At 51.4% G+C, this 114564-nt stretch overlaps 3 protein-coding genes across 6 annotated transcripts; all 3 read right to left on the bottom strand.

Annotated features, from left to right (window-relative positions):
* Positions 1–3963: 3963 nt before the first annotated feature.
* Positions 3964–51607, bottom strand: LOC123351651 (trypsin-3-like). The gene is made up of 6 exons (XM_044991145.1): positions 51512–51607; positions 13674–13762; positions 9110–9272; positions 7070–7323; positions 6187–6323; positions 3964–5721 (listed from the first exon to the last, which is right to left on the bottom strand). The coding sequence occupies exons 1-6, from the start codon at positions 51556–51558 to the stop codon at positions 5554–5556; spliced, it is 858 nt and encodes a 285-aa protein (XP_044847080.1). The 5' UTR covers positions 51559–51607; the 3' UTR covers positions 3964–5553.
* A 3238-nt stretch (positions 51608–54845) lies between these two features.
* LOC123351652 (trypsin-like) lies at positions 54846–73714 on the bottom strand. 3 transcript variants are annotated; one of them, XM_044991148.1, is made up of 6 exons: positions 73670–73714; positions 63170–63252; positions 62888–63047; positions 61740–61993; positions 58260–58435; positions 54846–55033 (listed from the first exon to the last, which is right to left on the bottom strand). In XM_044991148.1, the coding sequence occupies exons 2-6, from the start codon at positions 63207–63209 to the stop codon at positions 54881–54883; spliced, it is 783 nt and encodes a 260-aa protein (XP_044847083.1). In that variant the 5' UTR covers positions 63210–63252; positions 73670–73714; the 3' UTR covers positions 54846–54880. The 3 variants fall into 3 exon arrangements, with proteins under 3 accessions (XP_044847083.1, XP_044847084.1, XP_044847082.1); XM_044991149.1 differs by lacking the exon at positions 73670–73714 and adding an exon at positions 72133–72227; XM_044991147.1 differs by lacking the exon at positions 73670–73714 and adding an exon at positions 65787–65903.
* Positions 73715–89764: 16050 nt separating this feature from the next.
* On the bottom strand, positions 89765–106271 carry LOC123351656 (trypsin-like). Of its 2 annotated transcripts, XM_044991156.1 has the most exons (6): positions 106202–106271; positions 104879–104965; positions 96753–96909; positions 95675–95928; positions 94758–94894; positions 89765–89945 (listed from the first exon to the last, which is right to left on the bottom strand). In XM_044991156.1, the coding sequence occupies exons 2-6, from the start codon at positions 104916–104918 to the stop codon at positions 89793–89795; spliced, it is 741 nt and encodes a 246-aa protein (XP_044847091.1). In that variant the 5' UTR covers positions 104919–104965; positions 106202–106271; the 3' UTR covers positions 89765–89792. The 2 variants fall into 2 exon arrangements, with proteins under 2 accessions (XP_044847091.1, XP_044847092.1); XM_044991157.1 differs by lacking the exon at positions 106202–106271 and having other exon boundaries at positions 104879–104997.
* Between the last annotated feature and the right edge of the window lie 8293 nt (positions 106272–114564).

Below are 114564 nucleotides of genomic sequence, written 5' to 3'. Positions count from 1 at the left end.
GGACTGGCCCTGCTTCACCTGTAGCTCCCGCCGGGGGCCCTCGGGAGTGGAAGAGGCTCCGGTGGTTGCGTCTTGGACAAAACTAAGGATACTCTGGGATGAGCCACTTTTTATGCCAGGGAAATGGGCTGTCCCTGTGAGTCAACATGATTGACCTATCTGGGGAGCTTCCCCGCATTTCGGCATCCAGGCAACTCCCTCCACCCTCATGCTCCAGGAGGTTGTATCCGGGGGAGTTGCCAGCCTTTGTTCCCATCTCTGTCCTCTGCCGAGGATCCTGGCAGGAATTAGCCCTTGGAACGGCACCTTCTCCATTGCCGAAAGCGACTCCCTGAACCTTCCACCTTCCTCGTCCTCTTCCTCTTCCTGGTGTAAGGGGACTGTTGGCCCCTTACTAAAACTCAGTGGGGTTTTTGGCTGGCTAGCTCCCAGCACCAAAGGGAAGGGGAAGGGTCGATGGGAAATCAGGACCCTGAGACTGACAGTCCCCATGCACAATGGGGAGAGGCCAATGCTCCAGATCAGCAGGACGGGCAGGCCAATGAGGGAGTCAAGAGGCCAGGGGGGTCCCGTCCTCCGTGTGAGCTGGAATTGCCTGGGTCAGACTGAGTGGGGCCGAGCTAAGGGGAGAGCAGGGGCCCGAGCTGAGCTGGGGAGCAGGGCCGCGCCGGCCAGAGAAGCAGCCCAGGGAGCACATCAGTGCTGGGAGGAGAGGTGCAGGACCCAGAGCCGGAGGGGCCAGGAAGGCAGCCCAGGGCAGCAGCCGCCGCTGCGCTGAGGCAGAGTCGAGCTGAGGCGTTGTGGAGCTGGAGCCGTCCGGAGCCGGCTGCGGTGAGCAGCTGGGGAAAGCGAGGGGGGACCCTGGGCAGGGGGCCCAGCTCCGGGACACGCCCCCAGCCAAGGGGCCTGGCAGGCCAGACTGGGAGGGGGATCGTAACCCCGACAGGCGGGGGCGGCGCTGGGAAGAAGGGTCCTGCCGCCTAAAGCCTGAAGGCGTGTGGCCACCACCAGAGCAAGTGTCCGACTGCGGCATCTGCACTGCTAGGGCCTGGGCAGGGGCCTGGGACGTGTAAGGAACAAGCTGTGAACTGCCCTGACATCCCAGAGACGCTGGTTGCGATGTCCCCCTGGCACAGAGCAGGGTGACGGGTTTTCCTTTCACCTTCCCATTTTCCCCCTAATTTTTTTAATTTGTTGCCGTTTAATAAATTGTATTTGCTTTGGACTGTATGAAATGATCAGTGGGTCAGGGAGGTGCCCAGTGCAGGGAGAGCACCCCGGAGTGGGGACACCCAGGCCCCTGCCCTAAGTGACCACGACAAGGTTGGGGGGTCGAGCCCCCCAGGAATGCTGGGCCCAGCCTTGTCGGGGTTATGAGGACTCTGCCACACAGGAGATGCAAGGGGAGCCCTCAAAGGCAGGGAGGCCTCTGGGTAAAGGGAGTGGGAGCGAGGACTCAGATCCTTTCGTTAGCCCATCTCACCGGGATGGTGCATAAACCAGGAAAGTTCCCCACAATAGCAGGGCCATTTCCCCGCTGACACTGGTATCCTGACCCGGCCTGGCTCTGCGTGTTTATCCGTGTTTCTGCTCTCAGGTCTCTGATCTCCTGGTAACCAGACCCTGCCGCCTCACACTCGACACTGGGTTTGCCCTCTGGCCTGCCTCAGACTCTGACCTCCCGGTACGTGGCCCGGCCTGATTTCCCAACTCCTGCTTTGAGCACTAGGTCAGACTGCCCACGTCCTGATCATGCAGAGGAGCGGAGAGGGCCGTAAAAACGGCTGCCGAGTTGCAGGCCTGCCTCTGTCCCAATGCAGAAATGACCCTCTGACAGCTGCCGGCTGCGTGCTGGTTGCTGACTAGGAGCTTCCAAACATCGCTGTCCTGCTCCCCTCACCACGGGACTTGGACATGGACAGTGGCGGATTACTGCACAGGCCCCATGGCCCATCCCCAGGGGCCCAGGCCAATTTGTGGTACCTGAAAATTCCCCACTCCCCACCCCAGCTGCAGCCCAGAGGCTGAAGCTCTCGCTCCCTGCTGCGGCCACAGGACACAAAGCTTCTCCAGTCTCAGGACTGCAGTGGGGTGGGTGGGTGGTGGAAATCAGCAAGTGTGGGGTGTGGGGGGCAGACATGGGAAAGGGGCAGAAGAGGGTGGGGCCATAGGCGGGGCCATAGGCAGAAGGGGCGGAACCGCCGGCAGAAGAGGTGGGGTGGGGACAACTTCCTGGACCCAGAGCCCCCCCACTTGCTCTGGCCCAGGGCCCCAGGAGACCTTAATCTGCATCTGGACATTGATGTGAGTATGGAAGACACCTGGGCGTGATTTCTTTGAATGTGGAGACAGGGGCGACGGAAGCTCCCAAAAATGTTTGGGGGGAGGCCACTGGTGCCTGAACCATGTCCCCACCCTGACCCCACCCTTTCCTCTGAGCCCCAGCCCCCACACCACCTCTCCCCCTGAGCCATCATCCTCCCACTGCCCCTACCCCCTGAGGCCCCGTCCTCACACCACCTCTTCTCCCCAACCCCCCCCACCTCGCTCCTCTCCATCTCCTCCCCATGTCACTCACCCTTATGGCCAGTAAAAAATGGGAGGCCCCTTGACCCCACCTCTTCCACTGCCCCTGCGTGGAGATGCCATTGCACACCAGGGTCCACATGGTGCTTGGCAGGATGAGGGTCTTCATCCAAACACCGGGAAACCGAGGTGATAGGAAATTACCATCATGCTGTACCCTTCATCTGCCATCACAGACACTGAGAGAAATTGTCTCTTTGTCCACCTGTTTTGCCGTTGAGGAGTTATGGGAAACCCAAGCCCTCCACCAACTGAAATGGAGAAGGACCTTGTGGGAAGGATCCCAGCATTACGAGACCCAATGAAGACAAACAGAAAATGGAGAAACGGGAAAGGAGGAAAGAACGATGTGCAGCCCGACTCAATAATCCAGATCCGCCCCTTACACTGGGAACCCTCTGCCCCACTGTGATGAGATCTGTGGAGCCGAGATTGGTTTTACTGGCCACCTGCACATCCACCAACAGTAACTGCCTAGCATTTCATGGAAGACTATCCTGTCAGTTTTGCTGAATTGTTTAGCTGAAAAAATAAAAACTAAAAAAAATTCCAAGAAATCAAAATATTTTGTTTCAAAAATGTCCAAACAAAACATTTCCCAATTTTCACTTCCTAATCACTTTTTGTTCAGAAATATCCTTTAACTTTTATTTAAAAAAAATTAAAATGTTTAAAAATATTCAACATCCAAACGAAATATTTAGTTTCAGGTCAAATAAAATGTTTTGGTTGACCCCAAATGATTTTTTGTTCCAAAATTGCCAGTGAACAGAAAAATCCATTATCTGCCCAATTCTCGGTGTCAATTTTGATATTTTTGATGGGAAAAAAAGAAATGATCCTCTTGTTTTGGTGATGTGAAAACGATTCTTTTCAATAAGGTTCTAATATTTGTTTTGACTTGTTCTAGGCCTTTATGTGACATTAAAATATTAATTTAAATAATATATTTAATATTCTATATAGTCAATAGAATCATAGAACTGTAGGGATGGAAGAGACCTCAAACGTCACCGAATTATTTCTACATCATGTCCAGGCAGGATCCATCTATCTGCTCACCCAATCACCCATCCACCAACTCATCCATCCATCCACCCACCTACCCATCCCCCTGTATTCTATGCTATCCATAAAATCATAGAAATGTAGGGATGGAAGGGACCTTGAAAGATCATCTAGTGAAGTCCATGCCCCGTGCTGACACAGCATTCGGTACATTTAAACCATCCCTGACAGGTGTATGTCTAACTTGTTCTTAAACACCTCCAACAATGAAGATTTCACCAAAGTCAAAACTCAATGACTCAAGATGACAATGTTGACATGAAACATTTGTTTTTGCTTTTGTGAAATGTTTTATTAAAGGCAGAGTTATAATAGCACTTTAACACAGTACATCTCACGTTACTTATCCAGGATCAGATTAATGTTCAGAGAACCAGGCTAAAGATTCTGGTTTGATCCCTGGGCCCTCTTCTGCTGAGTGTGCTAGAAAAGGTGACACATTTCTAAATACCCTGTCCTGTTTCGGGTGCTTCTCTTGTGTATGTACTTGGCGTTAAAGGTTTCTAACATTATCACAGAATAATAGAACGGGAGGCTCAGACGGGACTGCAAGGGGCATCCAGTCTAACCCCCTGCCAAGATGCAGGAGTATAGAAATGACATGCTTTCATTATAGAAACGGAACATTTCAGCATGGACTGGGAGCTTTATTTTCCAACCAGGTGTGGTTTATGAGCATAAACTGCCTCACTCTTTGTCAATCTCTCCTGTCCCAGCTTCTTCTCTAGGATCGGTCAGTGCTTTTTCCACCCCTTGTCGCTAGTATCTCTTGCCTCAAGAGTTTAACATTTGCAAGTCTGGGCCCACTCAGAATTGTGAGATTGGCTTAAAAAAAAAATCACAACATGTGAAAAATAAAACAAAACCAGTAGGGTTTGTTTATTCACTGTTTTTAGAGCCTCTAAGGGTCGGTTTCCCAGCTTTCTTTCCCCAAAGCCTAGGTCTAGAAAGTGATTTCTGCCAACAAAAGCTCAGATTCTCTGAGTCACGTGACTCCAGGAGCTCAAGACTTTAAGAAACAAACCCACCCTCATGAGACGTGTCATAAAATCATGTGAGATTTGGGTCACTGAGTCTCGTGGGGATGTAAATGGCTACATGTAAATGCATCTATCTCAGACCAAAGAATGTCCACCAGACTTGGAGGATGGGGGACCCTCTCCATAGAAGCAGTGGCACTCAGAAAGATTTGGGGGCTGTGGTGGATAATCAGCTGAATATGAACTCCTGGGGCTTGTCTATGCCACAGGTGCCGTAGCTATGTTCCTGTAGCACCATATGACAAAGTTTGAACTCCATGAGACATCAGACTTGGTGACTTCAGAGCAGTTATAGCCGCTTATGCCACCCTTACTAATCCAAGAGACCCGATCAAAGACCTGTGCACTATTTATGGCATTTTAAAACCCGTCTCATAATTTTTAATCCAATCTTATGATTTTTAAACCCATCTCACAATCTCACGATTTTTACAGCAGTCTGGTGGCTTTCAAACTAATCCCATGATTCTAAACCAAATCTCCTGATTTTTAAACTCAACATCTTGATTTTTAAAGCAATCCTGTGAACTTCAGGCTGATTAGTGACTTTTAAGGCAATCTCACGATTTATTACAACAATCTCATGAATTTAACACTGATCTCATGATTTTTAAAGCAATCTCACAATCTTTAGGCTGATTCATGATTTTTAAACCCATCCCACATTTTTAACCTAGTCTCAGGATTTTGTCAGGCCTGACTCATAACCACTGGCTGCTTTTGGCTGGCCCACCGCAGTGCCACCATCCTAGTCCCACCCAGATCAGCACCCCCTGGGTGCCACGGTGAGATGAGGAGAGGTGTGGCTGGGACATGTGTTTGGTGGGTTATTGTGGCAGGCGTGACGCTCTGTGAGCTCTCAGTCTGATCCGATGCACTTCCTCCCTATTGTTCTCCTCACCCACTCGGCAGCTTTGCAGACATTGGCGTAGACCCCGGGCCGTCCCGGCAGGGCACAAACGGACATCCCCCAGGAGACCACACCCTGCAGCTGCCCATTGCAGACCAGTGGGCCTCCTGAATCCCCCTGCAGTGAGAGACAACACAGTGCCATCAGCAAAACACAGCCCTGCTCCCCAGGACCCACCCCACACACACAGAGCAGGGCCCACCCCCTCCAGCAGGGGACTGCAGGGACACCCCCCCACACACACCAACACTCATACCCTCCAGCAGGGGGTGACAGGGACACACACGGACACAGGAAGGGTTTAAAGAGCAGAAATGGTTTCAGGTGGTCCGAGCTTCCTACACCTGCGCTGGGGATCAGACAGGCCCAGGAGCTGGAAGAAGCCCAGTCTTTGGTGCGGCCGGAGGGCAGATCGGCTGCTCTTCCATGGGGCACGGAGGCTGGCTGGGGCCAGGGGCTGAGTGACGACGGCCCCTCAGTAGCAGGCTGAGAAGGGTTGGCAGGTCGTAGGGGATAAAGAGTATTGAGCTGTGTGAGCTCCGACACCTGGTACCTACCCCACTCTCTGGGATGCCCCCTTACCTGGCATGAGTCTATGCCACCCTGCTCCACGCCAGCGCAGAACATGTTCTCCGTGATTATGCCCCCGTAAGTGGCCTGGCACCTGTCCTGGCTGACGCAATAGATATCTGCACACCGCAGGAAGTCTGGGAACAGCCCTGGGCAATGACAGAAAAACAGGAGTTCATGAGCAGGGAACAAGGTGCAAGAGAAGAAAACTTGGTGTAAGACCCTCAACTGGTGTAAACTGGCACAGAGCCACTGATTCCAATGGAGCTACGGGCGATTGACCCCGGCTGGGATTTGGCCCCATTGACTCCAATGGAGCTACGGCCAATTGACCCCAGCTGGGATCTGGCCCCATTGACCCCAATGGAGTTACAGCCGATTGACCCCAGCTGGGATCTGGCCGCATTCCTTTTCCAAAAAGGGAAAATGTTGATGAGCAGAAAAGCCAGAAAAAAATCCTCATTTCAGGTCAAACATATCCTTTCATTTAAATCCAGTATTTTATATGATCTTATAATATTTCATTGTGATTTGAAGCACGTCTGTAACGTTTTAAAATTGTTTTGAAAACAAAAGGAAAGGAAATTTGAAAAGGAAATACTCTGAATAGGAAAAAAAAATCAAGCCATTGTGTCCCAGTGTTTTCAAATGCAAAGTTTTGACTATTTTCAGAATATTTTTTTTCTGAAATGAATGAAATTGCCCCGAATTTGTGGGACACTTTGGTGTTGTCGAAGTTGCGTTTTTCACTACAAATCATTTCTGTTGAAAAATTTCCCCCAGGAGAAGCCAAGAACCCTTGACAGTCCATTAACAAGGTCTCCTTAAAGGGCTTCCACCCCCTCATTAACCTGAGCCCAACCTCAACCTCCCTCTAAACCCCAGCACGCCATACTTTGAGGGGACCTGATAGTGCCCCATCCTGACACGATGCATGGTGTTCCAGGAGAGGGACAACTGGTAGACAGGTTGATTGTGTTCACGTAGGTGTTGAGTTGAGCTGGCGCATCCAACTCCAGAAGCATGAAGTCATTGTCAAAACGGCGAAGGTTGTACCCTGGATGCACAAAAAAGTTGCGGACTCTTCGTATCTGTTCTGTGGGTTCCTTCGCCCGTAGATTATAATCCCCCAGATGCACCTGCACGGTCCTGCATGGAGAGAGGACAAAGGAAGAGCTCAATGGGTGGCAATTCAAAGGTAATATCTAGCAAGCAACTAGAATTGGGCCAATAATGGATTTTTCAGTGATGGGGTAGTCTCCGAGATCTCATCAACTTGGTTCACCAAGAACTCAGTTTCACTCCAATCTCGTGTTTTTCTTGGCATACACTTAGACTCCTCAGAGCTGATCAGAATCATGTGTAAGGAGTGGGTACAGGGCAGATCACAGATCTGAAGAATACAAGTATTGGTTACTTTATATACAAGTTTAACCCTATTCTGATGCACGCGTCCTCCATTTTACATGCAATCACGCATTTTATAGTTTATCCGGTTATTTTCAGGCCCAAGTCCTGTACATATCATGCTTTGTTCTCATGCCACATGTGCACAGTATATTTTGTTAGTTTTCTCCCTGTCTGAATAGTCTCCTTCCACACATTCTTAGCCATTGTTGCTGATACTACTGTTTCTTGCACCTGGTTTTACAGAGCTGAAACGAACAATTTGGTAAAATCGTTCTGAATTTCTGGGACATTTTGATGTTATCAAAGCTGCAGTTTTCACCAAAGATCGTGAATTCCTTGTCTTTGGCTTTTGAATGAGGTGACCAGTTGTTCCAATAATATCAAGATTGTCCCAATATAAAAGGTTTGTGCAGCTCTACCTCCCTCCCTGAGCAAAAGTTTCCTGGTTTTTCCACACTTGCTAGCTGCTCATCCTTCGTTTGGGACCCACTTAACACAGTTATTTCTACTTTTGCCTTGTCCTGGATTACTGCGGCTCGCTCAGACCAGGTTAAACCAACGTGCGGGAGCCCTGAGAACCACAAAGAGTCAATCTGGGTCAAAGAATTTTCCAGTGAATCAAAAAGTCAGGGGAGAAAAGTTCATTTCGATCATGACGAGACATGACTGAAAGAAGAAGTCTTGGAGGGCTTTGCAGCTTGTCACATCACAGTGTGAGAGGGAACCCAGATTGGTAAAACAGAGGGCTCACTGGCACCCCAGTTCCAGTTTGCATCCCGGCGGGGGGGTCACCAGAGAGGGACTTGGGGTTTAGCCCTTGCGTGCACCAGCCCCATGGGGTGCACCGGGGCTCAGGGCTCCAGGCTTCAGCCACAGGGCCCCACCCCCCCTGAAACCAGTAGAGGGCTGCAGACCCTCCGGTTGAGAACCAAGACCATCAGACTGAGTCAAAGGAAAATATTTCCCGGTGCTCCGCTCCATTCCATCAGCTGCTAGAGCACCTGCACATGAGCTGCCCATGGGATGCTAAAGGGGCTGATGCTGGCGAGCCTGGGGGCGAGTTTCCCTCTGCACACGCCGCTGCGGAGAGCGATGCTGGCGTGCCGCGTCCGTGCTGGGGTGGGCACATCTATACAAGGATGTTGGAAAACTGCAGAGGGTGCAGAAAAGAGCCACAAAAATGATTTGAGGGCTGGAAAAAAATGGAGGATGGGGCTGGCTGGGGTTTAGAAGATGCAGAGGGAGATCTGGGTACGGATGGGGAACACCAAGGGAGAAGATAAGGACTAGGGGAGGAGGGATAGCTCAGTGGTTTGAGCATTGGCCTGCTAAACCCAGGGTTGTGAGTTCCTTTGGGGGAACTGGGGCCATTTGGGGAACTGGGGTAAAAATCTGGGGATTGGTCCTGCTTTGAGCAGGGGGTTGGACTAGATGACCCTCTGAGGTCCTTTCCAACCCTATGATTCTATGACGTGGGTTATTCCCATGCATCTCCCTCTCTCCCTCCACCCCCGCAGTGACTTACCTGATATTTCTGCCGCAGTGCGCAGCAGTTAGCACCCACTTCGGGTGTATCAGGCTCCCGCCACAGAAGATGCGGCCGTTCCTCAAGAGAGCCACCTGGTAGGGCCGAGAGCCAACGCGGCAGTCTCTCCCGCCAATGATCCGGTCTTCCTCTGACTCTGACTCTGCAATGGAGAGTGGCAAACAGCAGCTCAGGGCAGGGCAGGGGGCGAGGCGGAGCAATATGGATTGGCCCGTGGCAGGATGGATGACCATGAGCTGTTGCTCGCACGCGTTTGTGCAAAAGCCCAAGGTGATCCGAGGTTGTACCCGGCAAGGTATTTGCAGTAGTGATAGAGATGTATTCATAGGCAACATGTGGGGGGGGGCGTGGGGGGTCATGTGCCCCTCCCCTAGATTTCTGCTAGGAGGGAGGGAGGCTCTGTCATTCCCCGATGCGCCTGCCCCCTGGCACGCTCAGCCCCCCTCCCAGGCGGGGAGCGGAAAGGGCGGGACCAGCCGCTCCAGGTTGCTGCTCTGTGCAGCGCGTCGGCTGCCTGAGAAAGAGTCCAGCAGAGGAGGTGGCGGTTTCCACTCCCCACCTGGGCCTGGCTGTCAGGGACAGAGGGTGAGTGAACAGAGCCCCCACTTCCCCCGGCATGTTTCCGGCTCACTCGGCCTCTGTCCCTGGCAGCCTGGCCCAGGCAGGGAGAGGAAGCCACCGCCTCCTCAGCCAGCCACCACCCTGCACAGAGTAGCGACCCTGAGCAGCCACCTTCAGCCGCGTGAGAAGTGGCTCTGTCCTGCTCCCGGTCCGGACTCTGGGCTCGGCTGCCAGGCAGAGGGATCAAATGTGCCCCCAATATTTCCCATGAAACAAATTCTGGTGGGAGGGGAACCCCCTTTCAGCTTGATCCGAACCTTTTGGTTTTGACAGAATCATAGTGTCATAGATAGATGGGACTGGAAGGGATCTCCAGGGGTCATCGAGTCCAGCCCCCTGAGGCAGAACCCCCCAAAATACCTAGACCATCCCTGACAGGTGTTTGCGCAACCTGGTCTTAAAAACGTCCAACGACGGGGATTCCTTGGAAGCCGATTTCAGAGCTTAACTATCCTGAGAGTTGGGAAGTTTTTCCTAATATCGACCCTAAATCTGCCTTGCTGCAGATTAAGCCCATTGCCTCTTGTCCTACCTTCAGTGGACATGGAGAACAATCGATCACCGTCCTCTTTATAACAGCCCTTAACATGTGTGAAGACTGTTCTTAGGTCCGACCTCAGTCTTCCTTTCTCAGAACTAAACGTGCCCAGTTATCTTAACCTCTCCTCGCATGATGACTTCTCCCCAAACTGCCTTCCACCTCGAGAGTTGCTGACAATTTCTCCTAGTTGATGAGGAACCAGTCTAACATGCTCAGAACATCTGTGGATTGGGAGTCTATAATATATACTCACCATTGGCTTAGATTTGCTCATTCCTTGGGCAATTTCCCATGCCTATGTGTCCTTCATGAATGAAATTTAAGATTCTGTTTTTTCCCCCTGAGGATAAATGGAAGCTTAACATGCTTTTCTTTGAGGAGAACATTATCCACCACTGCAGGCTCATACAGATAATGTTTAGGCATGAAATGTGTTTTCCATTCAGAATGTGGAGCATGCATCATGGACGCCAGTATCTCTGCAGTTGCACTTGATTCCATGTCCCACATGCGAGATGACACACCATCTGAGTAGATTGATATGGAAGTCAACCTTGGAGTTGGTTTCTGGAGCCTGGCCTTGACGGGTCTCGTTTAGATCTTGGAAAAACATCATCCCACAATGATTTGACTTCCTGATGCGAATTCAACAGTGGAGTCATAATTCTGAAGCATGAGCACTGGGATCTGAAATGGCACTCAGCTTAAAAATAGGTTATTTCAATTGTGAATGATCCATAGACACAGCTGGGAGAAGCTTCAAGACCAAGTCAGATTTCTCAGACTTTCCTTCTGAAGTGGTGAGTGTTTGGAGACTGTGTTTGTGACGACTCTGGATGCTAATGATACATATCCCCAGTTGCAGTCTTTGCCCCAGCCCATCTGGCAAATTTTGCACAAAAAGGCAGAATATTGTAGCTGAGATGCATAGGCCAATAGTCTTTTCAGTTCTTCAGATTCACCATTCATGGTCCACTTCCATTCCACATCTAGTAGCAGCACTATTATCCCATGCGTTGTGTTATCAGAGATGTCATCAGTCAATTTTCTCCAAGAAAATTGGCATATCTAGTGCATGCCACACTAGCACAGGGTCCTTACCTAATAGCTACACCAGAGGGTAGAAGCTCAGGGGTACAGCTGGTTGGAAAATTTCCAGTGGAACAGCTTTTTCATCAGAAAATGCCATTTTGTCGAAATGGAGACATTTCACAGGGATCATGTCAATTTCAACGAAATTTTGTTCGGAAAGTAATGGACATGATCGGAATGGAACATTTCAATTTTCATTTTGAAATGACAATTTGTTTTCTATTTTACTACCTTATTTAATATATTTAAATTCTTTACAAATTAAAAATTGGAACTAAACACCTCAATTGTTTCAAAATTAAACATTTTCATTGATCAGAAGTAGTTTTTTTGAAAATTTCATTTGAAAATGTCAAAATTTGTTGGTGTGGTTCTGATTTGGAATGAAAATAAATTTCAATATCACAGGATGTCTCGCAGAAGATTCTAGTTCCTGCCCAACTGCATGCACAAATCTACAGGTGCATGGAGCCGGATCCTTTCGTTTAGAGAGGAAAGGCTCATGGTTTTACATGTTGGGTCCTGGATCTTATCCCTGCAGACAAGGTAGCCAGGGGCATCATTAACAGGGATGGATAGAAACTGTTTTAATGGACAATCAGGGTTTCAACAAAACAGAGCTTTTCTATTCCTGTGGACATTTTTGAATATTTTTATTTGGAAATACTGCTGGCACCCTTCTGCGGTATTGCAGTTTGGATGCCTCATATTCCTCTATAAACCATGCCTCACAGAAGGACTACATCTTCCATGATGCATCACAGCCAGAGACTCCCTTAATGCTATCACCTTCCCTCACCATGACTGGGAGATGTAGTCCGACCACAGAGGTTGGCCAATAGAGAAGGATGGGGACCTCAAGCCCCCCTACTACAACTCCCATGAAGCATTGCAGCAGTATTTCCAGATCAGAATGTTTCAGGGTTGTTGTTGTTTTTTTGTTTTTTTTTTTGGAAAAATCAAATTTTTTTGGGTGGGGGGAGCAGAAATAATTTGTTTTTTGGAATGGACAGTCGCAGGCTAGCTGGTGTTCTCTGCTAATGATGTGTACAATTTGCTTGAGCTGAATATTTGGGGAGGCAGAATTTACATATAAAACCAACTTGCTCAGGCAGGGATGATAAACTATTGTAGGCGGTGTTGGTATCAACACCTAGAGTCAAGGTTACCTAACACTTTCCTTGATCAAACCCTTTTTTCAGTGGCTGAAAGCTTTGCCAAACATTAACTCTTCAGGCTGAGAGTTCCCATGCTTGCTCTCTGAACATGCTCTGGAAAGATCCAGTTCAGCCTTTTCCAAGAATGAGGTTCGGGAATGATAGGTCATTTTTACAATGTTCAAACAATTCTCCAACCACTTTTTGAAGCGCTCTAGTGCCTGGGTAGCAGGGACTTGGAATTTTGAATTTTGAAAAGAAATAGCCCTGGGGTCAGGGAGGTGCCTTTTGCTGTTCTCATGAAAATTCCCCCAGACTTGTTTAAATTATAAACCTCTGGAAAGCACAATTTACGCATACTCAGGAGAGCAGGGGATTGGTCAGTGACTAGTATTTCTAGGCTTTATCGCAATACAAATAATTAAAACTGTCAAACTTTTTTCTTCCCATCAGAAGATGCCATTGTGTCAAAGTTGAAAATTTCTGTGAGAATGTGTTGATTGTGATGCAAATCCTTTAAAAAAAGTTCAAAACAAAGCAGTCTCCTGTATGGCCTGGGCTCCACAATCAAACTACATTTCCGATGATGCCTCACAGCCAGAGACTCCCATAATGGACTAACTTCTCCTCACCAAGTGGTGCATGGTGATTTATGGGACAGGTAGTTTGACCAGGCCATTGGACATTTTTGGAAAAAAACGTTTTGATTTTTTTTAAAATAATTTTTTGTTTACGTGTTTTTATATTATAAATGATGATCTATAAAAGTTATATATTTTGATATATGCTTAAAATTTAAAGGCATTGAAATCTCATTGAAACAGATTCATTTTTGGGGAAATTTAAAAATTCTTTCCTTCTGTCCTGATTCGGGATGAAAACAGATTGTGAAATCATAGCTCCCTGCCTGCCCTACAAACAATAAAGAATAATCAGAGACGAGGCCTGAATATATTAATTCCCTTTCGCAACCCATGGAATAGATAATGGGACTGCTGGGAACTTCACTCTTCATTAGCAACAACCTGTCCTAGGCAACATCTCTGAGACCATCCTGGAAGGACCTGCGGTGAAACTGCAGAACCTTCTCACTCAACCCAACCTTGGTGTCTCTCTTCACTCTTTTTCCTACCTGCGGCTGCCCCGACTACCAGCAGTGCGATGATCAGCAGCTTCATGGCGGTTGTGGCAATAGATACAGTTGGTGGAGTCACTGGTTTACTGCAGGGAAAGAGATCGAAAGGGAATTGTTGGCCACGGGCGTCTTGAGGAGGATGGATGCCTCACAGGGAAGGTGCACGCTTAGGATTCAGGAAAGCCGCACTTGAGTCCCTGTTCTTCCACAGGCTCCCATGAGCGAGCGGTTTCTCTGCACCTCGGCTGCCCTGCCTGTACCCCAGGAGATGACAGCACTGCCCGACACGGGGAGGAGAAACGCACTGTGATCGTCTGTTGGCAACAGGGGCTCAGTGTCCCCCAACTCAGCTCCATCTTCCACTTCCGCCCGGTCCCAGTTGCCCCCAGCGGCATGTTCCATGAAAAGATCTGATCGGTTGGGGGAACTAAATCTCAAGCCAGATCACAAACATTTCCACAAGCAGGACTGAGCTCACCCCTCTCTTACTGGTTCCCCTTCTAATGTGTTACTCCAATAACAGAGGAGGGCGAAACCCTCGTAACCAGCTTAATAACAGAGAAATTAATAGATCTAAGGTGCTATCTGGCCCCCATTATGGCAGTATCCGAGCACTTCCCAATCTTTATCCTATTTATCCCCACAATCTGTTGGTGAGCAGGGCAGGGCTATGATCCCCATTGTACAGATGGCAAAACTGAGGCACAGATCCTACAGGCCAAGGTCCTACAGAGAGGCAGTGGCAGACCAGAGATTAGAAGCCATGTCTTCCAAGAACCAGCTGAGCGGCCGAAATGCCAAGCAATTCATCTACATTGAGTGCTCCTTGCCATCCCGTATAATCCCCCCAATAATACAGCAATGCACCTTGGCACCCCATTATCACCCCCAATAACAAAGCAATACCCCCATGTTACTCTATTGTCCCCTGAAACTTGAGAGATGCCCCCTGGCACCCCATAGTCCCCCCAATAATAAAGTGACGCCCCGGCAGCCCATAATCACCCCAATAATAGTGAGATGCCCCAAGCCACCACCCTACATCACTCTCCAAACCACAGCTATCTCCTTTCCACCCTGTCACCATGACATCCCCTCCACCCACCAGCCAGGCATCACAACAGGGGCTGGACTGGCCTTGCTTCACCTGTACCTCCTGGCAGGGGGCCTTCGGGAGCGGAAGAGGCTCCAGCAGTTGCGTCTTGGATAAAGCTCAGGATCCTCTGGGATGTGTCACTTTTTATACCAAGGAAGTGGGCTGTCCCTGTGAGTCAACATGATTGTTGTATCTGGGGAGCTGCCCCATTATTTGGCAGCCAGATGGCTCCCTCCGCCCTCATGCTCCTGGTTTCAGTAGGCTGGATCCCAGGGAGTTGCAGGAGCAAGCCGGCCTTTGTTCCTGCCTCTGTCCTCTGCAGGGGAACCTGGCAGGAATTAGCCCTTGGAATGGCACCTTCTCCATTGCCGAAAGCGACTCCCTGAACCTTCCACTCTGTCTCCTCGCATGAGGACAAGGGGGGAAAAAAGGAGATGGAGAATCGGGGCAGGGAGAGGGGCAGAGATGAGCCACAGGGATGTGGGGAAAGACAGGCCTGAGGGCTTGTCTACACTTGACACACTCCAGCGAGGGGTTGGTCCATTGGCGTGGTCAATCCATCTCCCTGAAAGGCAGGAGCTAGGTAGATGGGAGAATTCTTCCATAAACCTAGAGCTGTCTACATGGAGGGTTAGGTTGGCTTCACTACATCACTCGGGGGTGTGGATTTTTCACACATCCCTGAACGACATAACTGGGTCGACCTTGTTTTTTAGCATAAACCCCGTCTACACCATGCGCCATGGAAAGAGCTAGATCTGTTCCACTGATTCAAAAGCAGAGCAAGAGGTGGCTGGGTCACGGCGTGTGCATATCTTCACAGGAAGAAAAACCCGGGTGCTGATGGGCTCGTGAATGAACGAGAACAAGAACCAGTGGCTGGAAATTAAAGACAGACACATTCCGGTTAGGAATAAAGGCGCCAATTTTTCACAGTGCGGGTTGATCAGCCATTCCCTGATGGATTCTCCATCGTTTGATGGCTTCCAGTGAAGCCCAGGTGCCATCCTGGGAAAATGCTGACTATGGATTGGACTCAATGCAGGGGGAACTGGGTGAATTTCTCCGACCCGCATTAGACAGGAGGCCAGACTAGATAATCTCTAAACCCCATCTGGCCTTAGAATATATGAGTACACCTACATTGTGATGAAAGACCCCCAGTATGGCCGCGGCTGGCCCGGGTCAGCTGACTTGGGCTCACAGGGCTTGGGCTGTGGGGCTGAAAACAGCAATGTAGATATTCAGGCTCAGGCTGGAGTTTGAGCTGGGCAGCCCCACGTGGAGGGCAGGGGGGTGTCTCAGAGCCAGGGCTCCATCCTAAGTGGGAATGTCTGCATTGCTATTTTTAGCCCCACAGCCCAAGCCCTGTGAGCTCGAGTCCAATGATCTGGGCTCTGAGACGCGATGCTGCTGGGTTTGAATTGCGATGGAGATGCAACCGATGAATCTATGAGTTCAATGCCCATAAAAGGACTTGTATTTTTCACGCAACGTGTAATTGACCCGTGGAACTCACTGCCACAGGAAGCTGTTGAAACCAAAACCATAAGAAGATTCAGGAAGGGAGTGGAATAACCGGAATTATCGCAGTACGTGATTGCAAACCAATTAGTGGCCGGGACTATCAAACTTCCTCTTTCAGGGTTTGAGTTGATCTCTGATTATAAGAGAGCAGGGTGATGATTAAGGTGTGTTTTCTGGGAGGGGGACAGATTACTTCCCATCAGGCACTGCCGGGGGTCTCACACCTTCCAGTGAGCGCTGGCAGTGACAAGATGCTGGACCAGATAGTGAGATTGCTTTTTTAAAAAAAAATAAGTGTTAGATTCTATTTATTTGCCTTCGGGTTTCGATCTGTTTATTTTAGGTCCTTATCTGGCTCCCATCACCTTAGTATCTGGGCACCTCACATTCTTTAATATATTTATCCTTGCACACCCCTGAGAAGAAGGCAGGGGCTGTTACTCCCTTTAGGGTGACCTAATAGCAGGTGTGAAAAATCAGGATACTTTTTTGGGGGGGAAGGTGGGGCATATTTGCCTATATAAGACAAAGTCCCTAATATTGGGACGGTGCCAGTAATATTGGGAAGTCGAGTCACCCTAGTTAGGGTGGGGGCAGGGAACGATTTTCCCATCCCAGGAGAATGCTCAAGATTTTGAAAAGTTTTCCCGTCCCAAAAATCTTGACAAATGTTGCCATTCAACAACAAAAAACAAAAACCATCTTGAATTGGGTCAGTTGAAACATTTCATTGCGAACATTTCTAAAGCTTTCGTTCTGCTTTTGCCCTTTTAACCTCATTTTAAAAATGGATATAAATTCAGTCACAACACGTCATGCCGGGATGTTTTGACAATGCCACACCTTCCCCCCACCACCCACACACACTTTTTTGGCATTGGGAACTTCACCCAAACAGATCCTGTCCCGGGAACAGTTTCAGTTTTGATGCCTTGGCATTTTAGGGGGGAAAAAAATTCCCAGCCACTCTATCCATTGTGCCGATAGGGCAACTGAGGCAGAGAGCGAGACTGAATGCCTTGTTGAGAGTCACACGGGTACAGCTGGGGGGTGGAGCAAGTCTTCCCCAAGTCCTGGATGATGCACAGCATTGAATCATCCCTTCTCTGGGCTTTTAAGCGGAATGTAGGTCATGTTTTCCAGCTTTCTTTTGGAATCACAAGGGCTTGTTTTGATTCTGGGCCAGTCACAGGACTCCAGCTGCTGGGGCTTGGAGAAAAGCCCCAGCTGTCAAGAGACCTGGCAACCTTGCTCCTTGTGAATGTTGGCTGTACCCAGTATTGGGAAGGAGCCGCTCTGAGTAACTGGCCCACATCCGGTGCCCCAAACTGGTGCTGGGCCAGCCCGGTGTTGACAGTGCTGGGGGCTCTACCATAATACACCTAATAAATGACAATGTACAGCGCCTAACACAAGGGGGTCCTGGCCCATGTGTGGGGCTCCGAGGTGCTACCGTAATACACCCACTTAACAATGCACAGCACCTAGCACAATGGGTCCCAGCCCAAATATGGGGTTCATGGGCTCTACCGTAATACACCTAATAAATAACAATGTACAGTGCTAAGCAGAGTGGGGCACTGATCCGTGACTGGAACTCCAAGGTGCTCCTGTAATAGGAAATGCTGAGCACAGGGGGGTGGCCTACACCCTGCCACTCAGAGCATCTTAGGCCCCTATTTCCATGCATGAGTCTCCTCTGGAAGCCATCTCCCAGCGTTAGACACTTAAAGCATTTTGTTCCCCATGGAAGGCGGGTGGGGGAGCACTCTCATCTGGGGTATGGGGGCCCACAGTTCAGTGTCCCCCTCTGCTTTCTGTGAAGAAGGGATTTGAATGTGGGTTTCCCGTCTCCTACGAGACCACCTGGGTGACCTGGGCTATAGAGTCATCCTGACCTGCTTGCAAGCTTCAGGTCTGGCTTCCCATTCTCCATAAGCCACGGCACTTAAAAACGTTTCACTGAGTGAAAGCAACGAATAAGTTTACGGTCAAAGAACAGAGCAAACAAGCGCTAGAGATTAAGAACTTGGGAAGCAAAGGGTCATAGCAGAAACCAAATCGTAGCTCGCTTCCTGGAGCTGAAATGTCACTCGCAAAAACGTTCCCCCATCTCCGGCAGGATGGCTTGACCCATGTCCTTTCCCCAGTGTTTGCAACCAGGGTGGCTCAGATGCCCCTTCCATAAGATCAAGCTGGTTGGTAGCTTCTCTTTGCAGGTGGAAGGATGCCAGGGTGACTCTCTGCACCCCCAAGTATACCAGAATAGAACTTCAAGGTACATCAGTAAATAAAAGTTCTGCTGTTTACTTCTTCCTGTTAATTTCCTTCGGCAGTCTCCACCTGCTCTTCGTTAGCATTTGACTTAGTGTGCCGATCGACTTCTATTGTACAACACACAGTACACAGGGGTGTTAGGATATAGATATTCAGGCCTGTCTGTAAAGGCCTGTAAAGAGCGAAGGAATAAGCCCCCTAACAAGAGGTCTGGCAGGCCACCCGCTGGCTGGAGAAGTTTGTCTCGAGACATGATACCTTTGAGTGACCTGCTTGTAGCTGCAGACCTAGAGAACACAACCGTTAGCATCACCATGAAGTTCTGGAACAGCAGTCCAAGGGGAGCAGTGGGCGCAAAACACCAAACTGGCTTCAAGACTGAACTGGATAAGTTTATGGAGGGGATGGTATGACGAGTCTGCCGACAATGGCATGTAGCTGATCTGTGGCTGCTAGCAGCAAATATCTCCAACGGCTGGTGATGGGACACTAGATGGGGGGGTCTCTGAGTTACTACAGAGAATTCTTTCCCAGGTGTCTGCCTGGTGGGTCTTGTCCACATGCCCAGGGTCTAACTGATCACCAGATCCGGGGTCAAGATGGAATTTCCCCCCAGGTCAGATTGGCAGAGACCTTGGTGTGTGTGTGAGGGGGAGGGGGGTGGTTCTCACCTTCCTCTGTAGCATGGGGCACTGGCCACTTGTAGGTTTTAACTAGTGTAGATGGTGGATTCTCTGTAATTTGAAGTCTTAAATCATGATTTGAGGACTTCAGTAACTCAGCCAGTGGTTAGGGGTGTATTACAGGAGTGGGTGGGTGAGGTTGTGTTGTCTGCAATGTGTGGCAGGTCAGACTAGATGGTCATGATGGTCTCTTCTGACCTTAAAGTCTATGAGTCTATATCTCCTCACATTTTTCCATATGTACATCGTGCAATGATTAGCATGATCAGTGTGACTCAGACATCCAGTGGAGAGAGACCTTCCATGACCTCTTTTGGGGAATCTATGGGATCCCTGTACCCCTATGTACTCCTCTGCCAGTTGGCATCAAAACGGCATTGGTCACGCAAACATACGGCTGCAAGAGCTGGAGATATACCACAAAGTTAGTCAGGAAGCTAGACACCTTTTAAATAATTCCTGGCATTGGCTGGAAAGACTTCTTCGCCGATGAAGAGATCAGAGGAACCGGCAACCAGCGGCTTGTTTCCACCAGAATCTGAAGGAAAGGTTTGACGTATCTGGGGCGTGTGGACTCTGGATGCAAGGACAGATGGGCACCCCCAGGAAACCTTCAGAAGAACCCTAGAGTAGGGAGGGCAGAACAGGTAATGTCAACAGCACAAAGCAGATGGAAGCAGCAGCAAATGACAGAAAGACATGGAAAAGGCTAGTTTCTGCCCTGATGGGGATGAGGTGTTGGCAAGTGCCCGGACTGCTCCCTGGCAGAAATTCAGGTATCTAGGACTTTAGATGGCTACGGGTTTGGATGGCAGCTGAACAGCAGTGGTAAGGATCTCAGTGGCACAGAAATGTTCACTAAGGTGCCAGATATTTTTGTGGCCTTTGCCCTTACAGTCTAAACAGACAGAAAAGGGCCAAAGGGAGAGGAGAAACTGAGGCCTGGAGCACAGAAGTGATTTGCTCAGGACAACTCAGGAGGTCAGTGGTAGAACCCAGGAGGGCCAACGCTCACTGGGCTTTTCCTGTTTATTTGCATCTGCTAAAATGCACCAAACTTTTGGGAGCCGTTTCAATGCTTGTGAATCGCTGACGGCGGGAGCCGGGCAAAATGTTTCCGCTGAATTTTTTTCCGGGAGACACTTTGCGAATTCATGTCGGTGCCAGCGAATTCGTTGTTTCTAAACCAAACCAAAATGAAGAGACTGCAAAGGGAATGAAACGTTTCATTTTGAAATGTACTTGGTTTGTTGGTGCTAAAATGAATTTTCCTGTCAACATTTCGTTAAAAGAAAATTCGAGCACATTTAAAAATGGATGAAATTGAAACGAAACATTTTGATTTTGATTAAAACTGAAAGTTTCATCTGACATTAAACCAGTTTTGTTTCCTGATTTTTCCAATTCACCCCAAAATTCAAACCTTTCCATTTCTGGTCCAACCTGAAACAATTCCTCCCCCACCCCAACTTTACGAAATTGCCGGTAGACTGAAAACCCCATTATTTGCTCATCTCTAATCATACAGAAGAAGAAGTTAGGTACCGACACTTTGATGCCTAGGGGAGTTAGGCACCTAAATACTTTGCTTGCTAGGAAAGTTAGGTCTGTAAATACCTTTGATTTCTATGGCAGTTCAGCACCTAAATACCATTGGGATCCATGGGAATTAGGCGTCTAACACTGTGGAGGATCTGGGCCTTGTCCCAAGTAGCCCGGCGTGCCCCATGGCACATTCTAACCAAGCCCAAGGAGACACTTATTTTGAGCACCAGCAAAATCGAGTGTGACCGCCCCCTGCCCCCCGTTTTGGTTCTGTACATGGGTGGGGCTTATAGGGTGGGTGGAGCTGGGAGGGTCACACCCATCTCTCCCTCCCTGACCTGGCAAATTGGATAGGAGCATTGTCAAACTGAGGGCTCCTGCTCTGCTCCGGTGGGAGGATGTTTCACTGGGGCGATGAGCCCGCTCCCCTGCTGGTGATGGAGCAGGGAATAGAAAGCTAGTGCTCTAACCACTGGTCCATCTGTCCTTTCTGAGCCCTTAAGGGGAACTCCCAGCAGGTCAACTCCCCCTTACCTAGCCATCCTGTCAGCTCCACCCGGCCAGATTCCTTCCCAGCAGGGTCCCCCAGATCCTATCAGAGGCAGATTGAGATTTACTGGGGTCCTTTGCCTCCCCGACATACCCCACTTGCCCCGCCCCCTGCTTCTCCTCTTCCCCCCAAGACCCCACCCCCGGGCCAGGCTGGAAGTTGGAGCCGGGCCACAGTAAGAGCTGCCCAGGGAGCCCCAGACCCTCTACCTGCCCCGGGTGGTGCGCCCGGGGGCTGCTCTCAGGTGCCCGGTCCCCGGCCCAGGGCAGATGGAGCATCTGGGGCTCCCCACAGTGGCCTGGACTCCCTGGATAGCTCTTACTGCAGCCCCCGCCTGGCTTCCGGCCTGGCCATGGGGCAGGGCCCTAGGGGGCAGGGGAGGAGCAGGAGGTGGGGCCTTGGAAGAAGAGGAGGAGCAGGGGGCAGGGCCACAGTCCTGGCGCCGGTGGCCCCCTACTTCTACGCAGGTTCCGGCGCTCTGGCGGGGGGCCCCCAATTGGCCAAGGCCCCTGTGGGCCCCTGCGTTCATCCCCCACTTTGCTAGGGTAGGACTCTGCCAGACCAGGTCTATGGCTGGGAAATGACCGTGAGAGTTCGGTAGGACGGTAAGTGATTCACTCCGGGTTAGGGTTGCCAACTTGGGCTGCGTGTCTTCCTGGAGGTTCCATCACCCACCATAATCTTTAATGAAAGGCTGCTCTTTAATTCCTGGTGACTCCTGGACAATCCCGGAGGGTTGGCAGCCCTACTCCAGGCCGGCTTGTGAAGCGAGCGACTCCTTGCAGCTGCTGGGCAGCATTTGATACCCGTGACCCTCGAGCTGCTGATGACGGTGGATGCCTAACTGATGTCTGAACCCTCGGGTGTCACCTCAGGCCAGTGGTCGGGAGCACTGGAAGATGCACAACTGTTAGAAGGCATCTATAGGGCTACCACCCTCGCCTGCCCTAACCCACTAGACCCCAGTCCCCTCCCAGAGCCAGAGATAGAACCCAGGAGTCCTGGCTCCCTCCCACCCCCGCTGCCCCAACCACTAGACCCCACTTCCTGCCCAGAACCAGGGATAGAACCCAGGAGTCCTGGCTCCCTCCCACCCCCCGCTGCCCCAACCACTCGACCCCACTTCCTGTCCAGAACCAGGGATAGAACCCAGGAGTCCTGGCTCCCTCCCACCCCCCACTCCAACCACTAGACCCCACTTCCTGTCCAGAACCAGGGATAGAACCCAGGAGTCCTGGCTCCCTCCCCCCCCCACCTGCTCCAACCACTAGACCCCACTTCCTGCCCAGAACCAGAGAGAGATTTTTTTTCAAAATTTTTGCTTTTCCTTCCGCTTGGGAACGAAAACAAATGTCCACATGTTGGAATTTCCTAATGAACGGAGATGCAGAGTTTTGACGGATGTGAGTTATTTCTTTGTGATGAAAAATGTTTGTTGCCCTTTTGGAAAACAACAGGCCGCACGTGGATGTGGTGCTGGAAATGTTTTTCGTTATCAGGGTGTAGTATCGGGAAGCCTTTTGCAATCACAGGGCGTGGGCGTCATTCCCTCATCTCAGCCTCATTCCGTCGACTATTTAAACACTTCATGCTTTCTTTCAGCAGGTGTTTGTGAAGGACCCTGTGATTTCATTGATTTTAAAAATCACAAGGAAACTGTGATCCATCCATCCTACCTTCCTGCATAGCCCAGGCCGGAGAACCTCCTGCAGGGAGGGATTCCTGCCTCCAGTTACACACCAGCTCCAAGTGCGACACATAAACAGAGGAATCTTGAGTGGGAGCAGAGAGGTTATTTCACCTCTGGAGTTGGCACTGCTGTGACTGCTGCTGGAATCCTGTGTCCTGAATAAAGACTGGGAGTGGCTGGGTCACTACAAAAAGTAGTTTTCCCTCTGCTGATACTCGCACCTTCTTGTCAACTGTTTGAGCTGGGCCACCTTGATTGCATTGGCCTCGTTAGCGCTACAAAAGTGATTTTCCTTCCCTTGGTATTGGCCCCGTTATCGACTGTTGAGAATAGCCACTTCCATCTTAATTGAATTGGTTCGTTAGCACTGACTCCCCACTTGGTAAGGCAACTCCCATCTTTTCATGTGCCATCATATGTATTCTGCTTACTGTATTTTTCACTCCATGCATCTGATGAAGTGGATTCTAGCCCACGAAAGCTTATGCCCAAATAAACGTGTTAGTCTCTAAGGTGCCACAAAGACTCCTCATTGTTTTTGCTGATACAGACACAGAGACCCCTCTGAAACCGTTCATTAGGCGGCGAACTAATATTAATTAAATAACTGGGTCGTTTCTGCAATCCAGCCCTGTGCCATTCTTCTCTGTGCCCCGAATGATCTTAAAACCAGGACAACGCCAGCTCTTCAAATGTGGCGCGTAATTCAGATAGACTCGTGAGCAAGAAGCCGGTGCACGGCCGCTGCAAAAAACTGGCTCAGAAAAATAAAGAAACGCCGGTTCTTTTGTTTTGAGTTCTGGCGCTGGAGGATGGACAGGTCACATTTTCAAGCTTTTCTCCATAAGGACAAGAAACTCTCCTTTTCCTTAATCTTATCAAGCTTATCTGCACCACACTTACGGTCAGCTTAGATCATAAACTGAAGGCCGCTCCTGGCTCTTTCATTGTCTCGCTCATCTGCCGGTGAACGAAACCAGCTCCCCGCCACAGCTGACAACTTTCGTGCGGTAAAGAAGCCCCCCCGACTTTCACAATGAGCCAAAAATCCAGCTAATCCCATTTCAAAACAAGGCCCAAACAAGCCACTCCCTAAAAACACCAACACTGTATGTGACTAGGATCCCCCCCGCGTGCAGTCTGGGGCTGTGGTGGGGCCGCTGGGTGGCTCTCTCCCCCCCTTGCCCCTGCTTGCTAGGGTGACCCACAAGAAAAAGACCCAAAAATCGGGACTCTTCCTATAAAATAGGGACATCTGGTCACCCTGCTGCTTGCCTGGCGATGATAAAAAAAGAAGCAACAAGCTACAAGCCAAACAAGCAACAGGCTACAAGCCAAAAAACTAGCCAACAAGCAACTTACAAGCCAGTTAAGCCAAACCCAAGCCCAATGTCTGCGTTTTTTTCCACGGGTTTAGCATGTCTACTCCCCGCTGATTGACAGCTCAAAGTTTCCCAGAAGTAGAGGAGCCAACCAGTCACTGGGCAGGGTTGCTCCCAGCTGGTTCTACCAGACCTTTCCTGCCAAGGCTGGGTAATTACCTTGTAATTGGCTCTAATTAGCTCTGCTGCAGCATTCCTAACCTGGAGCTCTTCCAGAAGGTTGATTCACGTATGAGCCTGCAAACAGGGCCGGCTCCAGGCACCAGCCGACCAAGCACGTGCTTGAGGCGGCACCTTGGAAGCAGTGGCCAAACTTCGGGTGGCGGGGCGGCGCTCGGGGTGGTTTTTGGTTCGGCGGATTGGCACTCGGGGGTTGTTCGTTTCAGCGGGACGGGGTGGTGCTGGGGGGGTTGTTACAGGGTGGCGGGGCAGCCCCTGGGGGGCGTGTTTTGGCGGGGCAGCGCGGCGCTCAGGGGTTGTTTGTTTCGGCGCGGTGGTGCGGCGCTCGGGGGGGGGTGTTTCAGCGGGGCAGTGCGATGCTCTGGAGGGTTGTTACGGCAGCGCAGTGCTCGGGGAGGTTGTTTCGATGGGGCGGGGTGGGGCGGCGCTCGGGGGAGTTGTTACGGTGGCACGGTGCTTGGGAGGGGGTTGTTTCGGTAGGGCAGTGCGGCGCTCTGGGGAGTTGTTTCGGTGCAGCGGTGGGGCGCTCGGGGGAGTTGTTTCGGCGGGGCAGCGTGGCGCTCGGGGGAGTTGTTATGGTGGCACGGTGCTCGGGGGGGTTGTTTCAGCAGGGCGGAGTGGCACTGGGGGGTGGTTGTTACAGCGCAGCAGGGCGGCGCTTGGGGGGGTTGTTTCAGCGTGGTGGTGTGGTGATTGGGGGCAGGTTGTTACGGTGGCATGGTGCTTGGGGGAGTTGTTTCGGCACGGCGGTGTGGCACTCGGGTGTTTTGGCAGGGCAGCGCGGCGCTCGGGGGGGTTGTTACGGTGGCATAGTGCTCGGGAGGGGATTGTTTCGGTGGGGCAGAGCAGCGCTCGGGGGAGTTGTTTCGGCGCGGCGGTGGGGCACTCAGGGGGTTTTTCGGTGGGGCAGCACAGTGCTCGGGGGGGGTTGTTACGGTGGCACACTGCTAGGGAGGGGGTTGTTTCGGTGGGGCAGCGCTGGGGGGGTTGTTACAGCGTGGCAATGCAGCGCTCAGGAGAGTTGTTTCAACAGGGCAGTGCAGCACTGGGGGGGGTTGTTACGGTGGCACGGCGCTCGGGGGGGGCTGTTACGGTGGCACAGTGCTCGGGGGGGTTGTTTCAGCGGGGCAGGGTGGCACTGGGGGGGTTGTTACAGCACGGCGCTCGGGAGAGCTGTTACGGAGGGGCAGTGCAGCACTCGGGCGGGTTGTTTCAGTGGGGCAGGGTGGCGCTTGGGGGGCTTGTTTTGGCGTGGCAGCGCGGTGCTCGGGGGGGTTGTTACGGTGGCATGTTGCTCGGGGGGGTTGTTTCAGCGGGGCGGGGAGGTGCTGGGGGGGTTGTTTCAGCGGGGCAGTGCAGTGCTCGGGGGGGTTGTTACGGTGGCACTGGGGGGGTTGTTTCAGTGGGGCAGCATGGTGCTCGGGGGGGGTTGTTTCGGCAGGGCAGCGCGGTGCTCGGGGGGGTTGTTTCGGCAGGGCAGCGCGGCGCTCGGGGGGGTTGTTTCGGCAGGGCAGGGTGGCACTGGGGGGGTTGTTACAGTGCGGCGGGGTGGCGCTTGGGGGGGTTGTTTCAGCGGGGCAGCACGGCGCTCGGGGGAGTTGTTACGGTGGCACTGGGGGGGTTGTTTCAGTGGCACTGGGGGTTGTTTCAGCAGGGCAGCGCAGCACTCAGGCGGGTTGTTTTGGTGGCACTTGGGGGGGTTGTTTCAGCAGGGCAGCGCAGCACTCAGGCGGGTTGTTTTGGTGGCACTTGGGGGGGTTGTTTCGGCGAGGCAGCGTGGCGCTTGGGGGGGTTGTTTCGGCGGGGCAGTACAGTGCTCGGAGGGGTTGTTACGGTGGCACTGGGGGGGTTGTTTCAGCGGGGCAGCGTGGTGCTCAGGGGGGGTTGTTTCGGTGGGGCAGCGCGGCGCTCAGGGGGGTTGTTTCGGCAGGGCAGCGCGGCGCTCAGGGGGGTTGTTTCGGCGGGGCGGGGCAGCACTGGGGGGGTTGTTACAGTGCGGCGGGGTGGCGCTTGGGGGGGGGTTGTTTCGGCAGGGCAGCGCAGCACTTGGGGGGGTTGTTTCAGCAGGGCAGCATGATGCTCAGGGGGGGTTGTTTCGGTGGGGCAGCGTGGTGCTCAGGGGGGTTGTTTCGGCAGGGCAGCGCGGCGCTCAGGGGGGTTGTTTCGGCGGGGCGGGGCAGCACTGGGGGTGTTGTTACAGTGCGGCGGGGTGGCGCTTGGGGGGGTTGTTTCGGCAGGGCAGCGCAGCACTTGGGGGGGTTGTTTCAGCAGGGCAGCGTGGTGCTCAGGGGGGTTGTTTTGGTGGGGCGGGGCTTTTTTTTTTTTTTTTGCTTTGGGCATCAAAAAAGTTCGAAGCAGCCCTGCCTGCAAACCGCTGAAAGGAACCTGTCCCCTCACACCCTTGGCCAATGGATCCCTCCCCCGTGGTCCATGCTGAGGCTGATCTTTTCTACTCGCCGATGCCCACGCTGGCTGTGCGCATCCTGCACGCACGTCAGTGTCACAAGGTCCACGACCCGCCCCTCTCCCCGGGGCCTGCTTGCTGCCCCCACTAAGGCTCAGGGCTTGGCTACACTGGAGAGTTGCAGCGCTGGTGGCGGCTTTACAGCCCTGCAACTTAGTAACTGTCCACACCTGCAAGGCACATCCAGCGCTGCAACTCCCTGGCTGCAGCGCTGGCTGTACACCTGGGTCTGCTTGGGGTATAACGAGTGCAGCGCTGGTGATGCAGCGCTGCTCGTCAAGTGTGGCCACACACCAGCGCTGTTGTTGGCCTCCAGGGTATTAGGAGATATCCCAGAATGCTTTTAACTAAATTACTCTCTTTGTTTGGTTGTGAACTCGGGGCTCCGGGAGCTGCTTATCTAAAAAACAAACACAGCTCTTGTTTGCTGTGATCAACCTGTAACTGCCTGTGAACAATCAATTGAGATAACCCACTACCTTGCTGTGAATGAGGCAGGCAGGGGGATGAGTGTTTGCTTGAGGAGAGAAACAGCCGGGGGAGGGGGAGAAAGGGAGTCCGTTGGAGCAGCTGCTTATCTGGTCTGCAGGCTATTTGCAGTTAAGAGTAAATGAGGGGTCGAGGAAATTTTCAGATTTTGCAAGGCAGGGAGCTGAAGTGTCGGCTCCAAAAATCCACTCTCTCTCTCTCCCCCGCTCCCTGTCACACTCCACCCCACCCCCCTCTTTTGAAAAGCACGTTGCTGCCACTTGAACGCTGGGATAGCTGCCCATAATTCACCACTCCCAACACCGCTGCAAATGTGGCCACACTGCAGCGCTGGTAGCTGTGAGTGTGGCCACACACCAGCACTTTCCCTACACAGCTGTACGAACACAGCTGTAACTCCCAGCGCTGCACATCGGCAAGTGTAGCCAAGCCCTCAGAGAGGCTTCAGCGTTGTGCAACACGCGTGTCTTTATTCACTTAAGATTATCCCACCCAGGGGCGGCTCTAGGTATTTTGCCGCCCCAAGCACGGCAGGCAGGGTCCTTGGTGTGCTGGGGCCTGCAACCGCCCCGATCCCACCACCAGTGTCTATCTATAGACAAGTCTCGCAGGATGAGTCACCTCCTTTACAGGCAGTGGCAGCCTTCAGCTAGGAGGCCTCCAGTTCCCTCCCAGGCTGACTTCTCCTTGGCTGCCTCCCCTCCCGGCTCCCTCCCAGCCTTTATAGCCCTTGGCTTGTCAGGCCAGCGGGTGTTGCCAATTCTCAGGCCGGCATCAGGCCTTTTCCAACAGCCCCCATCTGCTTCCCCTGATTGGAGCTGATTGGGCAGAGGCTAATTAGGTGCTTTTGCCCCAGCACCCTGCTACAATCAGCTTACGCTGAGTGCTTTGCAGTTGGGTGTTATTCCAGTTCTCTTCCTAGCAGCAGTGTCGCAAGGATGCACCATTCTTCGCCCCCTCGTCAAGGGATTACACGAGTCAAACTGGCCTGGGCGTGGAGGGAAGGCAGAACTGCCTAGCGATTAGGTACACAAGGTCAGAATGGGGCAAAGAACGGAGGTTTTGGTTCTCTAACCATTCTGAAAAAGCGGGGGATGAGAGGAGAGATTAATTTTAGGTTGCCCCAACAGCGAAATGTTTCAACATTTTCAGCCAATCGAAATGCTGGAAAAAAAAATCATTTCGGGTCGAATGAAACGATTTCAGCCTGTTTACAAGATTTCCAAACTGTTGTCAAAAATGAATTTGAAATGAAAAGGCGTTTTGACTCCAAACCCTGGAACCGTTTGGTTTAGAAAATGCCGAAAATGGAACGTGTGTAAGGTCTGTTGTTTTCCCCCACCAAAGCGATTCAGTGACACGGACATGAATTCGCAAGATGGTGCGATCGACCCGAACCTGCATTTTTTTTTTTCACCCAAAAAAATTCTACTCAGGAGAGCTGGATTCAATTCCTGGCTCTGCTACTGACCTCTGTCAAGTCACTTCGCCCCCCCGAGCCTCAGTTTCCCCATTGGGATAATGATATTGACCCTCCAGTGTAAAGTGCTTTGAGATCTACAGATGGAGATCTGTAAAGTCGTCATTTCATCCCCTCCCCCAAAGCTGCCTGTTGCCATCTTCTCTTCCCCACGCTCACCTCCCTGGCTCCCTAAGGAAACCTACACCTAAGCTGTATATTTGCATCTGCTGGCACCTGTCCTCTCATGGAGGCAACGCCCCCTCGTGACGGCACCTGGAATTGCTCCTCCTGCAATTTTCCAGCTGCTTCTGCAAGTGATTGTGAGTAGCTTAAATGTCACTAGGTTAAGGGTGTCAAACTCAGTGGGAGGAGAGGGCTGTACTCCAACTTTCGTTACGGTTGCAGGCAGGGATTTAAAATCAGAACTGGAGCTGGAGGGGAATTTTCCATCAAAGCCATTTTTGGAGCAGAAAAAAGCGGTTTCTGTGAAATCGGCGTTTTCCACGTGTTGTGCTGCAACGTTTCCATTGTCCACCAGGCAAACTGTAACGTAAACATTAAAGTGCATCTCCCCAAGGTGCCTTATGGGAGTTGTAGTTCACTGTGTCATGCCCTCATTCTCCTGTGGAAGCTGGAGTCCTTGGCTGGGCTACAACTCCTGTGGTGCATCACTGGCTGGCTGGGCCACATAGTGCATCAAGGGAGATGTGGAGTAGTCAGGGAATCCCCAATGTTCCAACTACTAGACCTTATGCCCCTTCCCAAGCCAGGGATGGAACCCAGGAATCCGATACCTAGCCCCCTATGCTCTAATGCACTAGACCCCACTCAGATCTGGGGATAGAACCCAGGAGTCCTGAACCCCCAGCTCCCTGTGCTCTCGCACACTAGACCCCAGCTCACCTCCTGGAGCCAGGAATGGCGGACAGGAGTCCTGACCTCCAGCCCCCCCATGCTCAAACCACTAGACCAAACTCCCATCTGGGGTCTGGACTCAGTGACCCAATCTATAGGTGCGTTCCAACAGGTTACCCAAACTCAGGCCAAGAACTCGCGGGTTCTGACATCAGTTCGGTATCCACCGTCATCAGCAGGCCGAGATCCACTCGTCTCAAACTCTGCCCGGAAACACGGCCTCTTTCACCATCCGCATCGCTGCCATGAGTCACTCGTTTCACAAGCGGGCCCGGAGTGATTCACCCACTGTCATACCAAACACTTATGGTCGCTTTCCAGCCATAAAGCATGCCTGGCAGCCGCCTACCTTAGCAAAGGGTGCGGGACCCAGCTGGGAAGGAAGGTCGTGAGGTGTCCAGATGCCCTGGTGATAGGGGGCCAGATAAGGAAAAGGATCCCGGGACAGGGCTGGCTAAATGGCCATGTGTGACCCGCATCACCACAGTGACAAGATCATCTCCCGGATATTTATGGACTTAACTCACCCCTGGGAGGAAGGGATTTTTATGTACCGATAGTTGAACAAAAATGAATTTTTTCTATTAGATTTTTTGTAGAAAAAAGTTCATTTTCGATGAAATTTTTTGTTTTCCAGAATAGTTTTCAAAAAGAAAAAAAAATGTTGGGGGGGGGCTAGTTTGAGGGTGTTTCTGACATTTTTCATTTTGAAATGCTGGGTCTCCCCTCCCCACCTTTCAACAGAAATCTGTTCCATTGGCAGGTTGCGTGACCAGCTGTAGTTATCATCTGACCAGGAGGGTGTTTCAAAAGTGAAAAGTGGGATTTTTCCCCCCCACACACACATTTTCTGTTTTCCCACTGGAGGAAAACACTCCGAAAATGTGGAAAGCCACCCATTTCCCAAGGTTTCTAGGCTGCCCGTGGGAAATCTTTCAGAGTAGCAGCTGTATTCCCCAGTGGGAAATGTTTTTCCTTTGAAAACTTATACTTGGGAAACAAACCACAGTTCCCACCCAGCGTCATTAATAAATTCTTATTTAGGACTTTCCACCCAGAGATCTCTAAGCACTGTACAAAGGAGTTCAGGATCATTACCCTATGTGCCAGAGGGGGGAAACTGAGTCACAGACAGGTGACGTGACCCACAGCTGGCCAGTGGAAGAACTGGCACTAAAAGTCAGGTCTCTGAAGGTCCAGCCTGGTGTTCTATCCATTTGGCCACACTGTCTCTTGGCTATAAAGAGCAAAGTTTGCAGAGCTCAGCTCTGTGCTCATGTTATGCTGAAATGGCTGGCTCAGCGGGATATTGGAATCAAAGTCAGTCACAGGACCTGCTAAGCCAGTGACTGCCCCCAAACTCCCTGCTTCAGGCTCAATGGAAGGAGAAATCAAACCCCATTATGGTGCAGAGAGAGCTGCATGCCAAGGAAGTTACCACCCAAGGTCCATGGTGGCTCAGAGCTGAGCCATGTGAGTTGAAGGGTTTCTCTGGTAGCCAACATGGGGGTGAGGCAATCGGCTGCAGCCTGTGCATGTGGGAATTAGGAAGCCAGGAGCAGAAGCTGCAAGTGGGACTGTGGGTGGAAGCAGAGAGGCAAAGATTTTTGGGCCCAGAGCCTGCTGAAGGGACAGGTGTGGGGATTTTAGAACTAGGGAACTGCCTGCTGCACTCAGGAGATCAGGCCTGTGGGGACATATTTCTGGGAGTAAACGAGATTCCTCCAAGCACAGGCCAGACTCCTGACAGGAATGACCCTGCCAGGCCACAGATCTTGGTGAGGGGCTCAGGCCAAAAGGGGTGACCGTACGAGTCAAGGACACAGGCGAGCCACGCAGGAGCGACTCACCTTTCCAAGGGTGGGTGGGCTGATGGAGGATTATTTCATGCTGCAGAAGCTCTCTGACGCTGCCAGGATCTACCTGGGGTAGGGGATGAGTGTTCTCCTCCTCCTCAGCGTTATTGTGACAGATTTTAGTTGCCAATCTGCTTGGGGCGTCAGGTGATTAGGCTGAGGCCACAGGATTGTTGTGGGAGGAGATGACGAAACACACCAAGGGTTTAAATTTTATTATTTTATTAATAAAGCTTTAAAAGAACAGCGGAGCGCGATGGGTGCTCCCCACGTCTCTCAGAGGAAGGAAGAAAGCATTAGTGCCCCAAGCCCTAACCCCCTTTCATACTCTCACTCGTTTTACCCACCGCTGGCCAAGCCTGGGTGTAATGCAAGAAGAAGAGGGAGAAGGGTGGATGGGAGTTTTGTCCTGGCCCAGGTCGTTTGGGGTCCACTGTAATCTCCGAGTTGCTCCAGCTCTTAGGAGGGTTTTAAGTCCTGGGTTCCCTTTGGGGGTGTTTTGTTTAGGGACCTCTGCTCCTGATGCTCTTTGTACCAGTCCAAACTGGCTTTCAGTGGTTTCCTCAACTTTTCCAAAACCCACCGGCTCCAGACACACGCGGCGGGACTTTGTTTTCCCCCGTGTTGGCCTTTGCTGTCTTGTTTGGTTTGGGCTACCTTTGAGGTTTGTTTAGCTGGATCCCCCTTTCTTATGACTGGTTGGGGCAGTGGGGGGGGAAATCCAGGCCCCCCTCTTTCTTGGCAGGCAGCCGAGGGTCGGCTGTGAGCTGCGGCCTTGGGCCAGAGTCGTTGCTTTATCTTTTGGCTGAGCGAGCTGGAGTATCGAGTTAACCCGTTCTCTGCTCTTCTCCTCCTTCCCCCTCTTGGCCTCTCGCTCCCTGCAAGGGAACCTTCCATTCCACACTTACACCTTTGACCTTCCCCTGTCTATCCCCAAAACGCCTTGCGATGCTCTCAACCGTGTTAGCAACACACAATGCTGATCTGCCTTCCCACGGGACCCCCTGAGGGAGAGAGTCCTTGGGCCTGGGACCGTCCCCACCTTGACCCTGAATCAACATTTTGTTGTGGGGGTCACCAATTTGGGTTTTACCCTTTTTTTGACACGGTGGCTAGGGTCAGCATTGGCCTTTTATATATATAGCAATATAGCAGGCCTGGGCTACAGATTTGTTGGGAACTGGGAGCACACCGAATTTCATGTTGGTTGGTTTGGGGCTTTAATTATGGGTTTCCTTGGTTTTTGTAAGGCGTTTTGCGTGTGGAGGGCCAATTTGGCAGTTTGTTTGAGGGCGGCGATGGCTACTGTTGGTGGGTGAGAGCTGCACTTATGACCAGTTTTATGGCTGTTTTTAATTGTTTGACACCTCTACCCCGATATAACGCGGGTTCGCATACAAGGCGGTAAAGCGCTGACATGCTGCTCTGGGCAGTGTGTTAAGGGTGCCGGGCCAGGCCGGGGCTGAGGGGTTCGATAAGGGGCAGAGGGTCTCAGGGGCAGTCAGGGGTTCTCCCCCCCCAGAGTCTGGGGGGCAGGAGCTGGGGGTGCACTTTTGGGGGCCCCGCAGTCCCAGAGTGGCCCAGGGGATTAGTGGGGGGCCAGGTACAGCTCGTTCTGCTTCCCTCACCCCGGCCGTGTCGCTCGGGGAGGGCACTTGGGAGAAGGGATCCCCCCCGCACTCACCAGTAACGGTGGAAGTGGAGCAGCCCAGCCCCAGCCAGCTCCATTCCGCCAGCTCCCAGCCGTGGCGCTCCACTTCCCGCCGGGCAGGTGAGTGCAGGGGGCGTCCTTTCCCCAACCTCCCCGCACTCAGCAGCGGTGGAAGCGGAGCGCCGCAGCTGGGAGCTGGCAGGGTGGAGCGGGCTGGGGCCGGGCTGCTCCGCTTCCCGCCACTGCCGGTGAGTGCCTGTCGGGGGGCGGGGGGACGGAGGGGGGTCTAGGGGTCGGAGCAGTCAGGGGACAGGGGGGTTGGGTAGGGGGTGGGGTCCTGGCGGTGATTAGGGGTGAGGGTCTCTGGAGGGGGTGGTCAGGGAACGCGGTCTCACCTATAATGCGGTGAGATTTTTTTGTCTCCCGAGGACAGCGGGATACCGGCCCCCTGCACAAGGAGCCCATTAGGGTTTCCTTTTTAGGGGGGGACAAGGACACTGTATGCCTGAGGAGAGCGAGTTGGAGGGTGCCCCCCCCCAGTGCAATTGGGAAGGAAGGCTGGGACCTGGAAGCGTGTTAGGGGCAGGGAAATGTTTAAAGCTCCCAAGGTGGCATTCAGGAGGATTTAGCGTTGAATGGCTGCCTTTTCTTTGGTAGAATTTGCTACCACCGCTGGTGAGACAATGGGACGTAACATTGTCCCGTGTGGTGCTGCCTGGCGGGGTATGGAGCTTTTTTGGGTTAATTTTATTTGGGACCTAACTGGGGCCGGGATATGCAGAGCTGGAGCTTTCGGCCAGTGGCCGCTTTTGGAAAATACCCAGAAAAACGTTGTATTACAAGGAAAGAGGATTTTGCAGGCCTGAAGCAGCAAGAGCGGTTTTACCACATTTGTTTAGGGTGTTTGGGGGCTTTTGCTATTATTGCTTTGTTTTGTTAACATACATGAACAACATACATGCATTGACTGGGGAAACTGAGGCTTGGATGATTTTTTTTTTAATTATTAGGTTTTTTAATAGCTTTTTTTAGCTTTTGTTTTGGGTGGTGTTTGCTTGGTTTAGTTGGTTGTAACAATAATAATGCGTTTAGGGATTGCTCTTACTTGCCAAAGAGTTTTTGATTTTATTTTTATTTTAGGCTATTCTAGGAGGAACAGGGTTTGTTTTTATGGGATTTAAGGGAGGTTTGAGGCCACCCACCACGTATTTTGCTGTGGTCCTGCTGTGTTTATCTGGATCATGAGCTGTTTTTCAGACTTTTTTTGTTTGTTTGTTGCCTTGCGCTACATGATAGAATCATAGAATCATAGAATCTCAGGGTTGGAAGGGACCTCAGGAGGTCATCTAGTCCAACCCCCTGCTCAAAGCAGGACCAAACCCAACTAAATCATCCCAGCCAGGGCTTTGTCAAGCCTGACCTTAAAAACCTCTAAGGAAGGAGATTCCACCACCTCCCTAGGTAACCCATTCCAGTTCTTCACTACCCTACTAGTGAAAAAGTTTTTCCTAATATCCAGCCTAAACCTCCCCCTCTGCAACTTGAGACCATTACTCCTTGTTCTGTCATCTTCTACCACTGAGAACAGTCTAGATCCATCCTCTTTGGAACCCCCTTTCAGGTAGTTGAAAGCAGCTATCAAATCCCCCCTCATTCTTCTCTTCTGCAGACTAAACAATCCCAGTTCCCTCAGCCTCTCCTCATAAGTCATGTGTTCCAGCCCCCTAATCATTTTTGTTGCCCTCCGCTGGACTCTCTCCAATTTATCCACATCCTTCTTGTAGTGTGGGGCCCAAAACTGGACACAGTACTCCAAATGAGGCCTCACCAGTGCTGAGTAGAGGGGAATGATCACATCCCTCGATCTGCTGGAAATGCCCCTACTTATACAACCCAAAATGCCATTAGCCTTCTTGGCAACAAGGGCACACTGTTGACTCATATTCAGCTTTTCGTCCACCGTAACCCCTAGGTCCTTTTCTGCAGAACTGCTGCCCAGCCATTCGGTCCCTAGTCTGTAGCAGTGCATGGGATTCTTCCGTCCTAAGTGCAGGACTCTGCACTTGTCCTTGTTGAACCTCATCATATTTCTTTTGGCCCAATCCTCTAATTTGTCTAGGTCCCTCTGTATCCTATCCCTACCCTCCAGCGTATCAACCACTCCTCCCAGTTTAGTGTCATCTGCAAACTTGCTAAGGGTGCAGTCCACACCATCCTCCAGATCGTTAATGAAGATATTGAATATGGCTTGGGCTTTATTAGCAGCTTGAGCCAGGGAGAGCCTTTGGAGGGTTTTTTTTAATTCTAATTATTGTTTTTTAGATAATTTTATGGACAGCTGGAAACCAGGATGGTTTAGGGAGGTGGCTGGTTTATAACCAAGGCCTATGATGCTATGACCAGAAATTTAGGGAGAAACGTATGTTTTGAGCTGATTAGCATGTGCTTATTTTAGTTTGCTCGGTTGCTGAAGCTGGTACGCTGGTGGGGGTGGGGGGATGCGATTTACAATGGAGTACGGACCCACCCACTGGACATTTAGAGTAAATTATTTTTAAGATTACTCCACCCCATTTGACGATTAAAAAGGATGCGGCGGGGGAATTATTTCTGGCCAGTGGAGAAATGGCAGTGGGCTTTTTTAAGATTTTTTTAAAAATATTTTTATACTGAGGTTTTATGGGTTGGAGGTAGTAGTGGTTGAGCAGCATTTTATGTTTTGAATTTTAGGAGGTTTTTTTGGTAAAAAAATGTAAGACATTATTAAGGATGCAAAAGATTTGATTTGTGAAACACCAAGAAATGGAGAATTCACTACTTCCCTACAGCGTTTGTTCCAATGATTGATCACCTGTGCTGGTAAACATTTGAAATGTATTTCTAAGTTGAATATGTCTAGCTTCAGCTTCCAGCCATGGGATGGTGTTTGGCCTTTCATGGCTAGAGTGAAGATCCCATTATTAAATATTTGTTCCCCACGTAGGTACTTATAGACGGGGATCATGTCACTTCGAACCTTCTCCTTGTGAAGCTAAACAGATTGAACATCTGTCCTCTAACACTCAAGTACGCTGTATTTCCCCCCGAAAGGTACCTAGTTACCATAATCATCACCTGTTGATCTTTGTGATCAGCTAACCAGAGCTGAGCACCCATGGAAAAAAAATAGCGGGTGCTCAATATGACAGGTTTGGTCACAGAGACTCCCTTAGGACTGTCACTTGATGTGCTGGAATTACCTCTGAGCCTGTTTTTTACTGCCAGCTTGGGACTCCAGAACCCTGTCTTGTTGAGCCAGACACGCTAGCCTGCTGCAGCACAGACCCAGGTCTGGTCCATGTCCCCAAAGCTGCAGGCTTTAACCAAAAACTGCTCAGCAGGTCACCTATCTCCAGCACCCAGACACCCAGTTCCCAACGGGATCCAAACCCCAAATAAATCCATTTTACTCTGTATAAAGCTTATACAGGATAAATTCATAAATTGTCCGCCCTCTATAACACTGATAGAGAGATATGCCCAGCTGTTTGCTCCCCCAGGTATTAATCACTCAGTAGATTATTAGCTTTGTAATGATACCTTACAAGAGACCTTTTGCATAAAGCATATTCCAGTTACATTATAGTCACACTCATAGGCATATTTCCATAAAACATGTGGAGTGCAACGTCACACTCAGCACCCACTGGCAGCCTTGCGGATCAGCTCCTCCTCCACCCTCCAGTGCCTTCTGCCCACCGCGATCAGCTGTTCAATGATGTGCAGGAGACACATGGGGGGAGGAGTGGGAGCAAGAAGAGGTGGGGGAGGGGGCAGAACGGGATGGTGTAGGGGTGGGAAGATGCAGGGCAGAGGTGAGGGCTTGGAGAAAGGGGTGGAGGAGGGTGGGGCCTGGGGCAGAGCAGGGGTTGAGCTCCCCCCCGGGAACTGGGGAAGTCAATGCCTCTGATACCAGGGACCAGCTTGCTGCCTTCCCAACCTGTGTCAGGGAGATCTCAGTGAGTGGCAAGGAGGCTGCCAGGGACCGGTCCTTGAGAAACACACTGAGCTAAACAGACTGAGCACTTCAGGTCTCTCACTGTCAGACCGTTTCTCCAGCCCTTGAATTGTTTTTGTGGCAATTATTCTCCATCTCCAATCGTCCAACATCACCATTGATTATAAGGAAACAGCCTAGACCAACTTATTATGAGGCGGGTGCACAACTGGTTGGAAAAGCTGACTCAGAGAGTCGTTATCAGTGGTTTACAGACAAGCTGGAAGGGCATCATGGGTGGGGTCCCCCGGGGATCAGTCCTGGTTTGGTTCTGTTCAATTTCTTCATCAATGATTTGAATAATGGCATAGGGAGAACACAGATAAAGTTTGCGGACGATACCACGCGGGGATGGGTTACGAGGACTTTGGAGCACAGGATAAGAATTCAAAATGACAAACTGGAGAAATGATCTGCAATAAGAGGATGAAATTCAAGAACGACAAATGCAAAGTACAACACTGAGGAAGGCACAACCCTATGCACAAATACAAAATGGGAAAGGCCTGTCTAGGAAGGAGTCCGGCAGAAAGGGATCGGGGTGGATCGCAAGCTACATAAGAGTCAGCGATGTAACACCACTGCATAAAAAGCAAACACCATTCTGGGATGTATTAGCAGGAGCGATGTAAGCAAGACACTCGTTCATAAGAGGCATATTTCTGGTAAAAAAGTGACGCATCAAAGAGTGGGAGTCGGCTTATAAACGGGTCTACACCAAAATTTGATGATTTTAAACTCTATGGCATCATTGAATTGAATATCTAATACATTGTCGTTTTGTTTACCTGGAGCCGGGGCAGCTCCAGGCCCCAGCACGCCAAGCGTGTGCTTGGGGCGGCAAGCCGCGGGGGACGCTCTCCGAAGCCGCGGAACCAGCGGACCCTCCACAGGCATGCCACCGAAGGCAGCCTGCCTGCTGTGCTTGGGGTGGCAAAATCCCTAGAGCCGCCCCTGCCTGGAGCGTCTGCAGGCATGGAGCCCCTCAACTCCCTGCGGCTGCGGTTCGCCGTTCCAAGCCAATGGGAGCTGAGGGGCTCCATGCCTGCAGATGCTCGACGTAAACAGAACATCCCGACCCGCCAGCGGCTTACCCTGACGGCCGGGAGCCAAAGTTTGCCAACCCCTGAAATATAGGGTCGGCTTATGAAAGGGTCATACCATTTTTGCTATTTTTACCTAACCATCTTGGGGGGTTGGCTTATAAACGAACGGGCTAATGAACGAGTATATACAGGTAATTATTCTGCTCTCCACAGCACAGAAGAGGCCTCAGCCAGAGTATTGTGTCCAGTTCTGGGCACCAAACTTCGGGAAAGATGTGGACAAATTGCAGGAAGTCCAGAGGAGAGCAACGGAAATAATTAAAGGTCCAGAAAACATGACCGAGGAGGGAAGATTGAAAAAAATTGGGTTTGTTTAGTCCAGAGAAGAGATGACTGAGAGGAGACATGAGAACAGTTTTCAAGTACATGAAAGGTTGTCATAAAGAGGAGGGTAATAAATTGTTCTCCTTAACCTGTGAGGATAGGACAAGAAGCAATGGGATTAAACTGCAGCAAGGAAGGTTTAGGTTGGACATTAGGAAAAACTTCCTAACATTCAGGGTGGTTAAGCACTGGCATAAATTGCCCAGGGAGGTTGTGGAATCTCCACCATTGGAGATTGTTAAGAGCCGGTTGGACAAACACCTGTCAGGGATGGTCTAGATCAGGGGTTCTCAGGACACATTTTTTGGTGGCCTCAGAGTTGGCCACTCTCACACTTTTCCCTAAAATACTTTATTTGCTTTAGGAAAAACAAATAAATATGCACACAGACACGTCCAAATCATTGTAATTTGGTTATTGCTAGCTAGTAGGGTTGCCAACTTTCTAATTGCACAAAACCGAACACCCCTGCCCTGCCTCACTCCACCCCTGAGGCTCCCCTGCCCCACCCCCACTCGCTGCATCCCCCCTCCCTCCATCGCTCACTCTCCCCCACCCTCACTCACTTTCACTGGGCTGGGGCAGGTGGTTGGGGTGCAGGAGGGGGGTGAGGGCTCCGGTTGGGGGTGCAGGCTCTGGGGTAGGGCTGGGGATGAGAAGTTTGGGGTACAGGAGAGGGCGCCGGGCTGGGGCAGGGGGTTGGAACGTGGGGGGTATGGGCTCTGGACTGGGGGTGCAGGCTCTGGGTGGGGCCAGAAATGAGGGGTTCAGGGTGTGGGAGATGGCTCTGGGCTGGGGCAGGGGTTGGGGGGCGGGAGGGAGTGTGGGCTCCAGCTGGGGTTGTGGACTCTGGGTGGGGCTGGGGATGAGCGGTTTGGGGTGAAGGAAGGGGCTTCAGGCTGGGATAGGGGTTGAGGTGTGGGAGGGGGTGTGGGCTCTGGGGTGGGGCCATATTTGGGTTTTTGGGGTGCAGGAGAGGGCTATGGCAGGGGTGTTGGGGGAAGGTGCGGCCTCTGGGAGGGAATTCAGCTGGGGCAGGGTGTTGGGGTATGGGAGGAGGTTCAGGATGCGGGGTCCTGGCAGCGGTTACCATGGCCCCCGGGAAGCGAGTGTCAGGTCCTTGCAGCTCCTAGATGCACTGGCAGCAGGGGAGGCTTCACGCGCTGCCCTCGCACCCACAGGCACCACCCCCACAGCTCCCATTGGCCATGGTTCTCGGCCAATGGGAGCTGCAGAGCCGGCACTCAGGGCTAGGGCAGCACATGGAGCCTTTCTGGCTGCCAGAGGCTGAAGGGACCTGGTGGCCACTTCCAGGAGCCACACAGAACTAGGGCAGGCAGGGAGCCTGCCTTAGCACCGCCCCCCGCTGCGCCGGTGATAGACTAACAGACGTATTGGAGCATAAGCTTTCGTGGGTGAATATCCACTTTGTCAGGTGGGTGTCCTTGAGTCTGACGAAGTGGGTATCACCCACGAAAGCTCATGCTCCAATACGTCTGTTAGTCTATAAGGTGCCATAGGACTCTTTGTTGCTTTTTACAGATCCAGACTAACACGGCTACCCCTCTGATACTCTCTATCAGTGTTATAGAGGGGGGGGCAATTTATGAATTTACCCTATATAAGCTTTATACAGAGTAAAACGGATTTATTTGGGGTTTTGGATCTCATCGGGAGCTGGGTGCTAGAGACAGGAGCACTTGTTGAGCTGTTTTCAGTTTAGTCTGCAGCTTTGGGGGTGTGGTTCAGACCCTGGGTCTGTGTTGCAGCAGGCTAGTGTGTCTGGCTCAACAAGGGAGGGTTCTGGAGGCCCAAGCTGGCAGATAAAACGGGCTCAGAGGTAGTCTCAGCACATCAAGTGACAGTCCCAAGAGGGTCTCTGTGACCAAACCCGTCACTATGACATAGTCGGCAGGATCTGTGCACAACTGACTGTTTTGAGACACTGGCAGTGATTTTTTAAGTGAGTTTTGAGTGGCTGGAGAACAGACAAAGTGGTTGCTGGTTTGTTATTTTCTGTTTGTTTATTTTGGGTGAGGGAATTAAGCACAAGAAAGCAGGAAAATGACTATCGATGAGGCAGCTACAAAACTAGGGCCATGGCTACACTTCCAGATGTGCAGCGCTGGGAGTTACAGCTGTGTTCGTACAGCTGTGTAGGGAAAGCGCTGGTACAGGGGCGGCTCTAGAAATTTCGCTGCCCCAAGCAGGGCGGCATGCTGCGGGAGGCCCTCTGCCGGTCGCTGGTCCCGCGGCTCCGGTGGACCTCCCGCAGGCGTGCCTGCGGATGCTGCACTGGAACCGCGGGACCAGCGGACACTCCGCAGGGACGCCTGCGGGAGGTCCACCGGAACCGCCTGCTGCCCTTGCAGCACCGGCAGAGCGCCCCCCGCGGCAAGCCGCCCCAAGCACGCACTTGGCGTGCTGGGGTCAGGAGCCGCTCCTGCACTGGTGTGTGGCCACACTGACAGCTACCAGCGCTGCAGTGTGGCCACATTTGCAGCATTTGCAGCGCTGTTGGGAGTGGTGCACTATGGGCAGCTATCCCAGCGTTCAAGTGGCTGCAACGTGCTTTTCAAAAGAGGGGGGTGGGGTGGAGTGTGACAGGGAGTGGGGGAGAGAGAGAGAGAGTGGATTTTTGGAGCCGACACTGTGTGTCAGCTCCCTGCCTTGCAAAGCCTGCCTTGCAAATTCTGTGTCAGCTCCCTGCCTTGCAAAATTTGACCATTTCCTTGACCCCTCATTCACTCTTAAATGCAAATAGCCTGCAGACCAGATAAGCAGCTGCTCCGACGGACTCCCTTCTCCCCCCCCCCCGCCCGCCGTGCTGTTTCTCTCCTCAAGCAAACACTAGCTGTAGACATTCATCCCCCTGCCTGCCTCATTCACAGCAAACAGGAGCTGTGTTTGTTTTTTAGATAAGCAGCTCCGGGAGCCCGGAGTTCATAACAAAACAAAGAGAGGCATCACAACAAAACAAAGAATGTTATCTGGTACTTAAAGCATTTTGGGAAAGTTCTGGAGGTCAGTTACAGCGTAGTAAGATTAATCACTGTTTATACTTGCTCCCCAGCGCTACATCACCAGCGCTGCACTCGTTATACCCCAAGCAGACCAGGTGTACAGCCAGCGCTGCAGCCAGGGAGATGCAGTGCTGGATGTGCCTTGCAGGTGTGGACAGTTACTAAGTTGCAGCGCTGTAAACCCACCACCTGCGCTGCAACTCTCCAGTGTAGCCAAGCCCTAGAGCTGTCCAGACTGGAAGCAGAAGAGAAGGCAAAGGACTGTGAGTTTCAGATGAGGCTCAAAGAAGCAGAGGCAGCCAGGGAGGAAGCTGCTCACAAAAGAGCCATGGAGTTCATAGAATCATAGAATCTCAGGGTTGGAAGGGACCTCAGGAGGTCATCTAGTCCAACCCCCTGCTCAAAGCAGGACCAAACCCAACTAAATCATCCCAGCCAGGGCTTTGTCAAGCCTGACCTTAAAAACCTCTAAGGAAGGAGATTCCACCACCTCCCTAGGGAACCCATTCCAGTGCTTCACCACCCTACTAGTGAAAAAGTTTTTCCTAAACATCCAACCTAAACCTCCCCCTCTGCAACTTGAGACCATTACTCCTTGTTCTATCATCTTCTACCACTGAGAACAGTCTAGATCCGTCCTCTTTGGAACCCCCTTTCAGGTAGTTGAAAGCAGCTATCAAATCCCCCCTCATTCTTCTCTTCTCCAGACTAAACAATCCCAGTTCCCTCAGCCTCTCCTCATAAGTCATGTGCTCCAGCCCCCTAATCATTTTTGTTGCCCTCTGCTGGACTCTCTCCAATTTATCCACATCCTTCTTGTAGTGTGGGGCCCAAAACTGGACACAGTACTCCAAATGAGGCCTCACCAGTGCCGAGTAGAGGGGAATGATCACATCCCTCGATCTGCTGGAAATGCCCCTACTTATACAACCCAAAATGCCATTAGCCTTCTTGGCAACAAGGGCACACTGTTGACTCATATTCAGCTTTTCGTTCACCGTAACCCCAGGTCCTTTTCTGCAGAACTGCTGCCCAGACATTCGGTCCCTAGTCTGTAGCAGTGCATGGGATTCTTCCGTCCTAAGTGCAGGACTCTGCCCTTGTCCTTGTTGAACCTCATCATATTTCTTTTGGCCCAATCCTCTAATTTGTCTAGATCCCTCTGTATCCTATCCCTACCCTCCAGTGTATCAACCACTCCTCCCAGTTTAGTGTCATCTGCAAACTTGCTAAGGGTGCAGTCCACACCATCCTCCAGATCGTTAATGAAGATATTGAACAAAACCGGCCCCAGCACCGACCCTTGGGGCACTCCACTTGATACCGGCTGCCAACTAGACATGGAACCATTGATCACTATCCATTGAGCCCGACCATCTAGCCAGTTTTCTATCCACCTTACCGTCCATTCATCCAGCCCATACTTCTTTAACTTGCTGGCAAATACTGTGGGAGACTGTATCAAAAGCTTTGCTAAAGTCCAGAAATAGCACATCCACTGCTTTCCCCTCATCCACAGAGCCGGTTATCTCATCATAGAAGGCAATTAGGTTAGTCAGGCATGACTTGCCCTTGGTGAATCCATGCTGACTGTTCCTGATCACTTTCCCCTCCTTTAAGTGGTTCAGAATTGATTCCTTGAGGACCTGTTCCATGATTTTTCCACAGACTGAGGTGAGACTGACTGGCCTGTAGCTCCCTGGATCTTCCTTCTTCCCTTTTTTAAAGATGGGCACTACATTAGCTTTTTTCCAGTCATCCGGGACCTCCCCCGATCACCATGATTTTTCAAAGATAATGGCCAATGGCTCTGCAATCTCATCGGCCAACTCCTTTAGCACCCTTGGATGCAGCGCATCCGGCCCCATGGACTTGTGCTCGTCCAGCTTTTCTAAATAGTCCCGAACTACTTCTTTCTCCACAGAGAGCTGGTCACCTCCTCCCCATACCGTGCTGCAGAGTGCAGCTGTCTGGGAGCTGACCTTGTCTGTGAAGACAGAGGCAAAAAAAGCATTGAGTACACTAGCTTTCTCCACATCCTCTGTCACTAGGTTCCCTCCCTCATTCAACAAGGGGCCCACACTTTCCTTGACTTTCTTCTTGTTGCTAACATACCTGAAGAAACCCTTCTTGTTACTCCTAACATCTCCGGCTAGCTGCAACTCCAAGCGTGATTTGGCCTTCCTGATTTCACTCCTGCATGCCTGAGCAATACTTTTATACTCCTCCCTGGTTATTTGTCCAATCTTCCACTTCTTGTAAGCTGTTTTTTTGTGTTTAAGACGAGCAAGGATTTCACTGTTAAGCCAAGCTGGTCGCCTGCCATATTCATAGAATCATAGAATCATAGAATTCAAGATCAGAAGGGACCATTATGATCATCTAGTCTGACCTCCTGCAAGATGCAGGCCACATAAGCCGATCTACCCACTCCTTTAGCAAGCGACCCCTGCCCCATGCTTCGGAGGAAGGCGAAAAACCTCCAGGGACACTGCCAATCTGACCTGGAGGAAAATTCCTTCCCGACCCCAAATATGGCGGTCAGCTGAACCCCGAGCATGCGGGCAAGACTCTCCAGCTATACCCTCTGGAAAAAGGTTAAGAATATCATATCATTGACCCATTGTACTATTTACCAGTTTGGCACTTAATTGACCTATTGACTAAGCCCGTTATCCTATTATACCATCTCCTCCATAAACTTATCTAGCTTAATCTTAAAGTCATGGAGGTCCTTCGCCCCTACTGTTTCCCTCGGTAGGCTGTTCCAGTATTGCACTCCCCTGATGGTTAGAAACCTTCGTCTAATTTCAAACCTAAATTTCCTGACTGACAATTTATATCCATTTGTCCTCGTGTCTACATTAGCACTGAGCTGAAATAATTCCTCTCCTTCCCTGGTATTTATCCCTCTGATATATTTAAAGAGTGCAATCATATCTCCCCTTATCCTTCTTTTGGTTAAGGATAACAAACCGAGCTCCTCAAGTCTCCTTTCATACGACAGGCCTTCCATTCCTCGGATCATTCTAGTGGCCCTTCTTTGTACCCGTTCCAGTTTTAACTCATCCTTCTTAAACATGGGAGACCAAAACTGCACACAATACTCCAAATGAGGTCTCACCAACGCCTTATATAACGGGACTAGCACTTCCTTATCCCTACTAGAAATACCTCGCCTAATGCAACCCAAGACCGCATTAACTTTTTTAACGGCCACATCACATTGCCTACTCATAGTCATCCTACGATCAACCAGGACTCCCAGGTCCTTCTCCTCCTCCGTTACTTCCAACTGGTGCGTCCCTAGCTTATAACTAAAATTCTTGTTAGTCATCCCTAAATGCATAACCTTACACTTCTCACTATTGAATTTCATCCTGTTACTAATACTCCAGTTTACAAGGTCATCCAAATCTCCCTGGAGGATATCCCGATCCTTCTCCGAATTGGCAATACCTCCCAACTTGGTGTCATCCGCAAACTTTATCAGCCCACTCCTACTCTTGGTTCCCAGGTCAGCAATAAATAGATTGAATAAAATAGGACCCAAAACCGAACCTTGAGGAACTCCACTGGTAACCCCCCTCCAACCCGACAGTTCCCCTTTCAGTACTACCCTCTGCAGTCTCCCCTTTAACCAGCTCCTTATCCACCTCTGGATTTTCATTTCGATCCCCATCTTTTCCAATTTAACCAATAATTCCTCATGCGGTACCGTATCAAACGCCTTACTGAAATCCAGATATATTAGATCCACCGCATTTCCCTTGTCTAAAAAATCTGTTACTTTCTCAAAGAAGGAGATCAGATTGGTTTGGCACGATCTACCTTTCGTAAATCCATGCTGTAATCTATCCCAGTTGCCATCGGCCTCCTGCTCCGTAACCACTCTCTCTTTTAAAATTTTTTCCATTACTTTGCATACTACAGATGTTAAACTAACAGGCCTGTAGTTACCCGGGTCACTTTTTTTCCCCTTCTTGAATATAGGAACTACATTAGCTAATCTCCAGTCAAACGGTACAATCCCCGAATTTAGAGATTTATTAAAAATCATCGCTAACGGGCTAGCAATATCACTCGCCAATTCCCTTAATATTCTAGGATGAAGATTATCCGGGCCCCCCGATTTACTTCCGTTAAGCTGTTCAAGTTTGGCCTCCACCTCAGATACCGTAATGTCTACCCCCATATCTTCATTCCCATCGGTCCCTCTATCACTATTCCTTAGCCCTTCATTAGCCTCATTAAAGACCGAGGCAAAATATTCATTCAGATATTGTGCCATTCCAAGATTATCCCTAATCTCCACTCCGTTTAAAGTTTTAAGCGGTCCCACTTCTTCCTTCTTGGTTTTCTTCCTATTTATATGGCTAAAAAACCTTTTGCTATTGGTTTTAATCCCCTTCGCTAGGTCCATCTCCACCCGTCGCTTTGCCTTTCTCACTGCATCCCTACACCCTCTGACCTCAATAAGGTAGGTTTCTTTGCTGATCCCTCCCATTTTCCACTCCTGGTACGCTTTCTGTTTTTTCTTAATGACCCCTCTAAGACGCTTGGTCATCCAGCTCGGTCTAAAACTGCTACCTACGAGCCGTTTTCCCTTTCTCGGGATACATGGCTCTGACAACTCCTGCAATTTCAACCTGAAGTAACCCCAGGCGTCATCTGCCTTTAGATTCCTAAATATGTTGGTCCAGTCCACTTCCCTAACTAGTCGCCTTAATTTAGTAAAGTTAGCCCTTTTGAAATCGTAAACCCTAGTCTCAGATGCAATATTGATTATCCTCTCATTAATTTTGAAACGAATTAGCTCATGATCACTCGAGCCAAGGTTGTCCCCTACAACTATTTCCTCAACAAGGTCCTCATTACTCACCAAAATCAGATCTAAAATGGCATCCCCCCTCGTTGGTTCAGCAACTACTTGATGGAGGAATTCATCAGCTATTACGTCTAGGAAAAGCTGAGCCCTATTGTTATTACTAGCATTTGTTTCCCAATCTATATCTGGGAAGTTAAAGTCTCCCATGATCAAGCAGTTCCTATTAGTGTTTACCTCCTTAAAAACATTAAAGAGCTCTCTATCCGTCTCCAAGCTAGATCCTGGCGGTCTATAGCACACCCCAATCACTATCCCGGGTGAGGCTCTGGTAGTTTTCTTCCCCAATGTGACCATTGCCCACACAGACTCCGTATTATCCATTGCATTGCTAGTTATTTCATTACATTTCACCTCATTATTGATATACAATGCTACTCCCCCACCTTTACCTTTGCATCGGTCTTTTCTAAACAGCACATACCCTTCCATACCTGTACTCCAGTCATGGCTATCGTTCCACCATGTTTCGGTTATTCCTACGATATCCGGTTTCAATTCTCGGACCAGGAGCTCCAGTTCCTCCATTTTATTACCTAAGCTTCTTGCATTGGTGAACAAACATCCTAACTTTTGCTGTTGGGCTCCTCTCACTCTTTTCACCCCGCTCGGTAGGGACACAGTACTACCAGCATGACCTGTCGATCTAGTATCTGTCCCCCCCCTCTTCCTTACACCTAACCGTCCCCCTCTGGCTATATCTGTTGTTATCTTCTTGTTCTCACTCCCAATGTATAAATTTGGCGTGGAGAGCACCAGGACCTCTCCCAACCGTCTCCCCCCAGTGTCTAGTTTAAAGCTCTTTTAATCAGATGAGCCAGCCTCCCTCCTAGAAGTCTACTTCCTTCCCTACTTAGGTGGAGCCCATCCCGTGAGAACAGTTGTCTGTCCCCAAAAGCCTCCCAGTGCCCATACATCCCAAAGCCCTCCTTGTAACACCACTCTCTCAGCCAACTATTAATCGTCAGGATTCTCTCACCCCTTTGGCGCCCTTCCCTAGGGACAGGTAGGATCCCACTGAAGATCACCTGAGCCTCAATTTCCTTAAGCGTCTTACGCAACCTGGCATAGTCTCCCTTGATCCTGTCTAGCGAGAATCTAGCAGTGTCATTTGTTCCTACATGAAGGATGATCAAAGGGTTCTTACCTGCTCCTCTTAGGATCCTTTTCAACCTCAGGTCCACATCCCGTATTTTAGCGCCCGGTAGACAGCACACCCTTCTGTTCTCCGGATCGGCCCTGGTCACAGGCCTGTCCAACCTTCTCAGTATGGAATCCCCAATCACGTAGACCTGCCTTTGCCTGGGGACAGTGCGGTCCTCTAACCTATCCCCCGTTCCCCCTGGTTGCAAGCTCCTTCCATTCCTATCATCCCTTGTGGTTCCCCTTAAGCCATCCTGTATCCTCCCTGGGCCCAAACTTGGTGCTGTCTCCATAGACTCCTCCCCTCTATCTATGGGACTGGCCGCTCGTCTCTTTTTCCTTGCCCTCCCACCATCAGCTACCATCTTCTTTACCCCTTCCTCATTCTCCAAACCTTCAAACCTGTTCTTTAGCTCTATTTCCCCCTCACTAGCTCTCCTTTTCCTTGGCCTGCTTCTCACAGTCACATGCTTCCACCGCCCATCTTCCTTGTCTGGTGGTCCCCCCTCACTGGCCTTAGCCCCTGCTCCCACCTGTGCCCCTGAGCGTTCCCCTTCGGTTACTGCCTGCCATTGCTCCATCAGCTGCTCGAACCCCCTTCTATTCTCTATCAGGGTTTCTACCTGCAACTCTAGGCCCTGGATCTTTTCCTCCAGCAGCTCTATTAGGCGACACTTCATACATACATAGTACTGCTCTGGGTCCCCTGCTAGAACCAGGTACATACCGCAGCTGCTGCATGCTCTCATCCTGCTGCTTGGCTCATGGCTGCTGCTGTCTCGGCCTCGCTCGGTGCTTGTACCTAAGGAAACACAGGGGACACGGCGCTGCCCCCTTCCTCCTCCCCCTGCAAACTCCCACTCAAACTCCCCTGTTAGCAGCCCTGTTTGCTGCCTCCTGTGCCGCTGCCTGGCTGGGCGGCCGCTTTTATAGGCCCCTCCTAGCCTGGCTCCACCCCCTAATCAGGGCTCAGCCAATCCAGGAATCAGGGCTCAGCCAATCCAGGGTTACTTTTCTTCCTACACATCGGGATGGTTTGTTCCTGCAACCTCAATAAGGATTCTTTAAAATACAGCCAGCTTTCCTCGACTCCTTTCCCCGTCATGTTATTCTCCCAGGGGACCTTGCCCATCAGTTCCCTGAGGGAGTCGAAGTCTGCTTTTCTGAAGTCCAGGGTCTCTGTTCTACTGCTCTCCTTTTTTCCTTGTGTCAGGATCCTGAACTTGACCAAAAAGAGCTTGAAGCCCAGAAAGCTGCCCAGGAGGAGAAGGAAAGAGAGAGGCAGCTAGCCCTGGAGTTAAAAGACCGAGAAATACAGGCCCAAATTGAGACCCAGAAGCATGAACTAGCTGTAATGAAGTAGAAGAGGCAAAACCCTCCAGAATCTGGCTCTACTTCCCCAAAAATCCATAAATGGGAGCGGTTGTATCCGCAGTATGATGAATCCAGTGATATTGGTGAATATCTCATCACCTTTGAGAGACTGTGCACTCTCCTTTCGATTCCTGAAGATCAGAAGATGACCACTTTGGTTGCAAAATTGACTGGGAGAGCTTTGGACATATTTAATAAGATGCCTATTGCTGATACTTCAAACTATGGTAAATTTAAGGAACTAGTTTTGAATCAGTTCCAGATTACATCTGAAACCTACAGGGTGAAATTCAGGAGTCTTAAGAGGGGATCTGAATTAAGTAATGTGGCCTATGTAAATGAAATAAAAGGTTTGTTAGACACAGGGGTGAGGGGAAAAGGCATTACAAGCTTGGAAGAAATGTGTGATTTGGTTACTCAGGAACAGTTCCTGAATATGTACAGTGATGATGTAAAACAGTATTTGTGGGACAAAAAGGTAGGTTCTGTGGGTGAATTAGCTGGGTTTGCGGACTCTTTCGAGCAGTCACAAGCTGCAATTAACCATAAACCACTGGCAGAGGGGTATAGGGTTGATGGAAAGCAGAATCACCGTTTTACCCCTGAGAAAAAGAAGGCTGGGTGTTCACCTCTCCCCCATTCCCCTGTTATTCGTCCCAAGTCTCCTGTACAAGCAGAGGAGCCCAAAAAGTGCTATCATTGTAAGTCCACTGAGCACCTGAGGAATAAATGTCCTTAGCTGAGTGGGAACAGGCACCAGTTAACACATGAAGCTGCTGCTTCTCAGAGCACAGGGGTATCCCAGTCTACTGCCTCTTATCGCACAAAATTTGTAAAGGTTGCTTCTGCACAACCAAGCAGTGAGCATATACATGCTGTTAAGCTTAATGACAAAGTGCTCCAAGGATGGAGAGAGACTGGTGCAGAAATTTCTGTGGTCAGGAGAGACCTGATCCAAGAGAAGGATTTGTTACCAGGAAAAATGGCAGAATTAGAATTGGTCGGAGGTAACAACGTCCTTGCACCTTTAGCTAAGGTACACATGGAAACTGGTGATTAGCAGGCTGAACTGACTGTTGCAGCAGTGGCACACAATTTTGCACCGTTTCTATTGGGGAATGATTTTTTTTTTGATGTGGCAGAATCTGTCCCAGGGTTTGTTAGCAGCAAGAAGGAATCTTATGCTGAAAGCCCCAGGGCGGAGGCTGGAGTCACATGTGCTGCTGGGGGAACAGGAGAGTGTCTCTTTAATTCCTCTGTAGCAGAGGAGAATGCAGCTTTGGGGGAAGGGGTGATCAAAACCAGTTCCTGTAGCCCCTGGGCTCCAGGCAAGCCAGCTCCTGTCCTGTGATCATCTCCCTGGGGGAGGGGGATGTTCCACCTTGTAACAGGGAGGCCGTCCCAGCTGCTGACTGCCAGGAAGTTGCAGGTCAGCAGGGGACAGGTCCTGCCATGGGGTGCACAGAGACATGTATCCCAGCGATGGAAGTTGGGGTCCTGATGCCTGCTGCAGTGGGAACAGACCCCAAGGGCTCTGTAGCTGGGAGCAAGCCCAGCCTGAGTGAAAGGGGGGGATTTTGCTGGCCAGTGAAGGGTCTGCCATAGCTGGTAGCTGTGAGGCCATGACTGGATTAGAGTCTGTTAGGGTATAACCCCCCCTAGATCTGAACTGTGGGCTACAGATGTGGGGACCCACATGAAAGACACACACACCCCCAAGCTTATCCTCTACCAGCTTAAGTTAAAACTTTTTCAAGGCACAGGTTTTTGCCTTGGACAGATATTGCTGCCACCACCAAGTGATTTTTACAAATATTCAGGGAAGGGTCACTTGGAGCCCTATTCCCCCAAAAATATCCCCCCAAGCCTCTTCACCCCCTTTCCTGGGGAGGCTTGAGAATAAAATACCAACCAGTTGCCTTAGCAATGTGAGCACAGACCAACCCCTTGTCTAAGGACTTTGGAATTAAAGGATTTTTTTAAAAAAAGTAAATTTTATTAACAAAGAAAAACATCTGAAAACTCAGACTTTAGGGATTAAACACCAAAAATATTTTTTGGGGGATTCAGTTTAAAGGTTACACGCAAAACAAAAGCCCCTGGGATTAGCACAGAGGAATCCACAAACCAAAAAGATTTCTAATCGCATCTGTCTTAACTTTCTCTGTGCTACTTACATATCTGGGGTTCCGAATGGGGAGTTTCTAGGTATGATGCTGATCATTTCCCACACCTGGCTTAAAGCTTACGGCTGGTTGCTGCCTTCCCCTCTCTCCAGCCTGAGACACAAAGAAAAAACCCACACCCAGCAGTTTTTCAAATTTGAAAGGGTGCAGCCTCCCTATTGGTTCCCCTGGTCAGATGCCAGCTCAGGTTAAGCTTCTCGTAACCTTTTACTGTTGAGACAATTACGGTACAGCTGCTAAGGAGGATTCTCTAGCTACTAACTGGCTGGGTGTCCATAAAAGGGAGCTTTACCTTTCCTCATTTATCACAGGGTCACATTCCCTTCTGGGGGACACAGGAGTGTCTGCCTCAGAGGGGAGCCCAGAGAGGAAAGTCCAGATGGAAGGTGCAGGGGGACAGGGGACTCTGCCCACCTTTTGTAGGGAGGCTTTTCCCCACGAGGGGGGTGAAGGATCTGCATCTGAAATGCCAGACCGCTCACTTGTGGATCAGGTTTTAAGGGAACACGGGGGGTCAGATCTCCTGGAGGGGAGAGTCCACCCAGCTGACCTTTTGGGAACAGAGAGTGGGGTGGCCGAGGGGAATCTTACCCATCCGAAGAAGTGGGTATTCACCCACGAAAGCTCATGCTGCAAAACGTCTGTTAGTCTATAAGGTGCCACAGGATTCTTTGCTGCTTTTACCCATCCAAAGCTCTCCATTGAAGGATGTGGTTCCTGCTATGCTTGTAAGAGAGAAAACTGTCTCTTCAAGGTAGGCAGCAGGAAAACTTTGCATTGGGGGAACTTCACGAGGGGGTGGGGTCCAACACACAGAGATTCCAGAGGGAGGGGCCGAGGGCAGGCATGGTTGCAGTGCACCCTTTCCTTGCCAGAACCTCAAACACATGCCCGTATTGAGAGCCTTCTCCCGAGAGGCAGGAGAATCTGTGTCTGAGCCCCCACCATGGTACACAAAGGGACTGGGAAATCCAGTGGACGCTGGGCAAGCCAGGCTGCGTGAAAGGAGTCTGTCCATCATAAACTAGCTGTTAATCTGTCTTTTGCTACTTCCTCTAGGGGTGAGGACAAAGGAGTTAATACTAATGATTAACCTTTAAAGATGTGGGACATACCTGTGGGGAAAACTTTTGTCCGTGCTAGGAATGGTGACAAGACCTGCTTGTGGGACTGTTGTTTTCAGCTTATACCCATAAACAGGCTGGAAGCTTGGCACAGCAGCAAAAGCATAAAGGCCTACGCTGCTGTGTGGATAGGGAAACTGAGGCACACTGCCTCATGGCTAAATGCCAAGACACCTACACTTTAACAGACATTGCTGCCTGCATTCTGTTAGCTATACTACACCCCAACATGTTTTCAGGCACTTGCGGACCCAGAACCTTGCACGAACATCTATAAATGACATCATGCATACGACAAAGTGGGTATTCACCCACGAAAGCTCATGCTCCAATACGTCGGTTAGTTTATAAGGTGCCACAGGACTCTTTGCTGCTTCTATCATAGGATTTAAAAGTACCGGGAGGGTGTGTAACCAGAGACAAACAGGGATTTTACACGTACTGCCTCCGCCACGGACAGTGTCCAGACTCCGGTAGTAAGCTCATGAGGAGGGTGTGATGTTGCCCTCCATATGTTTTATGGAAATATGCTGATGAGTGTGAATATAGTGTAACTGGAATATGCTTCATGCAAAAGGTCTCTTGTAAGGTATCATTACAACTCTTATAATCTACTGCGTGTGTTCAACCTATTGGTATGAATGTATCATTCTTGGATCTGAAACTAGAAATATAAAGTTTAACTCCGAGGGCCTATTGTCATTATGCAAAGTGTGGGCCATTAATGGTGGTTTGGAATCTTGATGGCTCCCATTGACTAGGACAACTGGTTGTAGATGGCTCTGTTTACCTGCAAGCCTCCACTGCACGCGTGCAGGCCAGTCCTGGAGGAATGGAGGGGGGCTCACAGGACATGTGAACATGTCAGATGATACTAGAATCCATCTTTAAGCTGGTGTTTTTCCATTTAGAAGGAGAAGTGGGGACCCAGAGAGAGACCAAGGATTCCTGCTTTGTGTCAAAGCTATAAAAGGGGGTGGAACAGAACACAGGGGCTGCATTCATGAGAAATCCCCTAGTTACCACCTGAGCTGGAACTAATAAGAGCTGTACTGGGGAAAAGATTGGGCCCAGACTGGGAAGGCGTCTAGTCTGTGAAAGAAGCTTATTGGAACATCTCTGAGGGTAAGATTTACCTGTAATCAGTTTCTTAATGTATTAGGCTTAGACTCGCGTGTTTTGTTTTATTTTGCTTAGTAACTTACTTTGTTCTGTCAGTTATTACTTGGAACCACTTAAATCCTACTTTTTATACTTAATAAAATGACTTTGTTTATTAATGGACCCAGAGTAAGTGATTAATACCTGGGGGGAGCAAACAGCTGTGAATATCTCTCTATCGGTGTTATAGAGGGGGGGCAATTTATGAGTTTACAGAGTAAAACAGATTTATTTGGGGTTTGGATCCCATTGGGAACTGGGTGCTGGGGACAGGAGCACTTACTGAGCTGTTTTCAGTTAAGTCTGCAGCTTTTGGGGGTGTGGGTCAGACCCTGGCTCTGTGTTGCAGCAGGCTAGCGTGGCTGGCTCAACAAGGCAGGGTTCTGGAGTCCCAAGCTGGCAGAGAAAATGGGCTCAGAGGTAGTTTCAGCACATCAGGTGGCCTCTGTGACTGAACCTGTCACAGTAAGTGTCAGGACCTGCTGCAGAGCTAGTCTCCAGGCAACCTAATGAGCACAGCTGGCCTGTTGGAGGTGCCTAATTGGCTACCCTGCCTGATTGATTGGGAGAGTCAGTAGCCGGCCACATTAGCTCCTTCACCCACTTGTCCCCAGCCTTTCTCCTGCCCTGCCTCACTCCAGAGGACCCCTAACTCCAGTTCTGACCCTGATTCCTGGCTACTGATGCCAGCCCTAACCACTAGACATGACTGCTGCTCCCATCATGAGGCGCAGCCCCCAGCAGACTGGTCTCGTGACAGCATGGGAGCACGCTTGAGAATCACGCTGGGATTTAGGCATGAGCGACTGGCACCGTGGAGCTTGTTAGAGGTGGGGTGATGCTCAGAGTTAGACAGGCCAGGTCAAAATGTAGGTGCCTAGGGGGGTTAGGCACCTATGGGGTTAGCTGAGCAGGGGTCTTGTGCACGTCAGTGTTGCATGGGCACTTAAGTCCCTTGGTGGATCGAGCAGTAGGCGTGGCCATGCGGGAAGGAGACACCAGAGACGCAGGGCCACGGTTGTCACTGGTTTATTCTGCGGTCTCCCTGTCAGTGCTCCCACCCCGGCAGGCGTGGTCAGCCAGACCTCATGGTGTCCCGCAGCCAAGCCAAGTAGTTGCACACCTTAACGAACACGCCCGTCTGGTTGGGCCGGGAGCATCCTTCGAAGCCCCAGGAGGCGATGCCCTGAAGTTCCCTCTGGCAGACGAGCGGCGAGCCGGGGTCTCCCTGCAGGGCAAGCGCCGCAAAGTGCGTTAATAGGACAAGCATCACACGTAGAGAGCCCAATCCAGGCCCCTCATGCGACAGAGCTCCCCAGCCCTGCCTTTCAGAGTGAATGTGCCATGCCTACCACAGAATATCAGGGTTGGAGGAGATCTCAGGAGGTCATCTAGTCCAACCCCCGCTCAAAGCAGGACCAAACCCAACTAAATCATCCCAGGCAGGGCTTTGTCAAGCCTGACCTTAAAATCCTCTAAGGATGGAGATTCCACCACCTCCCTAGGGAACCCATTCCAGGGCTTCACCACCCTCCGAGTGAAACAGTGTTTCCTAATAGCCAACCTAGACCTCCCCAACTGTTACTTGAGACCATTACTCCTTGCTCAGTCATCTGCCACCACTGAGAACAGCTGAGCTCCATCCCCTTTGGAACCCCCTTTCAGGTAGTTGAAAGCAGCTATCAAATCCCCCCTCATTCTTCTCTTCTGCAGACTAAACAATCCCAGTTCCCTCAGCCTCTCCTCATAAGTCATGTGTCCCAGCCCCTGATCATTTTCGTTGCCCTCCGTTGGACTCTCTCCAATTTGTCCACATCCCTTCTGTAGTTGGGGGGCTCAAAACTGGACACAGTACTCCAGGTGTGACCTCACCGGTGCTGAATAGAGGGGAATAATCACTTCCCTTGATCTTCTGGCAATGGTCCTACTACTACAGCCCAATATGCCGGTAGCCTTCTTGGCACCAAGGGCACACTGCTGACTCATACCCAGCTTCTCAGCCACTGTAATCCCCAGGTCCTTTTCTGCAGCACTGCTGCTTAGCCAGTTGGTCCCCAGCCTGTAGCAGTGCACTTGTAGCAGGACTCTGCACTTGTCATTGTTGAACCTCATCAGATTTCTTTTGGTCCAATCCTCCAATTTGTCTAGGTCACTCTGGATTCTCTCCCTACGCTCCAGCGTATCTACCTCTCCACCCAGCTTAGTGTCATCTGCGAACTTGCTGAGGGTACAATTCATCCCATCATCCAGATCATTAAGAAAGATGTTAAACCAAACCAGCCCCAGGACCGACCGCTGGGGCGCTCTGCTTGACACCGGCTGCCAACTAGACATGGAGGCGTTGATCACGACCCATTGAGCCTGACAATCTAGCCAGCTTTCTATCCACCTTATATCAGGGGGTAGCCGTGTTAGTCTGTATCCACAAAAACAACGAGGAGTCCGGTGGCACCTTAAAGTAAGGTACCACCGGACTCCTCATTGTTTTTAATCCACCTTATAGTCCAATCATCCAGCCCATACTTCTTTAACTTGCTGGCAGGAATACTGCGGGAGACCGTATCAAAAGCTTTGCTAAAGTCAAGATATGGGCTTGTGTAATCCACTACGTCCGACACCTTGCGCCAGTCACAGAGGATGTGAATCTATTACACCGGTGCTGGGCTCTTCAGTTCAGGACGACCCAGCGCTGGCCCCAGGCAGGCTGTATAACCAGTCCCTGCCCTCAAGGGGTTACAATCTAAATGGACTAAGGGGAGGAAGAGAAACAAAGGCAGGAAGGGACTTGCCCAAAGTCATACAGGAAATCAGCAGCAGAACCAGGAATAGAACCCAGGAGTCCTGACTTCCAGCCCCCCTGCTCTAACCCACTAGACCCCACTCCCCTCCCAGAGCTGGGGCTAGAACCCACTGGGTTAGGATGACCAGCTGCCTTGATTTTATAGGGACAGTCCAGATTTTTGTGTCTTTTTCTTATATAGGCTCCTATTACCCCCCATCTCCGTCCTGATTTTTTCACACTTGCTGTCTGGTCACCCTACACTGGGCGCTTCTCCAGAAGGGCTGGGGAAGGGAGACCGTTCAGAAGCCAACGAAGACAGCCGGGCATCGGAACAATCCCAGCATCATTAACGAGGTCCCCCGCCAACGACCCGACATGGCTGCGCAAGAGCTGCCCAGCCAACAGCCATGTCCAGCTCGGGAACCGCTGCTTCCTCCACGTCCTTGTTTGCCCTGGAGAGCGGAAACCCGCCATTTCGGGGGGAGGGTTCGGCTGGAAAAGTCGCGTCCGTCCCACGCGGCGGGATCTGTATTGACCGGATGCCGAGGGAGTAACCCCAGTCTTTGGTCACCCTAGTTTTAGCCCAGACGACCCAATCTGAGGGGCTTTGTTTATATACACAACGATCCCCCCACCAAAAGTGTCCCAATTTTTAGCACTTGCTATCTGGTCAGCCCAGATAAAACGTTTTGGGCCAAACACCCCTAGCTGCTGCGGGGAGCCGCAGGATCGCCGAGCGCGTCGCCCAAGCCAGGCTGAGGTGACGGGACAGTTGATGATTTGCAGTGTTTTGAAGAGAGTTAATTTGGCATTTTTCCACCACTGATCCGTCCCCACCAGCCCCTTCCAGTTGTTTCTGGGTGAAGCAGAAGCCGAAGGGACCGAGAGAGGACGGCTGTGATCATTGGCTCTGAGCTCCAGGACAGCCCAGACCATGGGGATCTCAACCACTTCTGCAGGCTTGTCCCACCCGCTCCGTCCTGCCCCAGCGGGGGTCTCCATGCCCCATAGAGCCCCCAGCCCACCCTGTCCTGCCCCCTCCATCCTGCCCCAGAAGGGGGCTCCATGCCCCATACAGCCCCCAGCCTGCCCTGTCCCACCCGCTCCGTCCTGCCCCAGCGGGGGCTCCATGCCCCATAGAGCCCCCAGCCCGCCCTGTCCCACCCGCTCCGTCCTGCCCCAGCGGGGGTCTCCATGCCCCATAGAGCCCCCAGCCCGCCCTGTCCTGCCCCCTCCATCCTGCCCCAGTGGGGGGCTCCATGCCCCATACAGCCCCCAGCCCGCCCTGTCCCGCCCCCTCCGTCCTGCCCCATCGGGGGGCTCCACGCCCCATACAGCCCCCAGCCCGCCCTGTCCCGCCCCCTCCGTCCTGCCCCAGTGGGGGGCTCCATGTCCTATACACAACCCCACCTGCCCCCTCCGTCCTGCCCCAACGGGGGGCTCCACGCCCCATACAGCCACCAGCCCACCCTGTCCTGACCCCTCAATCCTGCCCCAGCAGGGGGCTCTTTGCCCCATACAGCCCCCAGCCCGCCCTGTCTCACCCCCTCCATCCTGCCCCAACGGGGGGCTCCACGCCCCATACAGCCCCCAGCCCGCCCTGTCCCACCCCCTCCACCCTGCCCCAGCGGGGGGCTCCACGCCCCATACACAATCCCACCCATCCCCTCACCTGGCAGGAGTCAGTGCCCCCGTGGACCACGCCGGCACAGATCATGTTGGGGGTGATGCGGTTGGGGCGGGTGTCCTGGCACTGGGCGTCAGGCAGAACCGTGATATTCCCACAGAGCAGGACGTCAGAGTGCAGCAGCTGGCGGGCGCAGCGAGAGTGGCCTGGAGATTTGCGGGCTGCGGGAGAGACAGTGAGCGAGAGTCTCCTGAGTTCTAGGAAATGCTCAGCCAGGCTGGATCCAGGAGATCTACGTGGGGCTCTTATCTAGCTACGTATCTATGTATCCCTGTACACCCCCTCTATCTATCTATGTATCCCTGTACACCCCCTCTATCTATCCTCATACACCCCCTCTATCTATCAATCTATCCCCATACATCCGCACTATCTAGCTACGTATCTATGTACCCTATACATCTCCTCTATCCATTCCCATACACCCCCTCTATCTATCTATGTATGTATATATCCCCATTCACCGCTCTATCCCCACACACCCCTCTATCTATCCCCATACACCCCCTCTATCTATCTATCTATCCTCACACCCCCCTCTATCTATCTATGTATCCCTATACGTCCCATCTATCTATCTATCCCCATACACCCCCTCTATCTATCTATCTATCCCCATACACCCCCTCTATCTATCTATCTAGGGCCCCTTTCTCATGTAGCACCTATCTCTGGGCGACAGCCTGGTGCCTCTCACTGCTTTAGTGTCGGCTCCTAAGGGAAGAACACAGCTTCAGCCGATGGATTCCCCTTCATCCACATCCCAGGGTATGTCTGCACTACCTGTCGAACAGCGGGTAGTGAACCATCTATCAGGGATCAATGTATCGCATCTCGGCTGGACGGGATACGTCAATCCCCGAACGCACTCCCCGTCGACTCCGGAACTCCACCAGGGCGAGAGGCGGAAGTGGAGTTGACGGGGGAGCGGCAGCCGTCAATCCCGCACCGCGAGGATGCGAAGTAAATCAGTCTAAATCGATCTAAGATACGTCGACTTCGGCTACGCTGTTCTCGTAGCTGAAGTTGCGAATCTTAGATCAATTCCCTCCCCCCTCCCAGTGTAGACCAGCCCCAGATTCCTGTCTCACGCTCCAGCTCTTTTGCTGAGCTCCTAGATTCATAGAGTTTAGGCCAGAGGGGATCGTTCGATTGTCTAGACTGATCTCCTGTATAGCAGAGGCCAGAGACTCTCACTCAATTACCCTGCACTGCGCCCGAAGACTTTAATTAGACCAACACATTTCAGTCCTCAGGAGATTAAAGTGCTGTGTGCCACAGGCAGAGAACAGGAGAGATCGAGGTGCTACCAAAGCAGAAGACCATGGTAACTGTAGGGAATTCATCACCTGAGACCCACACCCCACATTGCAGAGAGCGGCAAAAAGTCCACCCATGGTCTCTGCCAATCCAGCCTGGGGAAAATCCCTCCCCGACTCCAAATCTGGAGACCAGCTGCACCCTGAGCAGGTTGCTTTTTGGGGAGATTCTCATTCAAAAAATGGCGATTTGTTGAAACTGAATCTTTCCCGGCAACAAGGCTGCGGCTGCGATACATTTCCCAGTTTGCTAATTCCGGAGATAAAAACCATTCAAAGCGGTGGAAGGGGCCCCTTTTGACATTTTCCCAGCAGGACTCGCCAGGTTTTTTTCACTTCAAAAAACCACTTTTCATTTCAAAATTAAAATGAAAAAAAATTTAAACTCAAAATTGAAACCTGAATTGGATTTCTCTCTTCCCCCCCCTGATTCTCCATTTGGAAAAGTTGGAAATTGAAACTCGAATCAGATTTCTTTTCACCCGGCTGCCACATTTTTGGCTTGGGAAAGTTTGAAATGGAAACACAAATCAGAGTTCGATTTTTCCCCCAAGATTTTCAGCTTGGGAAATTTTTCGAGATCTCAAGATTGTTCAAAACCTCACAAATTTGCCTGGGACTGGAACCCATTTCATAGAATTATCACAGGGGCAGGGCATAAGATCAGAAAAAACCCCACCAGATCATACTCTGAGCTGGACAATCCAGGCCAGAGAAGTCCTCCCAGTTCCCCCTGTCCTGAGCTCAATAATTCAGGTTTAATGGAAGCATTTTAGAGACGGGCCTCTAGATTAGAAGGATGCCAAGCACTGAAGAATACACCATAGAATCATAGTACCGCAGGATTAGAAGGGACCACACGGGTCAGCTAGTCCAATCTCCTGTCAAGATGCAGGATTAGTTGTGTCTAAATCATCCCAGACAGACGCTGTCCAGCATCCTCTCAAAACCTCCCAGTGAAGGAGCTTCCACGACCTCCCTGGGCCCATTGCTCGACTGTTTTCACAGTTAGGCAGTTTTTCCTGTGGTTTAATCTAAATCTAGGGTGACCAGACAGCAAGTGTGAAAAATCAGGACGGGGGTGGGGGGTACTAGGATCCTATATAACAGTGGTCCCCAACCTCTTCGTCTGGCGGGTGCCAGACGAAGGACCACTGCGGCGGTGGAGCACCCGCCAAAATGCCGCCGAATTTCGGTGGCATTTCAGCGGCGACGCCTCTCGATGACGCCGCTTGCTGTCGACAAGTGGCGTCATCGAGAGGCGTCCCCGCCGAAATTTGGGGGCGACGCCTCTCGGTAACGTCACTTGTCAACAGCAAGCGGCGTCATCGAGAGGCGTCCCTGCTGAAATTCGGCGGCATTTCGGCGGGTGCTCTCCCGGGGGCCAGGTCGCGGGCGCATCGGGGACCCCTCCTTTATAAGAAAAAGACCCCAAAATTGGGACTGTCCCTATAAAATCGGGACATCTGGTCACCCTAGCTAAATCTGCTGTGCTGTAGTTTGACCCTGTGGCCTCTTGTCCTGCCCTCTGTGGCGAGAGAGAACAACTTTTCTCCATCTCTTTTATGGCAGCTTTTCAAGTATGTGAAGAGACATCCTTTCTATACACAGTACTGGGTTTACAATGGTGCCACGGCACCCAGACCATGGGCCTGCCCCCGGCTCTGCCCTGAGGCCCTGCCCACCACTCGCTCCTCTCCGCCCCAACCCTGTGTGACCAGTGGTGGGGCTTTGGGGGGGGGGAAAGGCCGGGGATGGGGGAAGGCCTCAAGGCAGAGCACAGGTGGGTCTCAGGGGGAAGAGGCCGAGTGAGAGAGGGAGCTGGGCCTCGGTGCAGAGGGGCCACGGGCCAGGCACCGGAGTGACCAAAACTGGGCACCGTCCTCCAGCTGAAGCCTCGCCAGCGCCGAGGAGAGCGGCGCTATCACCTCCCGTGACTTGCGGGCCATGCCTCTGTTAACGCAACCGACAACTGCATTCGCTCGTTTGGCACCAGCATGGCACTGCTGACTCACGCGGCGGTTGTGATCCACCCCAGCTCCCAGATCCTTCACGCCCCGTCCCTGGGAAGTTTGCTCCCATGGTTAATCACCCTCCCTGGTAAAAACCTGGCCCTTGTTTTGGGGGTTTGTTTGTGCTCCTCTACCTTTCTGGAAGGCGCTGCTGCCCCACCCGGAAAGCACACAGGTCGAATCGGGCGTGGGGCAGTCCCTAGGCAGCGGGAGCAGGTTGACGTTGCGGTTCAGGATGGCCGGCACCAGGAGTTTCACCAGCATGATGTTGTTCTGGCTGGTGTTGCTGTTGTACCAGGGGTGCGGGATGACCCGGGAGCTTACGGTCAGCTGCTCTGACCAGTCCAGATGCCAGAGGTTGTGCTCCCCGAGGCGGACGCTCAGGGTGCTGCAGTAGAAAGGAACCGTGGTCACGGGGGACGTGGCTGCGTGAAGCGCTGGCCAGACTGAAGCCCAGGGCATAACTCCACTTGACTGCGAGGGGGCCAGGATGGCACCCATAGGAGGCCAGGAAGGACCCTCCAGTCTAAGCCCCCTGCACAGCCCAGTCCGGAGACCCTCCCACACGGATTTCTGCCTCCAGCGCAGGTCGAGCTAGAGCACCCTCAATGCATCCCTGAGGGAGGTTCTCTGGCCTGAGCTATGCAGGAGGGGCAGGATGGATGGGCAGAACAGTCCCTTCTGGCCTTGGAATCTATGAGACAATGAAAGGGGTGAAGTAAAGGGCATTCAGACAAGGGGTGGAGCTAAGGATGTACATACACTGCCACACACACATATAAAGGTCAGAGTTAAGGGCACTCATCTAAGGGGTTGGAGTTAAGGACACACACAAGGAGGAAGAGTTAAGGACACACACTTACCCAAGGGGGTGGTGGAGTTAAGGGTATTCATCCAAAGTGGGGGAATTAAAGATAAACACACCTAAGGGGGCAGAGTTAAAAGCCACACATCCAAAGGGGCACAGTTAAGGACACATCCACCCAAGGGGTGGTGTTAAAGTCATTCACACCCAAGGGGTGGAGCTAAGGACATTCCCACCCAAAGGGGTGGAGTTAATGTTACTCACAGCCAAGGGGGTGAAGTTAATGTTGCACACACAAGGAGGCAGAGTTAAGGGCGCACCCACCCACGGGGGTGGTGTTAAGGACACACCCACCCAAAGGGGCAGAGTTAAGGGCAGACTGGAGAACCCCCTTCCACTGGAAGAACAGTCCCTGCAGTGCAGAGGATTCCCCCATGCCGACCAGCCCTTGACCCTCCAGCCCGTGGACGGACTTACCGGCCGGTGTTGCACCGAGCAGCCGTCACCACCCACTGCCTGTCAATCAGGGTGCCGGTGCACCGGAAACGGACCCCATCAAAAAGCGCCGCGATCCACGGATGGGAGTGCTCCTCGCACTGGAAACCCCGCAGCATCCGGGGGATGTCCTGCGCCGTGGCTGCAGGGGAGAGGGCAGGAGTTACAGCTGGACAGCCAATGGGCGTGTCAAGTGCTCACACACGCGGAAGCCCACCTCCCCAGCACCCACAGAGAGAGACATGTACAGACACACACACTCACCCCCCGTCACCAACAGCAGCACGAGGCCCAGCAGCTTCATGGCGCTCAGTTGCGGTGATGGGCAGGGCAGAAGGCTGCTGGTTCTGGGGAGGAGACAGAAAGGGGCTCGTGAATGGAGAATTGACCCCCAGATCCCATGATCACCCCACAGCCTCCACCCACTGAGACCTGCTGGTGGTTCTGATATTGGCATATGAAAAGGATAGCGTCTGTGGGCCAGATCCTCACATAACTCCAATGGAGCTACGGCCCATTGACGCCAGCTGGGATCTGGCCCCATTGACTCCAATAGAAATTTATTCCACCTGTAACCTGCACATCACCAGATGATATCTGGTCCCCTTGGCAGCTAGGCACTGCAGAGGATTATGAGTCTGCGGCTGGTTCCTCAGCTCAGCAGGCAGAGGGCCAGTGCTTCGGACCCAGCATTGCTGGGTGCAATCGGTCAATGAGGGCCTCGCCCACAGACAGGTAAGGTAATAATTGGAGATATACCCATCTCCTAGAACTGGAAGGGACCTCGAAAGGTCATCGAGTCCAGCCCCCTGCCTTCACTAGCAGGACCAATTTTTGCCCCCGATCACTAAGTGGCTTCCTCAAGGATTGAGCTCACAACCCTGGGTTTAGCAGGCCAGTGCTCAAACCACTGAGCTATTCCTCCCCCTGGTCTCCACACACACTAGTCCACGGCCCACCCTCCACGTTGAGGTTGTGGTGCCTAGCGGAAAGAGCACTGGAGTGGGACTCGGGCAATTGGGGTTTTAGTCCCAGTTCTGCTCCCCCCCACATGCCTCAATTTCCCCATCTGTGCAATAGGGAAAATGACCCCACCCTCCTAAATGGCCTGATGGAAAGCTCTGACAAGAGCTAGGGGTTATTACCTATCTCCAGTGCAAACAGAAATGCCTACGCATATTTAAATACTCTCACACACCCATACATGAACATATGCAAGTAATCCACGTAAACACGTTTCAACACACATTCGCACATGCCCACTCCCTCCACAATCACAGACCCATTTTCACACACATTTAAATGCACATTCAAACTGCCCACATGTGAATATCCACATGCAAGTACCCACATGGACACACATGTGCACAACACACACAGACACACACATGGATGCACACTCCCACATGCAAGTGAACACACACACACACACTCTAATACACATTTAAACACAAACACATGTGCAAGCATATGCTCCCCCCCCACACAAGCACACACATTTAAATATACTCACAGGCACCCACGCAAATATATACACACATTTAAACACACACAGAGTCACAAACACATGCATCAAATATACATGAGCATACATATAGACATACACAGAGGCACACACATGCATCACACACACATGTATGCCCCACACATACATGTATAGTTAAACTCATGCAGACACACACGTGTGAACATATATTTATACACACACAGAGATACACACACATGCCTATACACACAAGCATGCTAACATGTGGAGGCACACACACAAACATACACCACACATACATGCCCACAGACATATCTCAACACACACAGCGGCACACATCTCATACACACATGTACACACACACACGAACATATCAACACATGCAGTGGCACACTCAAACACGCACATCACACATACATGCATGCACACATTTAAGTACACAGAGGCACATACATGACACCAACATGTGTCCACATACATAATCCACATATATGTGTGCACACCCACAAATGTAGCCATACATGCAGAGGCACATGGAAGCACACACACATGTGTAACACATACATGTTCACAGACATGTTTAAATACCCAGGGACACACACATATGTGCACACACAAGTGTGCACACATGATCATAGCAAAACATGCATACACACAAATGTACACAGAGAGTTAAACAGAGGCACACACGTGCACACACACACACACATTCCCTTCACCCCCGACAGACCCCAGCTCCCTTCCCAAACCTACGAGGTGGCTCTGGTGCAAAGCAGCCAGGCTTTCCGGAGTAGCACCCTGCCGCGGCGCAACCCGCCACCGCCTCCTGGACGAGTCTGGACTCAACCCGGCAGTAACGCACGGTCCCAGGCGACCGAGCCCGCACTGCCCTCCTCCTGCAGACCTGGCCTGGCTATCTCCCCGCCTCGCCCGCACCGACCTGGGCTCAGCGAGTCAGATCCTGCCCCACCGCCTCCACAAGCAGCACTCGCCCCACGCCCTGCTTGGCACCCAGGCGGCTTGGATCCAGCCCGGCTTAGCTCCCCTGTCTCGCCCGCCGCGCTCCCCAGGCCGCCTGCTTTTAACCCCCAGCCAGCCCGTGGCCCCAGGCAATGGCAAGCGTCCGCTCCCTAGGAGACGCCTCCTTAATTTAGCCCCCTCCTTGCAATAAAGAAAAATGTCCCTGTGTGAGTCACTTTTACTGGGGCGGAGGCCCAGAGAAGCTGACATGCAAGCAGGCCTTTGGGGATATAGGTCACTATTGGAGCTAAGCTCACTGGGGTCCCCAGGCTGGGCAGTTTAAGCTCCAACAGCCGTCAGGTTCAGACAAGCGGAAAGAAGCTCTGGTTGCAACACGTGGTGCCTCAAGACGGGCCCCTCCCCAGAATCACTCGCCTCTGTGTGCTGCGGAATTCCTAGATTCCCAGGGCAGCAGGGCCCACGGTGATCGTCCAGTCTGACCTGTATTGCGCAGGCCGGAGAACCGCCCCGGAATAGTTCCTAGAGCAGAGCTGTTAGAAAAACATCCCGTCTTGATTTTAGACATGTCCCCGAGGAAGAATCCACCACAACCCCTTGGTGAATCGTCCCAGTGGTTAATTACTCTCACTGTCAAAACTGTCTGCCTTATTTCCAGGGGGTGGGGTTAGACCTTCCTCTGCTGGATCGAAGAACCCGTTATTAGGGATTTGTTCCCCGGGTAGATATTTATAGACGGGGAGCCAGTCATCCCTCAACCTTCGTTGTGTTAAACTGAATAAATTGAGCTCCTTGAGTCTATCACTACAAGGCCGGTTTTCTGATCCACTAATCGTTCTCCTGGCTCTTCTCCGAACCGTCTCCAATTGATCAACATCCTTCTTGAATTGGAACTGGAGGCAGGATTCCAGCCATGGTTGCACCAGGGCCAAACACAGAGGTCAAACTAACCTCTCTGCTCCTACTTGAGAGTTCCCTGTTTATGCCTCCCAGGATTGCATTAGCTTTTGTGGACACAACGTCGCACTGGGCGCTCGTGTTCAGCTGATTCTCCTCCACAACCCTCCCCGCCAAATCTTTTTCAGAGTCACTGCTTCCCAGCATAGAGTCCCCCATCCTGGATGTATGGCCGACGTTCTTTGTTCTCAGATGGATACACTGACATTAAAACACACGTTTGTGGGCCCCAGATCCAGATCACTCTGAGTCAGTGTCTTGTCCTCTTCCATATTTACCACATCATTATTTACCACTCCCACTAAGATGCCCTAGCAGAAGGGCCCATCTACACTCCAGTTGCAAACAAAGAGAGGCTGCTTCATTTCAAGACATTAAAAGGCTACGGGGTGCAGTGGGGGAGTCTTTAGTTTGTGATGGTGCATGTTGTGTTAGGCCCTACAATAACACAGAAGTACTTGGAATATTTGACAGACCGAGGGCAAAATGGGATGAGATTGGGTTAAATTAGGCTATTGAGTCATGACAAGCAAAAGCAAACAGAAATTAAATTCACTCCCAATATACTCGAAGGACAAAGGGTGACGTATATTTTAAAAGTTATTAGGGGTATTATGGTAGCCTCTAAGGCCTGGTCTACACTAGGACTTTAATTCGAATTTAGCAGCGTTAATTCGAATTAACCGTGCACCCGTCCACACCAGGAAGCCATTTAATTTGACATAGAGGGCTCTTTAGTTCGAATTCTGTACTCCTCCCCGACGAGGGGAGTAGCGCTAAATTCGACATGGCTATGTCGAATTAGGCTAGGTGTGGATGCAAATCGAACTTAGTAGCTCCGGGAGCTATCCCACAGTGCACCACTCTGTTGACGCTCTGGACAGCAGTCCGAGCTTGGATGTTCTGACCAGCCACACAGGAAAAGCCCTGGGAAAATTTGAATTCCTTTTCCTGTCCGGACAGTTTGAATCTCATTTCGTGGTTGGACGTCGGGGCGAGCTCAGCAGCACCGGCAGCAATGCAGAGCTCTCCAGCAGAGGAGTTCATGTAATCTCTGAATAGAAAGAGGGACTCAGCATAGACTGACCGGGAAGTCTTGGATCTGATCAGTGTGTGGGGCAAGGAGTCTGTGCTTTCGGAGCTGCGCTCCAAAAAACGGAATGCAAAGACCTATGAGAAGGTCTCCAAAGCCATGAGAGACAGAGGATACAGGCGGGATGCACCGCAGTGCCGTGTGAAAATCAAGGACCCCAGACAAGGCTACCAAAAAATCAAAGCGGCAAACGGATGCTATGGAGCCTGCCACCACTGCCCCACCAGTGACCGTGGACTCTGACGATGGGACAGTGTCGACGGCCAGTTCCTCGGCGATGTTTGCGGACGGGGAAGATGAGGAAGGGTTTGTGGAGGACGAGGCAGGCGACAGCGCTTACAATGCTGGTTTCCCTGACAGCCAGGATCTCTTCATCACCCTCACGGAGATCCCCTACCAACACTCCCCGGCCATTAACCCGGACCCTGAATCAGGGGAAGGAGCAGTCGGTAAGTGCTTTAAACATGTAAACTTTTATTCTTAATATTACAGGAATCTGAAGTATGTGAAAAGGAGGTCTCTATATATATGGGGATAGAACAGAAATCATCCTGGGAGATCTCCACAAAGCTCTCCAGGAGGGAATCGAAAAGCCTCCACAGGAGGTTCCTGGGGAGAGCTGCCTTATTGGGTGCTCCGTGGTAGCACACTTTTCCGCGCCAGGCTTTCATGAGGTACTCAGGGAGCATTGCCTTCCCGAGCATGGCTGCAAAAGCTCCTGGTTTGTGCTGGCTTTCACGCAGCATGCGCTCTCTATCTCCTTCAGTGACCGTCCTCAGGGTGATCTCGCTCGGAGACTCCTGCATCTAATTAGGGGAATTACTGTAATGTTACGCTTGGTCCAAAGTATTTTTAAAAAATCTCCGGACAGACGGCATAGCAGAGACTCAGCACGCAGCTGCGTGACAAGCGTAACGGAAAGCCAAAGAATCAAATGGACGCTCATGGAGGGAGGGGGGACTGAGGACGCAAGGTATCCCACAGTTCCTGCTGTCTCTGAAAAGCATTTGCATTCTTGGATGAGCTCCAAATGCTTCTAGGGTCAAACACAGTGTCCGCGGTGGGTCAGGGCATAGCTCAGCAATTTACGCACCCCCCACCCCCTCCCAGAAGTGAAAGGGAAAACAATCCTCTGTTGACTCTTTTACATGTCACCCTATCTTTACTGAATGCTGCAGATAGATGCAATGCTGCAGCACTCAACACCAATATCCTTGTCCCCCCCCCCGCCATGGGTGGCTGACGGTACAATATGACTGATATCCATTGTCATCATCAGCCTATTGGCACATGGGGCAGTGCAAAAGGACTGGTAACCATGCCGACTAGCATCATGAGGTCAATCAAGGGCGCCTGCTCCTAATTTTTCCTGGTAGATGGTGCAGTATGGCTTGTAACCATCCTCATCATAGCAACAGGGGGCTGAGCTCCATCAGCCCCCACCCTTCATGTGTAAAGAAAAGATTCAATTGCCCCTGGACTAGCAGAGGGATGCTGGGCTCCTCTCCTCCACACTCCTTAATGTCCTGTCTGGACTATCATAGCAGCTGGAGGCTGCCTTCCACTCATATCTCACTAACAAGTCACTGTGTCTTATTCCTGCATTCTTTATTACTTCATCACACAAGTGGGGGGACAATGCTATGGTAGCCCAGGAAGGCTGGGGGAATAATGGAATGAACAGGTGGGGTTGTTGCAGGAACACCCCCTGTGAATAGCATACAGCTCATAATCTATGCAGGATCTGACACAGAGCAGCTGTGCTCTCTGGTTCTCTGATACAGTGGTTCTCTAGTACACTTGCCCATATTCTAGGCAGGACAGATTCTATTTTTAGATACCAAAAAGGAGGGATTGACTCAGGAAGTCATTCCCAATTTTGGCTTTTGCGCCCCTGGCTGATCTCAGTCAGGGGCACTTATGACAGCAGCAAATAGTGCAGTGCAAAAGGACTGGTAACCATGATCATCTTATTACCAATTTATGGTATGGTAGATGGTACAGTATGGCTGGTAACCATCTCTGCTGTCATGCAAAAGCAAAAGCATACTGCTGTGTAGCGCTGCTGGACCGCCTCTGTCAGCGGCATCTAGTACACATACGGTGACAGGCACAAAAGGCAAAACAGGCTCCATGGTTGCCACGCTGTGGCGTCTGCCAGGGCAATCCAGGGAAAACGGGCTCGAAATGATTGTCTGCCATTGCTTTCCCGGAGGAAGGGATGACTGACGACATTTACCCAGAACCACCCGCGAAAATGGTTTTTGCCCCATCAGGCACTGGGATCTCAACCCAGAATTCACAGAGACAGACTAGACTGTGTTCATTGTTCGAAAAAATGTATCTTTGCAAGGAATTCACTCCCTTTTTCCCATCACACAGCTTCGACTGTCTCCAGACCTGCCACAGCATCCCCCTCACAGAGGCTGGCAAAGATTAGGCGGCGAAAGAAAAAGACACGGGACGAGATGTTCGCTGAACTTATGGGGTGCTCCCGAGACGAGGCGGACCAGCAGAGCCAGTGGAGGGAGATCCTCTCTCTGTACCAGCGCTCACACAGCGAACGGGAGGAGAGGTGGCGTGAGGAAGACAAGCAGGTGACTCAAACGCTGCTTGGACTAATGAGGGAGCAAACGGACACGCTCCGGCGCCTTGTGCATGTTCTGCAGGACCGCAGGCAGGAGGACAGAGCCCCCCTGCAGTGTATCTGCAACCGCCCTCCCCCGCCACAAAGTCCCATACCCCCCTCACCCAAAATAACCAGAAGGAGGGGCGCCAGGGGCCGTGAAAACTGTCACTGCACCCCAGCAGAGTGCTCAAGTACCCAAAAGCTCTCATACCCTAAATTTTGAGAAGTCCTTTCCTTCCCGCCTCACCCAAGCCCCCGTCCCAGTTTCATCCCCTAACTGTCTAGTTGATAATAAAAAATACTTTTCTGTTAATTACTGTTTCCGTCATGTTCTTTTAGAGGAGACTGTGTTTGAAGGGAGGGAAGGGGGTTGGTAATTGGACAGGACAATCACCTTTACCAGGGTACAGACATGGGGGCAGGATCAGCAGCAGGTCACACACACACTGCAGTCAGTAGGCACCCTGGTCGGTATGGGAGGTAGTTTGCAGGTTCTGTGTGGGTGGGGGGGTACGTGACTTTGTAGCCGGGGAGGGGGATTACAGATCTCATGCAACGGTCCCTGTCCTGGACCACAGAGCCACGCAGCAGAGGAATCTGTATCCGTCCTCCCCCGCCAAAAGGCCACATAGCCCCCGCACACAGAGTCCCAAAAAGGAGGGATGGCAGGCTCCGTTGAAACAACCAGTCCGGCACTGCAGACCGCTCTGGGAGCAGGAGCCTGTCATTCCTCGAGTTTAGAGACGGTCTTTACATCACCGCACACCCAACCCAGCACAGTCCGCGTCCCAGTTTCAACCCTTTAATGCAAAGTCATCAATAAAGAAACCTTTGTAAAGTTACAGTGGAACATGTATTTTATTTTTAAACGTGTGTTGGAAGTAGGGGAAGCGGGGTGGACGGGGTATGTAACTGCAGATGCTAGTCAACAGTAACTTGGTAAAGAAACAGGGGCAGGTTCAGTTTCTATGTAAAGAAACTGAACAGTCACAGGTCACGCTGCTCGCTGCTCGCTGGTACTTGAAGAGTTCCTTGTCGCTGTGCAAGGCGCCTGCATAGGGCTTCACGAGCCAGGGCATTAGCGGGTAGGCTGGGTCCCCGACGATCACTATAGGCATCTGCACATCCTCAAGAGTTATTTTCTGGTCCGGGAAGAAACTACCTTCCTGCAGGCATCTAAACAGACCAGAGTTCCTGAAAACACGCGCGTCATGAACTTTGCCTGGCCACCCGACGTTGATGTTGGTAAAACGTCCCCCATGGTCCACCAGTGCTCGTAGCACCATTGAAAAGTAGCCCGATTTCTCAGCAGCTGACTGTGGAAGAGGTGGACAATAAGGTGCGAGGAGTTGACAACGACCATAACTGCAGCGGGATCCGTGCTCGCAGTGCTGTGGTGCCCGCGCTGTCACTGAGCAGAAAAGTGCACGAACAGATTGCCCGCAGGCGCTTTCAGGGAGGGAGGGAGGGCGTGATTGACGGTTCAATGATGACAGTTACCCAAAACCACCCTCGACACATTTTTCCCCCAGCATGCATTGGGGGGAAATCCCAGAATTCCAATGGGCAGCGGGGAGTGCGGGAACTGTGGGATAGCTTCCCACAGTGCACCGCTTCCAAAGTCGACGCTGGCCCCGTTACTGTGGACTCACACAGTCAAATTAGTGTATTTAGTGTGGATACACAAATTCGACTTCATAACGTCGATTCCACAAATTCGACTTAAGTTGATTCGAAATAGTCTTGTAGTGTAGACATACCCTAAGAGTTACAGCCAAAGCATGAGCTCCATTGTGCCAGGCACTGCACAGACCCTGACCGATATCGGGGATCCTGTTGTGCCAGGCAATGCACAGACCATGACTGAAATCAGGGCCTCGATGTGCCAGGTGCTGCACAGATCCCGACTGAGATCGGGAACCCCGTTGTGCCAGGCACTGCACAGACCCTGACCAGGTACCAGCCTCGACAGGGCTGCAGTGCAGAATGATTCTACTGTTATGGGCACCAGGTGGTGCTATTACATATGCTCTTACAAGTCTTCCCCTTAATGCCTGGGCAGTGGCCAGCCTTTGAAGACGTACCTGTTGTTGTTGATTTTGTGCTGTAGTTTTCTTTGTAGCAGAGCTGTTGCAAGCAGCAGGGAAATTGGCTCCTTCCTTAATTACTCTAATGAGGGCCACTTGCTCCCTGGTTGTTGGTGCTTGAGCTGAGTATACCCGCTGTGGTCGTTTGTGACTGCCTCTGCTCCAGGACTAGTATCTACAGTATAAATCAACCAGGTTGCACAAACAGCCAGCCTCCGTAGTGCTGCTCTCTCCTCCAATGGCAAGCGGAGCATCAAGGCCCCAGTTTCTGCTACCCTAGAGCAGAGAGGTAACAGGGCCTTGCTTTGGAGACCGTGTCGTGCAGACACTCCCCATAGGGCTGAACTTTCCCGGCCTCCACTTCTGCTCAAAAGGGGAATTGTCGCGTGAAACCACTGGAGATATTTCCAGCAACAAGCCAGGGAGAATCTACACAGGGCGCAAATATTTAATAATGGGCTCTGCAATCTAGCGGAGAAAGGTCTAGCGCAATCCAACAGCTGCAAGTTGAAGCTAGACAAATTCAGACTGGAACTGAGATGAACTTTTTAACGGAGAAGATAATTAACAGGGGTCACAGGGGGGTGCGTTCTCCATCACCGACAATGTTTACATCACAAGTGGCCGGTTTTCTAAAAGAGCTTCGCTAAGAATTATTCTGGGCGAAGTTTTGGGCTATACAGAGGTCAGACTAGATCAGGGGGTCTCAAACTGTGGGTCGGGACCCCTAAGTGGGTCACGATGTTATTTTAATGGGGTCGCCAGGGCTGGTGTTAGACTTTCTAGGATCCGGGCCCAACGCCAAAACCCAACCCCCACCACCTGGGCCTGGAGCCCAAGGCCTTCAGCCCTGGGCAGTGGGGCTCCGGCTACAGGCCTCCTGCCAGGGGCTGAAGCCCCTTGGCCTTCAGCTTTGCCTCCCCACCCACCAGGATGGCAGGGCTTGGGCTTTGGCCCCACTGCAGGGGCGGGGGGGCTCAGGCAGGTCCCTCCTCCTGGGGCCATGTAGTAATTTTTGTTGTCAGAAGGGGGTCGGGGTGCGGTGACTTTTGAGACCCCCTGGACTGGATGCTCACAGGGATCCCCTCTGGCCTTGGAATTTATGAATCTGGGACTCAAGGCCTGCAGCCCAGTGCCTCTGCAATTACCTGCGGTGACAAAGTTCCTCCTCGACCTTGGTGGGTCCTGCGCTTACTGGCGGATTTGCTCGCCTCACAGATTCACCCTGTGGGTCGGGAAACAGCCCAGAGACCTTCCCCTCTGGTAGAAGCCACAGTCCAGGTCAATTCCTCCTCTGTTTGATCAGGAGTTGGGAGGAACCTGGGCCCACCCTCTACTCCGGGTTCCAGCCCAGAGCCCTGTGGATCGCAGCTGTCTAGAGTGCCTCCTGGTACAGCTGTGCGACAGCTACAACTCCCTGAGCTACTTCCCCATGGCCTCCTCCAAACACCTTCTTTGTCCTCACTATCAGACCTTCCTCCTGATGTCTGATAACACTTGTACTTCCCAGTCCTCCAGCAGTATGGCTACTCACGCTCAGCTCCTTGCATGCCTCTTGCTCCCAGTTCCTCACACGCACTTCCTCTCCTCTGGCTCCCCCTTGGCCTGACTGGAGTGAGCCCTTTTATAGCATCAGAGGGGCCTTAATTAGAGTCAGGTGCTTAACAGCCTCACCTGACTCTTAGCAGGTTAATTAGAGGCAGGTGTTCTCAGGGGGAGGGATGGCTCAGTGGTTTGAGCATTGGCCTGCTAAACCCAGGGTTGTGAGTTCAACCTTTGAGAGGGCCATTTAGGGATCTGGGGCAAAAATCTGTCCAGGGATTGGTCCTGCTTTGAGCAGGGGGTTGGATTAGATACCTCCTGAAGTCCCTTCCAACCCTGATATTCTATGATTAGCCTGGAGCAGCCCCTGCCCTGGTCACTCAGGGAACAGAAAACTGCTTATCCAGTGGCCAGTGTATCTGCCTTCTACTACTCTGCCATTCCCAACTGGCCTGGGTCTGTCACACTACAGTCAAACCACCCATCATGAGTCCCACTCAAAAGCCCAGGAAAAGCTTTGTGATTCCAAATGATTTTTTCCTGTCTCAAGATGAAACAAAAATTAAGTCAGCTCCTGCGAACCATTTCGTTGGGGGTAAGTCCAAACTATTTCCTTGCTGCGTCGAGCCTTTTTTACAACCTTTTTGGACACACGCTGAAATTTCGAACCGGCTTGTTCGTTCTGTGAAAAAATGGTGCTGTTTTGGGACCCCCCCAGAAATGGTTGAAATATCGGAGGGAAACTTTGGAAAACCGGGGGAGGGGGGGATGGAAAAAGGGAATGTTCCAGTAGAGACATTTGTCAAAACTGCTCCTTATTCCCACACAAACAAGCTGGGACATCGTGTGCCCTCAGAGTGAATTTTTTTCCAGCAGGTTGTTGTTTCATTGAGAAATTCACTTTTCAGAGTCCAAAACTATTGGCGGCGGCGGGGGGATTTCAAGAGCCAAAATGTTTCATTTCGGCTTTTTCATTTCTAAATGGCATTTCAGATTTGTCTGGCCATTAAAACACACACACACAGAGCAGAGCCCAGCCCCTCCAGCAAGGGTCAGTCCTAGGACCAATCCTTTTCAACTTATTCATAAATGATCTGGAGAAAGGGGTAAACAGTGAGGTGGCAAAGTTTGCAAATGCTACTAAACTGCTCAAGATAGTTAAGACCAAAGCAGATTGTGAAGAACTTCAAAAAGATCTCACAAAACTAAGTGATTGGGCAACAAAATGGCACATGAAATTTAATGTGGATAAATGTAAAGTAATGCACATTGGAAAAAATAACCCCAACTCTACATACAATATGATGGGGGCTAATTTAGCTACAACGAATCAGGAAAAAGATCTTGGAGTCATCGTGGATAGTTCTCTGAAGACGTCCACGCAGTGTGCAGAGGCGGTCAAAAAAGCCAACAGGATGTTAGGAATCATTAAAAAGGGGATAGAGAATAAGACGGAGAGTATCTTATTGCCCTTATATAAATCCCTGGTACTCCCACATCTTGAATACTGCGTACAGATGTGGTCTCCTCATCTCAGAAAAGATCTACTGGCACTAGAAAAGGTTCAGAGAAGGGCAACGAAAATGATTAGGGGTTCGGAGAGGGTCCCATATGAGAATAGATTAAAGAGGCTAGGACTCTTCAGCTTGGAAAAGAGGAGACTAAGGGGGGATATGATAGAGGTCTATAAAATCATGAGTGATGTGGAGAAAGTAAATAAGGAAAAATTATTTACCTGTTCCCATAATAAAACTAGGGGCCACCAAATGAAATTAATGGGCAGCAGGTTTAAAATAAATAAAGGAAGTTCTTCTTCACGCAGTGCACAGTCAACCTGTGGAACTCCTTGCCTGAGGAGGTTGTGAAGGCTAGGACTATAACAGCGTTTAAAAGAGAACTGGATAAATTCATGGTGGCTAAGTCCATAAATGGCTATTAGCCAGGATGGGTAAGGAATGGTGTCCTTAGCCTCTGTTTGACAGAGGGTGGAGATGGATGGCAGGAGAGAGATCACTTGATCATTGCCTGTTAGGTTCACTCCCTCTGGGGCACCTGGCATTGGCCACTGTCGATAGACAGATACTGGGCTAGATGGACCTTTGGTCTGACGCGGTATGGCCATTCTTATGTTCTATGTTCACACACACACAGAGCAGGGCCCAGCCCCTCCAGCAGGGGGCAGCAAGGACGGACATACACACACACACACACACACACACACACACACACACACACAAAGCAAGGCTCAGCCCCTCCAGCAGGGGACAGTCCACACACACACACACACACACGCCAAAACTGAAAAGATTTCACGTCTAATGGGATTTCGTTTTCTCCCAGATTTCTCGGGTCAGCTGAAAACGCCATTCCCCACTTGGCTCTGCTTTGAGCTGCTACCACAATACTAGGCCGGGGGTGTATAAACCACACATGGGAAACAAAGGGATAGGGGAGGCCAAGAGGCCCACTGTCCTGCCCAGACCTTGGGTGGTCAGATCTAGTGGTCAGACCCCAGGAGACAGGAACCTGAGCCAGGAGCTGACCCGAGGGGCAGAGCCTGGAGACAACCCAAGGGTCGGAGCCAGGATTCTCAGGTCAGGAGCTGAGCCAAGGGTCAGAGCCAGGATTCCCAGAGGGGAGCTGGGAACTGGAGCTGGGAGCTGAGCCAATGGTCAGAGCCAGGATTCATGGGTCGGAGCTGGGAACTGGAGTCGGGAGCTGAGCCAAGGGTCAGAGCCAGGATTCACAGAGGGGAGCTGGGAACTGGAGTCGGGAGCTGGGAACTGGAGTCGGGAGCTGAGCCAAGGGTCGGAGCCAGGATTCACGGGTCAGAGCTGGGAACTGGCGTCGGGAGCTGAGCCAAGGGTTGGAGCCAGGATTCACGGGTGGGAGCTGGGAACTGGAGTCGGGAGCTGAGCCAAGGGTCGGATCCAGGATTCACAGAGGGGAGCTGGGAACTGGAGTCGGGAGCTGGGAACTGGAGTCGGGAGCTGAGCCAAGGGTCAGAGCCAGGATTCACAGAGGGGAGCTGGGAACTGGAGTCGGGAGCTGGGAACTGGAGTCGGGAGCTGAGCCAAGGGTCGGAGCTGGAGCTGGTGTCAGGGACCCGGGCCGGGATCAGGAGCCAGGCACAGCTCAGGAGCCGGGGAACAAGTCCGGCTCCAACATAGCAGCCAGCCAGGAATTCGCCCAGTTGCACAGACAGCTTCCTGTGCCTCCCCCAGCTTAAATAGTGCAACGGGCTCCTCCACTCAGGGCATCGTCAAGAGTGGGCCAGGGTCCCATCAGCCGCAGCCTCCTGGCCAGCCGTGGAGTGGCTACCAGGTTATGACAACCGGCTGCGTCTCTGCAGAGCTGGGTTCAGGCCCCGTGGAGCCTCGCACCCCTCTGGTGCAGGGATCAAACTCAGCTCAGTATTGGACCCAGCTGGGCTGGAGATCAGAGCGGTGGAGGGAGGAGACTCTGGAGTTACAGCGACTCTGACGACAGGCCAAAGCGGAACTGGACGTCGATGCAGGGCTCCAGTTAGACCCAACCACCCCACTGCCTGAGACAGGTGAATGTGCCTCAAGGGGGCATTCCTGGGCCAGGAGCCCCGTGATACAGCCCAACGCTACTCAGCCTTCACATCGGTGAGCTGGCCCTGGTCAGACTTTGCAGCTGACTGGCAAACAACGACCAGGAGAGGGCAGTGTGACAGAGTGACCTGGAGCGCGGGGGAAACGGCCCTGTCAGCCTAAATCCAGCCAAATGCAAGCAAGGAATTCAGGCCGCACCTCCTGAGTGGGGGCCGTAGCTTGGAAACCAGGGGCACCGGAAAGGTTCTAGGGTTCGCAGCGGATAAGTGACTCAACGGGAGCTCCCAGGGTGCGGAGGGGGAAGGAGCCCCCGGATGTGATCCTTGGGCGCAATCCAGTGAGGAAGGCACTGGAGAGAGCGACTCTGGGATGATGCGCCCAGCTCTGGGGTTTGTTTTGGAACAATTGCAGAGGAGCTTGAGCCATTTAGCTGATCAAAGTGGTCGTGAGGTGTGTAAGGACATTCATGGGGAAAAAACCCCAGGTCCTAACAGGCTCTTGAAGCTAGGGGGGAAAAGGCTGAACAAGAACCAATGGCTGGGAGTTAATTCCAGTTAGAAATCAGGCACCTATTTTGAACAGCCAGACGATTAACCACTGGGACAAACTCTCCAGGGCAGGGCTGGATTGTCCATCTCGTGGGGTCTCCCAGTCCCACTGGAGGCCCTCCTGGAAGACACTTTAGTCCAGAACAAGTTACTGGCTCAATCCATGGGGGAGTGGAATGAATTTCTCTGACCTGTGGAAAAATTGGAAAGAGTCCAGCAGAGGGCAACAAAAATGATTAGGGGGCTGGAACACATCACTTATGAGGAGAGGCTGAGGGAACTGGGATTATTTAGTCAGCAGAAGAGAAGAGTGAGGGGGGATTTGATAGCTGTTTTCAACTCCTGAAAGGGGGTTCCAAAGAGGATGGATCTAGACTGTTCCCAGTGGTACCAGATGACAGAACAAGGAGTAATGGTCTCAAGTTGCAGTGGGGGAGGTTTAGGTTGGATATTAGGAAAAACTTTTTCATTAGGAGGATGGTGAAACACTGGAATGGGTTACCTAGGGAGGTGGTAGAATCTCCTTCCTTAGAGGTTTTTAAGGTCAGGCTTGACAAAGCCCTGGCTGGGATGGTTTAGTTGGGAATTGGTCCTGCTTTGAGCAGGGGGTTGGACTAGATACCTCCTGAGGTCCCTTCCAACCCTGATATTCTATGATTCTATGATTCTATGGTCAAGCTGCTGTCTTCTGGCCTTAAACACAATGAAACTATGAACTACAAATCATACATCAGCAGAACAAAATGTGGCGGGGAAACTGGCCCCATGGACTCCAATGGAGCTACGGCCCATTGACCCCAGCTGGGATCTGATCCCATTGACTCCAGTGGAGCTACAGCCGATTCACACTGTACCCTGTGAAACTGGAATCTGGCACAGAGCCTGCAAACTCCTTGGAGTAAAGAAATTGCCAGGCACCATGCGGCTGTTGACAAGCTGTTGACGGTCACACCCAAGCCCGGTGAGCCATGGCAGAGGACTGGCACCAGCCCATGGACATGCATGTTCTCATGGCACCAGGCTGGGATTTAGGTCATTGCCTAATGGGCTTTCGTTCCTCCTCCTGTCCAGGCAAGCTGTGGATATTAACTGGCAATCTTTGAAGATCTACCACACCTCCAAGGGACTATTCCCATGATCGCAAGCTGGCTAATTACTAGTGTCCCAGCATCCATGGAATGCTCAGTAAGGTGCTGGATAGAGTCTGGGGCGGGCAGGGCCAGGCGTCATGCCGATGCGCTGGATGAGTGGGGTGCTGCTTCTGCCACCTTGCTCCCAGCCCATGTTAGCTCCACGCACGGGCGAGGCCAAGACATCTAGTATAGCAGCAGAACAATCTCTTCTTGGCTGGGTGTCAATGGATTTCAATGCAGGACATGCTCGGCAGAGGGACAGGAAGGGCAGCTCCTACCCAGGACAAGGATTGAGAAGCCGGGCCCATTGGCCGAGAGGAAACAACAAATGCTATGAAGGAAACACTCAGCTAAATGGGCATAAAGCATTAGGCATCAGTGGAGCGATGGCCGATTGACCCCAGCTGTGATCTGGACCCATTGACTCCAATGGAGCTACGGCCCACTGACCCCAGCTGTGATCTGGCCCCATTGACTCCAATGGAGCTACGGCCCACTGACCCCAGCTGTGATCTGGCCCCATTGACTCCAATGGAGCTATGGACGATTGACCCCAGCTGGGATCTGGCCCCATTGACTCCAATGGAGCTATGGATGATTGACCTCAGCTGGGATCTGGCCCCATTGACCCCAATGGAGCTATGGATGATTGACCCCAGCTGGGATCTGGCCCCATTGACTCCAATGGAGCTATGGATGATTGACCTCAGCTGGGATCTGGCCCCATTGACCCCAATGGAGCTATGGATGATTGACCTCAGCTGGGATCTGGCCCCATTGACCCCAATGGAGCTACGGCCCACTGACCCCAGCTGTGATCTGGCCCCATTGACTCCAATGGAGCTACGGCCGATTGACCCCAGCTGGGATCTGGCCCCATTGACCCCAATGGAGCTACGGCCCATTGACCCCAGCTGGGATCTGGCCCCATTGACTCCAATGGAGCTACGGCCCACTGACCCCAGCTGGGATCTGGCCCATTGACTCCAATGGAGCTATGGCCCATTGACCTCAGCTGAGGATCAAACACTGAGTATGGGACATCCAGGCAGAAGGACATGGAGCTGTTTATCATCAGCCACTAGGGGGCTCTCCACAGCAACTGTACACAGCTGTGTCCTGCAGCTGGCCTGCTGAGCACCCTTGAGAGGGGCCGTGGTCAATGTCTTCTGTTCTACTGCTAGCCATGGGCCCCAAGTGTCTAACTATCCCCATACACCCCCTGTATCTATCTATGCTGTTTCAAACAGCCCATGAATCAATCCCAGTTTCTTTGGATTTGATATTCCTAAATATTGACCACAGGATTTATGGGAATAAATTTCACCCAAGGGGTGTTTGCAAACTATGCGCTTGCCATTATTCGCCGCGTGCCATTGGTCGTGTAAGTCACATGGCTCTGCTTCTGTTCCTCGACATTTTCAGCGGGGGAAGGGTCACTAGCGAATCACTGCGTCATTCCAGCCATCTGGGTCTGTTGGCCTGTTCCAATCACCTGATTTAGGCAGGGTCGAGTCCATGGGAGGCAGGGCTGCCCAGAGGATTCAGGGGACCTGGGGTCTTTGGCGGCGGGGGTCCCCTGTGGCCGAATTGCCGCCGAAGACCCGGCACTTTGGTGCTGGGTCCCAGGGCGGAAGGACCCCCCGCCGCGGGTCTTCAGGGCACTTCGGCGGTGGGTCCCAGGGCAGAAGGACCCCCCACCGCGGGTCTTCGGGGAACTTCAGCGGTGGGTCCCGGAGCTGAAGGACCCCTCGCTGCCGAAATGCCACTGAATACCCGGAGAGGAAGAAACTCTGGAGGCCCGGGCCCCGCGAGAGTTTTCCGGGGCCCCCGGAGTGAGTGAAGGACCCCGCTCCAGGGGCCCCAAAAAACTCTCGTGGGTTTTCCCCACTTGCCCCCCCTCTGGGTGGCCCTGATGGGAGATGTGACAATTGTTAATTGGTCATCTATGTCTAGAGTTACCAGAGCATGTAGGCCCCCCACTCCTGGAGCAGGCCCCCCATTCCGCTAGGGGCTGCACCAAAAGAGGACCCTCCCCCCTACCCCCGAAGAGCTGACAACCTAAGTATGAGACAAGCGAGAACAGGTGGCTACAGACAGGTGAACCCCTGGAAGCAACCATGAGACCCTGCCAGTCTGCCTGACAGGCAATGGCCTCTGCGCACCGCGGCCCGAGCATTGGCCAGGGTTTCGCAGGCAAAGCAGATTCGGGGGGTGTCTGCAGGGCCCAGGAGAGGCAGCGTGGGAGCTGCCACGAAGGGGCTTGTTTGGAAATACAAGTGGGCGTTGTGGCGGTGGTTGCTCCCCGGCAAAGCTTAACTCCGGGGCCCCTACCAGGGACCTCGCATGTGCAACGTGCTGGGCGGAAGACGCCACTTGGAGCCTGGGGCAGCGCGGTGCATGACGGAGCAGCTGACTCGTGGTGGGCCAGATCTGGTTGAAAAAAAGCCCTCCCCCTGCCTCCACCTGCGGGATGCGGTTGCCCAGTGCCACCACTGAATAGGCGACAGAGGCTGAAAATGCCCTCAGAAAAGGCCACTGCAGCGAAATCGATGCTGGCGGAGGGCCAGAGTTGCTGCCACGAAGCTCCCGTTCCCAAATGAGTTTTGCAAGGCAGTTCGGGCATTGTTGAAACCTTCCACCTCCCCAGGTGGGGCAGACGCTAATCCCCACTGCCCTCTGAGCTCCAGTCTGGAGCGACTGTTCCTCCGGAGACGGGAGAAGGGAAATTCAGAGCCAGGTGTATGTATGGAGGTGGGAGGGTGGCTGTGAAGATTGGGGGCATGGCAGAGGGCTGTTGAGTCCCGCAGGGAAGGCTGGATGAGCTTAGGCAGGGGAAGTGGGACACTCATGCTTGGGGTCAGCTCAACGGAGCATGAATTTAGGGTTGCGTTAGCATGGAAAGGACATGCACAGAACACGCCACAGGCTGGCATCAGCTATGTGCATTCTTGGCAGGGCCCAGGACTTTGTTTAGGGCGGTGTCTAAGTTATTTCCCTCCCACTCTGGGAGCGGGGCTGTGGAATTCCTGGAGTTGGAATAACAAGGAGACCGGTGGCACCTTAAAGCCTAACAGATTTATTTGGGCATAAGCTGTCGTGGTAAAAAACCACTTCTTCAGGTGCATGGAGTGAAAATTACAGACACAGGCATAGATATACTGGCACATGAAGAGAAGGGAGTTGCCATACAAGTGGAGAACCAATGCTGAAGGACAATTCAATCAGGGTGGATGTGGTCCACTCCCAATCATTGAAGAGGAGGTGTCAATACCAAGAGAGGGAAAATTGCTTTTGTAGTGAGCCAGCCACTCCCAGTCCCTATTCAAACACAAATTGATGGTGTTACGTTTGCAAATGAATTGAAGTTCTGCAGTTTCTCTTTGAAGTCTGTTTTTGAAGATCTTTTGTTGAAGGATGGCTACTTTTCAATCTGTTATTGAGTGTCCAGGGAGACTGAAGAGTTCTCCTACTGGCTTTTGTATATTACCATTCCTGATGTCCGATTTGTGTCCATTTATTCTTTTACATAGAGCCTGTCCGGTTTGGCCAATGTACATGGCAGAGCGGCATTGCTGGCACAGGATGGCGTATATCACATTAGTAGATGTGCAGGTGAATGAGCCCCTGATAGTGTGGTTGGGTCCTACGATGGTGTCGCTAGAGTAGATATGGGGACAGAGAAGGCAACGGGGTTTGTTAGAGGGATTGGTTCCTGGGTTAGTGTTTCTGTGGTGAGGTGTGTAATTGCTGGTGAGTATTTGCTTCAGGTTGGGGGGTTGTCTGTAAGTGAGGACTGGCCTGTCTCCCAAGATCTGTGAGAGTGGGGGATTGCTTTCCAGGATAGGTTGTAGATCATTGATGATGTGCTGGAGAGGTTTTAGCTGGGAGCTGTATGTGATGGCCAGTGGTGTTCTGTTATTTTCCTTGTTGGGTCTGTCCTGCAGTATGTGACTTCTGGGTACCCGTCTCGCTCTGTCAATCTGTTCCCTCACTTCCCCAGGTGGGTATTGTAGTTTTAAGAACGCTTGATGGAGATCTTGTAGGTGTTTGTCCCTGTCTGAGGGATTGGAGCAAATGCACTTGTATCTTAGGGCTTGGCTGTAGACAATGGCTCGTGTGATGTGTCCTGCATGGAAGCTGGAGGCATGTAGGTAAGTGTAGCGGTCAGTAGGTTTCCGGTACAGGGTGGTGTTTACGTGACCATCACTTATTTGCACTGTAGCGTCCAGAAGTGGATCTCGTGTGTGGACTAGTCCAGGCTGAGGTTGATGGTGGGGTGATATATGCCATCATGTGCCAGCAATGCCCCTCTGCCATGTACATTGGCCGGACCAGAAAGTCTCTAGGTAAAAGGATAAAAGGACACAAATCAGACATCAGGAATAGTAACGTACAAAAGCCAGTAGAAGAACACTTCAATCTCCCTGGACATTCAATAACATATTTAAAAGTAGCCATTTTTCAACAAAAAGACTTCAAAGAGAAACTGCAAATTTAACACCATCAATTTGGGTTTGGATAGTGACTGGGAGTGGCTGGCTCACTACAAAAGCAATTTTCCCTCTCCTGGTATTGACACCTCCTCATCAATGATTGGGAGTGGACCACCTCCACCCTGCCTGAATCGGCCTTGTCCACACTGGTTCTCCATTCGTAAGGTAATTCCCTTCTCTTCATGTGCCAGTATATATTTATGCCTGTATCTGTAATTTTCACTCCATGCATCTGAAGAAGTGGGTTTTTACCCACGACAGCTTATGCCCAAATAAATCTGTTAGGCTTTAAGGTGCCACCCGACTCCTCGTTGTTTTTGCGGATACAGACTAACACAGCTACCCCTGGATACTTGGAGCTGGAATGTGCCGGGAAGGGAATATCTGCCAGGATCTGCTTCACCCATAATTATCCCTGATTAGCACTCCCACCAGCTCCACCAGCAGTGTCTTCCAAGAGGGATTATTGGCGGGGTCGAGATCTTTATCACCCAAATGATTCATACCTTGATAATCCACACCCACAGTGTGATGCACAGACACCTGTTTATTGGACAGGAGATGGAGCTCAACACCCATCCGGCACCTCCAGAAAAGATGAATCAAGAATGGACAATTTTACTTCGGAGGGAAAAATCAAACGCACGATGACAAAATGGGGACTAGCCAGCCAGGCGGTCGTCCTGCTGAAAAGGACCTGGGGGTTATAGTGGGTCAGAATGAATATGTCAACAGTGGGAAGCCGCTGGGGAAAAGGCTGATATCACTGTGGGGTGGATTCACAGGAATGTTGTAAGAAAGACCTGGGAGGTACCTGTCCTGCTCTACTCAGCACTGATGAGGCCTCAGCTGGAGCCCCGTGTCCAGCTCTGGGCACCGCACTTTAGGACAGATGTGGACAAGCTGGAGAGCAACAAACGCGATAGAAGGTTTAGCAAACCTGACCTGTGAGGAAAGGTTTAAAAAATGGTGCATGCACAGGCACTGACTTCCTCTCTACCCAGGGTGTGCTCGACTCCCCCTCCACCCCAGGCCCTTCCCCCACTCCATCCCTTCCTCAAAGCCCCACCGCCTCTTCCTGCCCCACTCCTATCCCCTCCCCCTCAGCGCCTCCTGCACACCGTGGAACAGCTGATCCATGGTGGGCGGGAGGCACGGGAAGGGACGGGGAGGCGCTGATCAGCGGGGCTGATAGCAGGCAGGAGGCACTGGTGGGAGGCGGAAGTGCTGATCCGTGGGGCTGCCAGTGGGTGCTGAGCACCCACTTTTTTTCCTGTGGGTGCTCCAGCCCCAGAGCACCTCTGGAGTTGGTGCCTATGTGTTCACATTTAGCCTTAAGAAAAGAAGACTGCACGGGGACCTGGTAATGGCATTCAGACATGTTACAGGCTGTTATAGAGGCTGGGAATCAGTAGTTCTCTATGTCCATTGAAGGTAGGACAAGCAGGAATGGGCTTAATCTGCAGCAAGGGAGACTGAGGTGAGATATTAGGAAACACTTTCTAACTCTCAGGGGAGCTCAGCTCTGGAACAGGCTTCCAAGGGAGGCTGCAGGATCCCCATCCCTGGAGGTTTTAAAGGACAGGTTGGACAAACCCCATCAGGAATGAAGTTACTTGGACCTGACACAGCACAGGGGACTGGATTTGATGACCTCTCAAGGTCCCTTCCAGCCCCACATTTCTATGGTTCTACAGAAATAACTGATTCACTGAGTTTAAGGTCAGAAGACCAGCATCTAATCTGGCCTCCTGCAGAGCAACCAGGCCAATACATTCCACCGAGTTACCCCACCTGGAGCTCAATAACTTGGGTTTGTCAAGACGCCAAGATCCATGTTCAGAGATTCCCCAGGCCAGAAGAGAGCATTAGGATTTTCTAGTCTGACCTGCTGTGTAACACTGCCCCCAAAATCACTCCTAGAGCAGCTCTTCTAGGCAAACATCCAGTCTTCTCTTTGATCCGCTGACCGTCTGAATTTTGTGGTTTTAAAAATGCAATTCTTGGTGCCTTATATCCTTATTGACATAGTGACCAAGGAACAAAGACTCTGGGTGTTGCTTTGCCTGCAACCAGATAGGGTGTTTTAGTACAATGCAGAAAGATAAGAGAAACAGACGTTTTGCAGCATGAGCTTTCGTGGGTGAATACCCACTTCGTCGGATGCAAGTAGTGGAAATTTCCAGGGGCAGGTATATATATGCAAGCAAGAAGCAAGCTAGAGATAACGAGGTTAGTTCAATCAGGGAGGATGAGGCCCTGTTCTAGCAGTAGTGGTGTGAAAACCAAGGGAGGAGAAACTGGTTTTGTAGTTGGCAAGCCATTCACAGGCTTTGTTTAATCCTGAGCTGATGGTGTCAAATTTGCAGATGAACTGAAGCTCAGCAGTTTCTCTTTGAAGTCTGGTCCTGAAGTTTTTTTGCTGCAGGATGGCCACCTTAAGATCTCCTACAGGTTTTTGTATATTGCCATTCCTAATATCTGATTTGTGTCCATTTATCCTTTTCCTTAGAGACTGGTGAGAATATGCAACAAATCCACCATGATTTCAACAGCTTCCACCCCACCATCAACCTCAGCCTGGACCAATCTACACGGGAGGTCCACTTCCTAGACACCACGGTGCAAATAAGTGATGGTCACATTAACACCACCCTATACCGAAAACCTACCGACCGCTATTCCTACCTTCATGCCTCCAGCTTCCATCCTGGGCACACCACATGATCCATTGTCTACAGCCAAGCACTGAGGTACAACCGCATCTGCTCTAACCCCTCAGACAGAGACCAACACCTACAAAATCTCCACCAAGCATTCTCAAAACTACAGTACCCGCACGAGGAAATAAGGAAACAGATCAACAGAGCCAGATGTGTACCCAGAAGCCTCCTACTGCAAGACAAACCCAAGAAAGAAACCAACAGGACTCCACTGGCCATCACTTACAGTCCCCAGCTAAAACCCCTCCAACGCATCATCAGGGATCTACAACCCATCCTGGACAACGATCCCACACTTTCACAGGCCTTGGGTGGCAGGCCAGTCCTCGCCCACAGACAACCTGCCAACCTGAAGCATATTCTCACCAGTAACTGCACACCGCACCATAGTAACTCTAGTAATGGGGGAAGGGATAGCTCAGTGGTTTGAGCATTGGCTTGCTAAACCCAGGGTTGTGAGTTCAATCCTTGAGGAGACCACTTAGGGATCTGGGGCAAAAATTGGTCCTGCTAGTGAAGGCAGGGGGCTGGACTCAATGACCTTTTTAAGGTCCCTTCCAGTTCTAGGAGATTGGTATATCTCCAATTATTACCTTTTTTATTACCTTTAGCTCAGGAACCAATCCATGCAACAAACCTCGATGCCAACTCTGCCCACATATCTACACCAGCGACACCATCACAGGACCTAACCAGATCAGCCACACCATCACTGGTTCATTCACCTGCACGTCCACCAATGTAATATATGCCATCATATGCCAGCAATGCCCCTCTGCTATGTACATCGGCCAAACTGGACAGTCTCTAAGGAAAAGGATAAATGGACACAAATCAGATATTAGGAATGGCAATATACAAGAACTTGTAGGAGAACACTTCAACCTCCCTGGCCACACAATAGCAGATCTTAAGGTGGCCGTCCTGCAGCAAAAAAACTTCAGGACCAGACTTCAGAGAGAAACTGCTGAGCTTCAGTTCATCTGCAAATTTGACACCATCAGCTGAGGATTAAACAAAGCCTGTGACTGGCTTGCCAATTACAGAACCAGTTTCTCCTCCCTTGGTTTTCACACCTCTACTGCTAGAACAGGGCCTCATCCTCCCTGATTGAACTAACCTTGTTATCTCTAGCTTGCTTCTTGCCTGCATATATATACCTGCCCCTGGAAATTTCCACTACTTGCATCCGACGAAGTGGGCATTCACCCACGAAAGCTCATGCTGCAAAACGTTTGTTAGTCTATAAGGTGCCACAGGATTCTTGGCTGCTTTTACAGATCCAGACTAACGTGGCTCCCCCTCTGATGGGAGATAAGAGAGAGTTAAAGTGTTGCTGGATGTGGTGGGAGTTTGCTATACGACTGTATAACGCCTTTCCCAAGACAAGGTCAAGCAACCAGCTGGGAGGGGCGAAGGCGATGCGGGGGGAGGTATAAGAAACACTAAAAGCCACAGAAAAGGTGGCCATGGCCGGTACATAACCTCACTCCCTACCCCTCCCATGGGGTACAAAAGAGGTGGTACCGCCGCCCCCAGATTCAAGACCCTCCAAAATGGAACATGACCATCAATTGTAAGGGGTGGGACCAGGGGGCGGGCACTACAGGTATAATTAAGCCTATTAAGAAGGAGGAGGGGGAAGGGAAAAGGCTCTACTGCTGTACAGAGCGATGGATATGTTTGCTTGTTAACCCCAATAAACATCGCATTTTGGACTCTGGCCTTCTGCTTTCTGTCTGTGTGACAAGAACCAAGGGAGGGTAGGGGAGCCCTAACATTGGCCTTTTCTGCAGCCCTCGGATCATTTCCGTGGCTCTTCTCTGCACCCTCTGCCGTTGTCCCGCTTCCCTTCAGTAATGTAGACGCCGGAGCTGGTGAGCCGGCATTTATTATTTTTGTACAGATTGCGTGATTTTTAAACGCGAGCTCGTGATTTTTGCCCATTCCGGGCTGGCGATACAGGGGCTCATGCACGGAAGCGAAATGAGGATTATACAAGCCTCAAAGGTCTGCATGAGCCTCTCCTGTCTCTTTTCTTAAGCGGTGTGAAAACTGCATGCTGTCTCCTTCATGGAGTGGAACGCTGTGTTTGGCACTGAATACTGCACCCAGTTCTGGCGTCCGTAATTCAAGAAGGCCGATGATCAGTTGGAGAGGGGGCAGAGAAGAGCCACCAGAATGAATAAAGGATTCAAAAACATGCGTTATAGGGACACACGCAAGGAGCTCGGTTTATTCAGTTTAACAAAGAGGAGGTTAAGGGGTGATGTGATCCCAGCCCTCAAGTAGAAATTTGATGATGGAGGCCTCTTCAATCTAGCTAAGATCTAACAAGATCCAGTGGCTGGAAGTTGAAGGGAGACAAATGCAGACTAGGAATACGATGCTATATTTTTAATGGGAAGGGTAATTGATTCTTGAAAGAATGTACCAAGGACCGAAAGGGATTCTCCATCACTGGCTGTTTTTAAGTCAAGATGGGATTTTTTTTCCTAAAAGATCTGCCCTAGTTCAAACAGGAAATAAGTAAGTAAATGTAGTTCAGGTGCCTTGTACCCTCATTTTCCTCTGTGAGCCAGGCACCATGGTTTGACTACAGCTCCCATGATGTACCGCAGTCACCCCCCTTGCTAAACCACCATGGTGCATTATGAAAGTTGTAGTTTCAGGTGCCTCCTTTTTCTTTTTCTGGCAGGACTAGCTCTTCCAAGGTTCAATCTGCATTTGCCCAACACCTCCAGGTTCCTGTGCTGAGCCCAGCACTGCTGGGTCAGAGATACTGGCCCGGTGTGAAATGGCAAAGAGGGTTTGCACGCTGGGAGCCTGGGATCAAATGTGTCTCCACACAGTGCCTGGTCCAAAGTCAATGGATCTTGGTGTTCAACAGATTTTTCGCACTGGAGAGGGGAGAAATTTTCCCACCAGGAAATGTCTGTTTCCCAGTGGGAAAACGTTCAAAAAAAGAAAGAAAATGCAGGAGGAAACCTATTGTCTCACATTGTTTCCCAACTTTGGCCAGCACCGAAGAATGAGAAAGCGGGAGGGAGCTTTCACAAACTTTTGTCCCATTTTCTACCCATCGGGGAAAGAGAAAATAGCTGTTTCCTGCTTACCCACACTTTGGAATCTTCCCCCATGGGAAGTTCTGCATTTTCCCATGGAACGTTCCATTTCTGACCCGACCCACTTTTCCAACCAGCTGACAGGGAAGGGGAGCACGGGATGACCCAGGTTCAAGTCACTGCTCTGCTACAGACTTCCTGCGTGAGCATGAACAAATCACTTAGCTGCTCTGTTCCTCAGTTTCCCCAGCTATATAATGGGGAGACTAGCCCTGCTTGTCTCAAATGGGTGTGTGAGGGTAAAGACATTGGCGATTGTGAGGCACCCAGGTGCTGCAGTGAAGAGTTACACTTACAGGGCATGGTGCTACACTAGGAAGAAGGCATGAAATCATGTGGTGCATCTGTGAACTAACTGCTCCCAGCAGCAGAGGGCCTTTATTATTTAACATCTGTGCACAGAGCCAGGAGGGACAATCCGGCTAATGCGCCTGCAATGGCACTGTATGGACCCTATGCAGCAGCGCAGGTCGGAGAGGGAGGGATACCGTGGTCTCCTGAGGGACTGAGGATCAGTTGTTGTTCATGGTCTCCCGGATCCAGTCGACATATTTACAGACGCTGATGTAGACACCTGGTTTGTTGGGCAGTGCGCATGTCTGGGTCCCCCAAGACACAATACCCTGGAGTTTCCCGTTGCAGACTAGGGGTCCCCCGGAATCTCCCTAGAAGGAGACAAGACAACACTACATCACAGCCAAGAACGACAGGCAAGAATGCACCTCATAAACAACATTATCGAATCTACAACGCCGTAACAAGAGTTCTCTGCTCTATGGGTACAGAGCAGAGCACACCCGAAAAGGCGGATCTTTTCCAGTAGAAACGATCAACGAAAATGATAACAAATTTCACTTTTGCCCACGTTTCCCACCCAACTTCTTGATTTTCTTCGTCAAAAATTCAAATACCGAAGTAGTTTGGCCCCAACTGAAATATTTCAACTCGGAAATGATGGGAAGCGACGCGCTGGTGTTATAACATCCAGCACGTGTTGCATACCCTTAAGCGCCACCTATTGGCACCATTTGCCTTGATGAACTATTTGCTAGGGACATTTTCCATAGAAACCGCTTTTCGATGGAAAATTGGGGTTTTGACTAACGTAAATTTTGGAGAAAAGTATCTGCTGGCTGTGAAAATTTGGCAAAGGACCAACTGCCTGAAAACCATTATAGTTCCATCTGGAAAGAACATAAGAACATAAAAATGGTCAATGGTCCATCTAGCCCAGTATCCTGTCGTCTGACAGTGGCTGGTGCCAGATGCTTAAGAGGGAATGAACAGAACAGGGCAATTATCGAGTGATCCATTCCCTGCTGTCCAGGCCCATCTTCTAGCAGTCAGAGGCTGAGGGACCCCCAGATCATGGGGTTGCATCCATGACCATCTTGACTAATAGCCACTGATGGACCTATCTTCCATGAACTTCTCCAGAAGCTCTTTTATGAATCCAGTAAATTTTTTGGCCTTTACCACATCCCCTGGGAACAAGTTTCACAGGCTGACTGCACGTTGTGTGAAGAAGTTTTGTTTGTTTGTTTTAAACCGGTGATACTTCATGGGAATTGTAGTTCAGATACAGGCGAGTCTCATCTTACATGGGGGTTCCGTTCCGGGGTTATCGCGTAAAGCGAAAACCGCGTATTGTCAAAATGACATTGAGTTGAATGGCGGGCGGAATCGCCCGCACAACAGAAACAGTATTTAAATTGTTATTTTTCTCTTTTTTTTTGTTTTTGCCAACCGCGTAAAGCTGAAATCGTGCATGTTAAATGCACGTAAGATGCGACAGACCTGTACCTCATGTTCTCCTCTATAGGTTGGACTCCCCAGCCGGACGACACCTCCCAGGATGCACCATGGTCTCCACTCTTGGAGAGGGGAGGTGGTGCATCATGGAAATCCTAGGTTGTGGTGCATGATGGGAGAAGTTGTCTGGCTGAGGAGTCCAGCCTATAGAGAACAGGGACATGTGCTACCTGAACTACAACTCCTATGAAGCATCACTGTGGCCTTTCCAGATTTTTGTTTCTCTGGCATTTGGTTTGCCGCCAAAAAAATTAAATTTTCATAGAGAGCAGAGCAGACGCTTTTCACCATCAGCTTAGTTTAGTTGAAAACCCACTTTCACCATTTCTATAGAAAATTTCCGCTCAGCCCTAGCAAATAGCTCGTCAAGGCAAAAAGGTGCCAATAGGTGGCACTCAAAAGTATGTAACACATGTCCTGGGTGTTGTAAGACCCACCAAATGGCTCTTCCCATCAGCAACTTTAATTCCTCCTTGTGGCTGAACAGAGGCCCTGAGGCCTTGCAGCAATGGCCAGGAGCAAAATTCCCCTTCCTGCTGTGATGCAAACGCACAGGGTTGCACATGACTAGCTTCTTCTGAGCCTCATCAGCAGACCCCGAAGTGACTGCACAGCTAGGGAACGACAGCTGGGGCAGTATCATTCTTGTCTGCCACTAGATGGCGATCTTCAGGAAGAGTGCAGTCCAAGGACTCTGCATCTCGATGGAGGGAAATAGCTCGTTCGTGGTGATGGGGGCACCAGGAACCCACGCAGCAGCCACTAGAGGGGGCTGCGAGCTGTTTGGTGTCCACCTGTACTGTGCATAGTCACTTTCTTCTGACGCTGAACAAGGAGCTCTATTCTAATAATGGAAATGGCGTTATCCTCGGAAGTGGCTCTGTCTCCCTCTTCTGCTTCATTCCTGATTATGACACTCCCCAGCCCCTCTCGCTGACTGGATTCTTGCTACCACTTTAAAACTACAGGCCAACATTATTCAAAAATGCCTTTCGTTTAGGTTGCCACTAACTGGCTAGGAAAAAGAGTCTAATGGTTAAGGTGCCAACTTGGGTTCTGGGTGCCTGGCATTCAATTCCCCCCCCCCCCTTTACAAAAAAAGGAGTCTAAGCAGACAGGGGGTGGGGGACTGAGGTAAGGAGAGAGAAGTGATTTGCCCAAGGTCACCTGGTGGCAAAAGAACCCAGGTGTCCTGACTTCTAAGCCAGCACCTTTGTCTAAGTCTCTTGATGGCTACTTGCATGGGCATAGCATGTGTTTGTTCCCTTATTCTCCATTATGCAGGGGGGAAACTGAGGCACAGAGTGGGGAGAAGTGATTTGGCCAAGGTAACCCAGTGGGAACTGGGAAGAGAGCAAAGGTGTCCTGACTCCTTGCTACACTGATTCTAGGCATGGGAGAAGCAGGTGGCAAACCAAATGCCAGAGAACCAAAAATTTATTATACCCGAGATGGGGAAACTGAGTCACAGAGCAGCGCAGTCACTTGCCGCACCAGGTGGAGCTGGGATTTTCAAACCCAGTTTAGGGGATGGGGGTGGGGGAAGGAAATGTGGTTGTTCCGCTTCTATTTAAATTCACAGACAGTGGGAAGCACAGATCCCCAGCGCCTACTCTCCCCTGCTCTAACATGTGGACCACGCTGCCGATATGGGGGCAGAATGGGAAGATCTGGCTTTTTGCTGTTGTAGGAAGCTCCCACCCACCCAGGACCACAAGAGGTGGTGGCAGGTTTGTGCTCCCTTTCCATTGTCCAAAGCAGAGCACAGGGAGATTTCAGAGAACTTCTTGTCTTTGCAGCCACAATGGGATCGTTTTTGTGACTGGGGTTACTCTGGGCTACCCCAACCCTCTCCTGTCAAGACATGTCTGCTCATTAGCTACTCAGATCCTACTGCAACAATCAGATAAGCAAGTCCCACCCATTATAATTGCACTCATTCGCTCCTGCTCTTTGTCCCGGGTTCCTGAGAACATGGGAATTCACCTCCAGACTTGCCAAACTCTGGTGAGGCTCAGGATATTCAGGGCTTTCTTTAACCCCCCCGCTCCCAGAGTTACAGGCAGGGCCGGCTCCAGGCACCAGCGCAGGAAGCAGGTGCTTGGGCCGGCCAATGGAGAGGGGCGGCACGTCTGGGTCTTCGGCGGCAATTCAGCGGCGGGTCTCTCAGTCCCTCTCGGAGGGAAGGACCATCCACCAAAGTGCTGCCGATCGTGGCTTTATCTTTTTTTTTTCCCCCCCACTGCTTGAGGCAGCAAAAAAACTGGAGCTGGCCCCGGTCATGGGATCCTCGCTGTAATAATTTGGTTTAATTTTGATCGTTGCTCATGGCCTGTGATATACAGGAGGCTAAATGGGCTGGTGATCTCGTGTAGCCTGGAACTCTATGACTTTATGACTATGCAAGGAGAGCTGAGCAAAAATTGTTCGCACAAAGCTTTCTTCCGGTGAAAAGTGGCGGTTTGGTGAGACGGAACCGTTCTGTGACTTCACCTCGGTTTCACCGAAGTTGTTTCAGACGGACAGAAACTAACCCAACGTTTCTGAAACATCAAAATGTGTCGTCTCACCAGTTTGGAAACCAAACCTGACCATTTTCCGGCTCGCAATGACATTGCTCTTCACAATTTCCTTTTAAAACTAACCCTAGTTACAAAGAGTCACAACTGAAAGGAAATATTTTGATGTTGTCGAAATGAAACCTTCCCCTCGACCCAAAGCTATTTTTTCGGACTTTTTGATTGACCAAAAATTATGAAAATTTTCATATGTGGTTGGAGCAGGAATGATTTTTTTTCCTGATTTTCTGGAATGTCCAGAGACCTGAAAAATCCATTATTGCCCTGGTCAGTGTAGGAGAATTTCAGCTCTGATTTAAAAAATAAAGTAGCTTTCTAACCCTCTTGGGCTAGAAAAATGTGATCCCCGGAGAGCAGAGAACCAGATAGCAGAGAACAGGTCAATTCTCCAGAGCCATCTGGATTGCACAGTGAATGGTGCTCACGCAAACAACACACATCTTAATGTAGCTCTAGGCAACTGTGTACATCAGATTTGGGTTGATACAGGAGTACGTGGGTGAAGTTTTCCACCCTAGTTCACACGGCCACCCAGAGGATTCCTGGAGCGGAAGGATCCCCTGCCACCGAATTGCTGCCGAAGACCCGGAGCGGAAGAAGCTCCGGGGGCCCAGGCCCCGCAAGAGTTTTCCAGGGCCCCCAGAGCGAGTGAAGGACCCCACTCCAGGGGCCCCGAAAAACTCTCATGAGGGCCTGGGGCAAATTGCCCCACTTGCCCCCCCCCGGTGGCCCTGCTAATTGATCTAATCATCCATCAGAACTCGGAACTGGGCAGAGTTAAGAGCAATCACGCAACGAGGTGGAGTTACGGATGCTCTAGCTAGACCTGCCAATATGGGCTGAATGCAGGAATCCCCCGGGAGGTTTTCCAGCCTGGGTTCTGCAGGTGGGCAGAATGGTCTGTTCTGGCCTGGAAAGCTACACTTCTATTGAAAACCACTCAAGACTCCATCTGAGTTGGTCTCACCTTATTCCACCCATTCCCTCTCCCCTCTCTTGGTCCCATATCTGCACCAGCTGCCCCCGAGGCAGTAGGAGCACAAGGCTAGCCCCCAAATCCCACCCTCAGCTGTGCCATCCCCTCACCTGGCACGCGTCTATTCCCCCTTCCATCACCCCAGCACACAGCATGTTCTCGGTGTAGTAGCGAGGGTAGATACTGCGGCACTGTTCCTGGGAGAAAATGGACACGTTGCCACAGTGGAGAACAGGTGGGAAGTACACTACAAAAAACGACAACACAACACAATGGATATTTTGTCAGTAGGAGAAAGTCTTAGAGTTAGATCCCGGGCCGGGGTCACTGGACGCAGCCCCAGGGACGTAGGGTCTCTTATTCACACGTTAACTTAGATAAACCTTTCGTAAATCAAACTATTGATAGTTGGAAAATGGAGGGGGGGGGATTTCATCTTTTCCTCAAAGAAATACACAATCTCTGAACTTTTTTCTGTTTTTTTTGCCAAAAATTTTCCTTTTTCACCCCCCCAAAATCTACAACTTTCCACCAACAAAACCCCCTTCAGGTTCTGGCCAAAATCTGGTTTCATTTTTAGCCCCAAACTTTCATTTTTGGCCAAAGCCTTCTCCAATTTCCAACCAAAATGTTTTTGGCAAGTTTTTCAGCGCTCCTTTTTTCAACCACAAATCAAACTTTTCCCAGGAAGCAGCCCCATGCCATGGACATTTTCAACTGATCGGCCACCCAATTTTACGCTGTGGGGGGGGGATACAATTTCGATGGCAAATTTCCCAATGGCTCTAAATGGAACCTCAGGAATGCTCGATTGCTGAAAGAAAACAAAATAAATACATTCCTGGGAAAGTTTTGAGGGGAAACAGCCACAGAAGTTGCTGCAGCAAATAGGGATGTGGCAAGAAAGAAGAAGAAATTTGGGGGGCTGTTCAGAATTCTAGTAATGTATCTTTTTCTCGTTTTTCCGACCTGCTGGCTCCTTCCCCCTTGAAGCGAAGACCGCCCCCCAACATTGGTGTTACCGTACATTGAGGGCTTTTTGTTGTTCCCCATCCGGACACCACACATTCCTCCCTGGACGAGGGGCAACTCGTAGGTAGCTCCAGGGGCTGGACATTTTTGTTGAAGTTAGCCGGGGTGAGCAATTTGATGAGCATGATGTCATTGTCCTTGCTGGCAGAGTTATAGCCGGGGTGGCGGATCAGTTTCTCTGAGACTCGCAGCTGCTCTGTCCAATCCAGACTCTTGATGTTGTGCTCTCCCAGGCGCACGCCGATGGGGCTGCAGAGAAACAGGCGCATGTCAGAAAAGCGTGGGGCGGGGAACCTAGTCCCTGGTGGAAACCAGGCACTGGTTGTTGGGCTGGAATCCCTGGGGGAGGTTCTCTGGCCTGGGCTATATAGGAGGCCAAGCTGGATGGGTAGAACATGAATCTATGGAATCCGCGAATCTCTGAAGGTGGAGTTAAGGGTACACACACAAGGGGGTGGAGTTAAGGGTGCGCTAGCTCAACCATCAGATATGGGCTGGATGCAGAAATCGCTAGGTGTGGCTATGTGGTCAAACACAGGCACAATCCCATGGGCACAGAAACATCCTTTTACAAACACACATGTACACAATCATGTATACACTCTTCCCCCCAAAAATTTACAGTCACACATGCTCTCCCCAAACACACAAATGCACAATTGCACAATCACAATCACACATGTGCTCCCCAACACATGCATAAATGCATAATCACATTCTCACACTAACTCCCAATCACACACTACTCAAAATACATGCATGCACAATTGCACTTTCACACTCACAATCACACATGCCCGTCCCAAAACATTCACAAATCCTCAAGCACACTCTCACAATCACACCCCCCTCCCTTCACAACATGCACAACCATGCTCTCAGACCCACTCACAATCACACATGCCCTTCCCAACACACACACACACACGCACAACTGCACTCTCACACCCGTTCACAATCAGACATGCAATTCCCAAGACATGCACAACCGCACTGTCACACCCACTTACAATCACTCAGCTACACACAGACCCTCTCCACCTTGCCCGACGCCCCCACAAACCCACACTTACCAACTGACGTGGCAGTGGGCCGCGGTGACCACCCAGTTCCTGGCAATCAGGGTCCCTCCACAGTTGAGCTGGGAGCCCACAAAGAGGGCGGCCTGCCAGGGCATGGAGTGAGGCGTGCAGGGGGCGCCGCCGATGATCCGGTCATTCTGGCTGCTCACTAGGAGGCAAAGCAGAAAGGTTCACAACTGGCGAGGGAGGGGAAGCTCTGTGATGCTGCAGCGCTACCCTGCTTAGCCCCAGCTCAGATCAGGGTCCCCCAGCTCCTTCCTCCTCTTGCTTCAGTGTCTGATTCAACTCCGCCCCAGGTGCAGCCAGTGGAAATTAGAAAACTTCACCAAACCGTGCCCTCGCCGTTAGCCAGCTCAGTCCCCCGGCTTTTGTGTCTCCGACCCGACCATCACCGCAGCCTCTGGGCGCCTCACCCCTATTGCCCCCTTTGTACATTAGAGGATGTAGTAAGAAGAGGGCCAGAAACATAAGCCCATGTATCAGAGGCCTGGTATGAGGCCTGAGGCCTGAACTAAAGTAGTCAAGACTTTGCTGACATGAAGCAAAGTCAGGTTGTGACTTTGGCAAGCACAGGGCTGATATTGCAAAAAACACACATTCCTCAGAGCAGGGCCAGATTAACTTTTTGTGGGCCCAACGCCAAACATATTTGTGTCCCCGCCCCCTGGGGAATGAAGAGGCCGGGGGCAAGAGCACAGCAGGGTGGATTTGATTTAAATCACCAGTCAGGAAGACACAATTTAATCATGGGTTTCTACATAAAAGTCCATTCCTGTTGGTTGTGATAACCTTAAAACATAGTCTTCACAACTCAGAGATAGATGTAGGTTTCATTTTTAGAAGGTACATTTTTAAACCGTGATTTATTTTGAAAACTTTTCAGTTGAGTTTTACACAGGGGCGGCTCTAGGTATTTTGCCGCCCCAAGCACGGCAGGCAGGCTGCCTTCAGCGGCTTGCCTGCGGGAGGTCCCCGGTCCCGTGGATTCGGCGGCACGCCTGCGGGAGGTCCGCTGAAGCCGCGGGACCAGCAGACCCTCCGCAGGCATGTCACCGAAGGCAACCTGCCTGCCGCCCTCGTGGAGACTGGCAGAGCGCCCCCCCGTGGCTTGCCGCCCCAGGCACACGCTTGGCGTGCTGGTGTCTGGAGCTGGTGTCTGGTTTTACAGCTATATCAGAAAATGAATGAGTGTTTGGTTATTTCATTTACCAAAGGTAATTGAAGCAGATATTTATGAAGTCATTAGGAGGTGAACTATCTCCAGTTCAACAGGTCAATCGTTAATATTTGGAGGATTTTCTTGCCAGGCTGTGAGAGGAGGAGAACATCACCAGACAGACATTTAAAATGTTTTATTTAACTAAAACAATAACGTTGAGTATTCTGGACTTTTTCCCTTCAACAGCAAACATAATATTTTAACAAAAAAAAAAAAAAACCACGTCCCTCACTTCTCACATTTATCTCCAGACGTCTCCTTATCCAGATCTATGCTGCCCCCAACAATCTTCTGTTCAATGAACTTTTTGAAACTTTTCACTTTTAAAGAGAGATAAGGGATTGACCCTGCATACATAAATTTGCAGAGGGACAAGAGAGTTGAGGTCTGTTATTTCTCACCTCTATACATTATTCATTTATTTAAAAACATTTTTGCTGTTAACAAGCATGTTACCTCTGGAGACACAAATCCACAGTTTGAGAACTGCAAAACTAAGCATCTGTGATGGTATCTTCTAGACTGAGTACTGAGTCCCATTGGGTAGATAGAAAAATTAACCTAAATAATCTATACAGAAGTCTGTGGAACCCCATAGGAATGGGTCCCTAAGCCTGTAGAACTGATGAATGAAATTGTTTTTAATTGTCCACTTTATTAATGTAACTTCATATTAAAGTGTTATGAATGAAACAACATTCATTCGGAAAGCTGGTTACCCCAATAACTGGCTAATTAGCAATTAAGACGCTTGTTAAGAGCCATAGCTGTTCAGCCAGTTGCTTTTGTAAGTTTCACTGTCAGTCCAATTCCTGCTTAAATCAGGGAGACTTGCACTGTTTCAGTATTGTAACTTCTGTTCACTATTTGCCATTCACTACACTTGTCTACTTCTGTTCACTGTTTGCCATATTGTAATTCAAACTCCATTTTACAACGCTTACTCCATTTTGTAAAAGCTTGCTGCAACCTTCATTTTTGCAAACCCTGCTGTAATTGTATTGGTCTAGTCTAGATGCGTGAATGAGATATGGATGGATGATGGAATCAACCTCCAGCACCAGCCCGTCCTGATGAAACAGAGTTCAAACACCAACGGCTGAAGATGCAGACAAGAGCCCTAACAAAGTAAGAAGACTGCATCCGACAAAGTGGGGATTCACCCACGAAAGCTCATGCTCTAATATTTTTGTTAGTCTATAAGGGTACGTTCAGACTACCCACTGTATCGGCGGGTAGCGATCGATTTTTCGGGGATCGATATATATCGTGTCTCATCTAGACGCGATATATATTGATCCCCGAATGCACTCCCGTCAACTCCGGAACTCCACCGGAGCGAGCGGCAGTAGTGGAGTCGACAGGGGAGCAGCGGACGTCGAGGACCCGAGGTAAATCGATCTAAGATACTTCGACTTCAGCTACGCTATTCACGTAGCTGAAGTTGCGTATCTTAGATCGATACCCCCCCCAGTGTAGACCAGCCCAAAGATGCCACAGAACTTTTTGCCGCAAAGTAAGAAGAGTCCACCCTAAGAAGAAAAGAACAAAGGGACAATAGAAAGAAGATCAAAGCCAGGCTGAAAGTCAGGTCTGCAATTGACGGGTGATCAATCACCAAACCCAGAGGCAGCGTGACACAGCAAGACCTATAGACTCTGGATTCAAACTAAAGCCTACAAAAAGGATGGGTGAGATGGAAGACTTGGAAGGGTAACGTTCTGCTGCCAACATGGGAGGACAGACCCAGCCCTTCCTTGTGTGCGGCTTTCCTGGCCAGTTAGCCGCCACACGCTATGATCCCAAGCTGCGAACTCAACCCAGGAACTCAAGCTATGTTCAGGACTGGTAACTATACAGAAGCTGCAGAAAATCTGGTGTGTGTGTGTGTGTGTGTGTGTAAGTATTAAGGTATTAGCTAGTGGTTATAGATCAAATTGTTATCATAATAAATGTGGCATCTTTGCCTTGTCCCCTGACACGATCCTGTGTAGTTTTGTCTGCATAACAAGCCATGAACTGTTAGAACTCATTTACAAAACTTTTCTTAACCATGACATGACTATATTGTCTCATACTGTAGAATCAGAATTTATAATCCCTATTCCATGATATATTGTATCTTTAGATTGGATTTTTGAGGGGAAAAACTATTTAAATTAAAAAATTCTGATTTTTTTTTAAAGTCATTGATTTTTATCCACCCTGACAGCTGGGCATGGTGGGAAGGATTGTCCCCCAGCTGGAGCGAGGGAGGGGCCGGGGTGAGATGTGGGGCGTGGGGGGAGGATTAGTCCCTGCTGACTGAAGCAAGGCAGGGGCTGGGGGCAAAAACCACAGTGGGGCGCGCGCTAGGGGCGGCGTCCCGCCGGAGGGCGGCAGGCGGCTCCGGTGGACCTCCCGCAGGCGTGCCTGCGGAGGGTCCGCTGGTCCCATGGCTTCGGTGGAGCATCCGCAGGCGTGCCTGCGGGAGGTCCACCGGAGCCGCGGGACCAGCAGGCACGGCTGCGGGAGGTTCACCGGAGCCGCTGGGACCGGCGATCGCCAGAGCGTCCCCCGCAGCGTGCCGCCCTGCCTGGGGCGGCACAAATCCTAGAGCCGCCCCTGGCTGGGGAGGGGGTAAACAGGATCCCCCCTCACCCCTGCCCACACAGAGCAGGTACCTACCTTCTCCCTGGTTCTAGCCCATTCTCTTCGCCTCTCTCTGCACCGAGCTGAGGGTGAGGGTGCAGGGTCTGGGAGGGAGTTAGGGTGCAGGAGCAGGCTGGGGGTTGGGGTCCGGCCAGGAGCTAGAATGAGGGAGGGGGCTCAGGGTTGGGGCAGGAGGTTGGGGTGTGGAGCGCTTACCTGGGGCAGCTCCTATTCGGTGTGTGGGGTGCAGGTGGGTATGTGGCGGGGGGAGGGTGCAGGAGCTCCCATTTGGTGCTCAGGGTGGGGATGTGGGGGGTGCAGGAGTCAGGGCATAGGGTGTGGGGTGGGGGGCCTGGGCATGTGTGGAGGTGCAGGAGTCAGGGCTGGGGTCGTATGGGGGGGTGCAGGAGTCAGGGCTGGGGTCGTATGGGGTGGGTTGCAGGAGTCAGGGCTGGGGAGGTGGGCTGGGGTTGTGGGGGTGCTCTCAGCCCCCTGCCCTGAGCCGTTCACAGCAGGGGGCTGGAGGGGGGGATGCCCCAATTCCACCCCCTTTCCCAAGGCCCTGCCCCCGCCTCTTCTCCACTTCCTCCTCTCTCTCCTGAAAGTTATGAAATGTTCAATGCCAAGGAACAAATGGGGGTAGGGGACTGAATTTTCCACGGCCTCCCTCACAAAACACATCACCACTTTGCCCTTTAGTAATTCTCCTTTGGAGGGGAAAGCCGAGCACGTCTCTCTTTTTGCAAAGTCCTGTGACCTCTTTCAGCTAAAGAAAACATGTGAGTGCTGGTGATGCAATAGCGCCTTACCCCTCTGCCCTTACAGCGGTGGGGGATGAGTCAACACTGCACCCCCACCTTAAGGCCTCCCTGACCCCCGATGCCTGCACACTTCAGGGGACAGCAGCTGCTGTTGGAAGGGGCATTTCTCTCCCTAGTGTTAAGCTGCCCGATGCCCCCAGGACTTGGAGGGACAGCGTGGCGGCTACTCTAGCCCAGGCTGGAGCTGGGAGGAAGGCCACGGGTGCTGCTGTGCAAGGTCCCTCGCCCCCATCAGGAGTTGGAGCAAGGAGGGGGAACCAGGAGCAAGGAGTGGAGAAGTGGGAGGGGGAGCTGAGGGGGAGAGGGGGCCCCGGGCCGGGCAGGGGGCGCAGCGGGAGAAGGATGGGGAGGAAGATCTGGGAAAAGGGGGCAGCCTGCAATGCTCCCTCCCCCCCCAAACAGCTGATCGGGAGCAGGGCGTGAGTGAGAGGAGGAGGGGCGAGTACAACACGCTGGGGAAGAGGCTGGGGACGGGGAGCGTTGCTGCCGGCCGCAGTGCAACAGCAGGGCAGAGCCCCGGGAACAGCAGCACCAAGCTTCCCGGGGAAGAGATGCCGTGCCGGGGCCCCTTTGGAGCATGGGCCCAGCGCCAGCGGTGCCACCGGCGCCATTGTAAAGCCGGGATTGCCTCAGAGGTGCTCGGCATGGGACACTCATGCAAACACATTCTAGAAGGGTGGTACCAGAACACCCTGATGCCAAGCACACTTGCCAAAGATAACAGGAACATGCTGTTCCATCTGAAAGATAAGGTCAGGATGACTGCATGAGAGACAGATGTTTTGATTGAACCAACAGGTACAAGGCAACAGATGGCGCCGTAAGATATCAGTGGCAACACGTAACTTGTTTGTACTGGGGTATAAAGAGGCATCTCAGAGGGAGTGTCTTTGGCCAGCTGAGGGGGCAGTGGAAAGTCCCACCACTGACTGAGCTGGTCCATCGTCACGGGCAGACATGTGCTAGTGTAACTGTAGACATTGATCTGGGGAGCTAGGACTGTGCTTTGTTGACAATAAACCTGGCCCGGTGCCTTCACACCTTAACGGATTTTGGGGTCATTGGGCGGTTCGTTTGAGGTCTCCTGTACAAGGCTGGGATGGCATATGGAGGGAACACACACACGCAGCTGAACATCTGACGACATTGGTGACCCCAACGTTTTGATCACTACTTTAGTTCAGGCCTCATACCAGGCCTCTGATACAAGGCCTTATGTTTCAGGCCCTCTTCTTACTACACGGGAAACTGAGGCACAGAGCAGCAACGTGACTTAACCGAGGTCACACCATGTCTGTGTTGGGGCAGAATTGAAGCCACGTCCACCGCATCCCAGGCCTGTGCGCTAACCACTGGGCCATCCTTCCTGGCTCCCGTTTGCAATCGATCGTTAGCAATTAAAATCATCTCGAAGGGGGGACTCCTTATTTCCTTCACAGGCACCTGCTTAAAGTGCAAAGCCATGCCCACCCCGTCTCACAAAACCGTGCACATAGACCAGAAATCAGCGTACATTCTGATCAGCCGGAACAATTAATCACTGGACCCACTGCCTGAGGATTCTTCATCACTGACAACTTTGACATCAAGATGGGGCCTTTTACAGAAAGATCAGCCTAGGGGGTGCCGTTTTCAGGCCTGCGTGATGCAGGAGGCCAACCTAGATTATCACAATGGTCCCATCTGGCCGTGAAAACACACCCACCTGGGTGCACACACAAGCCTGCAGATGATACTGAGAAATACACCCTCCCACACACCAGGGTTGCCAACATTCTACTCGCACAAAACCGAACACCTCTGCCCCACCCCTTCTCCAAAGCACCGCCCCTTCTCTGAGGCCCCGCCCCCACTCACTCCATCCGCCCCTCCCTCTGTCGCTCGCTCTCCCCACCCTCACTCAGGTGCTCATTTTCACCAGGCGGGGGCAGGGGGTTGAGGTGCAGGAGCGGGGGGGAGGGTTCTGGCTGGGGGTGCAGACTATGGGGTGGGGCTGGGGATGAGGGGTTTGGGGTGCAGGAAGGGGCTCTGGGTTTGGACCAAGGGGTTCAGAGGATGGGAGAGGGATCAGGGCTGGGGAAGGGGGTTGGAGTGTGGGAGAAGGGTCAGGGGTGCAGGATCCCAGCAGCAATTAGCTCAAGCAGCTCCTGGAAGCAGCAGCATGTCCCAAGGCCGCCCAGAGGATTCAGGGGATCTGGGGGTAAAGCAATTTTGGGGGCCCCTTCCATAAAAAAGTTGCAATACTATAGAATACTATATTATTGTGGGGGCCCCTGTGGGGCCCAGGGAAAATTGCCCCACTTGCCCCCCCCCGGGCGGCCTTGGCATGACCTCTCTCCAGCTCCTACATGGAGGCGCGGCCAGGCGTCTGTGTACTACCCCATCCGCAGGCGCCACCCCCGCAGCTCCCATTGGCCATGGTTCCTGGCCAATGGGAGCTGCAGAGCCGGCACCTGGGGCGGAGGCAGCATGTGTAGCTCCCTGGCTGCCCCTATGTGAAGGAAAGGGGGGGTGGGGAAGACACGCCACTGCTTCCAGGAGCTGCGCAGAGACACGGCAGGCAGGGAGCCTGCTGTAACCCCACTGTGCCATTGACCAGACTTAACGGCCTGGTCAGCTGTGCTAACCGGAGCTGCCAGGGTCCCTTTTCAACTGTGCGTTCTGGTTGAAAACCAGACACCTGGCAACCCTACCTCACACACGTCCACGCTCGCATATTCACACACGTGCATTCAAACACAACCGTGCACCTCTGCAGTCTGCAAATAGGGTAAGGGCTGTTCTAAAGAGGACGGGGATCGACTGTTCTCTGCGTCAACTGAGAATGAGAAGGAAACGGCTACGTCTGCATCAAAGGAGAGGGAGGGTAGATATTTGGAACAACTTTCTCAGCTCTGGAATCGACATGAAAGGGAGGTTGTGGAAGACCCGTCACTGGAGGTTTTTAAGAACAGGTTGGTCAAACACCTGCCCGGGATGGTCTACGTTTATTTGTTCCTTCCACAGCGTGGGGGGGGATGGACCCGCTGACCTCTCGAGGTCCCATCCAGCCCCTCATTGCTGTGATTCAATGCGCACGCAGCCCCACACCTTCGCAGATAAACACCAGCACACCACCAGAATATGGAACGCCCAACCGTGCAGGCACGCACTCAGTCTTCTTTGCACAATACTTGTGGATAAACACACAGTCGCGCGCTCACACTTGCACATGCTCGCAGATAAACGCAAACACACACACACACACACACACACCCATGCCCTCACAGAGAAACACAGACAAACACAGGGTTGTGCACACACACACACACAATCGCGCCCAAGCACACGCACTCAGACACAAACGCTCACACGCACACAGCCAGAAACACACGAGTGTGCAGACACGCCCCCCCGACAGAGCAGGGCTCATCCCCTCCAGTAGGGGGTGACACACACGCACTCACCTGCAGTCACCAACAGCAATGCGATGCCCAGCTGCTCCATGCCGGTGGGGGCTGCTGGCTCCGAGAAGGCCCCTGTGTGCCAAGGGGCTATGGGGGGGGAGGAGGAAAGGAATCATTACTGGGGGATTGGCCCATAGGACACGCCCCACTGCAGGCTCCGCCCCCTGAGCCCTGCCCATCACCCTTGCAGGCCTGCCACCCTCAAGGAATCCTGCGCTCTGATTGGTTCCCGCCAGAGCATCTCAGCACTGACCAATGGGAAAAGAGTGTGAGGGTCGCTCTAGGTCTGGTCAACCAGTAGGGCGGGGACCCGGTGAACCACAGGCCAAGAGGTGGTTGGGTTCAGGCCAGGCCATGCGGTGGCGTCCTCCACTCCGAGGCCTGACTGCACGCGCTCTTCGGGGTGTAAACACCAGTGGAGTCACTCCTGATTTACACCAGGGTGAGCGGGGGAGGACTCGGCCCCATTGACACCAATGGAGTCACTCCTGATTTACACCGGGTCATCGAGGGGGAATTGGCCCCATTGACGCCAGTGGAGTCACTCCTGATTTACACCAGGGTGAGCGGGGGAGGACTCGGCCCCATTGACACCAATGGAGTCACTCCTGATTTACATTGGGTCATCGAGGGGGAATTGGCCCCATTGACGCCAGTGGAGTCACTCCTGATTTACACCAGGGTGAGCGGGGGAGGACTCGGCCCCACTGACACCAATGGAGTCACTCCTGATTTACACTGGGTCATCGAGGGGGAATTGGCCCCATTGACACCAGTGGAGTCACTCCTGATTTACATTGGGTCATCGAGGGGGAATTGGCCCCATTGACACCAATGGAGTCACTCCTGATTTACATTGGGTCATCGAGGGGGAATTGGCCCCATTGACGCCAGTGGAGTCACTCCTGATTTACACCAGGGTGAGCGGGGGAGGACTCGGCCCCATTGACGCCAGTGGAGTCACTCCTGATTTACACCAGGGTGAGCGGGGGAGGAGTCGGCCCCATTGACACCAATGGAGTCACTCCTGATTTACACCAGGTGAGTGAGAGGGGAATTGGCCCCATTGACGCCAGTGGAGTTGCTCCGATTCAGCCCCAGAGCTCACGCCAGAGGGTCAGAATCTGACACCAGTAAGTGAGTGGCACCACTGAACAAAAACCCAGCCGCTCCCCCCAGAACCACATAATCAACAACCTTTGTGTCGAGATCACACATGTCATTTCTGATCATGGCTCCAACGCGCCCTGACAGGTTAGAAAGAGGCCCCCGTTCCGCAGAGCAAAAGAGAAGAGAACCAGGCGGGCTGGGCCTGCGAATTACCTGCAGCTCTGGCGTCCGCAGCCTCGTGCGATCTGTTGATGGAGACAGGCGCAGCGTAGCTTTATAATGGGACTTCCTGGCTGGCCAAGAGAGATCTGGTCTGTCAAATCTGCCTTCAAATCTGAGGATCACACAATGTCAAGATCTCCAGGTGGGAACCTCCCAACGCCTCCAGGAGCTGTGTCTATAGGGTGGATTGGCCCAGGGAGCAGGAGCAGGGCGGATAATTGTGTTCTGCCCTTCCCCACAAGTTAAGCTCTCCGGGTCAGTCAACACCCGGCAAGGCAGCTTCCAAAGAACCAGCTCCGATCTCAGTTCCCTCTTTCCCCACCCATCACCGGCTTTTATTCCAGTCCTGCCTGAGGCAGCAGGAAGCCGCTGCTAGTGACAGGGTGTGTCAGTCTTCATCCTTAATCCTTCCCAGAAGGAAGAAGTCACATGCTCTTCCTTCTCTGGTTCTACAAGCCATGGGGGCCGGCCAGGTGCAGAAGGGGCAGGTGGAGAGGGATTTTTCCAGCATATTTTTGCAACAGAAAAAACAAAAAACCCACTGGTTCATTAAAAGTGAGATTGGGGACAAACCTCCCGATTTTGAAAGACCAGATTGTCTGTTTTGACAGTTTTCTGAACGAAAAGTGTCGGGTTTTTCGGCTCCCAACAATTTTACCTTTCAGACTTGGATTTAATTTAGCTGGAAAACAAACAGACAAGGCTAAATCCATGAACAACAATTGAAATCGAAACGCGCTTCAAAACAATCACCGCAAAACGTTCCTGTTGACCCAAGCTGAAATTGTTTCCAATGTGTTTGTTTGAAAAGCTTGTTGAAAATTTGACTTTTTGGCCCAATTTGGGGGGAAATGTTGTAATCTCACAAATTCTCTGGGTCCATTCTGCTCATGTCAAGGCCAGGCCAGCCAGGCCTGGAGTTTCCCCATCAACCCAAGGAACCTGACCCTCGAGGACTCCTTAGTAATAATACCTACTTGTTCATGAGTAGATCTCCAAGTGCTTTACAAAGGAGTGCTGTGTCATTATCCCCATTGTACAGATGGAGAAACTGAGGCACAAAGCAGGGAAAGAACTGCCCCAAAGTCAATCCAATTAACTAGTGGGACAACGTCCTTAGGGACAGGGTGGATTCTCCATCACTTGGGAAATGGACCTCACTTTCTAAAAGCACCACACTAGCTCAACCAGCAGATATGGGCTGGATGCAGGAATGTGCAAGCAACAACTCCTTCTGCTGGAAAAAGCTCCATCCCCTCACCTGGGCCCTGCCCACTCCCAGGGGACTTACACAGTAGCCAGGTCCCCTTACCCCCCTGGGGGTACAGAGCCTGAGCCCATTGCTCCGAGAAGGGGGAGCTGCTCTGAGCGTAACTGACTCAGTAACACTGCCTGAATCTGCAGAGAGCCTGAACCCATCACTGAGAGAAGGGAGCTGCCCCCAATGTACCTGACTCAGTAACACTGCCTGGGTCTGCAGGGAGCCTGAGACAATTGCTCAGTGAGCAGGGATCTGACCTGAGTTTGACCTGATGCATAACACCTTAGCTCAGCAGTGGCAGGGCACCGGGAATGTCATCACAAGTGACACATCTCAGCGCGATGTCACAAGAATGATCCAGAACTCCCTCAGGGCAGCTCCCATAATGATCGGGAGGGGCCAGTTTAAATTAGGGCCCAGGATGGGGAAGCAGAAATACGCCCACCAGCTGCTCCGCACAGATCCTTTATGTTGCTGTTATCTGTGCGGGGAAGCAACAGACGAGGGACTGAATCACCCGTGAGTGAGATCAGATGCCCACTCACTCTAGTGAGCAATGCACCAAGGCCAGGGTAATATGCAATAGTGTCTATTCTTGTTCCTCAGCCTCATCCATTGACACACACCTCATCCTTTCCTAGGCCAGGAGTGCTGGGTTCAACATCCCGTCTACTGCAAGGACGTAGCTGAGTACTCTAGGCGGCAGCTGATTCAAGATCTGGGTTAAAATATTTCAAAAGTGAGATCCTGATTAGAGCTGGCCAAAAGCCAGACTATCCAATCCATGACAAATCCCGACCTGTTTTCATTCTGATTTGGAGCAAGAACAGGAAAACTCCCTACAGAAACACCAAATTTCAATGTGGTTTGGCTGGAACATTCTAGCTCACTACGGAGAAATGTTTCTTCTGATTCCCCCACGGAAATGCTGATATTCGGTTTGGTTTTGCCACGATAAAAATTGAAAAGTTCCACTCGGATTCTGACTTTCCCCCCTTAGTTTACAGTGCATGATCATTGACGGTTACGGCTATGAGCCAGTCACGGCTGCCGCGATTTTATGTGACTTCCGCAACTTCCGTCCTGCACGGCGGGACTCCAGCTGTCAGCCCCGGGCACTGAGGCTTGGGCTTCCATGAGCTACCTTTTATTGCCTGAGTCCTGTCTGTGACTTTTACTAAAAATCCCTGTGACAAAATCTTAGCTTTATTTATAGTCAAATCTAAAATCAGCTCGATTCTGGAATGTTAGATGGGTTGAGATCCGCGTTACTACAGAGAATTCTTTCCTAGGTGCTGGCAGGTGAGTCTTGCCCACATGCTCAGGGTTTAGCTGATCACCGTATTTGGGTTCAGGAAGGAATTTTCCTCCAGGGCAGATTGGCAGAGGCCTGGAAGTTTTTCGCCTTCCTCTGCAGCGTGGGGCACGGGTCACTTGCTGGAGGATTCTCTGCAGCTTGAGGTCTTCAAACCACACTTTGAGGACTTCAATAACTCAGACGTAGGTTAGGGGTTTGTTCCAGGAGTGGGTGGGTGAGATTCTGTGGCCTGCGTTGTGCAGGAGGTCAGACTAGAGGATCATAATGGTCCCTTCTGACCTTAAAGTCTATGAGTCTAGGAAAGGTCACCTGAAAACGAAAGAGCAAAGCGTTCCCTTTCAGCCCCATCTAACCGCTTCCCCCCCCCCATTTTTCTTTTCTAAACACAGTCACTTTCAAAGGGTGGAAATGGGATTTTTCTGACGGAAAGAATGGGGTTTTTTTGGACAATTTCCCACCAGCCCCCCCCAGACAAAGGGGGCAGATTTAAGTACCAACTCAGGGTGCCCTCACTTATCCTCGCTGAGGACCTACCAGCTGAGGCCTTTTAGGACTTAGTTCCCCTTTTCCCAACGCACCAAACTGACCCAGGAGCCTGAACTCGCCGTGAATTAAGCACCTAACCCCCTTTCCCCAAATCACTTTGGAAGATAGGACTTAGGGTGTTAAGGAAATTTTTTAACCCAGCTCTGGAGCCGGCTGTGCTGGCAGGAAGTAAGGTAATTCTTTCCGTAGCGTGGTGCCGAAGGTAAGGGCAGTAGGCTCAGACACCGCCTTCCTTGGTTCTCTTCCCAGACCTGCCACTGTGAGACTTTGATCGAGTCCCTTCATCTCCCTGTGCCTCACTTTCCCCTCCTACCCATGTCTATTCCCACTGTAAGTTTGGGGAGTGTTTCTCATTTTGTACAGCACCTGGTACAACAGACCTGCGATTGGTGTCACTGACTGCTACCATAATACACCTGCTTGTGCTCACACCCTTATCATCGTCCCCTTGGTAGAGTCATAGATTTCGAGAACCAGAGGAACCATTCCGCCCATCCAGCCTGCCCTCCTGCATGGCCCAGAGAACCTCCCCAGGGATCCCTGCCTCCTGCCCAGATCCGGGGGTTGAACTAGAGTGATGCTAAGGTTGCCCCTTTGTTATGTGCCCTTAACTCTGCCCCTTCATATATTTCAAGCTAATACCTGGTGGGTGAGCTAGAACAGAGCTGTTAGAGAGAAGTGCCCGATCTCTCTGGAAAAGACCCCAAGGGCTGGAGAATCCACCCATCCCTGGGCCGTCATTCCTGGGGCCGGTTCCCCTTATTTCCAGTCTGGATTGGTCTGGCTTCAGCTCCCAGCTGCTGGATCTTGCTCTGCTGTTGTCAGCTGGGTTAAGGAACCCGCTGCTCCCCGAAATCTTCTCCCTGGGGAGACGCTGACAGACCTGGATCAAGTCCCCTCTGAGCCGTCTCTGGGAGAAACTCCACAAATCGAGCTCCTTCAGTCTCTGCTTTCAAGCGGGTTTTTCAGACTTTGGATCAACCCCATCACTCTTCTCTGAACCCTCCCCGATGTCCCGTTTGACATGAGGCCACCCCCCAGAGCTAGGCGCAGTCTCCAGTCAGGGTCTCCCCACTGCCATATCCAGAGGGGACCCCACCTCCTGGCTCCTGTTCCCTAACCCCAGTTTCTCCAGCCCGGCGTCTCCCTCTTAGCCACAACATCACATGGGGAGCTCATGGGCAGTCGGTTCCCCCAGGACTCCTGGGTCCCTCCCATCACTGCGCTCCAGGGTGCCCTCCGCCCCCCAGCCTGGACGTGTGAGCTGCAATAAATAACTATTTATGAGCAAAAAATCACCCCGTTCCTTTATAGCGTCACACAGGGAGCCCATGGGCAGTTGGTTTGCACCTGGATCCTGGCATCCCATGTTGTCTGCTCATGTTCCCTTGTAGCTCTGCCCAATTTACCCCCGAGATCTCTACAAATCCCCCCTTCTTTCTTTCTGCTTTAATGAGCAAACCGCTCCAGTCAGCCTGTTCCACTCCCGACACGCAGCCATCCACCGACCCTCTGCAATCCCGGCCACCGGGAAAGGTGATCGGCGCCATGAGTCATCCTCCCACCTGGACTTAGGGCCAATCCCGTTCCGATGCCAACACGACAATCGTGCAAGGCCTCCCAACGAATCGCTCAAATCCACAAGGCGGCGGCTCGGAGAATTGCACACACTCGGCTTATCTTCTGGGAAACATGGAACTTAGGGCCAAACGGCTTCCAGGTAAAACTGGGAAATCCGGCACTCGGGCGTTTCAATCACCTAGTCATTAGTCCTCTTGCTCGTGCGTTGACGCCCAGCTCCCACAATGCACTGGGGGCATTCCTGACGGGCAAGATTTTGACACAGCCTTTGGTAATTGAAGGCCATCTTGTGATGCTGTACGGTCTAGTGGCTAGAGCAGTGGGACACAGGAGGCCTGGGTTCTAGTCCCAGCTCAGCCACTCCCCCTGTGCCTCAGTTTCCCCATAACTTTGTAAAGTGCTTTGAGAACTGCTGAGGATAAGAGCCAGGGCATGTTATAATTGCAGCGAGAGGAAATGAAATAACATGTAAAAGGAGCTCAATCAATTTTGATTCTCCTAAAGAAGGTTAAGCGGTAACTATCAGCCCCTCCTGGGGGGAGAGATTTTGGGGAGCTTTGAACCCAGCAGAGAAGAACCAAGCAGAGCGAAAGCCAACAGTTGGCAGAGGAAGTCTGCAAAGTTCAGATTAGAAAGAAAGAGGATTTCTTCAGTGGGAGGGGAATTAACATTGGATCAGCTTGAAGAGGGGTACATGGGACGCTCCATCTCTTGGGCAGGACACCTGAGTTTTCTTCTTAGCTCTGTTAGGCTCTGTGTGACCTCGGGCAAGTGACCACCCCCTTCCGTGCCTCTGTTTCTCCTCCTGCCTTTTGGCAATTCAGATTCTGAGCTCTTTGGGGCAGGGCAGCGCCTGGCACAACGGGGCCCTGATCTCAGCTGGGGCAGGGCCTGTCTCTCGCTGAGTGTCTGGGCAGCGCCTGGCACAACGGGGCCCTGATCTCAGCTGGGGCAGGGCCTGGCTCTCACTCTGTGCCTGGGCAGCGCCTGGCACAACGGGTCCCAGTCAGTGATGAGCTGCCAAAAATCTCAACCGGTTCCCTATAAAAAGTTCTGATTTAAGGGGGGGGAATGGGGGAGGGGCCGGGGGAGAGATCCTCGTGGGGCTGGGGGCCCCTGCAGGGCCTGGGCCAATTGCCCCACTTGCCCCCTCCCCTCCGGCCAGCCCTGGAGCTTGCAGCAGCCCCCGCCCCACCCCCACCCCTTGCTGGGCCATTCAAAAAGCAGCAGCAGGACAACTCCAGAGCTCAGCTGAGCTGCCCAGCTGGTGCCGGTGGCTGGCCACGCTGCAGCTGGAGGGAAGCAGGGGAAGGGCCGGGGGAGCCTCAGCCTCCCCAGCTGGGAATTCTGGGACCAACAGGATGGTCCGGCCCACGGACCGGAGTTCTTTGCCCACCCCCTGGCCCTTTAACAACCGGTTCTCCACGGAGGTCTAATTTTAGCAACCGGTTCTTGGGAACCTGCTCCAGCTCACCACTGGTCCCAGTTCTCCTTTGGGTCCTGCGGTACAGAGGTGTAGCGAGTGCCCTCCGTACCCTCCGACCGGAGGGGGCCCCGCAAGGAAGGGGGCCCCTAAAAGTGGGAAAAAAAATGTAAGGTATAACTAGGTAAGTGACATTTATTGACGCTATTGCACAATCCATGTCGGTTTTACTGACAAAACCGTGAAGTCATTATGATACATCATAATGCTATTGGCTACATCAGTTGTCTGTCGGTCAGTTTCGAATTTTAGTTGGACCCATTCAAAGAATGTGTATTTGTGTTCATAATGGCGGTTGGCGGATAAATGTTATTAATTTAGTTGTTTAATTTTTTATCGTTTGAAACAATTCGTTTCCAACGCAGAAGCGTGCTTTGTGATGTCTAAGAGAACGTATAAGAGCGGAGCTAGTAAACGAAAGGCAGCAAAAGATGCCGAGAAGGAACTTGAGAAAATTCCAAAGTTGTCAACGTATTTTGCGCTGCAATCCAACGTACAGGTACAGGCACATGAAACAGACAGCGCTAGCAGCGACGAATCATATCCAGAAGTGCTTCAAGTGAGGTCGAAGGTGAAGCCAGTTGTTCTACCAAACAAACTGTGACAGATATTCCAGCTGCTGCCGGGAAAGAAGTATCTGAATCTGAACCACTGACTGATGATCCAGGCGGTTGGCCGTCTATAATATCGGACAGGAAAGTGTGTGACATTGTTGCACGTGGCCCACCGCAGCAGAATGAAAGTTACAAATTTCCATTTAACGAGGAAAGACGGAGGTTCACAAGTACTCATTTCTATCGAACCATGGCAAATGGCGAGAAAATAAGACGTTCATGGTTAATGTACTCAGTTCATAAAGATGCCATTTTTTGTTTTTGTTGTAAATTATTTGGCACTGGCGACATACCGCTACGTCGTGGAACATCTGCTTGGAAAGCACTGTCAAAAAGACTTCAGCAGCATGAAACAGGCAAAGGTCATCAAGACTGTATGGTGAAATGGTTTGACCTTCGGTCAGGAATAGTAAACCGTACATCTATTGACCAACTCGAATTGCAGGCTTTTCTGAAAGAAAGAACTTTCTGGAAAAATGTTGTCAAACGCATGGTTGATGTCGTTATTTTCTTGTCCGGAAGAAACTTGGCATTTCGAGGAAGTAATGAAAAGCTCAGCGATCCTTCGAATGGCAACTTTTTGGGACTGTTTGAATTGCTTGCAAAGTATGATACTGTCCTCAGCGAACTTTTACAGAGGATTAAGAAGGCAGAGACACATGTTCGGTACCTCAGTCTACAGATCCAAAACGAGCTGATTCAATTTGTTGCCAGTAACATTCAAGAGGCCAACATAGCGCAGCTTAAAAAAGCAAAATATTATTCAGTTATTTTGGACTGTACTCCCGACGTGTCACATGAAGAACAGATGTCTGTGGTGTTACGGTTTGTTGAATGCAACGGTGAAGACGGTGTCAATATTTGTGAAGCATTTGTTGGTTTTCTTAATGTTCATGATACAACTGGCGAGGGCTTATTGGAAGCGTTTCTTGAAAAGGCAAACAACTTAGGAATAGACATTGCTGACATGAGAGGCCAAGCTTATGATAACGGCACAAATATGAGAGGAAAGAATAAAGGAGTACAAGCCCGCATGCTAGAAATAAATGACCATGCCTTGTATGTACCATGTGGAGCTCACACTTGGAATCTTGTGATCTCAGATGTGGCAAAGTCATCGAAATATGGCGTTGACTTTTTCGGTCTGATTAACAGAATATACGTTATCTTTTCTTCGTCACCTTCACGTTGGGATATACTTCAAGAACATAAGCCAATATCTGTTAAAGGGTTATCGGACACTCGTTGGGAGTTGAGAATTGATGCTGTGAACCCATTGCGTTATCACCTTGAAGAATTGTGCAATGCTTTGTCATCTTTGCGAGAATATGCGCTTGAAAAGAAAGATGGCAATACAGCAACAGAAGCCGGTGCGCTTTTAGACCATGTTACTACGTGGCCTTTTGTTCTGACCGTGTACACGTGGGTACGATATACTATTTCACGTCAATAAAAACAACAAATTAATTCAGTCACCAGATGTGTCAATTGATGTACTGCAGGCAGAAGTCGGTGCTACAATGAAGTTTTTGGAAGACTATCGAAATACAG

The sequence above is a fragment of the Mauremys mutica genome, chromosome 17 (genome assembly GCF_020497125.1).
Source record: "Mauremys mutica isolate MM-2020 ecotype Southern chromosome 17, ASM2049712v1, whole genome shotgun sequence".
Taxonomy (NCBI): Eukaryota; Metazoa; Chordata; order Testudines; family Geoemydidae; genus Mauremys; species Mauremys mutica.
This window is presented reverse-complemented; position numbering and strand designations above follow the sequence as displayed.

What these genes read in the sequence shown, in the direction of transcription:
- LOC123351651 (XM_044991145.1), bottom strand. Translation starts at nt 51,558, where the DNA reads ATGATCAGCATCATACCTAGAAACTCCCCATTCGGAACCCCAGATAT. An exon ending in CCATTCGGAACCCCAGATAT is followed by an intron (nt 13,763 to 51,511) that starts GTAAGTAGCACA and finishes CTTTCCCTGCAG; the next exon opens with TAAACCAGTGACTCCACCAA. An exon ending in CACTATCAGGTCCCCTCAAA is followed by an intron (nt 6,324 to 7,069) that starts GTATGGCGTGCT and finishes GTCATTGCCCAG; the next exon opens with GGCTGTTCCCAGACTTCCTG.
- LOC123351652 (XM_044991148.1), bottom strand. Translation starts at nt 63,209, where the DNA reads ATGAAGCTGCTGGGCCTCGTGCTGCTGTTGGTGACGGGGG. An exon ending in GCTGCTGTTGGTGACGGGGG is followed by an intron (nt 63,048 to 63,169) that starts GTGAGTGTGTGT and finishes TCTCCCCTGCAG; the next exon opens with CCACGGCGCAGGACATCCCC. An exon ending in GCTCGGTGCAACACCGGCCG is followed by an intron (nt 61,994 to 62,887) that starts GTAAGTCCGTCC and finishes TTTCTACTGCAG; the next exon opens with CACCCTGAGCGTCCGCCTCG.
- LOC123351656 (XM_044991156.1), bottom strand. Translation starts at nt 104,918, where the DNA reads ATGGAGCAGCTGGGCATCGCATTGCTGTTGGTGACTGCAG. An exon ending in ATTGCTGTTGGTGACTGCAG is followed by an intron (nt 96,910 to 104,878) that starts GTGAGTGCGTGT and finishes TTTGCCTCCTAG; the next exon opens with TGAGCAGCCAGAATGACCGG. An exon ending in AACAACAAAAAGCCCTCAAT is followed by an intron (nt 94,895 to 95,674) that starts GTACGGTAACAC and finishes CGTTTTTTGTAG; the next exon opens with TGTACTTCCCACCTGTTCTC.